This window comes from Oncorhynchus mykiss, chromosome 6 (genome assembly GCF_057628025.1).
Source record: "Oncorhynchus mykiss isolate SJ-2025 chromosome 6, ASM5762802v1, whole genome shotgun sequence".
NCBI lineage: Eukaryota > Metazoa > Chordata > Actinopteri > Salmoniformes > Salmonidae > Oncorhynchus > Oncorhynchus mykiss.
The window spans coordinates 26,966,876-27,105,000 of NC_143027.1; the positions used below are offsets into that span (position 1 = coordinate 26,966,876).

The window sequence follows — 138,125 nt, forward strand, 5'->3', positions numbered from 1 at the left end:
ACATTGACCTGATCCCGTCAGTAGAGGATGCCTGGTTATTCTTTAAAAGTGCCTTCCTCACCATCTTAAATAAGCATGCTCCATTCAAAAAATGTAGAACCAGGAATAGATATAGTCCTTGGTTCACTCCAGACCTGTCTGCCCTTGACCAGCACAAAAACATTCTGTGGCGTTCTGCATTAGCATCGAATAGCCCCTGTGATATGCAACTTTTCAGGGAAGTTAGGAACCAATATACACAGGCAGTTAGGAAAGCTAAGGCTAGCTTTTTCAAACAATACTTTTTTTCCATCCTTTAGAGACACCTCTGATAAGCAAGTGACAGTTTCATACTGTTCAAATTATTCAATATTGAGTTTGGAATTAAATAGATTCCTGCATTCTCAATTAAAATAACAAGAAGACTATGGCTACATAATTCATCATTTGGTTTGTGTAGGAACATAAACAGTTCTAGATTATGCAACATGAGCTGCATTCAATAACATGGAATTACTTTCATATTCAGTTGTTGCCAGATGTCCCACATTAGTTGGCAGTGGTCAATGACAACAATACAATTTTAGCTAGCAATAGCGAAGAAAATGCCTTTTGTAAATGGGAAGTAAAGAGGAATTTACTTGCAGACGTGCTCAAATTTGTTGGTACCCTTACAGCTCATTGAAATAATGCTTCATTCCTCCTGAAAAGTGATTCAATTAAAACCTATTTTATCATGTATACTTGCATGCCTTTGGTATGTCATAGAATGAAGCGAAGAAGCTGTGAAAATAGATGAATTATTGCTTATTCTATAAAGATATTCTGAAATGGCCTGGACACATTTCTTGGTACCCCTTAGAAAATATAATAAATAATTGGACTATAGTGATATTTCAAACTAATTAGTTTCTTTAATTAGTATCACACGTCTCCAATCTTGAAATCAGTCATTTCGCCTATTTAAATGGAGAAAATTAGTCACTGTGCTGTTTGGTATCATTGTGTTCACCACACTGAACATGGACCAGAGAAAGCAAAGGAGGAGATCAGAAAGGAAATAATAGACAAGCAAGGTAAAGGTAAAGGCTACAAGACCATCTCCAAGCAGCTTGATGTTCCTGTGACAACAGTTGCAAATATTATTAAGGTGTTTAAGGTCCATGGAACTGTAGCCAACCTCCCTGGGCGTGTCCGCAAGAGGAAAGTCAACCCCAGATTGAACAGAAGGAGAGTGCGAATGGTAGAAAAAGAAACAAGGATAACTGCAAAAGAGATAAAAGCTGAACTCCAAGGTGAGGGTACGTCAGTTTCTGATCACACCATCAGTTGCTTTTTGAGCGAAAGTGGGCTCCATGGAAGAAGATCCAGGAGGACTCCACTTTTGAAAGAAAAACATAACAAAGCCAGACTGGAATTTGCTAAAATGCATATTGACAAGCCACAATCCTTCTGGGAGAATGTCCTTTGGACAGATTAGTCAAAACTGGAGCTTTTCGGCAAGTCACATCAGCTCTATGTTCACCGACTAAAAAATGAAGGTTTCAAAGAAAAGAACACCATACCTACAGTACAGTGAAACATGGAGTAGGCTTGGTTACGTTTTGGGGCTGCTTTGCTGCGCCTGGCACAGGGTGCCTTTAATATGTGCAGGACATAATGAAATCTCAAGACTATCAAGGCATTCTGGAGTGAAACGTACTGCCCAGCTCTGTCTCAGTCGCAGGTCATGGGTCCTCTAACATGATAATGACCCAAAACACACAGCTAAAAGCACCCAATAATGGATAAGAACAAAACATTATTCTGAAGTGGCCTTCTATGAGTCCTGATATGAATCCGATCTAACGTCTATGGAAAGATCTGAAACTTGCAGTCTGGAGAAGGCACCCATCAAACCTGAGACATCTGGAGCAGTTTGCTCAGGAAGAGTGGGCCAAACTACCTGTTAACAGGTGCAGAAATCGCATTGAGAGCTACAGAAAACCTTTGATTGCAGTGATTGCCTCTAAAGGTTGCGCAACAAAACATTAGGTTACGGGTCCCATCATTTTTGTCCATGCCACTTTCATGTGTTTTATTATTTACAATATTATGTTGTATAAAAAAATCAAAAGCAAAGTCTGATTTCTATTAAATATGGAATAAACAATAGTGGATGCCAATCACTTTTGTCAGTTTCAAGTTATTTCAGAGAAAATTGTACATTCTTCGTATTTTGTGGAGCGGTTCCAACAAATTTGAGCATGTCTGTATTACTGAGCCAGCCATTTTACATGATTGATTTAACCGTCCACTTTTCAATATTCTTCCTCAAATCTGTGACAGGCAGATTCTTAGAAATGTGAACATGAAACAGATGGAGAAAGTCATGCGAAATTGTTTATCAGAAAGTGGCAGTTCCTACTTCCTTCCACTTCTCCTCCAGGCAAGGCATGGGAGACCACACTCTCAATGGATCCTCCCTCTCTGCCAAACTACACTCTTTTTGGCAGATTAAGCATACATTCTTGGATTCTGATGTCCACCATCACAACTCTAATACTGTAGCTGGAGGCAATGTGTGTTTGTGTTGTATTTTTGTACATTTTTATGTGTGTAGAATAGGAATGTGAGATTGATGTTGGCAAATCATTTTAGAGCAGAGCTTTTTGTCCTGTGAACATACTATATACTTTATGTTTATGATAAATAAGTTTAGATTTTTACTACCATGTGGCTCAATGTTGAAATACTGTTCTTACACAAAAATGTTTGGAACATAAAATTTATGATTATTTTGTTTATTGGAAAAATAGATTAGAGCTCCTTCAAAAACATTCTTCAAGCAAGGTCAAGTTGGTTATTGATCATTGCTAGACAGACATTTTCAAGTCTTTCCATAGGTTTTCAAGCCGATTTAAGTCAAAACTGAAACTAGGCCGCTAACGACATATTGGTAAGCAACTCCAGTGTATATTTGTCCTTGTGTTTTAGGTTATCGTCCTGCTGAAAGGTGAATTTGTCTCCGGGTGTCTGTAGGAAAGCAGACTGAACCAGATCTTCCTCTAGAATTTTTCCTGTGCTTAGCTATATTCCATTTATCTTTATCCGGGGGGAAAAACTATTGTGGAATAACAATTATGTTTTTGATCCATCCTCAGTTTTCTACTATCACAGACATTACACTCTGTAACTGTTTTAAAGTCACCATTGGCCTCATGGCAAAATCCCTGAGCAGTTTCCTTCCTCTCCGGCAACTGAGTTGGAAGGACGCCTGTATATTTGTTGTGACTGGGTATATTGATACCCCATCCAAAGTGTAATTAATAACTTCACCATTCTCAAAGGGATATTCAATGCATGCTTTTTTATTTATACACATCTACCTATAGGTGCCCTTCTTTACAAGGCTTTGGAAAACCTCCCTGATCTTAATGGTTGAATCTGTTGGTTTGAAATTCTCTGCTCAACCCGTCATACCCAAGAAGACTCGAGGCTGTAATCTGTCAAGACCCGGTTACGAACTCGGGTCTCCGGTGTGAGAAACAGTGACTTAGCAAACTGAGCCACTAATAGTCGGCAGAACCCAGAAGATGAGGCGACACAGCAGTACTTGAGACAGTGTTTTAATAAAGTAAAAAGGAAAGTTCTTAAGGCAAAAATATAAATCCACAACGTCAAAAAGTAATTCCAAGAGAAAAAGATCATCCTCCAAGTCAAAAGGTAAATCCACAAGGTACAGCAGAAAAAAAGCCTCAAAATATAATCCAAAATAAATAAACGAGAACAAAAACAGAGTACCACGAGATTCCAACTGGCGCAACAAATGTTCACAGCATCGCTGGGGCTGGGTGCTAACATTCAAACACAGAGCAAAGAACTGAGGAAAACTAAGGGTTTAAATATATTCAAGGGAAACGAGGCACAGGTGCAAATAATAACTGGAATCAAGGGAAAACAAAAGGGTCAAAAAGCACAATGGTGGACAAAACCGGAACAATCCTGGCCAAATCCTGACAGTAATCACTGCCAAAGGTGCTTCAACAAAGTACTGAGTCTGAATACTTATGTAAATGTGATATTTAAGTTTTGTTTTTTCCAAGGGACCTTACAGATAATTGTATGTGTGGGGTTTGATGTAGTCAAACCCCACACAGTCATTGCTCAGTTTGGCTGGGCGGCCAGCTCTAGGAAGAGTCTTGGTGGTTCCGAACTTCTTCCATTTAAGAATGATGGAGGCCACTGTGTTCTTGGGGACCTTCAATGCTGCAGACATTTTTTGGTACCCTTGCCCAAATTTGTACCTCGACACAGTCTTGGCTCGGAGCTCTACGGGCAAGTCCTTCGTATTCAGACCCTTTGCTATGAGACTCAAAATTGAGCTCAGGTGCATCCTGTTTCCATTGGTCATCCTTGAGATGTTTCTACAACTTGGAGTACACCTGTGATAAATTCAATTGATTGGACATGGCTTGGTTTTTGCTCTGCCTTTCCAAATCATGTCCAATCAATTGAATGTATCACAGGTGTACTCCAAGTTGTAGAAACATCTCAAGGATGATGTAGGGAAACTGTGTAGATTGATGAGGGAAACAAATTAAGACATTTTAAAATAAGGGTGTAATGTAACAAAATGCGGAAAAAGTCAAGGGATCTGAATACATTCCGAACGTACTCCATGTCCTGTCTTTTTAAGATTTGTGACCTTTACTAATTCCAAATTACCACAATTGTAACAATGTGAAATGAAAACCTGTAGCGGCTCCAGGACCCGAAGTCATTCCACCTGACACACAAAAAAAACACACTCCCTGATACTTCCCATAGGTGAGGCGTTATTCTGTAACGATGTGCGCTGAGAGTCGGGAAGCAAGTTCAGGGAGTGACTAATTTTATGAATAACCTAAACGTAATAAGAAACACGAACAACGCACAGGCTGGAAACAGAAACAATAATGCATGGGGAAGGAATCAAAGGGAGTGACATATATAGGGATGGTAATCAGGGAAGTGATGGTCCAGGTGAGTCTGATGACGCGCAGGTGCGCGTAACGATGGTGACAGGTGTGCGCCATAACGAGCAGCCTGGTGACCTAGAGGCCGGAGAGGGAGCACACATGACAACAATTTTCCAATTACTGTCCTTTGTGACTAAATAAACATTGTTTTCCCTGTCTGTGGAGAATAAGGCTCGGCACACATTTTGGGTTAAGCTCAGAGTAGTTTCCTCTGATTAGATAAAATAACTCAATCAATGCCCATGCAGTCCTTAAAACACAAGGGAAGCAATTTATTGGCACAGATGGCAATAAGTGGCAATACAGTGGCAATAAAAGCATGTGAACCCTTTGGAAATGCCTGGATTTCTGCATAAATTGGTTATCAAATTTGATCTGACCTTCATCTAGGTCACAACAATAGACAAACACAGTCTGCTTAAACTAATAACACAAACAATTATACGTTTTCATGTCTTTTTTGAACACACAAGTGTAAACATTCACAGTGCAGGGTGGAAAATGTATGTGAAGCCTTGGATTTAATAACTGGTTGACCCTCTTTTGGCAGCAATAACCTCAACCAAACATTTTCTGTGGTTGTGGATCAGACCTGCACAAAGGTCAGGAGGAATTTTGGACCATTCCTCTTTACAAAACTGTTTCTGTTCAGCAATATTATTGGGATGTCTGGTATGAACTGCTCTCTTGAGGTCATGCCACAGCATCTCAAATCGGGTTGAGGTCAGGACGCCTTCTGGGCCACTCCAGAAGGCGTATTTTCTTCTGTTGAAGCCATTCTGTTGTTGATTTACATCTGTGTTTTGGATCGTTGTCCTGTTGCATCACCCAACTTCTGTTGAGCTTCAATTGATGGACAGATAGCCTAACATTTTCCTGCAAAATGTCTTGATAAACTTGGTAATTCATTTTTCCGTCGATGATGGCAAGCTGTCCAGGCCCTGAGGCAGCAAAGCAGCCCCAAACCATGATGCTCCCTCCACCATACTTTACAGTTGGGATGAGGTTTTGATGTTGGTGTGCTGGGCATTTTTTTCTCCACACATAGTGTTGTGTGTCCCTTCCAAACAACTCAACTGTAGCTTCATCTGTCCACAGAATATGTTCCCAGTAGCGTTGTGGAACATCCAGGTGCCCTTCTGCAAACTTCAGATGTGCAGCAATGTTTTTTTTGGACAGCAGTGTCGTCTCCGATGTTTGCATGTTCCAGAGATCTCTGTAAGTCTTTAGCTGACACTCTAGGATTCTTCTTAACCTCATTGAGCATTCTGCGCTGTGCTCTTGCAGTCATCTTTGCAGGACGGCAACTCCTGGGGAGAGTAGCAACAGTGCTGAACTTTCTCCATTTATAGACAATTTGTCTTACCGTGGACTGATGAACATCAAGGCTTTTAGAGATACTTTTGTATCTTTATGCAAGTTAACAATTCTTAATATTAGGCCTATTTTGATCTCTTTTGTTTGAGGCATGGTTCACATCAGGCAATGCTTCTTGTGAATAGCAAACTCAAATGTTGTGAGTGTTTTTTATAGGGCAAGGCAGCTCTAACCAACATCTCCAATCTTGTGTCATTGATTGGACTCCAGGTTAGCTGACTCCTGACTCCAATTAGCTTTTGGAGAAGTCATTAGCCTAGGGGTTCACATACTTTTTTCCAACCTACACTGTGAATGTTTAAATAATGTATTCAATATAGACAAGAAAAATACAATAATTTGTGTTATTAGTTTAAGCACACAATGTTTGTCTATTGTTGTGACTTAGATGAAGATCAGATCAAATTTGATGACCAATTTATGCAGAAATCCAGGTAATTCCAAAGGGTTCACATACTTTTTCTTGTCACTGTGTGTATAGTATGTCCACCCCTTATGCAATTGACCTTCTATCCACCCCTTATACAATTTACCGTCTACCTTCTTAGTTCTCCTAGCGTAGCTGACTACATGAGTGTATTTGTTCCCCAGGTACCCTCATGCAATACATGTGTTTTACTGTTCATAAGAAGTCTAAACTCTTTATCCTTCTCCTCTCCCTCTACATACCCTTCCCTCTCTTTTCTCTCCACGCCCCCTCCCCTTCCTCAATCAGATGCATGGGGGAGAGGGAACGATATACTTTAAAGGGAACACCTTAGAATGAGGAAGAGTAAGGAAGAATTGTGATATCAATATAAGGGCTGTGGAAGGGGAATTAATTCTTTAGTGTGAATGGTAAACACAAACAAATACTAGACGCTACTCCTCTTGAACCCTATAAGCTACAGTATCAACACCAAACCAACCTTGAAATGTGCAGATGGACTCTGTCACGCCCTGATCTGTTTCACCTGTCCTTGTGATTGTCTCCACCCCCTCCAGGTGTTGCTTATTTTCCCCAGTGTATTTATCTCTGTGTTTCCTGTCTATCCGTGGCAGTTCGTCCTGTATGTTTCCAAGTCAATCAGCGGTTTTCCCGTTCTCCTGCTTTTTGCATTTATTTCCCTCATCAACTTTAAACATCAACTATCTGAGCAGCTAACCGATCGCTGCAGCTGCACATAGTCCATCTGTAAATAGCCCACCCAATCTACCTACCTCATCCCCATACTGTTTTTATTTTATTTACTTTTCTGCTCTTTTGCACACCAGTATCTTTACTTGCACATCATCATCTGCTCATTTATCACTCCAGTATTAATCTGCTAAATTGTATTCATTCGCTCCTATGGCCTATTTATTGCCTACCTTCTCATGCTTTTTGCACACACTGTATATAGACTTAATTTTTCTACTGTGTCATTGACTTGCTTATTGTGTCATTGGCTTGTTTATTGTTTACTCCATGTGTAACTCTGTGTTGTTGTCTGTGTCACACTGCTTTGCTTTATCTTGGCCAGGTCGCAGTTGTAAATGAGAACTTGTTCTCAACTAGCCTACCTGGTTAAATAAAGGTGAAATAAAATAAAAAATAAAATTCTCCTTGCTCTAGTCCTCCCGGTTTTGAACCTTGCCTGTTTCTGGACTTTGTACCCGCCTGCCTGACCATTCTGCCTGCCTTGACCATGAGCCTGTCTGCCACTCTGTACCTCCTGGACTTTGATCTGGTTTTGACCTTTTTGCCTGTCCACGACCATTCTCTTGCCTACCCATTTGGATTAATAAACACTGTAAGACTCCAACCATCTGCCTCCTGTGTCTGCATTTGGGTCTCACCTTGTGCCTTGATAGACTCAACTTCGATTGCTTGCTTTCAGGTTTCTGATACTATTTATACTTTCAACTATAACCATTTTACATTTGCATAAAAGCTCCATGGACTAGAATAGTACATGTTGATACTATGCTACTATTTACCACAGTCACTACCAATGTCCCTTGTACAGTAATTATACTGTAAATACTACTACAACTGCCGCAGTCACCACTTCTACTACTGTTGCTACTGCAGAGTCCTTTGGCTGTCTCCCATAGGATTACCCTTTTTGGTTCCAGGTAGAAAGAACCCTTTTTGGTTCCAGTTAGAACGCTTTTGGGTTCCATATCCTCTATGGCCCCCAGGGGTACACGCAATGCTGTCGGGGTACGCCAAAACTTTTTTTTTTTTTCTTCACATTTTCAAACAGTCCATTTATATTTTCCAACAGGGCTATACATTTCAGTGGCTTTTTTCCCTCGCCTGAGTAGCCTCATTTCACTGCCAAAAATACAATTAAACCATCTAGTGTTCAGCGAAATAACAACAATGTCAAATACAGGGAGCTACTCTCGCGCGGGAATTCCACTAACGGTCCAAATGTAGCCAAATGTAGCTGCTGCTCATGTTGGTATCTGTATTGATGGCGCAAAAGCCATGACAGGCAGACATACAGTGCCTTGCGAAAGTATTTGGCCCTCTTGAACTTTGCGACCTTTTGCCACATTTCAGGCTTCAAACATAAAGATATAAAACTGTATTTTTTTGTGAAGAATCAACAACAAGTGGGACACAATCACGACATTTATTGGATATTTCAAACTTTTTTAACAAATCAAAAACTGAAAAATTGGGCGTGCAAAATTATTCAGCCCCTTGGAGTGAGGATCTCTGAATGATCCAATGTTGACCTAAATGACTAATGATGATAAATACAATCCACCTGTGTGTAATCAAGTCTCCGTATAAATGCACCTGCACTGTGATAGTCTCAGAGGTCCGTTAAAAGCGCAGAGAGCATCACGAAGAACAAGGAACACACCAGGCAGGTCCGAGATACTGTTGTGAAGAAGTTTAAAGCCGGATTTGGATACAAAAAGATTTCCCAAGCTTTAAACATCCCAAGGAGCACTGTGCAAGATAATATTGAAATGGAAGGAGTATCATACCACTGCAAATCTACCAAGACCTGGCCGTCCCTCTAAACTTTCAGCTCATACAAGGAGAAGACTGATCAGAGATGCAGCCAAGAGGCCCATGATCACTCTGGATGAACTGCAGAGATCTACAGCTGAGGTGGGAGACTCTGTCCATAGGACAACAATCGTATATTGCACAAATCTGGCCTTTATGGAAGAGTGGCAAGAAGAAAGCCATTTCTTAAAGATATCCATAAAAAGTGTCGTTTAAAGTTTGCCACAAGCCACCTGGGAGACACACCAAACATGTGGAAGAAGGTGCTCTGGTCAGATGAAACCAAAATTGAACTTTTTGGCAACAATGCAAAACGTTATGTTTGGCGTAAAAGCAACACAGCTGAACACACCATCCCCACTGTCAAACATGGTGGTGGCAGCATCATGGTTTGGGCCTGCTTTTCTTCAGCAGGGACAGAGAAGATGGTTAAAATTGATGGGAAGATGGATGGAGCCAAATACAGGACCATTCTGGAAGAAGACCTGATGGAGTCTGCAAAAGACCTGAGACTGGGACGGAGATTTGTCTTCCAACAAGACAATGATCCAAAACATAAAGCAAAATCTACAATGGAATGGTTCAAAAATAAACATATCCAGGTGTTAGAATGGCCAGACCTGAATCCAATCGAGAATCTGTGGAAAGAACTGAAAACTGCTGTTCACAAATTCTCTCCATCCAACCTCACTGAGCTCGATCTGTTTTGCAAGGAGGAATGGGAAAAAAAATTCAGTCTCTCGATGTGCAAAACTGATAGAGACATACCCCAAGCGACTTACAGCTGTAATCGCAGCAAAATGTGGTGCTACAAAGTATTAACTTAAGGGGGCTGAATAATTTTCCACGCCCAATTTTTCAGTTTTTGATTTGTTAAAAAAGTTTGAAATATCCAATAAATGTCGTTCCACTTCATGATTGTGTCCCACTTGTTGTTGATTCTTCACAAAAAAATACAGTTTTATATCTTTATGTTTGAAGCCTGAAATGTGGCAAAAGGTCGCAAAGTTCAAGGGGGCCGAATACTTTCGCAAGGCACTGTAGTGGAGTGGTAACGCGCGTGCAAGCAGTTGCTCCCGACGCCACTTGGGTACACTGCAGCATCCACCAAATGGCTCTTGCTGCCAAGGGAATGCCTGACAGCTTGAAAGACATTTTGGACACTACAGTGAAAATGGTTAACTTTGTTAAAACTAGGCCCCTGAACTCTCGTGAATTTTCTGCACTATGCAATGATATGGGTAGTGACCATATAACACTTTTACAACAGCTGTTTATCAAGGGGCAAAGTATTGACAAGTTTTTTTAAATTGAGAGACAAGCTTCAGTTTTCTTAACTGACCATAATTTTCATTTGTCTGACCGCTTGCATGATGATGAGTTTCTCACACGACTGGCCTATCTGGGGGATATTTTTTTCTCACCTAAATTATCTGAATCTAAGATTACAGGGACTCTCCAACTATATTCAATTTGCGGGACAAAATTGAAGCTATGATAAAGAACTTGGAGCTCTTCTCTGTCTGCATTAACAAGAACAACACACAATCTTTCCATCATTGTACGATTGCCCACCCAGCTCACGTCCTGACCAACACTAAAACAAGGAAAACACACACGAACGATGGTCAGAACGTGACAGTACCCCCCCTCCAAGGTGCGGACTCCGGACGCACAACCTAAACCTATAGGGGAGGGTGTGGGTGGGCATCTGTCCGCGGTGGCGGCTCTGGTGCTGGACGTGGACCCCACTCCATAATAGTCTTAGTCCACCTCCTTAGCATCCCTAGATAGGCGACCCTCCTTAATGGCAGCTCGGGACAGAGGGGCAGCTCGAGACAGAGGGACAGCTCGGGACAGGGGTAGCTCGGGACTGAGGGGTAGCTCGGGACTGAGAGGAAGCTCAGCACTGAGAGGAAGCTCAGCACTGAGAGGAAGCCCAGGCAGGTAGTTGGCTCTGGCAGATCCCGGCTGGCTGGCAGTTCTGGCAGATCTGGAAGAGTCTGGTTGACTGGCAGATCTGGAAGAGTCTGGCTGACTGGCAGATCTGGAAGAGTCTGACTGACTGGCAGATCTGGAAGAGTCTGACTGACTGGCAGATCTGGAAGAGTCTGGCTGACTGGCAGATCTGGAAGAGTCTGGCTGACTGGCAGTTCTGGCTGCTCCATGCTGACTGGCAACTCTGGCTGCTCCATGCTGACTGGCTGCTCCATGCTGACTGGCTGCTCCATGCTGACTGGCAGCTCTGGCTGCTCCATGCTGACTGGCTGCTCTGGCTGCTCCATGCCGACTGGCTGCTCCATGCTGACTGGCGTCTCTGGCTGCTCCATGCTGACTGGCGGCTCTGGCTGCTCCATGCTGACTGGCGGCCCTGGCTGCTCCATGCTGACTGGCAACTCTGGCTGCTCCATGCTGACTGGCTGCTCCATGCTGACTGGCTGCTCCATGCTGACTGGCAGCTCTGGCTGCTCCATGCTGACTGGCTGCTCTGGCTGCTCCATGCCGACTGGCTGCTCCATGCTGACTGGCGACTCTGGCTGCTCCATGCTGACTGGCGGCTCTGGCTGCTCCATGCTGACTGGCGGCCCTGGCTGCTCCATGCTGACTGGCGGCCCTGGCTGCTCCATGCTGACTGGCGGCCCTGGCTGCTCCATGCTGACTGGCAGCCCTGGCTGCTCCATGCTGACTGGCGGCTCTGGCTGCTCCATGCAGACTGGCAGCTCTGGCGTCTCCTTGCAGACTGGCAGCTCTGGCGGCTCCTTGCAGACTGGCAGCTTTGGCGGCATCCTGCAGACTGGCAGCTCAATGCAGACTGGCAGCTCCTTGCAGACTGGCAGCTCCATGCAGACTGGCAGCTCCATGCAGACTGGCAGCTCTATGCAGACTGGCAGCTCCTTGCAGACTGGCAGTTCTGAACAGGCGGGAGACTCCGGCAGCGCTGTAGAGGCGGAAGGCTCTGGCAGCGCTAAACAGGCGGGAGACTCCGGCAGCTCTGTAGAGGCGGAAGGCTCTGGCAGCGCTAAACAGGCGGGAGACTCCGGCAGCGCTGGAGAGGAGGAAGGCTCTGACACCGCTAGATAGGCGGGAGACTCCGGCAGCGCTGGAGAGGAGGAAGGCTCTGACAGCGCTGGACAGGCAAGGCGCACTGTAGGCCTGATGCGTGGTGCTGGCACTGGTGGTAATGGGCCGAGAACACGCACAGGAAGCCTGGTGCGGGGAGCTGCTACCGGAGGGCTGGGGTGTGGAGGTGGTACTGGATAGACCGGACCGTGCAGGCGCACTGGAGCTCTTGAGCACCGAGCCTGCCCAACCTTACCTGGTTGAATGCTCTCGGTTGCCCTGCCAGTGTGTCGAGGTGGAATAGCCCGCACTGGGCTATGCTGGCGAACCGGAGACACCGAGCGCAAGGCTGGTGCCATGTAAGCCGGCCCAAGGAGACGCACTGGGGACCAGATGCGTAGAGCCGGCTTCATGGCACTTGGCTCGACGCTCACTCTAGCCCGGCCGATACGCGGAGCTGGAATGTACCGCACCGGGCTATGCACCCGCACTGGAGACACCGTGCGCACCACAGCATAACACGGTCTCTCTAGCCCCCCGGTAAGCACAGGGAGTTTGCACAGGTCTCCTACCTGGCGTAGCCATACTCCCTGTGAGCCCCCCCCCCCCCCAATACATTTTTGGGGCTGACTCTCAGGCTTCCATCCACTTTGCTGTGCTGCCTCCTCATACCAGCGCCTCTCCGCTTTCGCCGCCTCCAGTTCTTCTTTGGGGCAGCGATATTCTCCTGGCTGAGCCCAGGGTCCTCTTCCGTCTAATTCGTCCTCCCATGTCCATTCCTCCTCGCGCTGCTCCTGCTGCCGCTTCTCCTGCCGCACCTTGGGACCGCGACACTCCCCTGGCTTTGCCCAGGGTCCTCTCCCATCGAGGATTTCCTCCCAAGTCCAGAAGTTTTTATCGCGCTGCTCCTGCTGCTGCCCGTTACCACGCCGCTTGGTCCTGTTGTGGTGGGTGATTCTGTAACGGCTTTCTTTGGGTGAAGTAGAGTCGGACCAAAATGCGGAAACAATAAACGTAACGAAAACCGAAACAGCCTAATACTCGTGCACATAAACACAGAATACGGACACTAAGGACAATCACCCACAAACACACAGTGAAACCCAGGCTACCTAAATATGGTTCCCAATCAGAGACAATGACTAACACCTGCCTCTGATTGAGAACCATATCAGGCCAGACATAGAAATAGACAAACAAGACATCCAACATAGAATGCCCACCCAGCTCACGTCCTGACCAACACTAAAACAAGGAAAACACACACGAACGATGGTCAGAACGTGACAAACAAGCGGTTCTGCGAAATTGAATTTAATCAGAAGCCACTGCCAGATTTCTGGTTTGGGCTGCGCTCAGAGTATCCTGCCTTGGCAAATCTCGCTGTTAAGACACCGATGCCCTTTGCAACCACATACCTATGTGAGAGTGGATTCTCGGCCCTCACTAGCATGAACACTAAATACAGGCACAGACTGTGTGTGGAAAATGATTTAAGACTGAGATGCTCTCCAATACAACCCAACAGAGGCGTTGCAGAGTTATGTGCATCCTTTCAAGCACACCCTTCTCATTAAGTTATTCACAATTTTCGATGAACAAATAAGGTTTTATATGTAAGATGGTTAAATGAAGAGCAAAATTATAGATTATTATTATATTATTATTTGTGCCCTGGTCCTATAAGAGCTCTTTGTCACTTCCCATGAGCTGGGTTGTGACAAAAACTCACACTCATTCTTATGTTTAATAAATGTATCGTATAGTGTGTGTGTGGCAGGCTTACAATGATGGCAAAAGACAACATTTGAGAGTGTGCTGACCCTGGTGCTAGAGGGGTACGCAGCTGGAGGTTGAATGTTGTAAGGGGTATGGGACTATAACAAGTTTGGGAATCACTGCTCTATGGGATCGGTGTCCCTAAACCAGGACGGTTGTTGCTAATGTGACTAGAATGACGCTGTCATCAACAGCCACTTTCTGGGACATTGACATGTCTTATATGGGCAGAAAGCTTAAATTATTATTCATCTAGCTGCAGTGTCAAATTTACAGTAGCTATTACAGTGAAAAAATACCATGCTATTGTTTGACGAGAGGGCACAACAACAAAACACTTTTATCACGGCAACTGGTTTGATACATTCACCTCTGAAGGAAAATCATGTACTTACATAAAGTAATCTTGCGTTGATTTGTCATCCCGAGGGTCCCAGAGATAAAATGTAGCATTGTTTTGTTTGATCATATCCATTTTTATATTCAAATGTAGGAACTGGGTTCTACAGTTTGAACCCCTGCTGTCTCTTTTGTTTGAATTATCTTTTACCAGATCTAATATTTTATATTCTCCTACATTCATTTCACATTTCCACAAACTTCAAAGTGTTTCCTTTCAAATGGTATCAACAATATTCATATGTTTGCTTCAGGTCCTGAGCTACAGGCAGTTAGATTTGGGTATGTCATTTTAAGCAGAAATTGAAAAAAATGTTGAGATCCTTTTCACAACCGTAAATACTTCAAGACAAGGCAGAAAGCGCACACATTTTCTTGAGGAAATGTACTTTTCTAGTTTCCCACAACTCCCTGCATTGTGCCACGGAATGTCACCTGAGACACTGGATATAATGACGAGATGTTTATGTCTCTGCCCTGACAGTGTATTTGTTGTCCACATAGTGGAACAGTGGGCTATCAAGCTCTCTTTGGATTGGTGGATACATCTCGTTATTTGAATACTTTTTTGAATATTTTGATATCAAACGCCTGTATTCAGTGAAGTGTGAGATGCTATGCTAGCCTCATGAATATGCATGGTCCGTCTCAAATTTAAACAGGGACAACTGATATATATGATATATATACGTTTTAATGGCTGGGATGTCACGTGCTTCACACTTATATGAGTACATTCGTAACAACCTAGGCATTACGAAACTTCTATTAGATCAAATGAGCTTCACGTCTCAAATAGCAATTCATTTTTATCTTGACTAAATTCGACACTCATTGCCCCCATTGAAAAAAAACTCCTCACTTGCTTAATAATTAATGATCTGCTCAACATGGACAGATTTTGGGCAGAGTAAGCCCTCTTGCTTCGCCTTTTCCTCTCTGATGCCACCCTAAAGCTTATGATCAGTCCTCAAATCAGATCCTGTGACCTTAACCTGCTAAGATGAGCTTAATGAAAAGGCTTGAATAGGCACACTCTGAGACTGAGATACTTTGTGATTGTGAAAGCCAACTGGATATTAGCATGATAAGGACTAGTAATCTTCCATCTTTAGAGACTTATTGTTTCATGCTGTATAATGCAGCATTCCTATCCCTACGGTCTTAGAAGAAAGGGTTCCAAAGGGGTTCTTTGGCTTTTTGGGTTCTCTCTGTGGAAAGGGTATCTACATGGAACCCAAAAGAGTTCTACCTAGAACCAAAAGGGTTCTGCCTAGAACCAAAAAGGGTTATTCAAAGGGGACAGCCAAAGAACCCTTTTAGGTTATAGACAGAATCTTTTTTTCTAATAGTGTATCATACAATTCTGTATAAAGCTGGTCCTGGGTTTAATATGTAATATTATCCCTTGCTGCGGTCTCTGCCTATGAGATAAGGGAACTCTGAGCCTCTACTTGGCCGCTGATAATTGGTTTTATGATGTGGTCACATGGATGTCACACAGTGTGTGGGCACAAAATGAGTCACCATAGCTGGAAAGGAGACAACTGTAATCATAAAAGAGAATTAGCTACACAGAGAGAAGGTTGAGGTGAGAGTGATGATGATAGACAACTGACAAAGACAAAGATGTTGTTTCTGTGCATCATGTCAGGTAAAAGGCTCCCGGGACTAGTTTATAATTATGATAGTCAAGTGGTCTCTTGATAATGTAAATGTGTAATTCAAAGGAAAAAGGAATATATCATTTATTTTTTAAATCATCGCTCTCAGCGGTGCCATTTCATTGAGATGCTTTGAATGATGAATACACAGATATGAGCAAGTATTCCAGACACGTAAGTCATTGAGGCAGTGAGTGACTGCAGCCCCCCTGCCCCCCTTGTCTCAGTGACATCACACCTTAAAAAAACAAATATATGTGCTTAACTGCCTCTGACATTGACACACCATTGACACACCATAACTCACACATGCTATTTTAGTATGGCTGTTGGCAAGTAGCATGCTTCTGCAGCCTCCCTGCCTTCTCCAGTTTGGTCATTTGTTTGCTTTCCCTGTTAGGTTGTTTACTTGTCATTTGGACATCTGTCAAGATGGTTTGTTTGCTAACCTGTGGTGTCATTAGGTGCCCCCCTTGCCAAATGTACTAAGATAGATAGGGTTATCTGAGGTGTGGCTGGTGGACAGATTCACTTTGGCTGCTTTTCATCTGTTAGGCCTGGTAGGACAACTAACAGAGCATATATTCTCAGACAAAATTATACAGTTAGGGTACAGTATTGTTTCCTGGGGTACAAAAATATCAAAATAGACAAAGGTACACATACAAACTCAAATGGTACTGTTTGGAACCTTTTAGGATTTATTTTTTTTACAAAATATTTTGAATATAAAAGGTACAATCATTGTAGGTGTGGCTTAGTGAGGGCTTGGCTTTCAGTTAGTTCATTTAGGCTAACTGTGAGTGGAAGTGTTATACCAGTTGGTTGTCTATGGTTATGTTAATTACAGTTTGTCCACTGTCAGTTCTTTAGTCTTTATAAAGGCTTACATACAAATAAAAATAAAGAGTTAATTAATATTCTAGCAACCTTAACCCAACAGTGAGCAACATTGTCTACAAGTACATATCTCTTGGCGTAATGGTTATGGTGTTGGCTTGACAGTTGCTGGACCTAGCTTCTAGTCCTGGTCAGGGCTACCCCCCAATTTTGCTACATTGGTAAAGAGAAGAGGTACATTTTGAAAGAGAAAGACATAATTATGGAGAGAATGGTGATAAGAAAAACCAGAGAGAGAAAGTCTATGGTAAAGTGTACAATCCCGTCTAAATTTGTGTAATGTTCGATGCATTCATTTTCTTGTTAATCCTTATTAATATACACTGATATGACGGCATTGCCCTTTGAGAGTTTCCAATGGCCAATATCCTGTTCTGAAAGCTTAGTGTGATCAATGGATGCTCTCCCTGTCGATCGATGCTGCATCATTTTATGTTATCCTCTGCCCTGACTAATTAAGTCCATTGGCTTATATCCCCCCTTTCTCTCCCAATTCACCCATCATCAACCAGCATGGTAATCAAACAACCCTGTACACAACATCATCAGAGCCACAAATCACATCAACTCATCTTTAAACAGTGACAACAGCCATAAAGTCAGATTTGTGCATTTTTATGAAACAGCCAAGTGCAATTTGTGAGATTTGTGAGGTTTGGAAAATGTTAACAAAGGCCAGTCTCTGAACGCAATGCAACATTACATCACTAGAAATGGTTCACGCAATAATAATACCAACACAAACTCTTGAACTGGCAAACTCTTGAACTCTCAAACTCTACAAATCTTGAAGGCTTTTCACTGCTCTGTGCAACCTTTTATTACACAGTGACCGTCAATTTTGGACCAAGACAAAAAACTCTATCATCAAACTATCATGCATGTGGAATAATCACGATCATAACACAGTCAACTACAGAAGCTAGGTCAGAGGCCTTATGTGTTAACTTACCAACAGGTAGAGACATTCACTCTACTGAGAGTACATGCACATATTCATGTTGTGGTAGATATCTTATTATTTCAATTTGTATTGGCAGATCACAACTGAAAGGTGTATACACCACCATCTACTGTACTGGAGGCCTGTCAATTTCCCTTATCTAGCCCTTATCTGGAGTGTGAATTCATTACACTTTGTGAAACAAAAAGGGAAGGGGAAAAGGGAAGAAAAATTGCCCTACCAACTATACCTACACCCATTAAAACCTTACCACTATTCCACTACTTGGCCCTATCTTATCCAGTATCGTTCAACACACCTTGTAACTCTTCTGCAATAACATCTCGTACACCCAAGTACTTCTTTGCAGCTGCCACCACAACATCTATTTTCAGTGATTTACATCCTATGCCTGCTATACAGTTGATAATAACCAAGGTTTGAATACTAAGTAACCAACCTTACTGAAGCACATGTTATTCCTATCACTCTCTTTTGGCCTTGGCCTACTCACAGGGAGCCTCTTAGGATTCCTCACCCTTGACCTATCTTCCTCTACTACTCTCTTCACTGCCACAGCATACAACACCTTCTGTACTACTCTGATCCTTGGAACCTCAACCTGCCTTTCTCTCACGAACACTTCTGATCTCCAGCACAATGGGTACCCCTACAGTTAACATACACAACGTTTCCACCAATATTACACATTCCTTTCTCTCATGCCCTCCTGCACACTTCTCACATCTAGGAATCTCTCTCCTACTCACTGCTGCAACATGACCATAAGCTTGGCACCTAAAACACCATAATGGGTTCGGGACCAAAGCTCTCCCGGGATTACTGACACAATTTGACTTTGTCGGGTAAAGACTCTGCATCAATACGTCAAGCTCTATGGCACTCCCATCAGTTTCACGTTCTGACCTACTGAAGTACGGTTTTTCATTTCTGTACTTGACACCCAACATCTTCTCTTTCCCTAGGGTTTTTATTTTCCCCTCCATCTTCCTCTTGTCAGTTTCAGCTTCCGAGATGCTGTAACACAATTTTAAATTATTGTACTCTCGCAACCTCCTATCTTGTCCCATGGTTTTTTCCCTTTGTTTCTTCAACTTTTCTGCTTTCTTCCTCATGTTTTATTCTGTTCCGAGCTACTGAAATACAGTTTTCCATTTTTGTACTTGATGTCTATCAACCTCCCGTCCTTAACCTCCATATTCTAAACCCCCAGGACTCAACTTTTTCTGTCACCCACACACGTCATTGCCAATGCCGAGAGAACTCAAGGTGACATGCTACTATCGCTTTTACAGTGCCTTGCGAAAGTATTCGGCCCCCTTGAACTTTGCGACCTTTTGCCACATTTCAGGCTTCAAACATAACGATATAAAACTGTATTTTTTTGTGAAGAATCAACAACAAGTGGGACACAATCATGAAGTGGAACGACATTTATTGGATATTTCAAACTTTTTTAATAAATCAAAAACTGAAAAATTGGGCGTGCAAAATTATTCAGCCCCCTTAAGTTAATACTTTGTAGCGCCACCTTTTGCTGCGATTACAGCTGTAAGTCACTTGGGGTATGTCTCTATCAGTTTTGCACATCGAGAGACTGACATTTTTCCCATTCCTCCTTGCAAAACAGCTCGAGCTCAGTGAGGTTGGATGGAGAGTATTTGTGAACAGCAGTTTTCAGTCCTTTCCACAGATTCTCGATTGGATTCAGGTCTGGACTTTGACTTGGCCATTCTAACACCTGGATATGTTTATTTTTGAACCATTCCATTGTAGATTTTGCTTTAAGTTTTGGATCATTGTCTTGTTGGAAGACAAATCTCCGTCCCAGTCTCAGGTCTTTTGCAGACTCCATCAGGTTTTCTTCCAGAATGGTCCTGTATTTGGCTCTATCCATCTTCCCATCAATTTTAACCATCTTCCCTGTCCCTGCTGAAGAAAAGCAGGCCCAAACCATGATGCTGCCACCACCATGTTTGACAGTGGGGATGGTGTGTTCAGCTGTGTTGCTTTTACGCCAAACATACGGTTTTGCATTGTTGCCAAAAAGTTCAATTTTGGTTTCATCTGACCAGAGCACCTTCTTCCACATGTTTGGTGTGTCTCCCAGGTGGCTTGTAGCAAACTTTAAACAACACTTTTTATGGATATCTTTAAGAAATGGCTTTCTTCTTGCCACTCTTCCATAAAGGCCAGATTTGTGCAATATACGACTGATTGTTGTCCTATGGACAGAGTCTCCCACCTCAGCTGTAGATCTCTGCAGTTCATCCAGAGTGATCATGGGCCTCTTGGCTGCATCTCTGATCAGTCTTCTCCTTGTATGAGCTGAAAGTTTAGAGGGACGGCCAGGTCTTGGTAGATTTGCAGTGGTCTGATACTCCTTCCATTTCAATATTATCGCTTGCACAGTGCTCCTTGGGATGTTTAAAGCTTGGGAAATCTTTTTTGTATCCAAATCCGGCTTTAAACTTCTTCACAACAGTATCTCGGACCTGCCTGGTGTGTTCCTTGTTCTTCATGATGCTCTCTGCGCTTTTAACGGACCTCTGAGACTATCACAGTGCAGGTGCATTTATACGGAGACTTGATTACACACAGGTGGATTGTATTTATCATCATTAGTCATTTAGGTCAACATTGGATCATTCAGAGATCCTCACTGAACTTCTGGAGAGAGTTTGCTGCACTGAAAGGCGATCAGACAATTTAATGCGCATCCCGCTACCAACTATGCGGGATGTTAACAGGATTCCCCCAAAAAACTGAATTACCAAAAAACTACCAAAAAATACATAAATCAAATAAATCTAAATAACTTTTCTGTTAAAAAACAAAACAGGGGGATCACGTGACCCTTGAACGAGTTGGCCGCATGAACGAAGAGCTCCGCACAAGTAGTTTCCAATTCATAATCTTTCCTCCACTTCAAGTTTAAACTACTTTAGCTTTAGTAAAAAAGTAATGGCGGCTACAAAAGGCGGCTACAAAAGGCGACATTACAGGCGACATTTTTACCCGGACTCGAGCATTAGCGACAGAAAAAGCCTCCAAGAAGCAGCTAGCTTCAGAAAAAGCTAGCGCCATTAGCCAGGAGCAAGAGGACCCGTTCCCTCCCGAGGCCCAACGAATGCCAACCTCGCACTCTGTCGAAGACATCCTTTCTGAGTTGAGATCCCAACGTACAAAACTCAACATTAAATTAGATGTCATTAACTCTCAGCTCAGTGCGATAGGGGGCAAGGTGACAATCCTGGAAAAAGCTTTGCCTGACATCAACAACAAGATAACCATAAACGCGGGGCGCCTGGACGAGGCAGAGGGGCGAATCCTATCCATGGAAAACTTATTGACAGATGCCAAGGAAACAATAGCATATGCTAAAAAGAAAATAGATTATCTGGAAGAGAAAACTGAGGACCTGGAAAACAGGGGGCGAAGGAATAATTGTGTTCTATTAAATCTGGAGGAAAAAGAAGAGGGAAACATGCCACTAATCCGCTACCTGCAAGACAAACTTCCGGAGTGTCTCCACCTGTCCACCGACAGGCCCATAGAGCTCACCGAGCACTGAGGCCCCCCGGCAGCCAGACAACCACCGTGCCCAATCACCATAGGTTTCCTGAGATTCACCGACAAGGAACGAGTCCTGCAAGCGGGGAAAATCAACACCATCACAGTGGGAAACGCCAAACTCACTTTACACCAGGACCTGTCAGCTGGAATACGCCGCAAACACCGAGAGTTTGACGAGGTGCAGAAATACTCCATTGACTGATGCATCTTCAGGGGATTCAAATACCCAAACCAGCTGAGGATTGTTCACCAAGGAGCCCTGAGACACTTCAAAACTCCCGAAGAGGCAAAACATTTTTTGAAAGACAATCCTGGTCAATGAGAAACGGACCAATGACTAAATACAATTAATGCTATTACTAAAGGAGATAAGACAACATATAGCCAATATCCAAAGACCCACCCGCCCGCTAAATGTCATTATAGCCGTCTAATCTATATTTATTTTCCTTTAGCTGAGAGGGATAGGCTCTATAGCCTAACCTAGGCCTACTAACGTTTCAGCCTACTTTTATTTCCCTTTTCTTTTGTTGCTATTATTACTTGTGGTTCCCTATGTCCCTTGGGGGAGGTATATGTAGGCTGGGCTATTGATTTTATTTTCTCCCATTTTAATGTGGTCTGGATGGGGGCTACGTTGTCATTTACTCAATGCGGGGCGGAGAGGATGAGGCATTTGTTCAGAGATTGTTATTTTATGTACACCATTTATTTTCCTTTTATGTGAACGCAGCTGTAACTATTATCCACTTTTATCCAGAAATTACTTGCACTAAAGTTCGATTACTGTTTGATGACGATGACTAGTACCTTAAATCTATTGACATGGAACCGCCATGGTCTAGGTCATGCAATAAAACGATAAAAATATACTATGTGCTCAAAAAAAGGAAAAAGCGGACATCGCGCTATTACAAGAGACACACCTCTGTGATGCCGAACATGCCAAACTCCGCAGAGCTTGGGTGGGAAAGGTGTATTTCTCATCTTTCAAATCAAACAGTAGAGGTACAGCCATACTTATCCATAAGAATGTTCCATTCATAATTGACAAAAACATATCTGATCCGGAGGGGAGATCTATCTTAAACATATACGCCCCTAATACAGATACTCCTGCTTTCATGTGAAAAATGATAACCCTGTTCAATGAGCATTGTGTTTCCTTTGGCGTGGTGGCCGGAGATTTTAACCCAACCCTAGACAAATCATCTCAATTCCCCACCACAAATCCTAGATCTGCAAAGATGTGTAACTCTCTTACTAAAGAGATGGGACTGATAGATATCTGGAGAGAGACTAATAGCTCATCTATGGACTATACATACTACTCTAATGTCCATAACACCTACTCCCGTATAGATTACATTTTTATCCCAAAGAGTTTCATAAATTCAGCCACGTCTACAATCGGACCCATAGCACTTTCAGATCACGCCTTTGGTCCACCTCCGCTTTGACCTGCAAAAACATCCCGAGGTCAAAGAGCTGGAAATTCAACACCTCCATGTTATCAAACGAAGCGTTCCATACATTGGTAACTACATGGATAGACAACTACACACAAGACAACAAAGATTCTCCTGTTTCTCCGGACACAAAGTGGGATGCTGCTAAAGCCACACTAAGAGGTAATCTAATTGCATATGCTTCCTCTAAGAAAAAAGCAATGGAAGCACACAGGCTAGATCTTGAGAGGAAGCTGGAATTCTGTGAAAAAAGTACATAAACAATCCCCAGACAGCACCTCCTGGAGTCAACTTAAAGCAGCCAAAGCCAAACTGAATTTGGACTACACTCGGGAGATAAAAACAAAACGTTTTCTTTACTAAACAGAAACCATGAGTATAGCAATAGGCCGAGTAGATTGCTTGCTTACCAATTTAAAAAAGAGCAGTCAGAGCGTACAATCATAGCTATCTGAACAGCAGAGGACGAGGTCACATATGACCCAAAAAAGATCCATTTAACTTTTCATGATTTTTACTGCAAACTATATACCTCTGAGAGAGAACACACAAAGGCAGAACTCCACTCCTTCCTAGAGGGAATCTTGCTACCTAAACTATCAGAGACCGACCAAGAAGATCTCCACTCCCCCTTCACTCCTGAAGAGATCCTGGAGGAAATTACCTCCATGCCACCTAATAAGTCCCCAGGCCCAGATGGATTCCCCAGAGAGTTCTACAAAGCTTTTTGGCCCCAGCTCAGCCCTATCTTCATGCCAATGCTGGAGGATTTTTGCAAAAACGGAGTTCTCCCAGACTCAATGCACACAGCTCGCATTACAGTGTTGCTCAAAAAAGACAAGGACCCTTTATCCTGCTCTACAAAATAATTACCAAATTGCTCGCCAAAAGACTAAACACTCTTCTTCCCAAAATAATAAAAGCGGAGCAAACTGGATTTATTAGAGACAGATACTCTTCTGATAACATTCGCCGTCTTTTTGATATTATTGATAAAGTAAACGCACAGAAGTCCCCTGTCCTGCTGGCTTCACTGGATGCTGAGAAGGTGTTCCACACCCCTGTCCTGCTGGCTTCACTGGATGCTGAGAAGGTGTTCCACACCCCTGTCCTGCTGGCTTCACTGGATGCTGAGAAGGTGTTCCACACCGCTGTCCTGCTGGCTTCACTGGATGCTGAGAAGGAGTTCCACACCCCTGTCCTGCTGGCTTCACTGGATGCTGAGAAGGTGTTTGACAGGATGGAGTGGAGTTTTCTGTTTTCAGTCTTAGAAAAGTTCAATATGGGCCCAAACTTTATTAAATGGATCAAATCACTATACTCTCATCCAAATGCCATGGTGACTACTAACGGACTGAACTCTGACAGATTCCCTCTTGAACGGGGCACAAGACAAAGGTGCTCGCTGTCCCACCTGCTCTACTCTGGCAGAGTTGATAAGGAGCAATCCAAGTATTATGGGTGTTTCTGCAGGCGGCCTGCAGCACAAGAGTTCGCTTTACGCGGATGATGTATTGCCCTACATATCCAACCCTGAGAAATCCCTCCCATTTTAGACACAATTGCTCAGTATGGCAAGTTTTCAGATTATAAGATCAATTTTAACAAATCCACTGTCTGCCCTCTCAATATTACACTCACCAGCTCTATGAAGACACTATGTCCTTTCCAATGGAAGACACGGGGGTTTCAATACCTTGGGATCTTCATAACACCAGATCTGAATAGCCTTTTCAAGGAAAATTATCTTTCACTCCTGGATCGAATCAAGAACGATCTCCAAACCTGGATCTCCCTGCCAATTAGCTTAGTAGGAAGAATTAACGTCATCCGTATGAACCTCCCTAGACTGAACTATTTATTTCAGATGCTCCCATGCTATCTCTCAGTTTCCTTTTACAAAACAACTAACCAAAGCATCACCAAATTTATATGGGGCAATAAAAAACCTAGGATCAAGTTCTCCACTCTATTGAAACCTGAATCTAAGGGTGGTCTTGCCCTTCCCTCCCTTCAATTGTACTACTGGTCTGCCCAAATCTGCAACATGCTAACATGGATCACAAACAGACAAGAGTCAACGTGGATTCAGATAGAAGCCCAATCCTGTGGTTCATTGCCCCTAAGCTCAATTATATTAATGAATAACTTTAGTGAAGTGGGCAACATAGCCAAAACCTTTGTGATTTACAGCACCCTACTAGCGTGTATGGACTGTAAGAAATACCTGGGCATTTCCTCACAAATATGTTCTCCCTCACCTATAGTAGGCAACCCAGACTTGCCAAAAGCCCTTAGGGGATGCCAACTTTAATCTTTGGCATACTCTAGGAATCAGGACCTTTTCAGATCTATTTCATCAGAAAACCACTACACTGAAATCCTTTCAAGAGCTCTGCAGGGAAATTCAATGTGCCAAGATCCCCATTTTTTAAAAATATCTTCAAATTAGACATGTCATTTCCTCATTTACTTCCAAGAGAAGGTTTAGAACTCAGTTGAATGAAGTTGAAACCCTTCTTGTCACAGCACAATTAAAGGCAAAATATCTTATATCTATAGACTCCTTTCTGAGAAAGGAGGCTCCTTCTTTACTCCTTTGAAAATAATCTGGGAAAAGGACCTACGTCTGACTATCAGTGATGAGTTATGGGCGGAGGTTTGCGACAGGGTATATTGCTCCTCTACTAATGAAAAAATGAAAGAATCTAATTACACATTTTTGTACAAATGTTATTACACTCCTTTGAGGCTCCATAGAATGAAAACAGACATGTCTCCTAACTGTGAAAGATGTACCTCTGAAAGTGGAACCTATATGCATGTATTTTGGAGCTGTAGAGAGATTGTCAGATTCTGGCAATCTATACATACTGCTGCACAGAAAATACTAGATGTACAGTTTGATATGACCCCATGTATCTATCTTCTTAATGCCCAGCAGAACTTTGTTCTTGATCCTGACAGAGAAAATTTGCTTATGACTATTACATACTTTGCTATACCGCTCCTACATTTAAAATGTGGATTGACCAGATTGTTGACTTTCTCCCTCTTGAAAAGCTCACTTATGACCTCCACAAGAGACATCCCAAGTTTGATAGACTCAGGTCTCCACTACTCAACTATATTTCAAATTGGACAGAGTGAATGGTGGTGATTAGGGAAATGAGCAGATACATGTTGTGTAAGGTGCTGTAAAATCTAAAAACGAATTATTTGCTCGTCGTCTCAGCTAAGGCTAGAAATAGCTAATAAGAACCTTGATAGTGCTGCTTATTTTTTAATTGTTCTTTGTGTATGTATGTGTATGTACATGTATGTAGGATATGTGTGTGTGTGTGTGTATACATATGTTATTATTATATATATATATATATATATATATATATATATATATATACACACACACACACACATATATATATATATATATACATAACTATTATTTATTATTATTATTTTTATTAAATGTATTATAATTTTTTTAAGCCTGTCACATCTGTGAATGTGGAATGTGTTTTGTTGGTTAATTGAAAAACAAGAAAACTTAATAAAACTTTAAATTGTCTTTTAATAGCCTCAGCATAGGAGATTCGATTGACCGCTCTAACTTTTGCCACCTCAATCTCCTTCACTCTTATAGGAATTTAGGATCATGATCCCCACCACAATTGCAACACCATCGTCCTTCTACACACCGTTCTTCAGTATTCTTTGTTTGTCTGCACACACATGAAACATGGCCAAATCCTTTACAATTCTTACACTGGAGTGGTTTGGGGATGAAAGCTCATTGTCACATCTGCTCCCACTATGCCCTCTGGTGTCCATCCGGTGTTGTCATAACCTTCAGTTCTCCCCCTGTATAGTCTCTCGCTCTCTCTCTGTGATTGTGTGGTTGGAGACAGGTGTTCTGGAGTCAGAGCAAATCTCTACCAGCTGCATATCATCCCATAATCAAGACCTCTACTTAAACTCATTCCTGCCATCTCCATGCTGCCCGATCGTAATCTCTGATCAGTTAGTAAGGATTCTACCCTTTTGGCTTAGCTATAGATCCTGGTTGCACTACAGTTCTTGTTCCCTGTCTTACCTTATTTTGTCCTCTCCTTGCAGTACTGCTCTGTCTCCCACTCCTGTTCTACATTTCACCACCAACCACCTTGCTCTGGATATTATTCACCACCATCACCTTGGATTCCCCTCAGGACCTGTTTCCCTGTTCCATGCTGCCAACTCCAACCTCACTCCTACACTCCTGGTTATTGACACTCATCTGAGCTGTCCCAGTTCTGCACTCCCCATTGGCTGTGTTCAATAAACATTTTGTACATTCATCCCGGTTTCCTCTGCTGAGTTGACTCTTGGGTTCCCCCCCTTCGCTAATCGTAACACTCATACGCTGTATCTTACATAACCAAGCATCACATGCGTAGGTATTTGCTCTTAATCAAAAAACAACATGACAGACTTTCTTCTTTAACTCCATTCATCCAGGGGGTCAGACGTCGGGAAACAATCACACAAGTAATTTTCTTCAGGTATTCAACCTGAACATCTGTCATCACCCCTGGGTGTTCTACTCCGAAGTTCAAAACACAAAACTTCTGTTGTCCGAATTCTTTAGAGGCCCACTGCAATCTTCCTCTGCTCTATAGAAATACAATGAATCAAAATAAGACCACTCCTGGTCACTCAGACTCCACTTTTCCAAGCACATACTCAACCATTTTTGACACCTCAAACGGGTTTCCCACATATGCATCCTTACTCAACAAACACATCACGAAGAGAAGTGATTCATTATCACTCACACATGTATCCTCCACTCCAATTTAAACAATTTCAGTTTTCGATACTACTGTTGTCCATTCAGAACATTAATCTTCACCGAATTTGTTCGACGCGCTGCTTGATTCGAACTCAGCATCCACTTTCGCCATCTTCCAACCATCCTGTCCTCAGTCGCTCCTGAGTAGATTCAGTTCATGTTGCAGGCATTGCAACACTAACTAGTTGCCTTTGAACGCCGCTCCCTAGTACCTCAACAAGCACTAGTTTCTAGCTCCAACAGTGCAGTTTACCAAACAATACAAAACAATACACACAAATCCCCAAAAAATCTGAACGAGCAATGTCAGAGTCTGGAAAATAAGTATATATACAATATTAATTCATTAAATAACACTTTCTATAGACTTGTATGTCACTATTATTACACTTTATGACTAATGTCCTCTATCTGCAGTCCCCCGCACTGTCATGTTGATCCACACACCATCTGAGTCACATATCCTGTTTGTTGAGTTCAGATGGGCCACCATGACCCTGATTCTAATGCTCAATGAAGACACGAAGGAGTTTCTCATTATGGTATTGGACACAATAATATAATACATTTTTACAAACTCAAATGTGTCAAGTGATGGTGAATTGACACTTTGAATATGAGTTGACTGCAAAGACTACAGAGAATAGCAATACTGTGTACATGACATTATACATTATGCAAAATACACAGGAGGCTGCTGAGGAGATTACAGCTCATAATAATGTCTGGAATGAAGTAAATGGAAGGGTATCAAACACATAGAAACTATGTGTTTGATGAGTTTGATACGATTCCATTCATTCAATTCCAGCCATTACGATGAGCCCGTCCTACTCAAATTAAGGTGCCACCAACCTCCTGTGGAAAATCACATCCTGGGGTTTACACACCAGCCTTCCAGCTCAAACACAGCTGACAAGTAGTTAACAGGCTGCATGTGATTGTGACTTTGGTACTGTTAGCAGTAACAGAAGAAACCCCCACAATCTTCCATTACATACCCAGTAGAAAAATGTAATATAGATCAAGTATGTGGTACATCAATATTTCCACAAATCTTTATCACTCTAAATTGTAATTGTTGTAGATTTGTAATGTTGTATGTTTGAGGCTCAATACAATTTGTAACATTGTGTAACAACGTGGTAATTATTAATCTCATCAATAACACTTGCCACAAACAGCGGTTTTCATACAAAAGCAAAACATACACTGAGTGTACAAACATTAAGGACACCTGCTCTTTACATGACATAAACTGAACAGGTGAATCCAGGTAAAAGCTATGATCCCTTACTGATGTCACTTGTTAAATCCACTTCAATCAGTGTAGATGAAGGGGAGGAGACTGGTTAAAGAAGGATTTTTTAAGCCTTGAGACAATTGTATGCCAATCAGAGGGTGAATGGGAAAGACAAAATATTTAAGTGCCTTTGAAGGGGGTATGGTAGTAATGCCAGGCGCACCGGTTTGTGTCAAGAACTGCAACGCTGCTGGGTTTTTCACGCTCAAGAGTTTCCTGTGTATATCTGGAATGGTCCACCACCCAAAGGATAATCTTAATGTTTTGTACACTCAGTGTATATTTGTATTTTTATGCTCAATTTCCCAGCACAATGCATACAAATATAATAAATATGTTGTTGTTATTGTTGACTATTATAACCTACATTTGCTATAGATAGTACAACGTTAAAATGATCCTAAGCCAATAGGACTGTATGATGTGTCAGTTATCGTGAGAACTTTTGTCCCACAAGAAGACAGAGAGAGAACGCTGCCCCTGAATGAGGCACAGCCGTCTCTGGTCTATTTTACCATTACCTTATGGGATACAATTATTTCCTTATGGAGTTATCAAGAGTTGTAATTCTAATTTGATTTGTTATTCTAATTTGTTTATTTTTTATTTAACAGGCAGCGTTGTTGTTTTATTGGGATGCATTGAATCACAATGTGAGTCATGTGTCCAAAGGGGGAATTGCCAGTCCCCTGGGACACTTTGGTAAATATTGTGGCAGACCAGGGGGTTTGGTCAAGACGTTAACACATATCAGACACGGACAGAGTTGGATTAGCTCGGTATCAAGGGTGTTTATTTAAAGTAAATAACAAACAAAAAGAAAAGGTCTCCTCCAGGAGGCGTTCCTCTGGCATACCGTCTTCTGGGTTCCGGGGTCTTGCTGTATCATGGGGGGAACAAAATTGAGCTCCCTCCGTTATCTCTGGGACTGAGCATGACTACACAGGAGTAACCTCTATTCACCCAGTCCCCTCTCCCATGTGTTGCCCTTCTGGCAGCTTTATGGATCTCGTCCAGCTGGTGAGCAATCAGCCCCTTGATTACTCACCAACCACAATCAGCTCCAAATAGTCTTATGTACACAATGGGGTGCTCCTGGGAAGTGGACTAGGGATGGCCCCTAGTCCCGTATTGCATTCGTCTGTCTGGACCAACAATGGCACGTGGAAATCAGGCGATACGAGAATCGGATGGGAGCACAGCGCTTCCTTCAGGCGCCTGAACACTGCTTCGGTCTCGCCTGTCCATTTCATTGTTTTCGGGAGGCGGGCCCTGGTTAGATCGGTAAGGGGGAGGCTATAGCCGCAAAGTTGGGGATAAAGCGGCTGTAGTATCCTGCCAGTCCCAGGAAGGACTTAATGTGTGTTTTGGTGCGTGGAATGGGCCAGTCACGTACCGTGTGGACCTTCCTCTTCCGGGGGTTGACGTTCTGTCCGATCAAATACCCCAGGTACTCCACCTCCTCAAACACTAGTTTGCATTTCTTGGGGTTCGCTGTCAACCCGGCTTGCCTGAACGTGTCCAGCACTGTCTGGAGGCGCGTCAGGTGCTCTTCCCAACCTTGGCTGTGGATGATGATATCATCCAAATAGGCCGCTGTGTACTGTTGGTGGGGTCGAAGTACTTTGTCCATCAGGCGCTGGAACATGGGTGGGGCTTCGTGGAGACCGAATGGGAGCACCTGGTACTGATATAATCCGTCCGGTGTCGACAATGCCCTCTTCTCCCGGGAGCAGGCTGCCAATGGTACCTGTCAATATCCTTTGGCAAGATCGAGGGTGCTGATGTACCGGGCCTTTCCCAATCGGTCGATGAGCTTGTCCACCCTCGGCATGGGGTAGGCATCGAACACGCTGATGTCGTTCACACCCAGGAAATCATTACAGTAGCGCGGTCTACCATCTGGTTTGGGCACCCAACACGATGGGGCTGCACCATGTGCTGTGGGACTCTTCAAATACCCCCATCCTCAGCATAGCCTCCACTTCCTGCTTCACGGCCTTCCTTCGTGCCTCGGGAATCCGATTTGGCCTCTTTTGTACCGTTTCCCCGGGCTGGGTGTGGATGTGTGACGTGGTGTTCAATGAGGGTCATGCAGCCCGGCTTCTCAGAGAAAACCGCCGTGTTCCGATTGATGAGCTCCTGGAGAGATTGCTTCTGGGCCGGGTCGAGGTCCTCATTGCTTGCGACCACCACTGGTACCTTTGGCGTCCTGGGTCCCAACCATAACACGGCCGAGGCTGTCCTCTCATGCCACTTCTTCAATAGGTTCACATGGTAAATCTGTTGGGGTTTCCGTCTTCCCAGCAGCCGTACGCGGTAATTGACGGGTCCCAGCTTCTCTATCACCTTGTACCTTGTTGCCAGGAACTTACTTTCTGCCTTGGGGATTAAGACCAACACCTTGTCTTGGACTTGGGCGCGTTGGGCCTTCTCCATATGTTCCCTTACCACTGGCTATATGGCTGTCATCCGCTCCCTCATCGTCTCCACGTGTTCTACCACGCTGCATAAGGAGGGTCGGTTGGGCTTCCCACACCTCCTTGGCGAGGTCCAGTAGGCCGTGTGTTCTACTCCGGTAGAGGTGATCAAAAGGGGAAAACCCGGTGGATAACTGGGGCACTTCTCAGACCGAGAACATTAGGTGGGGTAGTAGCTGCTCCCAGTTCTTCACATCCTGCTTGATGACCTTCTGCAGCATTTGTTTAAGTGTTTAATTGAACTGCTCGATGAGCCTATCCGTCTGCGGGAGAAAGACGGAGGTCCAGATCTGCTTGATCTGTAGGAGAGCACACAAATCTTTCATTAGGCGGGACATAAACTCAGTACCTTGGTCTGTCAGGATCTCATTCGGGATGCCCACCCGGCTAAAGAGGTGGAACAGCCCCCAGGCAATTCCCTTGTATACCTCCGCCCACAGGGGAATGGCCTCGGGATACCGGGTGGCATAATCTACTATTATCAGGATGTACTGGTGTCCTCGTGCTGTTTTTACCATGGGGTCCCACGTAGTCCAAGGTGCATTCAAAGGGCACCCGATGATCGGTAGGGGGACCAGCGTGTTTCAGAAGTGTGCTCTTAGGGCAGTGATTTGACACTCCGGGCAGCTGTGACAATAGTTTTCCACGGCCCTCCTCATCCCAGGCCAGTAGAACCGGGCGGCGATCCATTCCTGGGTCTTCTCAATTCCTAGGTGCGCCCCCAACAGGTGGGTGTGGACCAGTTGAAGAACGGTTCCCATGTACCGTCGTGGCAGCAACAGTACCTCTCAAAGTTTCCCCTGTTGGCGCGACACCTGATACAAAAGGTTATTCTTGATTTGGAAATGGGGGTATTGCCAGTCACTCACCCTCAGAAGTAGCTGTCCATCCACCGCTATCACTTGGGCTGTGGCGGCTTTCAAGTTCGTATCGGCCGGCTCATTCCTTTTTCCTCAGCTCGTGCATCCACAGTGTCGTAACCAGTCTTGTCCCACGAGGAGGGGTACTGGCAACTCCGGTACGGCACCCACTATCATCTGGCTTCTCCCTTGTGGCGTTGCGATATTGGCCTGTACGTTTGGATAACGCTTTGTGTCACCGTGGACACAGGAATCTCCCTACCACGTTCGGTCCCTTGGGCCAGCAGGCTCGTGGCTACAAGTGTAACCACACTCCCTGAGTCTAATAGAACTTCCGTGTCGTGTCCGTCGACCTTCACCGGGACCATGGATGCTGTTGGTTCATGGTGCACCCAACAGGTGGTGACATAGTTCACTGCGTGGCTCACCTCGTCTCCAGGCTTGCTGATGGCATCGACTCCTCTCGAGCTGGGAAATCCAGGCAAGGTGCCCTAGGGCGTCACACTCAAACACCTCCTTTGGTCTCCATCTACCTGGGGTCGGTGGCGGCGGGTCGGCACTCCCTCATCTCTCCACGGGTCTGCAGCCCTTTGGCCCTGCCTACTGTCTGTTCAGGGTATACAGCGGAGGGGCTGTCCTTCCGTCCCCCCCCGACAGTCCCCAACTCTGCCCGGCTCCCCCTCAGCAGGGCCTCAGTGTTCTGATATGTCTTCACTGCTCCCAGCTCCTCGCTTGTCATGGGGTAGCGCCCGTAAGAAGTGATCCAGGACCACTTTGTCTAAGATGGAGAGGGTGGATACGTCAGTTAGGAGCCATTCCCTGGTGATGTGTAGTAGGTTGCTCATCTGGGCTCGTGGGGAGGCGTCGGCCACAAACCTCCAGTCGTGGAACAGTATGGCCCAATGGGCCAGGCTGTACACGTAGTGGCTGAGTATCTCCCATTTGAGACCGTCGTAGTTAGCTGACTTTTCATCGTTAAGGTCCCAATAGACCTTTTGGGCATTCCAGGAGAGGAACGGGGCCAGCAGACTTGCCCACTTTGGCCTTGGCCATCCTTTTTGTGGCACTGTCCGTTCAAACGTGCCGAGGTATGTTTCAATGCTGTTGTCTTCCATTAGCTTGATTAAAAACTGGTTTGGATGCGATTCAGTAGCCTTGTAGCTTCCTGATTTCCTCAACGAGGCGGACAGCCGTTGGTCCTCTAGCATTTGTTCCTGAACCGCCTGTTGTGCTTGTTGGGCCCGGACTAACTGAGCTATCAACTCATCCATGCTGATGCTACGTAAACTTCAACCCTGATCTGACCACATTATCAGAATGCCTGCATTTTCCACCACTTACGGCAGACAAGGGGGGTTTGGTCAAGATGTTTAAACCGATCAGACACGGACAGAGTTGGATTAGCTCGGTTTCAAGTGTGTTTATTTAAATAACAAATTAAAATAAAATAATAGGTCTCCTCCAGGAGACCTCCCCCGGGATACCGTCTTCTGGGCTCCGGGGTCTTGCTGTATCCTGGGGGGAACAAAACTGAGCTCCCTCCATTTACTCTGGAACTGAGCACGACTATACGGGAGTAACCTCTCCTTCCCTAATCCCCTCTTCCCCTTTTGGTAGCTTTATGGGACTCATCCAGCTGGTGAGCAATCAGCCCTTTGATTATTCACCAACCACAATCAGCCCCGGGTGGTAGTTAGCCTAGTGTTTAGAGCGTTGGGCCAGTAACCGTAATCCCTGAGCTGACAAGGTAAAAACCTGTCGTTCTGAGCAAGGCTGTTAGCCCATTGCTCCCCGGTCACCGGGGATGTCAATTAAGGCAGCCCCCTGCAGCTCTCTGATTCAGAGCGGTTGGGTTAAATGCAGAAGACGCATTTCAGTTGAATATATTGGACAACTGAATTAGTCCTGGCAGGAGAGCCTGTTGAGACCTGGAATGTCCAGCAGAGGGAGCCATTGCCTCGTGATGTAGACTCCATCTGTCACCAGGCCTTGATGAGTCTCCCCCTGTTGGCTGCCCTGCTCTATGTCACAATATGCAAACTGATTTTCTTCACATGCCTGCCTGTAAAAGGAAAAAAATATGTTGGTAATGGTTGACAGTTACTCCAAATGGGTTGAAGTAAGTCAACTTAAAATCCAAATTTCAATCAGCTTAATATCTACATTTCTATCCATATTTAAATCTAAATAGTACAGTTTTGAGAATGACACAAATATTAATTTTCACAAAGTCTGCTGCCTCAGTTTGTATGATGGCAATTTGCATATACTCCAGAATGTTATGAAGAGTGATCTGATGAATTGCAATTAATTGCAAAGTCCCTCTTTGCCATGCAAATGAACTGAATCCCCAAAAAACATTTCCACTGCATTTCAACCCTGCCACAAAAGGACCAGCTGACATCATGTCAGTGATTCTCTCGTTAACACAGGTGTGAGTGTTGACGAGGACAAGGCTGGAGATCACTCTGTCATGCTGATTGAGTTTGAATAACAGACTGGAAGCTTCAAAAGGAGGGTGGTGCATGGAATCATTGTTCTTCCTCTGTCGGTTACCTGCAAGGAAACACGTGCCGTCATCATTGCTTTGCACAGAAAGGGCTTCACAGGCAAGGATATTGCTGCCAGTAAGATATTGCTCCCAAGAAAGTCCAGCAAGCGCCAGGACCGTCTCCTTAAGTTGATTCAGCTTCGGGATCGGGGCACCACCAGTACAGAGCTTGCTCAGGAATGGCAGCAGGCAGGTGTGAGTACATCTGCACGCACAGTGAGGCAAAGACTTTTGGAGGATGGTCTGGTGTCAAGAAGGGCAGCAAAGAAGCCACTTATCTCCAGGAAAAACATCAGGGACAGACTGATATTCTGCAAAAGGTACAGGGATTGGACTGCTGAGGACTGGGGTAAAGTCATTTTTTCTGATGAATCCCCTTTACGATTGTTTGGGGAATCCGCAAAAAAGCTTGTCCGGAGAAGACAAGGTGAGCGCTACCATCAGTCCTGTGTCATGCCAACAGTAAAGCATCCTGAGCACCCATTCATGTGTGGGGTTGCTTCTCAGCTAAGGGAGTGGGCTCACTCACAATATTGCCTAAAAACACAGCCATGAATAAAGAATGGCACCAACACATCCTCCGAGAGCAACTTCTCCCAACCATCAAGGAACAGTTTGGTGACGAACAATGTCTTTTCCAGCATGATGGAGCACCTTGCCATAAGGCAAAAGTGATAACTAAGTGGCTCGGGGGACAAAACCTCGATATTTTGGGTCCATGGCCAGGAAACTCCCCAGACCTTAATCCCATTGAGAACTTTGAGTCAATCCTCAAGACAAACAAAAACCCACAAATTCTGACAAACTCCAAGACTTGATTATGCAAGAATGGGCTGCCATCAGCCAGGATGTGTCCCAGAAGTTAATTGACAGCATGCCATGGCAGATTGCAGAGGTTTTATGAAGAAGAAGGGTCAACACTGCAAATATTGACTCTTTGCATCAACTTCATGTAATTGTCAATAAAAGCCTTTGACACTTATGAAATGCTTGTAATTATACTTCAGTATTCCATAGTAACATCTGACAAACATATCTAAGGACACTGAGGCAGCAGACTTTGTGAAAATTAATATTTGTGTCATTCTCAAACATTTTGGCCACGACTGTACTAATTTCAATCCATTTATTATCCATATTTCAATCAGCTTAATATGTCATACCTCACAATCACACAAATTTCACATCCACATTCAGTACTATTCCCAAACCCACTCGGTAATCTCTCTTATTATCCATGTGCAGCTTCAAAGAATCTCTTGTCGTTACTTGATATGCACCATATGTATCTCCTGTACATATACTGCTGGGGTGGCAGGTAGCCTAGTGGTTAGAGCGTTGGGCCAGTAACTGAAAGGTTGTTACATCGAATCCCTGAGCTGACAAGGTACAATCTGTTGTTCTGCCCTTGAACATAGCAGCTAACCCACAGTTCCTAGGCTGTCAATTTAAAGAAGAATTTGTTCCTAACTGAATGTATTCAAAAACACCTTCTGTTATTTGTAGTGGTTGCAGACCACGTGGACACTTCTTATAAATGCCTACAGACAGCTGTCAGTGGGGCTTTCCATGGTACCCTCTTCTCATAAAATAAGACTATGGGTACCTTTTTATGCATTACTCGCCTTGATTTAAAAAATATATATATTTTATTTTTATACAGTCATTTAAATTGACTTACTGAAATCAGTTGTGATCCCTCAATTGTTTGCAGATGATGTGTCTTCTCCTGGGCAGCTCACAGTAAGGGTCTGGTCTGGGGGGGTCTCATTGTCCCTCACGCTTCATAAAATGCGCCACCAGTTTTCCTCGCAGACCCCAATTGGAAAGCTCCACAGGCAGAATCAATCATCCAGTTCGTGACACCAAATTGTTGTGGAAATTTTTATACAGGGACACTCGAAGTCAATCTTAAATGAATCACTCTTTATTGTCAGAAAGCTGGAGAGGTCACAGTCAAACATAGATGCATAAAGTACCGGTCTGAAGTGAGCTCTAATGGGGTAGTCACATGAGTTCCCTTATATACTAACAAGTTATATTTGCATGATTTAGCTTATATTTATCATTCATAATTAAGGTTTGCTTCATTCATGTGACAGACCAATACCTCACGAGGCTTCTTTTCTCTAAGCTGAGACCTTGAAACTGAGATATCCTTTCTCTAAACAAGGCTCTGGGCGTACTGCCAAATTTTAGATATTGATAATGAGGATTCGGTCAATCAGTCACTTGCATTAACACAGAATTGGTTCACAGAAAAGCACAAACAGAACGTAGAAACGTGTTATTTGAAAAGCACAAACATAAACATTTCCATCACACCCATTACAGTGTTTTAGGTGTCAAGCTTATGGTCATGTTGCAGAAGTCTGCAGGAGGGAGATTCCTAGATATGAGAAGTGTGCAGGAGGGCATGAGAGAAAGGAATGTGTAATATTGGTGGAAACGTTGTGTATGTTAACTGTAGGGGTACCCATGGTGCTGGAGATCAGAAGTGTTCGTGAGAGAAAGGCAGGTTGAGGTTCCAAGGATCAGAGTAGTACAGAAGGTGTTGTATGCTGAGGCAGTGAAGAGAGTAGTAGAGGAAGATAGGTCAAGGGTGAGGAATCCTAAGAGGCTCCCTGTGAGTAGGCCGAGGCCAAAAGAGAGTGATAGGAATAACATGTGCTTCAGTAAGGTTGGTTACTTAGTGTTCAAACCTTGGTTATTATCAACTGTATAGCAGGCATAGGACATAAATCACTGAAAATATATGTTGTGGTGGCAGCTGCAAAGAAGTACTTGGGTGTACGAGATGTTATTGCAGAAGAGTTACAAGGTGTGTTGAACGATAATGTCCCGTCCTTCCCGGCTGCCAGCCTGGTATAGGATAAAATAGGGCCAAGTAGTAATGAGGTTTTAATGGGTATAGGCTTAGTTGGTAGGGCAATTTCTCATTCACTTTTCCCATCCTTTCTTCCCTCCCCTTTCTGTGTCACAAAATGTTATGAATTCACACTCCCAAAACAGTAGGCTGATACACAGCCCACACAATAGGTGGTGGCATGCACCTCTAACATATGTTTGCGTACCGCCATAATACCGTAGAAGAAGAAGCAGAGGAAGGACTGTATGGAAATAGAGAGGGCGTGACCTGAGGTTACAATTTCAGGTGAGAGCAACTGAAGGGAAGCAAAGGTTTTGTGCTGTTTCAGTCTGTCAGGACTCTTGGAAACAACTTTACCTTTGGAATATTGCTGAACAGAAAGGTAATTTGTATTAATTCATTGTTTGATTGTTGTCTTGAATACTGTCAAAATATTATAAATATGAGCTGATATAATCAAGAGTTACATTTTCAAATTCCTCACTCACTCAGCAACAGCCACTAAGTTGGAGAGGGGGATAATTAAGACTTACGTAAAATACAGTTGGTTATATTGTAGAGTATATGTCCTCTTGTAGTATTCCCCTAGTCTTGGACAGAATGGCCATATGCCATTCTGTCCAGAGTTATCTATCCCCCTCAGAAAGAGCGCCCCTCAGAAAGAGTGAGCATATTTTATCGTTGTAGTTTCAGTAGATGATAAAGACTACATATCTGTTAGCTGAGTAATGTTTCCTCCATAAAACTAGATCAAAATCACAATGAGGAAGTACACATTCAAACAATTCAGTTAATAATTGTAATCATATTTCTCTTGATGTGCCATACAGGTTTACCAATATGGTCACTATGCGAAAGTGCCTTACATGCTCAAGACTACAGTTGGCTGTGATGTTTGTGCTAACAGTTTATCTCAACACAGGTGAGTTGTCAAATAAATCAGGGTTTCCTAACCTAGTCTCCCCATGCTATCCATTATGTTGGGCCCTTCTGGCCCACACTGCACAAGACCACATTTTAGTTTAATTCATATCAAGGTTTTTCTGTCCAATTATCTTTGTCAGGGGATGTAAGATGTGCCTGTGCGACAGGCATTGACTGTACATTCCTACGCAACAGGTTTATTTCGCTCAATGTAAACAACAGTTGGGGTGGAGCCCAGACAGTGTCCCAGGTCATAACAACGTCAGTTTCTGCTGCATTCAATAGCCAGTGTCTGTCCTACATGTTGGATATATCAAATTTATCAGAAATGCATTTACACTTCTGTGAACTGCTAATGCAGTTTTTCCCCATTTAGAAGTTGTCATTTTAGTCTGTCCCTGCCTGAGGGACTCCACATTCTTTGTAAGTGTCAATCCTGAATGTGTGTTTTTCTCTGAACCCTTAGATGTCATAGAGGGTATTCAGATAACATCCACAGGGCCTCAGACCATTCAGAAAGCCCAGGGGGAGACAGTCAAGCTGGGGTGCACCTTCACCCCTGACTCCACTGACATAGGAGAACTGGACATTGAGTGGTTGAACGTCCGTCCAGACATGACCCAGAAAGACCAGCTGGTGAGACTACAGAGCAGGGGACAGAGGGGATCCTTGATATGGATAACTTATTGGAGATGAGGGTTTGGAGATGAAACATGCATTATCAAATTAATATGTTAGTCTTAACATCCACTCATATATTTTAGGTCAGACTAGTCTTGGAGATCTTATCCTCACCGTTTCAGTAAAAAAACGTGTTCTGAATATGTGTTATCAATACTTGTGTTTTTGTAGTTTTTGTCATTGAACTGACTCTATCTCTTAGATCTTATCTTATTCAGGAGGCAAAAAAGTGCATTATGGGGACCCCAGCTTGTCTACCAGGATGGACTTCACAGGATCCCCCGCACTGGGAGACGCATCCGTCTCCATCTCTGCAGTGAAAGCCTCAGACACAGCCACCTACCAGTGCAAAGTCAAGAAAGTGCCGGGTGTCGACATGCGAAAAGTCACTCTGGTAGTGATGGGTGAGGAAGGCTGCCCCTCCCAGACTGGTTTCTGTTTTACCAGTTTCATCATTCCACTGTCCTGTGTGCCGTTTTAAAATTTGCTCTCTCACCGAGATGGAATGTTAACACCCTGTTAACGCCTTGTTATCTCCGATACTTCCATCCAGCAGCCACACCTCTTTCCTTTGTTCCTATCAATATACCAAATTTCCTCTGGTGGAAATACACTTAGAAGAAATCAACAAGTTTACACATTGGCCCATTTTGCATTTGGTTGCAAAAATGCATATGTACAGTACAGGGGCGCAACTTTGGGTTTAGAAGCGGGGGGAACATAATTATATACATTTTTTTGTCTAGTCAGATTATTAACACACCAAACAGCCTACCCGACCACTCGGAGGTGTCCGCATGGTCCTAAAGCCCACCGTTGCTTCTTTTTGTATCACATTCCAATGATAAAACTGAGGGGGGGGGGGGGCAAAAATGCAATGTCCCCAGTGAAAGTTGCGCCCCTGGTACGGTACATCAAAGGAAATCTTTCCAAAGACACTGTTTTACCTCTATTCTCTTGCACCAGTTCCACCATCAATGCCTAAGTGCTGGGTTGAAGGTGGTGAGGAGAAGGGGAGCGATGTCATCCTCCGATGCAAGTCCTCCGTGGGATCCATCCCCATCGACTATGTCTGGACCAGAGAGAGTGGAGGGGCCATCCCACCCACAGCAGCACAAAGTAGGAACCAATAACTAAAGCCTCTAGATAAGACATGGCAACCATAACCATAGATATACTGTACATGTTGATATTCTGCGGTAAGGTGTGGCTTGTAGCTGGCAGTGATTGTCTTTGTGGGGGTTTTTTTTAGACTCTCAGACTGGAGATCTGATGATAAGAAATCACTCAGAGAGCTACATGGGAAACTATCTTTGTGTGGTGTCGAATCCTGTTGGCAAAGTGCAGTGTAAATGCACCCTGCACGCATACAACCGTAAGTTTAAAACCACAAATATCTTTAAGCCTGTTAATTGGGAGAAAGAAAGTGAGAACGGTGCATATGTGTGGACCTATTCCTTGGAACCTGTCTGAATATCTGGACCTTTTTAGCTTCCAACAAGGCAGGGACCATAGTGGGTGCTGTGATTGGTGGCCTGCTACTGTTGCTCCTCCTCCTGCTTCTCATCTGGCTTCTGGTCTGCTGCTGCCACAAGCGTCGCTATGAGAAGGAGGTTGCCCATGAAATCAGGTATGAAATATGACATTCCATACATTCCAAGAATTACAGGCTGCAGCAGACAAACTGGAAAATGAATTTAACTTCTACCTTTCTGTGCTTCTCCTCTGTGGCCTGGCACTACCCCTGCCCACCAGGGAGGATGCCCCAGCCCCAGAGAGTCGCCCCGCCAGCAGGAACTCCAGCTTCCGCTCGGTCGTAGGCTACCGCTCCCACCCAGGGGTGGTCTACAGCTCCGTAAGAAAGGTCCAGCCCAAGAGGACAGAATCAGGCCACAGCAGCATCTACACAGACAGGAGCAAAGGCACGCCCGCCCCCAGCGGGCAGCAGGCCCCTCCTCTGTTGAAATATGACAGCAGTTATGGCTACCCTGTGTAACAATGATTTGGGTTGGGATAAGAAACCTCATCGCATTTTTTAAGTGTCAGTTTAGGACATTTTACCAAACTTCCGTATAAACAGCTATCACATGCAGGCATAGACCGCCACAGTTGAGATGTCATAATACCCATAAAACCTAGCAGTCAAACAGAGAAATGGTTCCGATTGTTTTCCTCCATTTTTCCCATAGGGGGTTTTAGAAACACTTAAAATAAGGTCTGTGTTTTGTGTAGGCTTACCCTGGCATGACGTTTTGATAAGCATTTAAATTTCTCTCGGACAAGGTGACTTTTATCAAAATATTTGGCTCTATTTTCTCTGTTTGAAAATGCTAATTTGCATCAAAGTAGACATCATGCAAGACTACAAATCAGTGCAAGCTCCTGACACCTTTGCTAACAGGTAATGTGTCAATTTTAAAACTTGCACAAGACAGTTCACAGAATTGTCAGTATAAAGGAATTTAGCAATTCTTTTCAATTCTACATTTAGCTAACATGTAGATAGTTAATCGAGAGATTCTTACCTTTGCCTCGATTCGGCAGTTTTGTCCAGATCATCATGGTATTTGTAGTTCTTTATGATAGCCACATACAGGCAAATATATTGATAAAAGTCACCTTGTCCAAGAGATATTTACACGGTTATCAAAATGTCACACCAGGGTAAGCCTACACGAAACACAGCTCTTATTTTATTTTAAGTGTTTCTAAAATCCCCTATGGAAACAATGGAGGAAAAACGATTGGAACCATTTCCCTGTTTGACCGCTAGGTTTTATGGGTATTGAGATTCATACTGTGGTACTCTATTAAAGGATATGTTTTATGTATAATCTCGTTCCCAGCCAGAGCATGTGAGGGAGTTGAGCGGTTGGAAATCCAGACAGGGAGCCTAAGAAGGAACGAAAATGAATTATTTAGGCTACATAATTTAAATTATTTCAAGGCTATAGTCTACAAAAAATACATAGTGAAGCATTTGCGAGTGTGACACATTCAAAGAGCCACCTTTTGTTGTATTAAATCATTCTAGTTTATTAATTGCATATATAGGCTGTGACTTACTTAGAATTAAATACAAAATACACCAAAAAATGACCTATTAGTGCCTTTGAATTTGTTTAAATACAAGTTTGGCCAGTCTGTGGCTTCAGGCTCATGCATGGTGGGTGCCTGGAGAGACGGCCAGCAGCGGAGAATACCCTCCCCACACGTGCAGAGCTCCAGGGGATGCTAAACACCCCTTTGGCCACTCTTGCTGGGTAATAGGTAGGCCTGAATGTTTTTAGGCAAAATAACCCAATCAAAAAAGAAAGCTGCTTGAATGTGTGAATATGCCAGGCCTATTGGGCCAAAATCAATTATGGCCTGTTGTATAGATAATAGAACAAAAATACACTTAAGGTTTAAGAGATCAGATTTTTTGTTTAGAAATACTTTGCTACAATGACACAGTTATCTACCCACCTCGTACCTTTCTTTTAGCATGTGCATGCAGTAAGTACACGATCATACTTTCAGAATACGTGTCTTTTCAGATTCCACAAAGATTATTTAGTTGTGTACACTATATCACCGCACTCCCTCTCTTGCTCTTGGTCATCGTCTTGGTAAGTCACCTTCATTAAGCACCTGTGTGTTTCATCAGTTTCTTTTTGAAAATATTTAGCGAACTCCATGATAGTAGCTATAGTTAGCAGCACACAAGTAGACTGCAAATGCATGCTGGGCCGGGCATGCCCTGAGCTTGTGAAGTGAGTGGTACTGGCCTGAGCTCGTGAAGTGAGAGCGAAATTGGAGCCTGAGCAAAGCCCTACGCTCCAGCCTTCGGGAATCACGCCCCAGTCGAATTGGGAACGCTCTGCTCACATACTCTGTTCCCAGCCACTTCCACCCGAAGCTTAGCCTGGGGATTATTGGTGCAATAGTGCAATGGATAATATTTTAGTCACGTGTAGCTAAATTCAGGATTTTGATAATGAGAAAAAAAGGTTATATTTAAAGTGTATGTATGCAGTGAGTGTCAGATGTATGTGAGTGTCAGATGTATTTAAAAAAAATCTATGTATGTTTTAATTTGCCCAGGAGACAAGTAACTAAAATGTTTGTCATCCTTTCCATAATTTCCCAATAAAGCACTTTTTTTTACTAACTTGTTTATCAAATGTGATTAGTCTGTGTCACCACCTGAAAAAAGCAAATGACCCCACCCTCAACACGCCAAGCCAAATTCACGAGGGAACTCATTTTGACTAGTGATGCTGCAGATTTGATTGACAGACTTTCGTTGGAAATCTTTTTTTATGATGAGATGGAATAACATCGTGTGCCAGTCAGATATGTGAATATGATATTGATTTTGGTAGAAAACAAGAGTATGAAGCAGACTGGCTTCAGAAGTAGACAGCTCAGGGGAGAAAATCTGGCAGAAAGTCTATGATCAAAGAATTTTTTCTATCTATGTAGAAGTAGTGTGGAATGTCTACAATGATTGATTTGGCTGCAAGGATCTCTGGGTTTTTGCTTTCTCTTTTTGGTTTGTGCATTATCATACTATAGACCGGGTGTCAAACTCATTCCACGGAGGGCCGCATGTCTGTGGATTTTCACTCCTTCCTTGTATTTGATTGATTAATTAAGTTGACAAATTAGTAAGGAACTCCAATCACCTGATTGTCTAGGTCTTAATTGAAAGGAAACCCCATAAACCAGCAGACACTAGGCCCACCATGGAAGGAGTTTGACATCCCTGCCATAGAGCATAATACTGGATCTACTGTCGGGTTCAAAACAACTGGAAACTCTGAAAAATATGAGGTCAAATCATGACGTCAGTGATCTTCAGGTCAGAAAATCGGAGCTCTTGAAAGAGGCACCGAGTTGGATTGACCTTTGAAATCGATTTTTCTCAAGTTGGTTTGAATGCACTGAAGTCGGATGTCGAAGATTTCCAAGTTCTGAGCTCCCAGTAGTTTTGAACGCAGCATTAGTATAGCAGGGGTGTCAAACTCATTCCGTGGAAGGCCTAGTGTCTGCAGGTTTTTGTTTTTTCCTTTCAATTACGCCGGAGACAACCAATTGTGACCTTAATTAGTGACCTTAATTAGTGACCTTAATTCATCAATCAAGGAAAAAGCGAAAACCCGCAGACATTTGGCACTGTGGAATGAGTTTGACACCTGTAACTTAGACTCCTCTTTCTATACTGAACAAAAATATCAACACAACATGTACAGTGTTTCATTAGCTGAAATAAAAAAAACTCAGAAGCACAAAAAGCTTATTTCTCTCAAATTTTGTGCACACATTTGTTAACATCCCTGTTGGTGGGCATTTCTTCTTTGCCAAGATAATCCATCCACCTGACAAGTATGGCATATCAAGAAGCTGATTAAACAGCATGATCATTACACGGGTGCACATTGAGCTGGGGACAATAAAAAAACTCCTGATTTGCTGGGCCTGGCTCCCCAGTGGGTGGGCCCGTGCCCACCCATGCCCACCCATGGCTGCGCCCCTGCCCAGTCATGTGAAATCCATAGATTAGGGCCTAATTAATTTATTTCAATTGACGGATTTCCTTATATAAACAGTAACCCAGTAAAATCGTTGAAATTGTTGCATGTTGCGTTTATATTTTTATTCAGTATAGATTCAAGCCTGCCACAAATAAATAAGCAGTTTTCATTGTGCTCTTTTAAGGATTAAGGATTTATTCCTTTACAAGGTTGACCCTGTAAAGCAGAGCTGTTCAATGTCGATCCTGGAGGGCCAAAACACTTCTGGTTTTCATCCTCTCCTTCTAATCAGGGACTGATTCAAACAAGAGACACCAGGTGAGTGGAATTAACTACCAGGTACTGAAGCATTTCGGCTCTCCAGGACCAGAATTGAACAGCCCTGCTATAAAGTGATGAATTAACACAGAATTTTGAAGGTGAGCCAAAGGCAGGTTGCACCCTTTATGATACGTAAATTGACCTTGTGGGACGATGTGTAAATCTGTGGCCATAGCTCTAGGAAGTACATTTGCATGGACATTGGACCTCCTGCCTGAGAGGTTTTGTTCAGTATCTGTGGTTTGGCAAACCTGTCATGCTGCAGTACTTCTCGTACAGTAATTCCACCGGATATACACACATCTTCACCCCAGGCCCATGGAAATACCCTGCCACCACTGCCTTTTGCCATCCCCACCATGCAAATACTGTTGTGAATAGAGTTTGATGCTTCTCTATAAATTCCAATCAGGCTACTCTGAAATCAAAGGGTCTGTGCCTCAACTTGCGATGCCGTTCTCAGTCAACATCTTCAGGCAACTTCTAAAAGCCATCCTTTGACCTTTTTTCAAAAATATATTTTCATCTTCAACGCCAAGATTTTGAATCAGACAACCTATTTCAAGTTGTACTAAAATATCCAAGAAAAAACATCAGACGCAAAGGGATCTTTTTCTGAGGTAAAGCTGCATCCAAAATAGCCACACTCAACATGGTGTAATTGCTTACCTTACCCTTGTGGACTTTAAAATGTTTTCCAATGAATTTTCTATTTGTACATTTCTTCTACAGGGAACAGAAACCTTGGTCTGATTCAAATGAAGAAAACCCTTGACTGTCTGTGTTAAGTGAAGAATTTGAAAGTAAATGTCATATTAAAAAAGCTTGCAAAATATGGTATTGAAACATTCGAGCACTACCTCCCCCTCAACCTCGAACACACCTTAAAACACTTCAAATTATCTGGTGGACGTTGTTTAAAGAACCAACAGCACCATGCAAGGAGATAATAAGGTGACTATCTGGGTCATAACTGGCCTGATGGCCGTCCTCACCATGTTCTTCAACCTGTTCATCTTCCTGATGAGCCTGAAGAGCTATAAGCAGAACAAACACTGGACCCCCTGTGAGACCATCATCACAGCCCTGTCCTTGGCCAATGGAGCTCACCAGCTGCTCTGCTATCTCTGGATGACCATGACCGAAATAGACAAAGACTGTCGACTGGAAGAGCTGTTCTACTCCTTAATGATATTGACAGTGTTCAGCCTCAAGTTCACTATCATGTGGACCACCTCCTTCCTGACCTTCTACTACAGCACCAAGCTAGTGATCGAGCCCATCCACTGCTACACCAAGATCCAGGAGGCCATCCTGAAGCACGTCACCACTGTGGTCCTGGTCATCCCTATGTGTGGTCTCAGCACGTGTCTGCCCATGCTGACTGTCCTCGTCCCTGAGAACAATACATCGGAAAACAAGAACTGCGGTTCCATCATGCCTAATGACACCCCTGGCATGATCTATAACACTGTTTATCTAGTCCTCTCTAATATCCTACCGGGAGTTCTGATGGTAAAGTGTTGCATATCCATCTCTGTTCACCTGGGCATCCATCTCCAGCACATGAAGGCCAGTACCAATGGTTCCCACGCACCCAAGCTGGGCTCTGAGATGCGGGTGATACGCATGACCCTCGCCCTGGTGGTTGTTTTCCTCTGTTTCATGGTGGTTGATCTATATGCGTACTATCAGGTGACGGTGAATAAAGAGAATGCTATTCTGCTCTCTTTTCTCTTCACCTCCATCTATACCACTTTCAGTGCCTTGGTTCTTATCTACGGTAAGAAGACATTCTGGAAGGTTCTCCTCCACTCTTACAATGTCGGCCTGGATGAGTTTCCCTGTCTGTCCTGCCTAAAGGTGCCAGAGACCAAATGCAAACCCAGCTCTGCTCACACAGTCAAACACTGAGTCAGACCAGGGTAGCCACAATGGCCTTGGGTACATTAATTTAACATGTTGCGGTGAGCATTCTGGCACAAAAATGGTCACCGTGCATCACCCAGGTGGGTGACCCACATTGGTGGTGATGAGGTGAGTTTCCCCCTGCTATGTAAAGCATTTTGAGTATCTCTGTTAGAGAAAAGCACTATATAAATCAAATTAATTATTTGCATGAATATGTTTGGATAGTATGGATTTAGAGTCATCTTATTGTCTGACCACTTAACTTCATAATTAGGTTCAATGTGTGGCTTGTTTTTCCAGGCATAAACCTATATTAGATATATAAAAGAACATGTGAATAAATATTATAGTATTTTAGCTAACAGCCCTGTCTGTCTCTGTTGTTTAATGTTCTTCTCAGTATAATTAAGAATATTTTTCAATGTGGTGTAGTTATTAATTCATGAATAACCTATGTCTTTTGCCATTACAGATATTGATTAAAGATTTACAGTCCATATTAATATCATGGCTACTCATTATAGGGCTTTGCCATAGCCTACAATAAATGCCTCTATTTCGCCTTTGTTTCTCTCATCTCAACAGCTAATATCCAGTGTCAGTTTCTATCTTTTTCAGTTGAGAGCATAGCGAATGGGATTCTTATGGTTCTGTATATTCCTTTGACATCTATACCAAGGTCATTACTAGATAACCAATCAAGACACTTTACCAATCAAACTGCATTTGGAAAGGGTGGTTAATATTTGCTGAAAATCTGTACGATGTGATGTATAGTGGTTGCATACACATTCTGTATAACCTCTGCTCACAAACCATCTAGAATATTAAGGGAAATATGCAGGGGTGGAAAGCATACTGAAATATCCTACTCCAGTAGAAGTACTGTTACTTTAAATACATTTTACTCAAGTAGATTTAAAATTACTGGTGTAAAAAAAAAAAATACTAAAGTAAAGGTAAAAAAGTAGCCCATTTAAAAAGTACTCAGAGTGAAAGTAATTGAGTTACTATTTTATATAAAAACCTTAATAATTAGCTACCTTTGCTAAGGTTACTTGAAAGTTGTTACACATGATCTTTGCCATGCATTAAATTGAAAAGGAAGAGAGGAAATTAATGTACAGAAGGAATTTATGAGTTGCTACAAGGTAAAAAATTAAGGATTTTTAATATAATATACTATTAACATTTGAAAATAGATGAAACATTCTAAGCAATTAAAATGTATTGGTAAATACAAAATCAATACAAAATAAAGTACATAAACAATGAAGTTGCCAGACTTCAATATACTCCATAAATAAACATGTCTAATCCTTCACCTATTCAATCCCTCATTCACCCCTCTGATACTTGTTACTTGTCCAGAGGACCGGCCGACATTCACTGACTCACCCACACACTCTTTCCCTCACTCACTCACTCACTCATCAGGGGTGGAACTGAAATATCCTATTCAAGTAGAAGTACTGTTACTTTAATGACATTTTACTCAAGTAGAAGTAAAATTACGTACTTTGAAAACAAGAGTAGTTATAATTAGTTACTTTACACCTCTTAAAATATGTGAAAACCATCTGTCCTATTTCGGCAACACTGACAATAAATACCCCACCGCTACATTCCCTCTAGCACCATCTAGTGAAGTCTAATACGGAGATACACAGGGGCATTTATTATCAGACAGCTGCACTCAAGTCTACTTATGTCTGTCAATGGCATGTGGTCAGGAATGTTGTTTATGTCCAAGAAGATATGGGTAAATGGTGACGGTAAAAACCAAGCCCAGCTAAACTCGTCCATGGATGAGCACACATCACAGGGCAGCCTGGAAGCATCCCTACAGTAGTCTGTGGCCATGTGACAAAGGGACTGCAGGGAGAGTGATATCCTGTCCCCCAGTATCTGACAGGAAGGAACAGGCCATTAGCAAACTAGATTAACATGACCAGTAGCTAAATATCACACAGGCCCTACTGCAATAAACTACACTAAACTGCGCAATAAAACTCTCTCCCCAGCCCAGCCCACACTACTGTACAGAAACAAACTGCTTTCACGTATGGGGAACATTATTGTGTTTTACTTAAGTCCACTTCAACATATACGCTAATGCTACGTAAAAAAATAAATGTTCTTCTCAATATAGAACATACAAATAAAGCATGAATATAACTGAAACAGAATCATATGTATAACATGCATAACCGATGGTATCACAATGAAATTACTGACAGACATAAATTATCTCACTATTTACTGGAAAGAAAATGAGGCTTTGTGTGACAGAATGAAAACTATCTCACTGTCAAACAATCTCAGCAGACGCTGAGGCCCTACATTATCATCGCAATTATCACAATTATTGATCAAAGAAGCTATAATGATGTCCCGTCTAGTGCCTATTATGTCCTTGATAAGAGATATAAGGGATGATAAAGGCAATAGATGAGTAAAGGATAATGATTCTAAGAACTTCTGCTGACAGGTTAGAGGCTGAGAGTTTAGCCTTCTGTAACAATACTTCATTTCAACGGAACATTTTACCTCATCAGCATACATATTATAACAAACAAAAGTCACCAAACAAATAACATTTATTAAATTAGTTATTTCTGTTATGGTCGGCTTTACAAGTTTTATTGGTCAAAAATGTATATTACATCTCTTCATGCTAGTACATAGCTATAAATCTCTTTACAAATATCTGTTCTGATCATTGTTAGAAAAACTCATACAAAAAGGTTAGTTCCCTTCGAAAATAATTATCTTCATTCTTGCACTATATAAATCAAACCTGTAATTTCTGAAATACACCACATGCATGGATGAGCAATTCAGCAGACAAAGGGAGCACTGCATACAAAAATAAGACTGAATTTAAAAAAAGTATAGAATGTATATATTTGGACCTGGTAATGGTTTTCACCACCTACATCCGACTAGCGGTGGAATATGCTGCTCCAGTGTGGCATACGGGGCTAACCAAGGGACACCATTGAGAGGGACCAGAGAAGAGCAGTACAGATCATCATGGGCAGACTACACCTCCTACTCCGATACATGCACCAATCTGGACCTACCATCACTCTACACACGCAAGGAGTCTCAAGATCCTTCGCAATCCACCATATGCTCTAAACGATCATCTGTTAGTGTACACCTGACCCACTCCACAACTTAACTGATCCACTGCAGGACTGAGTGTTTCCGTTGCAGCGCCATCCCAGCCATTGTTCGCCTGCTTAACAGTTGATGGTGAACATTATTTGTACATTTTTCATTGGCTACATCTGTTTTTTATTGGGTTTTAGTTAGTATTGACAATTCTTATTTTCAAATGTAAGTTGTACTCACAATTCAGCATGTTGCTGCCATTTGTACAATGTTCTGTTGAAAAAACTGTACAAAAAAACATTCTCTCTCTACCATAAATGAGAACTTTCTTCAACGAAATAGATTAAGATGATTTGTATAGAAAGCAAGAGGTCAAGATATAAAGTAGTTTGTTCTTAAAAATAAAAATATACAATAAAATCAAATTTACATGAATTCAATCCAGTGCATGTCTCTAAAAAATGTGAAATCATTGAGGTACTTGCATATCTTAGTGTGCTTACATCACAGAATTATGTAAGATTCCTACCTATATGTACATACTGTATCTACCTCAAATACCTCATACCCCTGGTACCCTGTGTATATAGTCAAATTATCGTTATTCATTGTGTATTTATTCCTTGTGCTATTTTTCTATTATTTCTCTTTTTTTCTCTCTGTATTGTTGGGAAGTAAGCATTTCCCTGTTGTTTACAAAGCATGTGACAAATTACATTTGATTTGATTTAATGCATAGCTACACAGTATTATGAGTCAGTCAAGGTTATTCAATTTGACTTTATCTTAGACAAATACTACTGATTCAATGATTTGGGGAAAATGCCATTTTGATTACAATCTCAGTTCCTTCAAAAAGGACTACTATGCATGTACTATGTGCTATGACCATGACGGGGCAAAGAGAACCAAAACGTCAAGGGTTGGCATTTACTGTCATTTTAGGTCAGTGCTGATGCAACCATAGATGTAAACTATATAATCAACAACAACAGAATCCGAGCCTGTGCGTGCTGAAACCAGTTGTGAATCACATACCACACATTCCCTGCCTTTGATCAGTAATTGTGATTCTAATTAAAAGGTTTTCACCTAGCTATATCACATAATAAAACATTAAAATGCAGTCATTGCCTGTGCTTTTTTGTGAAGAATGCACCGGAATTTATTAACAGTTCAGTGTGATACTAACACATAATGACAAAAGATAAAATTGAAGCTTTGGTCATTCCCTTACCTAGCAGTGATATAAAATATATACAACAACATTTCAAAGTCCCTTGGGAAATGTGTTACGGTCACTGTTATTACTACTTTTTCAGAAATACAGTTGAAGTCAGAAGTTTACATACACCTTGGCCAAATACATTTAAACTCAGTTTTTCACAATTCCTGACATTTAATCCTAGTAAAAATTCCCTGTTTTAGGTCAGTTAGGATCACCACTTTGTTATAAGAATGTGAAATGAATTATTTATTTCAGCTTTTATTTCTTTCATCACATTCCCAGTGGGTCAGAAGTTCACATATACTCAATTAGTATTTGGTAGCATTTCCTTTAAATTGTTTAACATGGGTCAAACGTTTCGGGTAGCCTTCCACAAGCTTCCCACAATACGTTGGGTGAATTTTGTCCCATTCCTCCTGACAGAGCTGGTAACTGAGTCAGGTTTGTAAGGCCTCCTTGCTCGCACCTGCTTTTTCAGTTCTGCCCACAAATGTTATTGGGATTGAGGTCAGGGCTTTGTGATGCCCACTCCAATACCTTGACTTTGTTGTCCTTAAGCTATTTTGCCACAACTTTGGAAGTATGCTTGGGGTCATTGTCCATTTGGAAGATCCATTTGCGACCTATCTTTAACTTCCTGACTTAAGATGTCTTGAGATGTTGCTTCAATATAGCCACATCATTTTCCTACCACATGATGCCGTCTATTTTGTGAAGTGTACCAGTCTCTCCTGCAGCAAAGCACCCCCACAACATGATGCTGCCACCCCCGTGCTTCACGGTTGGGATGGTGTTCTTTGGCTTGCAAGCCTCCCCCTTTTCCCTCCAAACATAACGATGGTCATTATGGCCAAACAGTTCTACTTTTGTTTCATCAGACCAGAGGACATTTCTCCAAAAAGTACGATCTTTGTCCCCATGTGCAGTTGCAAACCGTAGTCTGGCTTTTTTATGGCGGTTTTGGAGCAGTGGCTTCTTCCTTGCTGAGCGGCATTTCAGGTTATGTCGATATAGGACTTGTTTTACTGTGGATATAGATACTTTTGTACCTGTTTTCTCCAGCATCTTTACAAGGTCCTTTGCTGTTGTTCTGGGATTGATTTGCACTTTTCGCACCAAAGTACGTTCATCTCTAGGAGACAGAACGCGTCTCCTTCCTGAGCGATATGACGGCTGCGTGGTCCCATGGTGTTTATACTTGCGTACCATTGTTTGTACAGATGAACGTGGTACCTTCAGGTGTTTAGAAATTGTTCCCATGGATGAACCAGACTTGTGGAGGTTTATAATTCTTTTCTGAGGTCTTGGCTGATTTCTTTTGATTTTTCCATGATGTCAAGCAAAGAGGCACAGTTTGAAGGTAGGCCTTGAAATACATTCACAGGTAGACCTCCAATTGATTCAAATGATGTCAATTAGCCTATCATAATAGATGCCAATTAGCCATGGCATAATTTTCTGGAATTTTCCAAGCTGTTTAAAGGCACAGTCAACGTAGTGCATAATCTTCTGACCCACTGGAATTGTGATACAGTGAATTATAAGTGAAATAATCTGTCTGTAAACAATTTTTGGAAAAATGACTTGTGTCGTGCACAAAGTAGATGTCCTAACCAACTTGCCAAAACTATAGTTTATTAACAAGAAATTTGGGGAGTGGTTGAAAAACGAGTTTTAATGACTTCAACTGTATGCTTGTTTCTTAGATATTCACAGGGCACATACACCACAAGAACCAGTTGGTTGGTTCTTACTTGTCGTATGTATCAGCAATAGAAATTGTTGACATGTAATTCTGAAGTACATAACAGGTACTGGTCCTGTAATAGTTATGTAACAATAAAGTGCTACAGTACCACAAAAAAAAACAAGCCATCCCAGGCAGCAGGTGGAGGATCCTCACTGAGGACTTTGCTCGTAGGAGCCGGGGAACATAGACTTCCTGGTCTTAGGAGGAGGTGGAGGGGGCTTGCTTTCAATTTTCTGAGGCAGAGGAGGAAGGAACTATGGAGAGACCAGGGTAAAAAATAAACTTTTAAAATAATCTGTTTCACAACGCGCATTTTACAAAAAAGATAGATGTTTTCAGTTTCGCGGTACCTCAGAGGAGTTTTGGGGGAGGTCAAACATCTCGTGGGGATGTTTCTTTGGTGGCATGGGTGGGGGTGTCCCAGGAGTGTCAGTGATGGCATCATTATCTTCAAGGAGAGATGAATAACCTGCATAGAGAGACAGTGACAAAACACACATATTTTAGGCTGCATGAGCAGTTTACTTTTTCTGTGTTTAGGGTGAACCGGTATGTATCTCTAAAAGGTTGTTTGGGATAGGCTGCTTTGAAGGTATCCTTTGTGCGTAGTTAAGCTACGTACTAGAGCTGCGAGGAGTGTGAGGAGAGGCTGGCAGGGGGCTGAGAGGGTTGCCAAGGCTGAGCTGAGAAGAGGCTCCCTGGAACAGAGACAGGGTCAGGCGACGGTCCCCAAACTGTAGACTTTTGGGTCTCTGCTGCTTCTCTGGAAGGGTCTGCTAAGGAATAGAGTACAAAGATACAGCCCTCCTTGAAATGGGTAATTACTTACATTCTCAAATTACACCTTTGTTGCCTTTTTTTATGAGCCCAAACCCGTTTAAGTTACCTCATCTATGTCTGGCTGTCTCTCCACCAAAACCTGTGACTTGCTCACACTCCATTCTTTTCTGTTCTTTCGGCCAATCCGGTTGTCATTTTCCGAGCGGGACAACATCGAGGCCCGGCGATCATTGGCAGTGGCACGGGACAACAGTGAACTGATGATGGATATCAGGACAGATAGAGAAAGAGAGAGTGAGAGAAATGGGGGGGTTGGGGGTGTACAGTTAGAGGGATTCATTGGCATGTGCAAGACATCAGACAATGTCACACTGTGAGATGTGGAAAAGCACAGACAAATACTCCTTACAAACATAGCAACACAAATTGACCACCAGAGCAGCACAAAGAGAGAAACACAGCTAGGGAGAAGGGAGGAGGAGGGAGGGAGGAGGGGGACTGTCTCCTGGGAGGAGGAGGGAGAAGGAAGGAGGAAAGAGGAGGAGGTGAAGGACTGACTCCTGGGAGGAGGAGCGCCGTGAGGGTCCATCAGAGGAAGCGGAGCCGCTGGAGAGGCCTGAGGAGGTGGTGGAGATGATGGAGACGGTGGACATGCGGCGCAGGGTGGAGGACAGGATGTAGGGAATCACTACTGAGCCCACGCGACTCATCTTCCTATCAGTCAGCGAGCAGGGCTGGGTCACACAAATGGGATTAAACATCATCAGGAAACTTGGCAGGGGATGAGTGGATTGACAGGCAAAACACTAGCAGCAATGGAGTGCCTAAAGAAAGATTTATATAATGTACACTCTGCTTTGAATGAGGGGAGTTTAATAGGGAGGCAGTCAGAGGAGCCTATAGCTAAAGTTGCCACCCTCTAACATTAAATTGAGTTTGCTGCTGGCAACAGACCAGGGTTATGACGCCGTAATGCTTCTCCACTCTCTCCCGCAGGTCAGAGAAACAGGTGAGCAGGCGATTGTGTAAGGGCTTCAGCTGCTCCGTGGATTTCTCCCCGTGGATCCGGATCCCATCAGCCAGGAGAGGGATCTGAGGGGAGAGGAGGAGGGAGGAGCCTCTGTTCTTACGGCATGTACTGCATGTCTAAGGTCAGGTTCAATAACAAGGGGAGAATGAGGATATACTGTACCTGGAGGGCAATAAGATGTTTGAGGACCTCAATGCTCTCAAGGTCCTCTGGGTGTTCATGTATGTAGGTGTCAGTGAAGAACGCCTTCAGAGAAAGAAAGGGGGTGGAATAAACATTTTTATTACTGGGACATATAGTCATATGGTCACAATAAATAGTAGCTAACATAACAGAGCTGCCGCTTTCAAGGAAGCTTTTAAGAAATCCCGCTATGCCCTCCGACGAACCATCAAACAGGCAAAGCGTCAATACAGGACTAAGAACGAATCATACTACACCGGCTCTGACGCTCGTCTGAGGTGGCAGGGCTTGGAAACTATTACAGACTACAAAGGGAAGCTCAGTCGAGAGCTGCCCAGTGACACGAGACGACCAGACGAGCTAAACTACTTATATGTTCGCTTCGAGGCAAATAACACTGAAACATGCATGAGAGCACCAGCTGTTCCCGGAAGGTCTGTGTGATCACGCTCTCCGCAGCCGATGTAAGACCTTTAAACAGGTCAACATTCACAAGGACGCAGGGCCAGATGGATTAGCAGGACGTGTACTGCGAGCACGCGCTGACCAACTGGCATGTGTCTTCACTGACATTTTCAACCTGTCACTGACCGAGTCTGTAATACCAACATGTTTTAAGCAGCCCACCATAGTCCCTGTGCCTAAGAACACTAAGGTAAACTGCCTAAATGACTACCGACCCGTAGCACTCACGTCTGTAGCCATGAAATGCTTTGAAAGACTTGTCATGGCTCACATCAACACCATTATCCCAGAAACCGTAGACCCACTCCAATTTGCGTACCACACTAACAGATCCACAGATGATGCAATCTCTATTGTACTCCACACTGCCCTTTCCCACCTGGACAAAAGGAACACCTATGTGAGAATGCTATTCATTGACTACAGCTCAGCATTCAACACCATAGTGCCCTCAAAGCTCATCAATAAGCTAAGGACCCTGGGACTAAACACCTCCCTTTGCAACTGGATCCTGGACTTCCTAACCCTGGGCCACCCCCAGGTGGTGAAGGTAGGGAACAACACATCCGCCACACTGATCCTCAACACAGGGGCTCTTCAGGGGTGCGTGCTCAGTCCACTCCTGTACTCCCTGTTCACTCATGACTGCACGGCCAGGCATGACTCCAACACCATCATTAAGTTTGCCGATGACATAACAGTGGTAGGCCTTATCACTGACAACGAGACAGCCTAGAGTCAGGGGGTCAGAGAGCAGGCCATGTGGTGCCAGGACAACAACCTCTCCCTCAACGTGATCAAGACAAATGAGATGATTGTGGACTACAGGAAAAAGAGGACCGAGCATGCCCCCATTCTCATTGACGGGGCTGTAGTGGAGCAGGTTGAGAGCTTCAAGTTCCTTGGTGTCCACATCACCAACAAACTAACATGGTCCAAGCACACGTGAAGAGGGCATGACAAAACCTATTCCCCCTCAGGAGACTGAAAGGTGCGTACGGCCCAGTACATCACTGGGGCCAAGCTTCCTGCCAACCAGGACCTCTATACCAGGTGGTGTCAGAGGAAGGCCCTAAAAATTGTTGAAGAAACCAGCCACCCTAGTCAAAGACTGTTCTCTCTGGTACCGCATGGGCCACCCTAGTCATAGACTGTTCTCTCTGCTACCGCACGGCAAGCGGTACCAGAGCGCTAAGTCTAGGTCCAAGAGGCTTCTAAACAGTTTCTACCCCCAAGCAATAAGACTCCTGAACATCTAATCAAATGGCTACCCAGACTATTTGCATAGCCCCCCCCCTTTTACACTGCTGCTACTCTCTGTGGTTATCATCTATGCATAGTCACTGTAAGAATTCTACCTACATGTACATATTACCTCAATTACCTTCACTAACCGGTGTCCCCGCACATTGACTCTGTACTGGTACCCCCCTGTATATACTCTTGGTATTGTTATTTTACTGCTGCTCTTTAATTACTTGTTACTTTTATTTCTTATTCTTATTTTTTTTTTTATATGCTTTGTTGGTTAGGGGCTCGTAAGTTAGCATTTCACTCTAAGGACCACACCTGCTGTATTCAGCGCATGTGACTAAAACACTTTGATTTGATTTGAAAATAAGAACCAGGTGACAACTCTTCACTTAAATGTGAGATAAAATTGGAAAGGATTTAACCTCCTACAAAATAATAGTGGAAGTCAAACCTTCTCATAGTTGGTGTAGCCACCCATGACGGCAGGGTCAACAATGCCATTGAGCATCATGGAGAGTGGGTGGACTGACGTGGAGCTGTCACAGGCCTGCTGCTGCACCAGGTTACTGAGCTTCTCATTGGCCATCTCCATGGTTTCCACAGCATTCTGCAGGGGGCTGATCTCCTCCTGACCAATAGAAAAGCAAGGAGAGGTGAGGAGACATTGAAGTGGAGAAGACCAAATTGGTTGAGTAGGAACTATTTGCTGTGGGTGGTAGCAGAGTACTCAACTGTGTTTAGATTAAACATGGAGCACATGAACACCAGTAAGTTTGTCTTACTGTGCTTGTCATCATCATTACTGAGAGAACTTACAACAGAGATGGACTTCACTTCAAACCATTTGAGAATCCCTGGGAAGTAATAGGACGTGATGTAAGTTGTCCTCTCGATCCACATGGTCTGTAACATGAGGCAGAAAATATGCAGGAATGGTTAACACAGATATTTTGAGCAACAACCTCGTGCTAAACTGCTAAGTAAAAGGGCTAAATTCCTGAGTTCCTTAGCGATTTTCAAAGACAAGAGTGTTAGTATAAATGGAGGGATCTGGCTTTGTTGGGACTTTGCAGCATGGTGTGTCTGTCAGAGCTGTGTGAAAGGTACTCACTGCAAATTCATTGTCTGGGTTCTTTGCACCTTTCCTGAAGGGTCTGGAATACTGGAACTGGTCCACTTCATTGGTTCTGTAGTAGCTAGGAGAGGAAGAGGGACCAACAATGTAATGCATATGTAAGACAAATTAATCATACCACAAACTGTTGTGTCCTTACTTTAGAATCTGCTCAGGGACCCCCTTGTCTTTGAACTGGGTGGGCACAGTAAGGACTGGCTTGACTGTAAAACACTGGATGTCTGTGAAGAGCAGCTAAGGATAGGACTGTATATTATTCAAAAACTAAAACTAATCCCTAGTGCTATAGGTAAACAGAGACTGGGGCACCAGTGGTTCAAAACAGTGTCCTTGAGAAAGGTAAAAATTAACAATGTCCTGATTAGAAGCATTAACACCTATTAACATTTAAATAGCATTAAATAGCTGGGAGAACGAGGGCATGCTGCAAGAGGGCTAAAGGATACGCTGTCCTTGGGAGTTACAGATGTTGTCCCCAGGGGGCGCTGTGCTGGTCATCCTGGCGGCGTTTGGGAACTGAGACAGCAGCTTCAGACTGAAGTCCTCCAGCCACTCGTACTCCTTACCACGGTAGATGAACACTTTGTTCTGTATGAGCAAATCCATTCAAAGATGAGTATTTATTACCCCTTGACTTAATCCACATTTTGTTGTGTTACAGACTGAACTCAAAATGGGTTACATTTATTTTTACACACAATAATGACGGAGTGAAAACATGTTTTAGACATTTTTGCCAATTTATTGAAAATGTAATACAGAAAATACAAACTGACATAAGTATTCACAACCCTGAGTCAATACTTTGTAGAAGCACCTTTGGCGGCAGATACAGCTGTGAGTCTTTTTGGGTAAGTCTCTAAGTGCTTTGATTGTTGATCATTGCTAGACAACCATTTTCAAGTCTTGCCATAGATTTTCAATCCACAACTGTAACTAGGCCACTCAGGAACATTTAATGCAATCTTGGTAAGCAACTCCAGTGTTTTAGGTTATTGTCCTGCTGAAATGTGAATTAATCTCCCAGTGTCTGTTGGAAAGCACACTGAACCAGATTTCCCTCTAGGATTTTGCCTGTGCTTAGCTCTATTCCATTAACTTTTATCTTAAAAAACTCCCTAGTCCTTGCCAATGACAAGCATCCCCATAACATGATGCAGCCACACCATGCTTGACAATATGAACAGTGTTACTCAGTGATGTGCTGTGGATTTGCCCCAAACATAACACTTTGTATTCAGGACATAAAGTTAATTTCATTGCCCAATGTTTTGCAGTTTTAATTTGGTGCCTTTTTGAAAACAGGATGCCTGTTTTGGAATATTTGTATTCTGTACAGGATTCCTTCTTTCACTCTGTCATTTAAGTTAGTATTGTAGAGTAACTACAATGTTGTCGATCCATCCTCAGTTCTCATATCACCACCATTAAACTCTGTAACTGTTTCAACGGTGAAATCCCTGAGCAGTTTCATTCCTCTTAGTTAGGAAGAACTACTGTATCTTTGTAGTGACTGTGTGTATTGAAGCACCATCCAAAGCCGAATTATTAACTTAATTATGCTCAAAGGGATATTTTTTTTAAATACACCTACAATCAGTGCCCTTCTTTGTGAGGCATCTGAAAATCTCCCTGGTTTTTGTGCTTGAATCTGTGCTTGAAATTCACTATTCGATTGATGGACCTTATATATAATTGTATGTGTGGGGTACAGTGAGTCATAAAAAATAAATATTAACCACTATTATTGAGTCCATGATTTCTTAAGCACAGTTTTACCCCTGAACTTATTTTGGCCTGTCATAACAAAGGGGTTGAATACTTATTGACTCAAGACATTTCAGCATTACATTTTTTTATAATTTCAAAAAATGTCTACAAACAAAATTGCACTTTGACATGATGGGGTATTATTGTGTGGAGATCAGTGACACAAATATTCGGGCTGTAACCAAATGTGGAAAAAGTATAAGGGTGTGAATACTTTCTGAAGGCAGTGTATATAGTAGCCAATCAAGTATGAATTATATGATTTATATGATTTAATGTGGCACAATCATTTCACTACACTCGCATTAACATCTGTTAACCATGTGTATGTGACCAATAAAATTGTATTTTATTTTATTAATTATGATGTTGTTATTGAACTATATGCTACAGAAGATGTCCAATCTTAAATTAAAGATGAACTGTGGTATACAGGAATGTGCCACTGCAGTGTAGAAATATTGATGTTATGCCAAATCAAAGCAGTTCTGTCCTTGATTTTTTATTGAACCCTTATTTAACTAGGCACGTCAGTTAAGAACACATTCTGACAAGAACCTGACAAGATTATGGAAGGTATTCAATCCATAGAATCACCTACTGCTTTATGGAACTGCTAACTAGTATAGCCTGCATTATACATCGTGACATTTTTTTTTAAACAATTGACTATCTGTAACGACTCTCGTGGGTTGAAGAAGGAGACCAAGGTACAGCTTGGTAGGCGTTCATGATTTTTAATAAACTAAACACCGCAACAAAATAAAAAGAAGTAGAAAAAAACTAAAGTGCACAGTTCTGTCATGCAACAAAACAGCTAAACAGAAAATAACTCAATCAGAAACAACGATAGACAGCTGCCTCTGATTGGGAACCACACATGGCAAAAACAATAAAGAAATAGAAAACATAGAATGCCCACCCCAATCACACCCTGACCTAACCAAAAACAGAGAAATAAAAGGCTCTCTAAGGTCAGGGTGTGACACTATCATTTAATTTGATAGAGCGTGCCATAAGTAAAATTAATAAAAGGCACATGAACACATAATCTCTGGTGAATAAGACAGACCTGGAAATGTGCTATGTAGGCTGAATTTAGGAAAATAGTTAATAATCTCACTCTGAGGAAAGTGGGGAATCCAAGGCCATAGTATCCCACAGCAAAGTATTCTGGCTGAGGCCGCATGGCATGCATTATATTCTCATAGAACTGGGCTTGCTGTTTCTGTGGACGACAGCAGAGAGAGTAACAAAGCCACAATCAGGAACACAGACAACATACTGTAGTATCTCATTACAACTATAGAAAAAACAAATACAAACATGGTTCAGTGTGAAATTTAAGGATCCATAATGAACATAGATTGTCTGGCACAGTCTGACAGAACACAGTTTTTGTACCACTCCACTGCAGCGAAGAACGGTTGAATACCACAATGACACAGTATTTACAAAAACATGACATAAAATAGAGTATCACTTCATAATTCATTCACTATTACTTCCTAACGGCAGATGCCAGTATGTCAACTGGCAGTGCATGGGTGAGACTGTTGGCAGTAACTCTTATCTCTTCCCCATTTCCTCAACTTCTGTTTTCTGATGTAATGAATTGTTTTTTTCTTCAACTATTACTGTTATTTGGATTGGGCTAGCTGAAATGACCTTCTGTCTTAGACAAGACATGGTTATCCTAGCCTTTGACAATGTATCTTGAACAATTCATTCACATTGTATAGTGCCTTCAGAAAGTATTCATACCCATTTGATTTATTTCACATTTTGCTGTGTTACAGCTGTATACATCATGATGATGATACATCATCCAAAGTGTAATTAAAAACTTCAACATGCTCAAAGGTATTTTCAATGTCTGCTTTTGAAATGTTTTACTCAACTAATTTTTACCCAAAGACCTCCCTGGTCTTTGTGGATGAATCTGTGCTGGAAATTACAGATAATTGTATGGATGGGGGTAATCATTCAAAAATCATGTTAAATACTATTATTGCACATAGTGAGTCCATGACATGTATTATGTGACTTGTTAAGCACATTTTTACTCCTGAACGTATTTAGGCGTGCCATAACAATGGGGTTGAATACTTATTGACTAAAGACATTTCCACTTTTCATTTTTAATTAATACAAATAATAATCTAAAACATAACTCCACTTTGACATTATGGGGTATTGTGTGTAGGCCAATGACACAACATTTCAATTGAATCCATTTTAAATTCAGACTGTAACGCAACACATTTGGGAAAAATTCACGGGGTGTGAATACTTTCTGAAGGCACTTTATGTAATTAACTCCTAGCCTTTGAGAACACTGAAAAGCATGCCAGTACAGCATTAGACCTGGTCCTATTGAAAAGGCCTCACACTAAATTGGCAGTGGGCTATTGACAATCCCTCTCTTGCGATGTTGGTGAAGCCATGAAGAAACTAAGAGGATAATAGTTTTTAGTTTTACTTTGCATGTTTTTAAAGAAACATCTATAATCAGTAGTGACAATATTTTGAATAAATCTCAGACTACAGCACAATAGCAGAAGATAAATCGTCTTACCAGCAGTTGGCTAATCTCCATGAAGTCAAACATCTGGTTCTCGTGCATCTTTGCCAGCTGTTTACCCATCTCAATGGCTTTCTCCCACATCTGAACAGACACATGCAGCAGTTGGTAAAAAAAATGAATTAAATATGAACATGAGATGTGAACATGGTCGAGACATCACCATCTGTCCCTCACTAACACCTCTATTCAATCAAACCCAGACAGCAGGTTTCAGGGGTGATGTACTGTGCAGAGCACATGCCCCTTGGCCATTCCAGTGTCCAAGGGCCCTTTTCGGTGGAGGTATAATTTCCTCACCATTTTGTCGTTGTTGTTCTGAACCCACTGCCCGCAAATAGTCGTTAAATAACATTTTATTTGTCACATGTGCCGAATACAACAGGCCCTTTCCCAACAATGCCGAGTTAAAAAGTAAGAAAAATGTGCAAATAAGAAAATCAGGAAATAGTAACACAATAAAATAGCAACAACGAGGCTATATACAAGGAGTACCGGTACCGACACAATGTGCAGGGGTACAAGGTAGTTGAGATAATTGAGGTAATATGTACATATACACTAACGTTTAAAAGCTTGGGGTCACTTAGAAATGTCCTTGTTTTTTCAAGAAAAGCACATTTTTTGTCCATTAAAATAACATCAAATTGATCAGAAATACAGTGTAGGCATTGTTAATGTTGTAAATGACTCTTGTTGCTGGAAACGGCTGATTTTTTAAATGGAATATCTACATAGGCGTACAGAGGCCCATGATCAGCAAATCAAATCCACATGGTTAGCAGATGTTAATGCGAGTGTAGCGAAATGCTTGTGCTTCTTGTTCTGACCATGCGGTAATATCTAACAAGTAATCTAACCTATCAATTTCACAACAACTACCTTATACACACAAGTGTAAAGGAATTAATAAAAGTTGTAAAAGTTTGTGAGTGTTTTTGGTGACAAGCCAAATGTCTTCAGCCTCCTGAGGTTGAAGGGGCGCTGTTGCGCCTTCTTCACCATGCAGTCTGTGTGGGTGGAACATTTCAGTTTGTCCGTGATGTGTACGCCGAGGAACTTAAAACTTTCCACCTTCTCCACTACTGTCCTGTCAATGTGGATAGGGGGCTGCTCCCTCTGCTGTTTCCTGAAGTTCACGATCCTCTCATTTGTTTTGTTGACATTGAGTGTAAGGTTATTTTCCTGACACCACACTCCGAGGGCCCTCACCTCCTTCCTGTAGGCCGTCTCGTCGTTGTTGGTAATCAAGCCTACCACTGTAGTGTCGTCTGCAAACTTGATGATTGAGTTGGAGGCGTGCATGGCCACGCAGTCATGGGTGAACAGGGAGCACAGGAGAGGGCTGAGAACTCACCCTTGTTGGGCCCCAGTGTTGAGGATCAGCGGGGTGGAGATATTGTTACCTACCCTCACCACCTGGGGGCGGCCCATCAGGAAGTCCAGGACCCAGTTGCACAGGGTGGGGTCGAGGCCCAGGGTCTCGAGCTTAATGACGAGTTTGGAGGGCACTATGGTGTTACGTGCTGGGCTGTAGTCGATAAACAGCATTCTTACAAAGGTATTCCTCTGGTCCAGATGGGTTAGGGCAGTGTGCAGTGTGATTGCATCATCTGTGGACCTATTGGGGCGGTAAGGAAATTGGAGTGGGTCTAGGGTGTCAGGTAGGGTGGAGGTGATATGGTCCTTGACTAGTCTCTCAAAGCACTTCATGATGACGGAAGTGAGTGCTACAGGGCGATAGTCATTTAGCTCAGTTACCTTCGCTTTCTTGGGAACAGGAACAATGGTGGCCCTCTTAAAGCATGTGGGAACAGCAGACTGGGATAGGGATTGATTTAATATGTCCGTAAACACACCAGCCAGCTGGTCTGCGCAAGCTCTGAGGACGTGGCTGGGGATGCCGTCTGGGCAGGCAGTCTTGCGAGGGTTAACACATTTAAATGTTTTACTCACGTTGGCTGCAGTGAAGGAGAGCCCGCAGGTTTTGGTCGTAGGCCGTGTCAGTGGCACTGTGTTGTCCTCAAAGTGAGCAAAGCAGTTGTTTAGTTTATCTGGGAGCAAGACATCGTGGTCCGCGACGGGGCTGGTTTTCCTTTTGTAGTCCGTGATTGACTGTAGACCCTGCCACATACGTGTCTGAGCCGTTGAATTGCGACTCTACTTTGTCTCTATACTGACACTTAGCTTGTTTGATTGCCTTACTGAGGGAATAGCTACACTGTTTGTATTCAGTCATGTTTCCGGTCACCTTGCCGTGATTAAAAGCAGGGGTTCACGCTTTCAGTTTTCGCGCGAATGCTGCCATCAATCCACGGTTTCTGGTTGGGGAATGTTTTAATAGACGCTGTGGGTACAACATCACCGATGCACTTGCTAATAAACTTGCTCACTGAATCAGCGTATTCATCAATGTTATTGTCCGACGCTATGCGGAACATATCCCAGTCCACGTGATCGAAGCAATCTTGAAGCGTGGAATCCGATTGGTCGGACCAGCGTTGAACAGACCTGAGCACGGGCGCTTCCTGTTTTAGTTTCTGTCTATAGGCTGGGAGCAACAAAATGGAGTCGTGGTCAGATTCTCCGAAAGGAGGGCGGGGGAGGGCTTTATATGCTTCGAGGAAGTTAGAATAACAATGATCCAGGGTATTGCCAGCCCGGGTTGCGCATTCGATATGCTGATCAAATTTAGGGAGCTTTGTTTTCAGATTAGCCTTGTTAAAATCACAAGCTACAATAAATGAAGCCTAAGGATATGTGGTTTCCAGGCTACATAGAGTCAAAATAAGTTCTTTCAGGGCCGTCGATGTGTCTGATTGGGGCGGGATATACACAACTGTGATTATGATCGAAGAGAATTCTCTTAGATAATGCGGTCGGGATTTGGTTGTAAGGAATTCTAGATCAGGTGAACAAAAGGACTTGAGTTCCTGTATGTTGTTATGATCACACCATGTCACCATGATGACGTATCCCGAGTGAGCCATGTTTCCGTGAAACAAAGAACGTTGCAATTTGTGATGTCTCTCTGGAAGGCAACCCTTGCTCGGATTTCGTCGACCTTGTTGTCAAGAGACTGGACATTGGCGAGTAGTATGCTCGGGAGCGGTGCCCGATGTGCCCGTCTACGGAGCCTGACCAGAAGACAGCTCCTTCTGCGTCGCCGTTGTTTTGGGTCGCTGGCTGGGATCCGATCCATTGTCCTGGGTGGTGGACCAAACAGAGGATCCACTTCGGGAAAGTCGTATTCCTGGTCGTTATGTTGGTGAGCTGACGTTGCTCTTATATCCAATAGTTCCTCCCGACTGTATGTAATAAAACCTCATATTTCCTGGGGTAACAATGCAAGAAATAACAATAAAATTTTAAAATTTTTAAAATACTGCATAGTTTCCTAGGAACGCGAAGCGAGGCGGCCATCTCTGTTGGTGCAAGGAGGTTCCTCAGCAACCATCACTCCTATGTTCCAATGGCACGTTGTGATAGCTAATCCAAGTTTATAATTTTAGAAGGCTAATCGATCTTTAGAAAACCCTTCAGCACAGCTGAAAACTGGCCTTCTTTAGACTTGTGGAGTATCTGGATCATCAGCATTTGTGGGTTTGATTACAGGCTCAAAATGGCCAGAAACAAATAACTTTCTTCTGAAACTTCAGTCTATTCTTGTTCTGAGAAATGAAGGCTATTTCATGCGAGAAATTGCTAAGAAACTGAAGATCTCTACAATGCTGTGTACTACTCCCTTCACAGGACAGCGCAAACTGTCTCTAACCAGAATAAAAAGAGGAGTGGGAGGCCCCGGTGCACAACTGCGCAAGAGGACAAGTGCATTAGAGTGTCTTATTTGAGAAACAGACGCCTCACAAGTCCTCAACTGGCAGCTTCATTAAATAGTACCCGCAAAACACCAGTCTCAACATCAACAGTGAGGAGGCGACTCCGGGATGTTGGCCTTCTAGGCAGAGTTGCAAAGAAAAAGCCATATCTCAGACTGGCCAATAAAAAGAAAAGATTAAGATGGGATAAAGAACACCGACACTGGACAGAGGAACTCTGCCTCTAGAAGGCCAGCATTCCGGAGTCGCCTCTTCACTGTTGACGTTGAGACTGGTGTTTTGGTATTAATGATGCTGCCAGCCATTTGCACTATTTAATGAAGCTGTAGCTATTTGATTAGCTGTTCAGCTGTCTTATGGCTTGGGGGTAAATGCTGTTCAGGAGCCCTTTGGTCGCAGACTTGGCGCTCCGGTACTGATTTCAGTGCGGTAGCAGAGAGAACATTCTATAACTTGGGAAGCTGGAGTCTTTGACCATTTTTAGGACCATCCTCTGACACCGCCTGGTATAGAGTTCCAGGATGGCAGGGAGCTCGGCCCCAGTGACGTACTAGGGCGTACGCACTACCTTCTGTAACGCCTTGCAGTCGGAAGCTAAGCAGTTGTCACACCAAGCGGGAATGCAGTCAGTCAAGATACTCTCAATGGTGCAGCTGTATAACCTTTTGAGATCTGAGGGCCCATGCCAAATATTTTCAGCCTCCTAAAGGGCCAGGTCTCTGAACTCCTCCCTGTAGGCTGTCTCATCGTCATCGGTGATCATGCTTACCACCGTTATGTCGTCTGCAAACTTAATGATGGTGTTGGAATCGTGGGTGAACAGGAAGGGAATAAGCACGCATCCCTGAGGGGCCCCCGTGGCAGATGTGTTGTTGCCTACCCTCATCACCTGGGGGCGGCCCATCAGGAAGTCCAGGATTCAGATGCACAGGGAGGTGTTTAATCCCAGGGTCCTTAGCTTAGTGATGATCTTGGAGGGCACAACGGTTGAACGCTGAGCTGTACTCAATGAACAGCATCCAGATGTTGATGTGAGTTATGACCAGCCTTTGAAAGCATTTCATGGCTACAGATGTGAGTGCTATGGGGTGATAGGCATTTAGACAGGTTACCTTGGCGTTCTTGGGCACACGGACTATGGTGGTCTGCTTGAAACCTGTAGGTATTTACAGACTGGGTCAGAGAGAGGTTGAAAACGTCAGTGAAGACACTTGCCAGCTGGACAGCGCATGCTCTGAGTATGCGTCCTGGTACTCCGACTAGCCCTGCGGCCTTGTCAATGTTAACCTGTTTAAAGGTCTTAATCACATTAGCTACGGAGAGGATGATCACGCAGTCATCCGGAACAGCTGGTGCTCTCATGCATGTTCAATGTTCTTTCCTTGAAGCGAGTATAGAAGGTATTTAGCTTGTCTGGTAGGCTCGCGTCATTGGACAGTTTGCGGCTGTCCTTCCCTTTGTAATCCGTGATAGTTTGCAAGCCGTGCCGTTTATGCTTCAAAACCAAAAAGTTGGTGTCTTGATTGCTGACCAATGACCAATCATTAGCATTGGCGCGCAAAGGCGGGTGCGCATATCCAGATTAGTGACCAGAAAGAACTTGTTTAATTTCCTCCAGTTTTGCATGGCAAAAACAGAGTAGGCCTACATTCATCATCTATATAAAATGCAGTTTATCAATCTAATACTGACTCATCTCTGCCAGTACAATAGGGTATCTGGTGATTTTGATGAATCATTTTCATATTTCAGATAGGTCTAGTTTGGGTGGATACTGGCTGTCTAAAGATAAGCAGCTATAACATTGCACTGTCTTCAAAATTGTGGGTTGAAGATGTAACATATTCTGCCCAAAGTATAATGATATGTTTAAGGAAGAGCCGGCCTACTATTGGCAACGCGCACTCTGCAGGCAGGCTGCCCTGGAAAATGTTGGCATGGTACAGACAGCTTTTCCATCCGATCCTGCAACCTCCACTGCAAGTAGACTGTATGATTTTGCTTGCTCTGGACTCCAGAGAAGTGACATGATATATACCTACTTGATATTGGCTGCTAACATGAATGATTTTCAGCTCCAAATGCAGGTGAAAAATTTGAGTTATTTCTGTAGGCTATCCTTCGTTTGGAAAAAATGCATCACCGTTTATGGATGCAATGGCAGGCCATTTTTGCGCATTGATTGTGTGTGCATGTTTGCGTGTGCGCACATGCATGTGTGTATGCGGGGGGTTGCAAGTTCTGTACAACTCCTTTTTGGGGGTAACTGGGATACATGATAGTGGCAACAAATGGAGTTGGGTTGATTTACAGTACCAGTCAAAGGTTTGGACACACCTACTCAATTCAAGGGTTTAATTTATTTTTTACTATTTTCTACATTGTAGAATAATAGTGAAGACATCAAAACTATGAAATAACACATATGGAATCATGTAGTAACCAAAATAGTGTTAAACAAATCAAAATATATCTTATACTTGAGATTTTAGCCACCCTTTGCCTTGATGCACACTCTTGGTATTCTCTTAACCAGTTTCATGAGGTAGTCACCTGGAACGCATTTCAGTTAACAGCTGTGTCTATCAAAAGTTTGTTTGTGTAATGTCTTTCCTTCTTAATGTGTTTGAGCCAATCAGTTGTGTTGTGACATGGTGGGGTGGTATACAGAAGATAAAAGATCAAGTTCATATTATGGCAAGAACAGCTCAAGTAAGCAAAGAGAAATGACAGTCCATCATTACTTTAAGACATGAAGGTCAGTCAATCTGGAAAATTTCAAAAACATTGAAAGTTTCTTGAAGTACAGTCTCAAAAACCATCAAGCACTATGATGAAACTGGCTCTCATGAGGACTGCTACAGGAAAGGAAGACCCAGAGTTACCTCTGCTGCAGAGGATACGTTCATTAGTTACCAGCCTCAGAAATTGCAGGCCAAAAAAACGAGTTCAAGTAACAGAGACATCTCAACATCAACTGTTCAGACGAGACTGCGTGAATCAGGCCTTCATGGTCAAATTGCTGCAAAGAAACCACCACTAAAGGACACCAATAATAAGGAGAGACATGCTTGGGCCAAGAAACACGATCAATGGACATTAGACTGGTGGAATCCAAATGTCCAAATGTGAGATTTGTGGTTCCAACTGCTGTGTTTTTGTGAAACGCAGAGTAGGTGAACGGATTATCTCTGCATGTGTGGTTCCCACAGTGAAGCATGGAGGAGGTGTGATGGTGTGGGTGTGCTTTGCTGGTGACACTGTCTGTGATTTATTTAGAATTCAAGGCACACTTAACAAGCATGGCTACCACAGCATTCTGCAGCGATACGCCATCCCATCTGGTTTGCGCTTAGTGGGACTATCATTTGTTTTTCAACAGGAAAATGACCCAAAACACACCTCCAGGCTGTGTAAGGGCTATTTGACCAAGAAGGAGAGTGATGGAGTGCTGCATCAGATGACCTGGCCTTTACAATTATCTTCTCAACCCAATTGCGATGGTTTGGGATGAGTTAGACCGCAGAGTGAAGGAATAGCCGCCAACAAGTGCTTGGCATATGTGGGAACTCCTTCAAGACTGAATATATTGTGATTTGTTTAAAAAATAATTGGTGACTACAAGATTCCATATGTGTTATTTCATAGTTTTATTCTACAATGTAGAAAATTTAAAAAAATAAAGAAAAACCCTTGAATGAGTAGGTGTGTCCAAACCTTTTTACTGGTACTGTGCACTGAATAAAAATATAAACCCAACATGCAACAATTTCAAAGATTTTACTGAGTTACAGTTCATATGAGGAAATCAGTAAATTGAAATAAATGCATTAGGCCCTAATCTATGGATTTTACATGACTGGGAAAACAGATATGCATCTGTGGGTCACCGGGCTCCCGAGTGGCGCAGCGGTTTAAGGCACTGCATCTCAGTGCTAGAGGCGTCACTACAGACCCGATTCCAGGCTGTATCACAACCGGCCGTGATTGGGAGTCCCATAGGGAGGCGCACAATTGGCCCAGTGTCGTCCGGGTTAGGGATTGGCCAGGGTAGGCCGTCATTGTAAATAAGAATTTGTTCTTAACCCACTTCCCTAGTTAAATAAAGGTTAAATAAAAATATCTTCTTCTATTTTGACTGGATTTGTGTTGTTCATTGTTAATAAGTGCAGCATTTATTCCACTTACAAAATAGTTTTGCACTGCTTACACAGTGGTTGAATGTGTGAGCAGTGCCAGAGGACAAAAATCAGTTAACCACCTAACTGAGGAACTCAATTTAACCTTGCGCAATACCCTAGATTCAGTTGCACCCCTAAAAACTAAAAACATTTCTCATAAGAAACTAGCTCCCTGGTATACAGAAAATACCTGAGCTCTGAAGCAAGCTTCCAGAAAATTGGAACGGAATTGGCGCCACACCAAACTGGAAGTCTTCCGACTAGCTTGGAAAGACCTTACTGCTGCTCGATCATCCTATTTTTCCAACTTAATTGAGGAAAATAAGAACAATCCGAAATTCCTTTTTGATACTGTCGCAAAGCTAACTAAAAAGCAGCATTCCCCAAGAGAGGATGGCTTTCACTTCAGCAGTAATAAATTCATGAACTTCTTTGAGGAAAAGATCATGATTATCAGAAAGCAAATTACGGACTCCTCTTTAAATCTGCGTATTCCTTCAAAGCTCAGTTGTCCTGTGTCTGCACAACTCTGCCAGGACCTAGTTTCAAGAGAGACACTCAAGTGTTTTAGTACTATATCTCTTGACACAATGATGAAAATAATCATGGCCTCTAAACCTTCAAGCTGCATACTGGACCCTATTCCAACTAAACTACTGAAAGAGCTGCTTCCTGTGCTTGGCCCTCCTATGTTGAACATAATAAACGGCTCTCTATCCACCGGATGTGTACCAAACTCACTAAAAGTGGCAGTAATAAAGCCTCTCTTGAAAATGCCAAACCTTGACCCAGAAAATATAAAAAACTATCGGCCTATATCGAATCTTCCATTCCTCTCAATTTTTTTTGAAAAGGCTCACTGCCTTCCTGAAGACAAACAATGTATACGAAATGCTTCAGTCTGGTTTTAGACCCCATCATAGCACTGAGACTGCACTTGTGAAGGTGGTAAATGACCTTTTAATGGCATCAGACCGAGGCTCTGCATCTGTCCTCGTGCTCCTAGACCTTAGTGCTGCTTTTGATACCATCGATCACCACATTCTTTTGGAGAGATTGGAAACCCAAATTGGTCTACACGGACAAGTTCTGGCCTGGTTTAGATCTTATCTGTCAGAAAGATATCAGTTTGTCTCTGTGAATGGTTTGTCCTCTGACAAATCAACTGTACATTTCGGTGTTCCTCAAGGTTCTGTTTTAGGACCACTATTGTTTTCACTATGTATTTTACCTCTTGGGGATGTCATTCGAAAACATAATGTTAACTTTCACTGCCATGCGGATGACACACAGCTGTACATTTCAATGAAACATGGTGAAGCCCCAAAATTGCCCTCGCTAGAAGCATGTGTTTCAGACATAAGGAAGTGGATGGCTGCAAACTTTCTACTTTTAAACTCGGACAAAACAGAGATGCTTGTTCTAGGTCCCAAGAAACAAAGAGATCTTCTGTTGAATCTGACAATTAATCTTAATGGTTGTACAGTCGTCTCAAATAAAACTGTGAAGGACCTTGGCGTTACTCTGGACCCTGATCTCTCTTTTGAAGAACCAATCAAGACTGTTTCAAGGACAGCTTTTTTCCATCTAAGTAACATTGCAAAAATCAGAAACTTTCTGTGCAAAAATGATGCAGAAAAATTAATCCATGCTTTTGTCACTTCTAGATTAGACTACTGCAATGCTCTACTTTCCGGCTACCCGGATAAAGCACTAAATAAACTTCAGTTAGTGCGAAATACGGCTGCTAGAATCCTGACTAGAACCAAAAAAAATTATCAAATTACTCCAGTTCTAGCCTCCCTACACTGGATTCCTGTCAAGGCAAGGACTGATTTCAAGGTTTTACTGCTAACCTACAAAGCATTACATGGGCTTGCTCCTACCTATCTCTCTGATATGGTCCTGCCGTACATACCTACACATACACTACGGTCACAAGACGCAGGCCTCCTAATTGTCCCTAGAATTTCTAAGCAAACAGCTGGAGGCAGGGCTTTCTCCTATAGAGCTACATTTTTATGGAATGGTCTGCCTACCCATGTGAGAGACGCAAACTCTGTCTCAACTTTTAAGTCTTTACTGAAGACTCATCTCTTCAGTGGGTTATATGATTGAGTGTAGTCTGGCCCAGGAGTGTGAAGGTGAACGGAAAGGCTCTGGAGCAACAAACCGCCCTTGCTGTCTCTGCCTGGCCCCTCTTTCAATTGGGATTCTCTGCCTCTAACCCTATTACAGGGGCTGAGTCACTGGCTTACTAGGGCTCTTTCATACCGTCCCTAGGGCGGGTGCGTCACTTGAGTGGGTTGAGTCACTGATGTGATCTTCCTGTCTGGGTTGGCGCCCCCCCTTGGGTTGTGCCGTGGCGGAGATCTTTGTGGGCTATACTCGGCCTTGTCTCAGGATGGTAGGTTGGTGGTTGAGGATATCCCTCTAGTGGTGTGGGGGCTGTGCTTTGGCAAAGTGGGTGGGGTTATATCCTTCCTGTTTGGCCCTGCCAAACAAAGGGTGTCATCGGATGGGGCCACAGTGTCTCCTGACCCCTCCTGTCTCAGCCTCCAGTTTTTATGCTGCAGTAGTTTATGTGTCGGGGGGCTAGGGTCAGTTTGTTATATCTGGAGTACTTCTCCTGTCCTATCCGGTGTCCTGTGTGAATTTTAAGTATGCTCTCTCTAATTTTCTCTTTCTCTCTTTCTTTCTCTCTCTCGGAGGACTTGAGCCCTCGGACCATGCCTCAGGACTAACTGACACGATGACTCCTTGCTGTCCCCAGTCCACCTGGCCGTGCTGCTGCTCCAGTTTCAACTGTTCTGTCTGTGATTATTATTATTTGACCATGCTGGTCATTTATGAACATTTGAACATCTTGGCCATGTTCTGTTATAATCTCCACCCGGCACAGCCAGAAGAGGACTGGCCACCCCACATAGCCTGGTTCCTCTCAAGGTTTCTTCCTAGGTTTTGGCCTTTCTAGGGAGTTTTTCCTAGCCACCGTGCTTCTACACCTGCATTGCTTGCTGTTTGGGGTTTTAGCCTGGGTTTCTGTACAGCACTTTGAGATATCAGCTGATGTACGAAGGGCTATATAAATAAATTTGATTTGATTTGAATCAATGTTGTTTCCATGTAATTTCAATGAAATTACATTGAACCAACATGGAATAGACATTGAATTAATGTCTGTGCCCAGTGGGCAGATTGTGCTGCTTTCCCCTCTTCTGTAATAACTGCTCAACGGGTTTGTGACCACGGTTGCTGGAATTATTTGAGCACATGCCCCCCAAAAGGTATGTGCATGGCCCTGTACTGTGGTGAACAGTAGTAATCTGTAAATCTGGTAACCATGTTTAATTGAATATGGCCATCAGATTATTTTGTTGCAAATTCAACTGACACAAATATCTCTGGCAGTAGCTCTTGTGGTATGTTCAGGGGAAGTAGCATAGGAGCTCTAACCCTACAGATGCGGTCAAATATATTGGCACTCTTGCACAATTCACTATTTCTTCTCAAATAAGTTGAAATTGAAAAAATTGATGGGGTCCACACGTGTATTTGTTTGATTTACAACTGCACCCCCAAAAGAAATCTAAACTGAAAATGAGATTTTTCAGTTCAAAGTGAAAAAATGGCCTTGATGATTCTCAGCAGTGATCCTACTTGTGGTAAATTGCAGGTGACTACAGGGTAAAAATAGCCATTCAACCAGTTTTGAAAAGAGAAAACAGAACATTCTGCTCCATTGCAAAGTGCAAGGGAGCCAATATATTGAACTTCATCTGAAGATCAGGGTTCCTAATAGGGTAACTGTAGTGAGGATGAGGGTGGGAACTCACTTTGCCCTTGTCCAGGTAACAGATTATCTCCTGGAAGAGCCTCTCTTTGAGCTCCTGCTGGGTCCAGACATGTTGGCCGTCACCGGGGATCAGATGAGGTGCACAGGGCTTGTCAGACCACTGAGGTGGACACAATACACAAATTGCATTTAGTTTTCTAGTAATGTATGTTATAGTATGTTAACTGTAACTTTAGGGAAATATTCAAAAGACTGATGTTTTTATTGAAAGTCGAATTGAATGTTGAGTGAGACCTCAAGGAGTTCGGCATGAAGTAACAGGGTATAGGCTGCCTCTGTGTAGTTCTCACAGACAAGGTGTAAATCCCTCAGCTTGTACAGATACCTGAGGACGAATTCAGTATTTTAGAGTGATATCTAACAAAATGAGATGCAAAGAAGACTATTCATTTATCCAACTGTCTCACCGTATGTAAATGTCTTCCCGTTTCTTCTCTTTATAGAAATTCTGTCACAACCAAAATAAAAACAGTGGAAAAACTCAGGTTTGGTTCAAATGTTTGATGATAACATTTAGTAAAAAATGAATTTGTTCAATGTAGAAACATAACATCTTCATATACTACTCCTCTGAGTTGGTGAATGTGGCTCAATCGTTCAGACTATATTGTGAGTTCCACATAAACCAGTCCAATGGATTAGATAGTGCCTGGTGAGCTCCCCGCTGCATCTTAGTTGGGTACTGTAAGGGCGTACCAGGACGTTGACGGTGCAGCTCATGCGGAGCTCAGGGCTCTCGTCATGTGTGATGGTGCGGTATGCCAGTAGCTTCTCCAGCAGACTGCTGAGCAGCAGAGCCAGCTCCTCCCCTGACTGAGACAGGTATCTGTGCCTCCGGCAGTGCTCCAGTAGCCTACACAATACCAACAATGCAATATAGATAAATAGCCCTTATTTAGGTCTTGAATATGAAACCATGAGGTAATAAGAATAAGAAAAAGGCATCAGCCTCTGATTGCAGGGTGCTTACGTTTTCTCCAGCAGGATTTTGTACTGTTCATCCCCACTGCCTCCCTCTACTTCCTGATCCAACTTGGTGATCAGTTCATTCTCAAACTGCATTTACAGGCATACATATTAAAAACACATCACACATGCCAATGCAAGGATCAGTTCAGCCAAATAAAGCTGGGAAACTCTATTTGTACAGTTATACTGTAAAGCCAGACAGGCAACACTACTGTGGGCAGCTATCTCACCATGTCAAAGGTACGGCTGGGAGTGAAGTTGTGCTCACACTGCATCATGTCAAAGAAGATGGGGATGGTGGCTTTCCTAAGCTCTGGCTCAGGCACCAGGGTAGCCTCCAGGATGGGCCCCACCATGGCAGGGATGAATTTCATCTTGTGGGGGCCTGAGAGATACACACAGGATGCAGTTAGAAACAAATGTTACACATGGTTCATTTGAAAGGGCAATAAGCCACACTCCTTTTTCATGCAAACAAAAAGACAGTAAACTCATAAAGCTGTAAACAAAAAGCGGCCACCGTGAAACCTGGCAATAAAACAACAATGTCTAGCTTCTCTCCTATCAGAGCATGTTTCCACTGAACAGGCCATTCTCTAGACACTTCTATTTGAGGAGTTCCTGTCTCACAGAGATAACAACTACCGGACGGTACTTACCAAGATTATACCACATGTCTCTGATCTTAAAGCCAATGCTCTTCCTCATGTCTCCATACCTGTAACCACATCATAGAATGACACTACATGCAGTAGAGCATGAATACATATTTACTAACAGGAGCATTTACAGTGTATTCAGAAAGTATTCATACCCCTTTACTTTTCCCCAAAGGTTTTGTGTTGCACCCTGATCTACACATAATACCCCATAATGTCAAAGTATCATTTTGTTTTTAGAGATTTTTTACAAATTAATTAAAAATGAAAAGCTGAAAATGTCTTCAGTCAAAAGTATTCAACCCCTTTGTTATGGCAAGCACAAATAAGTTCATGAGAAAAATGTGCTTAACAAATCCCATAATAAGTTGCATGGACTCATTCTGTGTTCAATAATAGCGTTTAACATGATTTGTCTATGACTACCCCATCTCTGTACCCCACACATACAATTATCTGTAAGGTCCCTCAATCGAGTAGTGAATTTCAAGCACAGATTCAACCATAAAGACCAGGGAAGTTTTTCAATGCCTCGTAAAGGGCACTGATTTCTAGATGTGTAAAAAAATAAAATAATAATAAGCAGACATTGAATATCCCTTTGAGCATGGTGAAGTTATTAATTAGGCTTTGGATGGTGTATAAATACACCCAGTCGCTACAAAGATACCGGCGTCCTTCCTAACTCAGTTGCCGTAGAGGAAGGAAACTGCTCAAGGATTTCACCATGAGGCCGATGGTGACAGAGCTCGCTGATTCTTTAAAAGAATATTGGGCAAATATTGTACAATTCAGGTGTGCAAAGCTCTAGAGACTTAGACAAAAAATACTCACAGCTTTAATCGCTGCCAAAGGTGTTTCTAACATCTATTGACTCAGGGGGGTGCATACTGATTTATTTGTATTAATTTATAACAAATATGGAATTTTTCGACCACTTTGACATAACAGAGTATTTTGTGTAGATCGTTGAACAATTTAAAAATTAAATCCATTTTAATCCCACTTTCTAACACAACAAAGGGTGGAAAAGGTAAAGGGGTGTGAATACTGTATCAATTAAAATACACTGTACAATTTGGATTTTTCTTGTGTAATTATTTATTTGGGGGAATTTAAATATTGCACTCATACACAAAATAAAGAAGAAAAGGACATACTTGTTAAGTATTTTGTTCCGTTTCTCTTGAGAGAAGGATTCCAGCTGCAATGACTTGTGGGTAAGGAATGCCACAGTCAGATGGAAGTAGTTGTTCCATAGCTGAAGAGAGGAGAATATGATAAACATTTTGACATGGACATTGAGACAATTATTGAATTAAGATTACATTAGGAGAGAGACACAGATGTCTTTTGTCCACCCCATTAAGAGGTGGAGACTTGAGACCCACCTGCAGCTCAAAGTGGGTCTGGTCTAGGAAGTACATGTTGAGGACCTCAGAGTACTGGTTGATGGCCCGCAGAAACACCCCAATCTGCAGAAGGTTCATGGTCATCCAGTCAGAGGGAAAAACGTTCCCCATCAGGTCCTTAAACATGATGAATGTCTCCATCAGGAAGTCCTGTAGTGGGCCAGGGAGAACAGTTACCTTACCTGTACTGCAAGTACCTGGATTTATGCATCTTCATGTCTGCACAAACATGGGATTGTGTTTCTAACCAAGTCCATTGATTAGTAACAAGTTAACCTTTTTGGGATAGGGCGTTTGACTTGTTTCTACGACCTGTAACGGAACCTTTCAAGTTTTATTCTGGACGAAGTGCTCACGCCTCATGAAGATGGATTACTGGGCTGAACACGCTAACAACAAGTAGCTATTTGGACATAAATTATGGACTTTATGGAACAAATCAGTAATTTATTGTCGAACTGGGATTTCTGGGAGTGCCTTCTGATGAAGATCATCAAAGGTACGTGAATATTTATAGTGTTATTTCTAACTTCTGTTGACTCCAAAATGGCAGATATTTATCTGGCTGGATTGGGCTCTGAGCGCCGTTCTCAGATTATGCTTTTTCCATAAAGTTTTTTGAAATCTGACACAGCGGTTGCATTAAGGAGAAGTTTATCTTTAATTCTGTGAATAACACTTGTATCTTTTATCAATGTTTATTATGAGTATTTCTGCATTTCTGTTTTGGAATCAAAACATTACTGCACGTAACGCGCCAATGTACACTGAGATTTTTGGATATAAATATGCACATTATCGAACAAAACATACATGTATTGTGTAACATGATGTCCTATGAGTGTCATCTGATGAAGATCATCAAAGGTTAGTGATTCATTTTATCTATATTTCTGCTTTTTGTGACTCCTATCTTTGGCTGGAAAAATTGCTCTTTTTTTTTTTACTTGGCTATGACCTAACATAATCACATGTTGTGCTTTCGCTGTAAAGCATTTTTGAAATCGGACAGGATGGCAGAATTTAGCAGAATGCCTGCACTAGAAAGGTTAAACTATGCACAGCAGGTACCTAAGCTTTCCTCATATTAGACCCACACACCTCAGTAAAGAAGCAAGGACAGGGAGATCCTCACATTGTTCCAAGTCAGTCCTCATGAAATGTCTATAATCAATAACCACTTCAGGTGCAGTTACAAGCACCAGTGGTTGAATGCCAGCTATCGACTGGATGACTCAGGAAGAGCGATGCCCAGGGCAGGAGGAGCGGACCACTTACAATAATGTCCTGTCTGGTCTTGAAAGTACTTATGTAGTGGGCGTAGTGCATGTCATCCATCTGCTTCAAGATGGCAGTCATGCAGGCTAGGTAATGACCCTGGTATGGAGAAGACAGAGCATCAGACACCTTAGCTGAAAAACTAGTTTAGGATCCCACATACAGTACCAGTCAAAAGTTTAGACACACCTACTCATTCAATGGATTTTTCTTTATTTTTACTATTTTCTACATTGTGGAATAATAGTGAAGACATCAAAACTATGAAATAACACATCATGTAGTAACAAAAAACGTGTATTTTAGATTTTAGATTCTTGAAAGTAGCCACCCTTTGCCTTGATGACTTTTGGAAAATGTATTTCCTTCTTTAATGCGTTTGAGCCAATCAGTTGTGTTGTGACAAGGTAGGGGTGGTATACATAAGATAGCCCTATTTGGTAAAAGACCAAGTCCATATTATTGCAAGAACAGCTCAAATAAGAAAATAAAATGACAGCCATCATTACTTTAAGACAAGAAGGTCAGTCAATGTGGAAAATGTTGAGAACTTTCTTCACGTGCGTCGCAAAAACCATCAAGTGCTCTGACGAAACTGGCTCTCGTGAGACCCAAAGTTACCTCTGCTGCAGAGGATAAGTTCATTAGAGTTACCAGCCTCAGAAATTGCAGCCCAAATAAATGCTTCACAGAGTTCAAGTAACAGACACATCTCAACATCAACTGTTCAGAAGAGACTGTGTGAATCAGGCATTCATGGTCAAATTGCTGCAAAGAAACCACTACTAAAGGACACCAATAATAATAAGAGACTTGCTTGGGCAAAGAAACACGAGCAATGGACATTAGACCAGTGGAAATCTGTCCCTTGGTCTGATGAGTCCAAATGTGAGATTTTTGCTTCCAACTGCCGTGTCTTTGTGAGACGGAGAGTAGGTGAACGGATGATCTCTGCATGTGTGGTTCCCACCTTGAAGCATTGAGTAGGTGTGATGATGTTGGGGTGATTTGCTAGTTACACTGTCAGTGATTTATTTAGAATTCAAGGTACACTTAACCAGCATGGCTACAACATCATTCTGCAGCGATACGCCATCCCATCTGGTTTGTGCTTAGTGGGACTATCATTTGTTTTACAACAGGACAATGACCCCACACACATCCAGGCTGTGTAAGGGCTATTTGAAAAAGAAAGAGAGTGATGGAGTGCTGTATCAGATGACCTTGCCTCCACAATTACCCGACCTCAACCCAATTGAGATCGTTTGGGATGAGTTGGACATTCAACAAGTGCTCAGAATATGTGGGAACTCCTTCAAGACAGTTGGAAAAGCATTCCTCATGAGGCTGGTTGAGAGAATGTCAAGAGTGTGCAAAGCTGTCATCAAGGCAAAGGGTGGCTACTTTGAAGAATCTCAAATATAAAATATATTTAGATTTGTTTAACAATTTTTGGGTTACTACATGATTCCATATGTGTTATTTCATAGTTTTGATGTATTCACTATTATTCTACAATGTAGAACAATTGTAAAAATAAAGAAACCCCTTGAATGAGTAGGTGTGTCCAAACTTTTGACTGGTACTGTATAACATGTTATATGCTTATAACCTGCTTATATTGTTGAATGCTTATAAGTGCTAACCAAGTTATATACTGTAAAGGATGCATAGAAGCAGATTTTCAGCACTGTGCCGTATACATGGAAACTTAAAATAAAGTATTAGGCTACCAACTGAACAAATTAAAATAACTTTAGAGTTAGATGAAGAAGAAGGGTCTTACAATGAGAGGGGAGGTTCTGCTCATGCTGATGACAGTGCGATTGACCCTGCGAAGCAGTCGCTCCATAATCAGCTGGACATGACCTCGGGTTGGACCCTGAGGACACAGACAAGCAGCTCAGATAAATAATATATGTTTCAAAACCCATCCAGTTAGAGTCAGGGATGTGACTGATTTCAGTGTTTCCAGCAGCAGAGCTAGAGATGTGCTGTAGCAATTAGCCACTCACCACATCCTTGCGGTCCAGGTTGTCAAGCACAGTGCTGAGCAGCTGAACACAGGCCTCGTGGTCAGGCTTATTGGAGTGGTCATCCAGCTGCCCACTCAGCTGGTCAGTCAACAGTGGCAAGAGGACATCTCGACACTCTGTAGGGTCAAAGACAAATAGAGACCATTCAAATGTGTCATCATGTGGTTCTGTTTTTAAATAGAGATGATTATAAAGTTGTGTTTTAACCAGAGAGGCGCCACAGTACCTGGCTTTTTGAAAAGGTCACTCTCCACCATCTTACACATGCAACCAAGCTTCTGGCGCACCAGCTGAGAGTCAGGGATGCTCTCGATGAACTTGGTCAGAAGAACACTAGTGAGGGAGAGACAGGAAACATACAGAAAAAGGCAAGGACATGTGACAATGTCACTATCTTTTCTATACAGGAAACAGTATCATTTCTGCAGAGATTTTACTGTTAAAATGTCATTACAAGGAGTTACCTGAGCTCCACAGGGTCAAAGACATTTTTTATGTCATTAATGATGGTGGGGAGGTATTTCAGTATCGCCCCCTGAAAAAGACAAGGTCTCAAAAGTATTTTTAAAAGAACATGAAGGAAATATCAGTGGATAATGCTTTACAGAGCGAGTCAACTATAAAGTTTTTATCAAGTAAAACTTGAACTATCTTTCATGAAGCCAGCATAAAAGTCAATAACTATAGGACCAAGGACGATAACTATAACAAAAACGATAAAAACTATACAAATAAATATAATCGTTCTAATTCAAGTGAACAGGAACGTCAGACTACAACGATAACAACAAAAATAGTGGAGAACGACAACGAGAGCGATCCCTTCCAGAGAGACTTTTTTCCCTGTCCCTGTCCCTCCAACGATTAAACATTGACAACCAATCAAAAACGCGTTCCATTGAAGCGTTGTTGGCTCTAGGTGCGCGAGGCTGCTCAGAGAGGAGAGAAGGCAGAGCGCAAGAGAAACATGCCTGAATAAATGGCCATGTGTGAGCATATTGGTGTCCACGTTACTTATAAGACGACTTGGGAGAATGATGATCCACGACAAACAGCGCATGAGAAGGCCATATTTTCGATGGTAGGCCTATCTGTTAACGCCAATACATCCTGGCAAAATACACACTATGACTTGCCTACTATTGTGCCTTTCTGGACCGTGCCAACTGTCAAGACAATACCCATTACTGATCAATATGGTTGCCTAATCAGGCCTAGGCTAGATTATTATTATTTCGGAATGAATCATGCATTCAAAACGCTTTTTTTTTTTGCGGTTATTGAAATGACATATCCACTGCAGTCTACAGCCGATTTACTAGCTAGAAAAATACATTCAAAAAGCATTATTGCATTTTGCTGTTATAGCCTAGGTATGATTGTTTTTCTTGTCCCCAAAAAGCTTAATCAATTAGGGAGAATGTCGAGCTGGAGCGCAGACTGGGGCGCACACTATCCTAGGCTACCTGCCATTTTATTATCAGATGAAACAATATATTTCAACTGTGTAAATTCATTGCATATAAGCTATTCACGACAGTATTTGTTGTTGAATGACTACATTTGAATATGAGTTCCTATATGTACATTTAAGTATTATTTGCAGTTGTCACAATAACAGTGAACACACCCTGAAGCACTGAATGTTCTGTGTTACCACCTTATTAACAGGCCTACAGTATGCATTGATAAGTTGATTGACAGGTGTACTGCAGAACGCTGGTTATAGTTTTGTATAATGTATCTTTATGGCTATCATCCTTGGTGTGGATGGCCCTTATGGCTTCAATTAACATAGAAAGGGTAAGCTAGTTTGTAAAGCTGACAATTTCATTAGAATAATTCAGTGAGTGCTGCCCTACCAGGCTATTCAATGTTAACTGAGAGTGCATTAAAGAAGATGAAGTACCATGCAAGTGTCCATACCAGTGTCTCTCCCCTACACCAACTCACCTTTATCTTCACTCCCTCGTCTAGCGGTCTGTCCATGAGTGTGTTGAAGGAGAGGAAGAGTGTCCGGATGGAGTTAAAGAAAGCATCCCCATCCTCACTGGTCCCATAGAATCTGAATAAACAGAAAGAAGGACATTGCTCATTTCAAAACAAACTAATATTGTTTACCAAATGTATGAGTATGTATGAGGAAGGAAGGCCACAGCTATGATACCTGAGGTAGAGGACCCGGGACTGCACAATGAACCTGAACAGGTACTTGAGGGCTTTGAGGGCTGAGTACAGCCCCTCTGTTAGGACAGGCTTATCTGCATGGCCCACATAGTAATTCAGAACCTTGGTCAGCTTCCTGAAAAAGTAATGGAATGGGGCACTCAGGCATACCAGTAACTGCATATAGATGACTGCATTCTGAATTGGTGGAAAGGTGTCAAAACAGGAGGAAGGAAAAATGAACTGAGTAGAGAGGGAAATGTGAAAAAGGAGAGGGCTATACTTACATATAAGCCAAAGTGGCACTGAAGTGTTTGTTGATGTATGTCTCCAGTACTGGGTTAAAGTGCTGGAACTTGATGTCTCCAATCAGTGTGATTATGAACACCTAGAAGAAAAGCAAAGCACAGTCAGGAACCAGTGTAATATAGAAACCTGCTGGAAAATGTTGTTGCATGAATAGTTTCTGATATACAACTGTCTTTTGGTATATTAAAGACAAATGCCATTAACCCTGATCGCTTAACACAGGTAATTCACCCACCACTCCAGAACTCACCAGAGCATTAAAGACCAGATTGTCATAGGTGTCCTTCTCTGAAGTCTCCATCATGATGTTGAACAGGGCATCAAGTGTGTCCTGTAGAAACTAAGACCACAAAAGACAAATGCATTAGTATAGGGTGTCCTTGTATGTTAAACTAGTTAAGAACACTGGAGGAGTCAGACTCACTTTGACAATCTCTCCTCCCTCTACCTCCATCAGGCGCTGCAGGTTCTGGTCCAGCTGTTCAGGGTTGGACCTCCAGTTCAATAGGCCCAGGAGATCCACTGGAAGAGGAACAGGAGAATATTACTTTTATGTCAACATCATTCTACTCTGTATTATGAGCCGAAGTGCGGAAAGAGTTGGATTTGATTTGATTACATTTGTTAAGGTCTGTTTGATTCTAAATACATTGATTCCCAGATAATCATGTCCTACTACAGTACCATTCTGGGTGAGTTTAGTGGAGCAGGTGAGAGTGCCAATCTGGAAGCTGTCCTTTGTGACTGGGATGACTCCTGAATGCTGAAAGGTTTTCCCTGTCTGCCTCTCCTTCTCCTCCACCTCAGCCCAGGAGCCTGGCAGAGTCAGGTATGTCTTTGCATCCTCAGTCTTCTTTACATCAACCTTAGCCAAATGAACAAAAGGAATTAAATACTAAAACATATTCATCTGTATGCCATTTGCTATTCATTGACCAGGGAGGGGCCATGAATGATCTACTTACTTTCAGCTTTTTATTTTATATGAAATATCTAAATAATTACTACTTCACTACTTAACAGATAATGAAATAGAATCCCTATGGGGAGAGAATTATTTCAAATGAATCAAATGTATCCGAACCCTCTGGTTCCACCAAGCTGTGGGCATCATATAGGGTCTGTGTCAGTAGCATAGTGCTGTGTTGGTCCCACCTTGTAGACAATGAGGTCATGTCTGCCGTCTCTCAGTGTGGTTCCGTCTCCTTTCATCAGGCGGACGAACGCCATGCCAAATGGCTTTTCTGATTTGTCTCTAGCTAAAGGAAACACAGCAGTGTCAGTGAGAACCCAATCAACCAACTCTGAAGGACACATTCATATTCATTCTGACCAGATCCCAGAGGGTTAGGGCAGGCTGCCCGGGTGTCGAGTGTTTTAAAAACGTGAGGCACTCACAGTCCTGAGATGATCTGTGTCGAAACATCACTCTGAGATGACAGCGGCCCACATCTTCAATCGGAATAGTCACCTTGCAAGGGGAGAAGAAAGGAATGAGGAGAGGAGTGAGGAGAGTATCATAACAAGAGACAGAGAAAGTAATGTCTAGTATCTGTCTAGCATTTTGTACGAGTGCCAATATCTCCTCTAAAGGATTATTTAATTGTATAGAGCCAAATCTTTTTGGGAAATGAATTGCTGAACTTGAGCCACCATGGGGAGAGTACAGAGCTCTCTTGTCCTGACAGAAACACCTGGGATGCAGGTAAGTGAGCTGTACCTTGACTGTTTCATTCCAGCTCGGCTGCTTGACCTGGTAGTAAATTACAGACTTGTACTCTGTGATCCCATCATATCCAGCTCCAGGAAATATTGCTTTCTATTCAAGGAGAAGGAATGAGCTTCAGTCAAACATATTTTTTTGCAGACAAGAAACCCCATGTATATGTATAAACATGAATTGGGGTCATTTTGTAATAACTTAAGTTTTTGTACAATAAACCAACAAACATGAGTTGACCACCATGTAATACTTGAGGTAAAAATGGTTAAAGAAAGAAATGTGGAGGCACACATAATGTTAAGACAGCACCCTTACCTCCATGAGATTGCCATCGTCATCTAGTACACTCAACATCACCTCAACATTTTTGGGTGACGTTTTTTTACCGCGGTCAAACTCCCCCTGCAGCAAGGTCACATATATATCGTTCCTCACATATCCTAGAGGAGGAGAATTAGTTGGTTAATATTGAAAAGCAATCTATTAACTGTCACTGCTGTAAAGGCAGCTACAAAGTATGCAACCCCTTGTTTCAGATGCTATTCAGCTACAAAGTATGCAACCCCTTGTTTCAGATGCAATTCAGCTACAAAGTATGCAACCCCTTGTTTCAGATGCTATTCAGCTACAAAGTATGCCACCCCTTGTTTCAGATGCAATTCAGCTACAAAGTATGCAACCCCTTGTTTCAGATGCAATTCAGCTACAAAGTATGCAACCCCTTGTTTCAGATGCAATTCAGCTACAAAGAAGAACATATAAACGTATGGCACCTGGGAGGATGATCTCAGGGAAGCCCATCTTTCTAACAATGGCGGTGGTGCGATCCACAAAGTGGGAGTAGTCCTTCCTGACCTGGGACAGGTCACCAGGAAGTAGCTTTAAGGTCACAAACAGTCCTGAGAACCCAGCAGGGCCAATCAATGAAGAGATAGTTAACAAGACAGAGAAACTAACAGAATGTGCAGAATGGATACACACAACCTGTTACGTTTCTATTTTGAACCCAGACCCACATTTTAAAAGCCACTTCCGAGTAACATTCCTTTGTATTTTATATTCTGTTCTACTCTGCTATATTCTAGGCAAACTGGTGAGTTGTTGCCACAGAGTGTCAGTGAGTGTGTCTCTTTACCCTGGCCCTTGTGGTTAACCTCCCGGGTGTTAATGACTTTGTTGAAGACGGCGGTGAGAGGCTCATTCTCTCCAATGACCCGGGATGGGAGGAGAGGTGACATGATGAGTTGCCTCTGACGGATATAGGTCTCCATAGCTATCCTGGGAGAGAGAAGAAGGGAGAGAGGGGGATAAATATTTTTTTTAAGTGGGACTGACAAGTGGATGGAACCATTGATCACAAAACATAGAGCTATGAAAGACATATTGAGATATTGGAAAAGGAAATCCACAAAATATAACAGTGCATGTGACCAAGCAAGAATAAGAACAGTCTCCAGTTGCATTTTTTGTTACACTGCACTACAAACCTAGACTTGTCCTCGATCTACAGTATTGTATAGCAATAGAGGAAGCAGTTGCATAATGCATTCCTTTAAGTGCTCTATCCTAAAACAGTTCAAGCCATTTGTCATTTCTGACTCTATGATGGTGTAAGAGAAGGTTGAGTTAAAATGGACTGGGGAGTGAGGACTATTATCACTGTGAAAATGAACAGAGCCCGTGAGAGATTTTAAAACACTCACTGCTGAAAGGGGATGAAATGCTGCTTCTCCTCATCATCTGCTTTCCCATGGGCGATATCTGTGATGTCCATCACTGTGAACAGAGGCAACTGTGAATGTGGTGGTGATATGTGGCAAAGGCTAAGCTAATAAGCTGCTTTCAATTAAATGATCCTGTTATTGCCACTGCTGCTGCTAGCATGACATAACTTTAATATCTTTGGTATTTGATTTCTCAGCTTGAGCCATTTCACAGCAGTCTTCATTCTGATTAAATAAACTGCAGAGCAGAACGACAATGTAATTTGTGTTTAAAAAACGAGTTATTGGGCCCTCAGACACCTGTTCCAATGCACCAGAGACAATGATAAAAAGATACATCCACAACAGGAGCATAGGTAGGATTCCAGCCTGTCTGTGTGATCTTGAGCTTTGCGTTGCAATAGATGATGGTTCAGTAGGCATTCCTCTTTCTCTCTCAATTTGTAATTTCTTAGGAAATAGCTGACAGAAAAAATAGCTATTTATTGCTTCCAATGATTCTGGGTTCAGTTCATTTGCTGTGACACCAGAGGAGACAATTTCTCATCCAACCCAGAAATGTAATCATCCACTCAAAAAAAAGAGGGATATTTAAATCCTTTCCCCTGACTCCTTTGGCAAGGCAGACAACGTAGAGGTAGTTTATGGGTCAGGAGGGTAAGCAGGTTCAGGTGGGCTCAGGGTGTGTCTGGCTTTTATCCAGGACAGGGATCCTACTGTAAAGGTTTGTTTAGGCCCTCAATTACCCATTCACTCAAACTCTGAGTAAATGGGGTAGTGTTCTGATTTCAGATTTAATAGAATGTGTAAATTTGCGCAAACAAATATAGGGAAGACATCTCAATTAAAAGACATCTCACCAGCTACACCAAACGGTCTCCTTAACCCTCCTGTGTGTTTCTTGCCCTCCTTGAGTTCCATGCTGCCCACCCTGATAATCTGACAGACGAGGAAGAGACGTGGCCTAATCAGGTCACTGCTGCTGAGATCCTGGCCAGAGAGGGCAGAGTGGAGAAGACCATTTCAATGCAAAGATAAGGACGACATAATGCAAGTAAAGTAAAAGTTGCAAGGCAGAACATATTCAATATCTTATGCAATGTTGCTTATATGAATTTTAATATGAGCAGTTCAGATGAAGAGCCTGTCTGAGGATATAAATGGCATGGCATGGCATTGCATAGCATGCCTCAACCAAGGACTGTCACTGCCCGCTTCCGGTCCATCTATTAGGCCCCATGGCTAGACTATTACATTTACAACAACAGGGAATAAGAAAGTGGAAGGGAGGCTTTCATCTCTGTTACCGTGAAGAGGGCAGGCAGATTGTTGAGTTTCTCAATCTCTTTGGGCATGCCCATGCTGTCCCAGCGCACCAGGAAGTTCTCACTGCAAACATACATGGCATTCACAATCAAGAATCACACCTCCCATACCTCACTGTAACAAACCTCTGTGTGTTTTTGACAAGATAATACAAAAACACAAATCTATCAAAATGCCTACATACAGTCACGTTATTAAATATATATGCAATGTGGAACACATGAGTACTGGACGAAATGTTCTGTCAAGTGTCAGAATGGTAATGGTGGTTTAGTATAATGCAATGAATTTAAATTAGTTGGTATCTGACCTAATGAACTCTGACTGGTCAGGGTCATAGAGCGACATAAGCAGCTCTGCATCCTCCCCGATGTTACAAACAAAGTTCTTGAGGTTCATGAGGAGACTGTATGTGTGCACTGTGCTAAACAGGGACTGGCGCCGCATCTCCAGATTCTGCTTCCGGGTCTACAGAGGGGCGCAGAGACACTGTATGAGCAAACACGATGCACTGGCAGGGCTAACTCTGCAGCATATACATGTAGTATTTTATCTATCAGAGAGGCGCAAACAACAGCTGGTCCATGCCTTCTCCTCTTGTATTCTGTCATCTATACTGCGGGATGCAGTCTCAAAGGCTCGGAATAGATTGACTGTGCTTGTGCAGTCCGGGTCCAGAGTGTTCCCTGCATCATCTCGCACCACCAGGTCCAACCCTAGAATCCTGTACAACAGAAAGCATCAAATATAGCTTAGGACAGATTTACAAGGGCATATTCTTAGCACCATGACTCAGTCACATAAAACGTTACAAGCATGTTTATGTCACAATGCAATTCAAGTAGAGTGCAATTTATACCGGTTTCCATAATCAATCTTAGCTGTGACTTTCTTCCTGAGCTCCACAAGGTCATCCTTGGGCAATGTTCCAGACACTATCTGAGATCGATACTCGATGAGGCTGTAGGCCATCTGTTGTACGCCCCTGAACAGAGTGGTCTTGTTGTTCTGTCAAACAAACAGTCATATTCATCATCACAGTCACCCAGGCTAACATAATTACCCTTTTCCAAACAGACTAAGTGTCAGAGTTGAATAACAGCATAAGGGTAAAGTGAATTCTTTAATGTAAAGATTATGTAAGTAGGGTGATGGATAAGAAACTAGATTTCTCAACGTACCACATATAGCTTGTGCCATATTTGTGCCCATTCCCTCAGAGTGGCGCCTAACTCCAGTACCAGTGGTAGGTCTCCTGGGATAACTATTTCCTGCTGGCTGTAAGATGGGTGGAAGGAAGGAACGTACCAGATATTGGGTCCCATAGGTGCATCACATGCATCAAATCGTGCAAATAGGTCAAGTCACACATCCCATCAAATACAATCAATTTCTACTGACATAACAAGTGAGTGACACCTTACCCTGTCCCTTCAACTTTAGCCTCCTTTAAATGGATATACGAGGCTGGGAAAATGCCCTATGAGATTAAACAGAAACGTAAACCTCTTCCTCAAATTATTTTCTAATTTTAAGGAAAAACCATGAATGGATATACGGTTGTTGCCATACCTTCTGTGCTTTGTTCCGTATTGTGTACCCTCTATACCAGTCTGGGGAGATTAAAGATTGATATAGAGATATGACAGAGATATAGGGATAAATATAATAGAGATAAGACCGATGAGAAGATGACAAACTAGACACAGATGGTGATATTGACTGTTATATCTTTCAAAGGAATTTCATTAAACATTGCTGATTATTTTCAATTCATGTCTGGTATTCATAACAGCTTTAGTTCAATGTTTTACAAAGTTTCAGTGTTGAAAACTGTTACTTAGCGCGTGACAGCTTGTTGTAGGTAAGAACGTGAAGCTAGAGTGATATGTTAGGGCATGTTGGCTGTTCATGCTCACCTTCAAATGTCTCAAGTATGTGTACAGTGTCTCCCACCTGGAGACACAGCTCCTGCTCTCTTCTGGAGTCATAATTATAGATTGCTGAGAGAGAATTGATAGGAGGGGGAGAGAAAATAGAGTCTTATTATGGCAGTTTTACTATGTGAAACAACATACAAACACAAAACAAGCTCAACATACAGAAAGTGAAAACAGAAAAAAGATAAGAAAAGCCCAGCAGATCCTATAGACTTTGGCCTTTTCCCAGGTCATATCTGATAAAGGTACAGTATATTGTAGTCAGGTATTTCTTGCGCTGTGAAAAAGCATGTTTGAGCTCGAGTAAGAGTAAACATTGTTTTATGAAATTACAGGTACATTCTCGTGTGGTGCAAGTGGAATTCAAGGTCTGGCCTTATACTGGAAACCCAGTTTTAATTGAAAATGTCCCTCAATCTCTTGGATTTTCACTTCACTCTTAATTATAGCCTGTATTCATGATTATTATTTTAGGACAGCCTGACCTCACATTTTAAATAAAGAGATGACTGACATTATCCTGTTATTTTTCATTCCCTGAGCCTATGTGTTGGATGGAGTAAATGGAAAATGTTTTTCCAAGTGTATTACAACATCCACACAGAGGAAAGCAGAGTGATGAGGGGATTGACATCATGTATCATTTATTCCTAAATCACCAAGCCATGGAGCCTATCGGGTCACATTGTAAAGCGTATATGGCAGCCAACTGGGTCAGCAGAGTGCTCAGCCCTCCTCTGCTCTTCAGCTGCAACCCTGTGCTCCTCAGTTTGTTAACTTAATTTCCTTCCTAGAGGCGTTTGCTGCATCACCCTCCCTCCTTTTTTCACTGAAGGACACAAGTGAGAGACAGATCACACAGCACAGCATGCTCTCTCTCTCTCTCACACACACACACACACACACACACACACACACACACACACACACACACACACACACACACACACACACACACACACATACACACACACACACAACACACACACAGACACACACACACACACACACACACTTGTCATGACTTGAGTGAGCTGCAGTGCACATAGACTTTCATAGCCTAGTACTCAGCATCCACCCTCTATCACAGAAACAAGGCAAGGAGCTCTGTCCTGACTTGCACAGTGATAATCCTTGTTGCCGGAGGCTAGGTCTCACTGCACGCTTCAACTGGCTAAGCTCATCACATCTCTGAATACCTCAAAACTAAACATGAATATTATTTGAGTAAGTATCCTTCCCATTTAATTGTATGCAGTTCCCCTCAAATGCAAATTAGTATGCGATTGTTCAACACTTCTTCTGTGAGAACAAATAGTACTAATTTAATATGTAGACCTGTGGGGAAAAGGTATATACAGTGCCTTCAGAAAGTATTCATACCCCTAGAATAATTATACATTTTGTAGTGTTACAGCCAAAATTCAAAATAGATTTTTCTCACCCATCAACACACAATGTCCCATTTTGACAAAGTGAAAACATGTTTTCAGAAATGTTTACAAATCTATTGAAAATGAAATACAGAAATGACTCCACCAGAGAGTGGTGGTCATTTCCATGTTAAAGTACAGTTTTTCACAATTCCTGACATTTAATCCTAGTAAAAATTCCATGTCTTAGGTCAGTTAGGATCACCACTTTATTTTAAGAATGTGAAATGCCAGAAAAATATTAGAGAGAATGATTTATTTCAGCTTTTATTTATTTCATCACATTCCCAGTGGGTCAGAAGTTTACATATACTCAATTAGTATTTGGTAGCATTGCCTTTAAATTGTTGAACTTGGGTCAAATATTTCGGGTAGCCTTCCACAAGCTTCCCACAATAAGTTAGGTGAATTTTGGCCCATTCCTCCTGACAGAGCTGGTGTAACTGAGTAAGGTTTGTAGGGCTCCTTGCTCGCACACGCTTTTTCAGTTCTGCCCACAAATGTTCTATAGGATTGAGGTCATGGCTTTGTGATGGCCACTCCAATACCTTGATTTTGTTGTCCTTAAGCCATTTTACCACAACTTTGGAAGTATGCTTGGTGCCATTGTCCATTTGGAAGAACAATTTGCTACCAAGCTTTAACTTCCTGACTGATGTCTTGAGATGTTGCTTCAATATATCCACATATTTTCCCTTCCTCATGATGCCATCTATTTTGTGAAGTGCACCAGACCCTCCGGTAGCAGAGCACCCCAAAACATGATGCTGCCACATGATGCTGCTTCACGGTTGGGATGGTGTTCTTCGGCTTGCAAGCGTCCCCCTTTTTCCTCCAAACATAACAATGGTCATTATGGCTAAACAGTTCTATTTTTGTTTCATCAGACCAGAGGACATTTCTCCAAAAAATAAGATATTTGTCCCCATGTGCAGTTGCAAACAGTAGTCTGGCTTTTTTATGGTGGAGCAGTGGCTTCTTCCTTGATGTGCGGCCTTTCAGGTTATGTCGATATAGGACTCGTTTGACCTCTGTCATTGCCAACAAAGGGTATATAACAAAGTATTGAGATAAACTTTTGTTATTGACCAAATACTTATTTTCCACCATAATTGGCAAATAAATTCATTAAAAATCCTACAATGTGATTTTCTTGATTTTTTTTCTCATTTTGTCTGTCATAGTTGAAGTGTACCTATGATGAAAATTACAGGCTCTCTCATCTTTTCAAGTGGGAGAACTTGCACAATTGGTGGCTGACTAAATACTTTCCTTCACTCTGCGGTCCAACTCTTCCCAAACCATCTAATTTGGGTTGAGGTCGGGTGATTGTGGAGGCAAGGTCAGCACTCCATCACTCTCTTTCTTAGTCAAATAGCCCTTACACAGCCTGGAGGTGTGTGGGGTCATTGTCCTGTTGAAAAACAAATTATAGTCCCACTAAGCGCAAACCAGATGGGATGGCGTATCGCTGCAGAAAGATGTTGTAGCCATGCTGGTTAAGTGTGCCTTGAATTCTAAATAAATCACTGACAGTGTCACTAGCAAATCACCCCAACACCATCACACCTACTCAATGCTTCACGGTGGGAACCACACATGTGGAGATCATCCATTCACCTATTCTGCACCTCACAAAGACACAGCGGTTGGACTCATCAGACCAAAGGACAGATTTCCACCGGTCTAATGTCCATTGCTCGTGTTTCTTGGTTCAAGCAAATATATTCTTATTATTGGTGTCCTCTGAACAGTTGATGTTGAGATGTGTCTGTTTCTTGAACTCTGTGAAGCATTTATTTGGGCTGCAATTTCTGAGGCTGGAAACTCTAATGAACTTATCCTCTGCAGCAGAGGTAACTCTGGGTCTTCCTTTCCTGTGGCGGTCCTCATGAAAGCCAGTTTCATCATAGCGCTTGATGGTTTTTGAGACTGCACTTCAAGAAAAGTTCAAATTTCTTGACATTTTCCGGATTGACTGAACTTCATGTCTTAAAGGCATACCTGTTCATTGAAATGCATTCCAGGTGACTACCTCATGAAGCTGGTTTAGAGAATGCCAAGAATGTACAAAGCTGTCATCAAGGCAAAGGGTGGATAATTTTAATAATCTCAAATATAAAATATATTTTGATTTGTTTAACATTGATTTGTTTAGAGTATGAAATAGCACATATGGAATCATGTAGTAACCAAAAAAGTGTTAAATAAATTGGGGTATGTACGTACAGTCACTGTGGGAACGACGTCCTTGATGCTCTTATTGATAAAGCCAGTGACTGATGTGGTGTACTCCTCAATGCCATTGGAAGAATCCCAGATCATATTCCAGTCTGTGCTAGCAAAACAGTCCTGTAGTTTAGCATCTGCTTTATCTGGCCACTTTTTCATAGACCAAGTCACTGGTGCTTCCTACTTTCATTTTTGCTTGTAAGCAGGAATCAGGGAAATAGAATTATGGTCAGATTTGCCAAATCGAGGGCGAGTGGGAGCATTGTACCCGTCTCTTTTGTGTGGAGTAAAGGTGATCAAGTATTTTTCCCCTCTGGTTGCACATTTAAGATGCTCATAGAAATGAGGTAAAAGCTATTTAAGTTTCCCTGCATTAAAGTCACATGCCCGCCCTGTGTCCTCTATACCTGCATCCCTTTCTCTTGCCAATGACGGGGATTTTGGCCTTGTTGGGTGTCTGACGTACATCCTGGGCGTCCTGCTTGTTGAAGAAAAAATCTTAGTCTAATCCGAGGTGAGTGATCGCTGTCCTGATATCCAGAAGCTCTTTTTTGCCGTAAGATTCGGTGGCAGAAACATTATATACAAAATAAGTAAAAAAAAAAACAACAAAAAAACACATAATAGCACAATTGGTTAGGCACCCGTGGTTCGGCAGGTAGCCTAGTGGTTAGAGTGTTTTTTTTAAACGGCTGCCATTTCTTCCGCCACCATTTTCAGGTCTCTCCAGAGATGTTCGATCGATTTCAAGTCCAGACTCTGGCTGGGCCACTCAAGGACATTCAGAGACTTGTCCCAAAGCCACTCTTGCATTGTCTTGTCTGTTTTCTTACGGTCGTTGTCCTGTTGGAAGGTGAAACTTCGCCCCAGTCTGAGGTCCTGAGCGCACTGGGGCAGGTTTTCATCAAGGATCTCTCTGTACTTTGCTCCGTTCATCTTTCCCTCGATCCTGAAAAGTCTCCCAGTCCCTGCCGCTGAAAAATATCCCCACAGCAAGATGCTGCCACCACCATGCTTCACAGTAGAGATGATGACAGCTTTCCTCTAGACGTGATGCTTGGCATTCAGGCCAATGACTTCAATTTTGGTTTCATCAGACCAGAGAATCTTGTTACTCATGGTCTGAGAGTCTTTAGGTGCCTTTTGGCAAACTCCAAGTGGGCTGTCATGTGCCTTTTACTGAGGAATGGCTTCTGTCTGGCCACTTCACCATAAAGGCCTGATTGGTGTAGTGCTGCAAAAATGATCTCCACAGAGCAACTCTGGAGCTCTCTCAGAGTGAACATCGGGTTCTTGGTCACCTCCTTGACCAAGGCCCTTCTCCCCCGATTGCTCAATTTGACTGGGCGGCCAGCTCTAGGAAGAGTCTTGGTGGTTCCAAACTTCTTTTATTTAAGAATGATGGAGACCACTGTGTTCTTGGGGACCATCAAAGCTGCAGAAATATTTTGGTACCCTTCCCCAGATCTGTGCCTCAATATAAACCTGTCTCGGAGCTCTACAGATAATTCCTTCGACATCATGGCTTGGTTTTTGCTCGAACATGCACTGTCAACTGTGGGACCTTATATAGACAGGTGTATGACTTTCCAAATCATGTCCAATCAATTGAATTTACCACAGGTGGACTCCAATCAAGTTGTAGAAACTTTTCAAGTATGATCAATGGAAACAGGATGCACCTGAGCTCAATTTTGAGTCTCATAGCAAAGGGTCTGAATACTTATGTAAATAAGGTATTTCTGTTTTTTATACATTTGTGATAATTTCTACAAACCTGTTTTAATTTTGCCATTGCGAGGTATTGTGTGTAGATTGATGAGGAAAATGTTTAATTTAATCAAATGTGAAACAAGGCTGTAACATAACAAAATGTGGAAAAAGTCAAGGGGTCTGAATACTGAACACTGAATGCATTTTTCAACCATTTCCCATCCTAAAAATTAGGAATAAACAAAAGTTTTGATTTCTTGTCAAACAGATGGAAAAGGGTATTAGAAATACATGAAAACACAATAATGTTGAAGTAAAGATCCCTTCCAACTAATATCAACACTGATATTTAGTTTGCAATAATATGTTTATGAAACATTGCCCTGTGCCTTAAAATTATGTTACCAGGGCCTCCCGGGTGGCACAGTGGCGCACTTCATCGCAGCGGCGCACTGCATCACAGCGCTAGCTGTGCCACCAGCGACTCTGGGTTCGTGCCCAGGGTCTGTCGCAGCCGGCCGCGACCGGGAGTTCCGTGGGGCGACGCACAATTGGCCTAGCATCGTCCGGGTTAGGGAGAGTTTGGCCGGTAGGGATATACTTGTCTCATCGCGCACCAGCGACTGGCCACTGTGGCGGGCTGGGCGCTGTGCGCGCTAACCAAGGTAGCCAGGTGCACGGTGTTTCCTCCGACACATTGGTGCGGCTGGCTTCCGGGTTGGATGCGCGCTGTGTTAAGAAGCAGTGCGGCTTGGTTGGGTTGTGTTTCGGAGGACGCATGGCTTTCGACCTTCGTCTCTCCCGAGCCCGTACGGGAGTTGTAGTGATGAGACAAGATAGTAATTACTAACAATTGGATACCACAAAATTGGGGAGAAAAGGGGGTAAAATTTAAATAAAAAATGTATTTTAAAAATGTGTTACTAAAAACTCACATATTTGTTTTCTATTTTCTATTTTATCTCCCGCGTGAGGAGGGAGGACAATGGAAGTTCAAAGAAGTAACAAGTAAAGGTAGACCTATCAATTAGTTTTAGGGTTTTTACTGATATCAATTTTGTTTATGAATTATGAAGTGATTAAAACTAAAAAGTCTCTTTCCAAACCGGTAACAGAATTTCATAACAATCGTTAACGGAATTTCTGCAATTGAATTGGCTACAATGTGAACTCATAGTAGTCACAAAACACAGTTGGGTCACCTGCTACTGTCCTCCCTTCCACTAGCATACTGTTATGTTCAGCTGATAACTGTTATCTTTCTCTTTCTGTGTCTGGTGGTCAAAGCATTAGTGTGAAAAGTCTGGACAACCCTTCGCTCTCTCTCTCCCCCTCTTTTCTCTCTTTTTCCAATTAATGTCACTTCTCCCGGCTCTTACTGACGCCTACTCATGAGCCCCCTCTCTTTACATTTACTGTAACCAGTACAGTACAGTACAATAAAGACAAGTAGAGTATAGTTCAGTACAGTACAGTAAAGAGAAGTAGATTATAGTTCAGTACAGTACAGTAAAGCGAAGTAGATTATAGTTCAGTACAGTACAGTAAAGACAAGTAGAGTATAGTTCAGTACAGTACAGTAAAGAGAAGTAGAGTATAGTTCAGTACAGTACAGTAAAGATAAGTAGAGTATAGTTCAGTACAGTACAGTACAGTAAAGACAAGTAGAGTATAGTTCAGTACAGTACAGTAAAGAGAAGTAGATTATAGTTCAGTACAGTACAGTAAAGAGAAGTAGATTATAGTTCAGTACAGTACAGTAAAGACAAGTAGAGTATAGTTCAGTACAGTACAGTAAAGACAAGTAGAGTATAGTTCAGTACAGTACAGTAAAGAGAAGTAGATTATAGTTCAGTACAGTACAGTAAAGAGAAGTAGAGTATAGTTCAGTACAGTACAGTAAAGATAAGTAGAGTATAGTTCAGTACAGTACAGTACAGTAAAGACAAGTAGAGTATAGTTCAGTACAGTACAGTAAAGACAAGTAGAGTATAGTTCAGTACAGTACAGTAAAGACAAGTAGAGTATAGTTCAGTACAGTACAGTAAAGATAAGTAGAGTATAGTTCAGTACAGTACAGTACAGTAAAGACAAGTAGAGTATAGTTCAGTACAGTACAGTAAAGATAAGTAGAGTATAGTTCAGTACAGTACAGTACAGTAAAGACAAGTAGAGTATAGTTCAGTACAGTACAGTAAAGACAAGTAGAGTATAGTTCAGTACAGTACAGTAAAGACAAGTAGAGTATAGTTCAGTACAGTACAGTAAAGAGAAGTAGAGTATAGTTCAGTACAGTACAGTAAAGACAAGTAGAGTATAGTTCAGTACAGTACAGTAAAGACAGGTAGAGTATAGTTCAGTACAGTACAGTAAAGACAAGTAGAGTATAGTTCAGTAAAGTACAGTAAAGACAAGTAGAGTATAGTTCAGTACAGTACAGTAAAGACAAGTAGAGTATAGTTCAGTACAGTACAGTAAAGAGAAGTAGATTATAGTTCAGTACAGTACAGTAAAGACAAGTAGAGTATAGTTCAGTACAGTACAGTACAGTAAAGACAAGTAGAGTATAGTTCAGTACAGTACAGTAAAGACAAGTAGAGTATAGTTCAGTACAGTGCAGCACAGTCCTGTAATTTAGAGTAGAGTAGAGTTAAGTACTGTAGACAGTAGATCACACTAGAATTGAGTACACTATAATGTACTCTACTCTACTATACTTAACTATACTCTACTTTACTGTACTCTACTGAGCTGTACTGTGCTGTTCTTTCAAGTCCAAACTTGTGAAACATCGATGTCTATGATTGGTTAAGATTTGGTCAGGACCAACCAAATTTGGTCTTGTTTGGTGGCAGAGCTCATTAGAAAAATAGCCAGTGGGTAGAATAATACCCACATTGGCAAATTAGGATATTGCATTTTTCCACCTTTGTGTACCTATTTAGGATATATCACTATGAAGAGAATGACATTCATATCCATAATTATGCATTTCTGTGTAGTACAGATCAGGGACCCATGATGAAAATCAGTTACCACAATTCTGTTACCGGATGTAAACCCACTTCACTTACTGTAGTTCAGAAACCAAAATAAAAAAATGTCAAACTCATGGTGTCATGTCATAGCTGACACCCTGTTCTTTCTGCAGGCACCTTTGAATCTTAAAGGAAAACTACACCCCAAAACTATTTTTGGTATTTGTTTCATTAGTCCATTGTTGATATAGTCCCAAAATGTTTTGCATGTCAGCGATCAAGTATATATCTTGAAAACGTGATTGCTGACAAGCAAAATATTTTGGGACTATATCAACAATGGACTAACAAAAGTGTTGTTTTGGGGTGGAGTTTCCATTTAATAGGACCAGAAAACATGGTCACATAAAACAACTGAGGGAGATTTTACTGAGATTATGTTAGCAAATTTAGCATCTGCACAGTTCTTCTAGTAAATGTGTTTTTGTAACAATGTCAGTGTAAATTGTTAAAAATAGTCCTTGTGCATAGAGTTGTATGGTTTGTTAAACTTTGAAATCAATGTTTTTTGTTTGGCATACATTTAAAGTGTCTGCGCACAGTAACAGTGGAATTGCCCAGGTGCCATTCAGTCCTATAGAGGATGCAAATAATAGAATTCATCATGGCATCAAACCTCATCAAAACATTTCCTTATTCATAGTTAAAACTCCCTCTGCCAACTCAGAAACAATAGCCTTTATATAAAAAAAAAACAAAGAAATGACATCTCCCTCTTGTCACGCAGATAGTGACAATGGCCCGTTTCACCAACTTGACACAGTTTTGACTGTGTCCAGGGCCAGGCTGGCAAAAGCGGAGCTGTGCCAGTGAAAATAATCAAACCAAGCATGTTGTGATGCAGCAATACTGTCACTGTTCAAGTGCTACTGTCTGTGCCTTAGTATGGTTCACTAGTGCAGCTCCTTCACAATGTTGTGCACTTCAACCTGTGACATCTCTGGCTGGCAGGTTATAGATCAGGGATGGCCCTCTGATATATATATATTTTTTTTTTACTCAGTCAGGGTCTCAACTTACTGGTGTGAGTTAGAATAGTAGAATACACAAGGCTCAATTTCGAAATTTGGTAGTGCATCAGCAGTGTTTCTCTTGTTATATCAGTCACTGATAGTTGGTCAATTAGCCCATGTCAGCTAAATATTTTTAGATCGGTAACTTAGTTTAGTGGCCAGCTATCTAAAATTGTTTTCATGGTTGAATTACTGGCTGGGGGGGTGGATGTGAGTACACAGACCCGCGAGCAACTGCGACCCTTATGATGAGTTAAAAAAAAATTGTGGCCCCCACCCCTATCAAACTTGCCCATCCCTGTATTAGATGAACAACACAAAAACTCTCTCTGACCTAGTCAAAGATTGAAATACATGTGTGCGCTGATGAGTGATGATGAAATGTATATATGCATTTATATTAATAAAGTGTCCATTTTGTACTTCTATTTTTGCAATAACACCCTCTACACTATCACAGACATTAGTTCATGAGTGAGTGGTTTGACTTCTTTCTTTTTTTTACTAGGGCTTAGCAGCAATGGACACATAACAAGCTTCAAGGATATTCTGATTCGATCAGCATTTCACAAACATAACTAAAGGTAGTGTCTGTTTCAAACTGTATCTACCCAAATAAGAATAAACCAATCAGCAGTTACATGGAGTCATCTGTCATTTTCAAAATTGAGAAGATAGAAACAAAAATATAATATAACAACAAGAAAAACTATGACTTCAGTAACCCTGAGAAAATGACACCACTGTCTGTGGTTTTTAGAAAACAACAAAAGATGAACAGGAACTTCCACAGAGGTATGTTACCTTTGGTGCTAGCAAGCCGAGTAAAGGGCATTCCTTACTAGAATATTGTTATTTTTAGAATTATACCAATACAAACAAAGTTAAAAACCCAAATAATTGTCAGAAAAAAATGAACATACATAATGAGATCTAAATCATTCTACGAGATTATGGTTATTTTCTGTCCTGCTGAATACAGATATCTGTATGCCTATTATATTTACACATCTTAATGTTTTGTAAACAATGGAGGAAAAGCAACCAGGTGATAACTTTTGATACATTTTCACTTAACTATGTTTTGATAAGAATCTATGAAAGGCGTTACTGCTTGATACAGTGACAACATCAACCAAAGAACCTTGCAGGTACCAATAAACTGCTTTATTACAGTGTACTGACGTCAACATACTCGCTGAAACGGTTCCCCATTCGCTTTGCTTTACCTTGAGGGCGTGTATCCACACACACACATCATCCCCTAACTGAAGTGACTCATGTAGTAGGCTATGTGACTTGGTATTTTCATGATATCTGAAATGTCTAGTAATAGATTAATTACACAATTTCTACAGTATATGGGCCGCAAGAACGTTTCACCTGGTTATCACACAAACGTTTACACACAACGTGTAGCATGGCTCTAAATCACTTTAGAGTCGAACCTCTTGATTTACGGATTGCTACTGTATGGACATAAGGCGCACACGCTGACGAAACTTATTAATATCTATCCAACATTCACTTTCTTTCAGTGATCCCTATACAGCCAACATGTGTGACATATTCCAGGTAGTTTAACTTCGACCTTTCCTAAAGCTTCCTACATAACTTCAAAGTTTAATAGGCTTGGCCAACTAGCTAAATAATTAAAACTGCTGTGTGAAAACAGCCCTATTGTAAATAAGACGATATAATTGTCTAACTTACCAACGCCATATTTCTCTTTTTTTGTTGGAATCCAGCGGGTCATTGTGGGGAAATGATAGATAAATAAATAAATAAATAAGTGAACTGCTGGGCGGATAATACTTTTCTAGTCCTAAACACTACAGTTCCGCCATCATGACTTCAAAAGGGGGGAGGGGCGAAATCTAGGACGCTATGCAATTGAATCCAGCAGCGGAGCGTTGCGGTATAGGGATGCGTAATTTGCGTAAAACGGTCATTCAATTACCAAATTGTGCCAATATGCCAACAATGTCAATAAGAACAATGTAACACAACCATACTTCAAATAAGTGATAAGAGTAACCTACACTACACTGTCTAGTAGGCTAGTGTACAGTGGGCTACCTTTCACCATGAGTACATGGTGCAAAAGCAAACTGTATGGGCACATGACAGAATATGTAATTGCCACAACTAGAAGTATAAAAACGTTTTGATTTGACGTGATTCAACCATTAACAGTTTTATGTTCCTCAGGGTCGGGAATGTGAAGAATCCACTCGTTGTCATACTGCACAGTCTTTAGTGGACACTGACAGAGGGTGTGGTATGTGTGTTTGTAACAGTAGCCTGCTCTATCATCATCAGGTTCACACTGTTTATATTTTAGAGGATGAGTCTGTGTGAGGTTACCATTCATGCATTATGTAAGTTTGCATCAATGCATGCATTGATTATAATATTTTATTTATGACAATGGGCAGAGATGCCACACCCTTCCCCTCTCCACCCAATGAAGCCATCTGCAGCTGCTTAGTGGATCAGGCCTGTTATTCTACTTAGCCATTTGTCTTCACATCATGTGTTGCTAATAGCACTTAACAGAACAACCAAACGTTGCTGTCAATAACCATTAGCCATCCATTTACTTTGCTGTTCCCCTTGACAGCTTGATTTAGCTCTCACTATTTGGATTGTGATTTCTCTGTGTATTCTGTGCAATTGCTATTAGGTTTTAAGCATTAAACATTATTTGGGTTTTGCCAACCATCACAGATTATATCTTGATTTGATTCTGCAAAATGTCATATTCCCATGGAAACAGCAGGGTAACTGCAGATGGCATGAGTAGTCAGCCCATGGAATTATTGCAACAGTTTCTGGTACATATTTACATAGCACTTACAACTGCTATGCATGTTTGTGGCATGCACAATACAAAGGATTTGCAATTAAAATCACAATAGAGAAAAACTGAGTAGAACTAATCTTAAACAATTATTCGGTGTCGAGAGGAGGTTTAGCTACAATTAATGTTGTTTTTTTTGCTTGGGAAATGAGTATGGACATTTTTTGCAGAATATACTGTTGTGCTGGATGATTTATGTGGCTGAATACAATTAAAAGAGAGAGAGTGCTTTAGACTTGCATGGATTAAAATAATACATCTAAATCTACAGAAATGTTCAGCTCTCTCACAAGCCCCATGTAAGAGGTTCTAGATGAGAGAGGTGAGGGAGCCATGGTGCTGTATCCCCTGTCAATGCCAGACAACTCAACTGGGGACAGAGTGACTGGACTAAGGGAGGGGAAGAGAAGTTTGTTGTTACAAATCTATTGCATGTAAAAATGTCAACATGCAGTTACACAAATCAGCAACGTACCTACACTGTAATTACACTGTACACCTTCCCTTATTGTAAAGTGCAACCAATAGTTCTCTTTGTTTGACTTGTTCATTGTCTGTTTTGCTTTACTAAGCTGCCTCATCTAAGCGATTAAAATACTGGACCACTGATGGTTTATGTACTTAAGTTCTATTGAATAATTTGACACAGTTTTGTTGGATCTGAGCATTTTTGGTTAAGTGATTTGTGTATTCTTAAAAATGCACAGGAACATCCTAATGTGCATCACAAATACAGTGAGCCAGTAGAAGGTCATGTTGGATTCAGGCAGATGTATTGGACTAGCAATGAATCAAAGCCCATTTCTAAATTCAGAGTAGGCCTTACTTTGCATAGTGTAAACAACTAGGCTAGGTCTGCAGATCTTTAGTAATATTCAGGTGTACACTTTTTGCCACGTAAAAAACTTCTACAAATATAATCACAAACAGAAGTGGAATCCTTTCATTTATTTATATAAAAAAGATCCTTTGACATTGTCACGCCCTGACCTTAGAGAGCCTTTTTATTTCTCTATTTGGTTAGGTCGGTGTGTGATTTTGGTGGGCATTCTAGTTTTTCTATTTCTTTGTTGGCCCGGTGTGGTTCCCAATCAGACGTCATGGTCGGTTTTGTATTTTGTTGGAATTCAGTATTAGAAATCATGAACACTTTCCACGCTGCGCTTTGGTCTCATTCATCTAAAGACGGAAGTAACAGACATACCAGAGACCATTCAAATGAAAAGGAATTCCACAAGCTGTGAATAAGGAAGACAATATTGCCATCATGTGACAGCAAGTGGATTTACAACTATTATGAAACGGATACCTCTTATTCTGATTTTATGATTGTGCTTGAGTCATGGTATTATGAGGTCATATTCATAATTACAATAAGCTTATGAGAGACAGATTCAGGCTCAATAGGGCATTGTGTATAATTGTTTACGGAACATTCTACCAACTCAGGGCTTCTCACCCAGTGCTCTAGTTTAGATTGGATTGCATCACACGCCAGGCCTACTTTTATTAAAAACTCCTTGAGAGAAAGCATGACTGTGAAAGGACTCTTTTTCTGTCATCCCGAACAACAAGACACCCTTTATGGTTATCAGGTAACCATAACGGTAAACAGATTGAACGGTGAGTACTGTACCCTATCTATGGTGCTTTGGGGGTACAATGTTAACAGAAACAGGTGTACAAGTATAGTTACTGCCAGGATTGTAGGGCTTAAAGAACAATCACTTTCATTGTCTTGTGGTCTCAAGTGAAAGACAGAGCTGGAAGAGAGTAAACAGCCTTATAGGAGCCCAGAGAGATGGGGTTGGGAGGATTGTCTCTACTGGCTAGTCTATCATTCCTCTCTTCATTTCCATCTGGTGGGGTCTTCGCTGCTCTGCCTCAGACTGGCTTACATGTGGTAAACCAACATTCATATTTTACTTATTGAATTTTACATGTTTATTTTGACATATGGGTCAAATAGAGATAAATAGTACTTATGGTGTTTTCATATTTAGTCTACCAAATGGATTTAGGTCATGGGCCTACAGTATATACTGAGCATTCCAAACATTAGGAACACGGGAAACTGTTGAGCGTGAAAAACACACCAGCATTGCAGTTCTTGACACAAATCGGTGTGCTTGGGACCTACCAGCTTTTTTTATACCTTTATTTAACCAGGCAAGTCAGTTAAGAACAAATTCTTATTTTCAATGACGGCCTGGGAACAGTGGGTTAACTGCCTGTTCAGGGGCAGAACGACAGATTTGTACCTTGTCAGCTCGGGGGTTTGAACTCGCAACTTTCCGGTTACTAGTCCAACGCTCTAACCACTAGGCTACCCTGCCACCTCTTAAATCTTTTCTCTTGCCCATTCACCATCCGAATGGCACATATACACAATCCATGTTTCAATTATCGCAAGGTTTAAAAATCATCCTTTAATTTGTCTCATCCCTTTCATCTACACTAATTGAAGTGGATTTAACAAGTGACATCAATAATGGATCATAGCTTTCACCTGGATTCAACTGGTCAGCCTATGTCATGGAAAGAGCAGGAGTTCTTAATGTTTTGTACACTAATTGTATATTAAGAATTCTATTTTCCCTTCTCTTTTCTTATCACAGGCCTAATCGCAAGATATTGCTGCTGGGATGTAAAGTCTGCCTGAGCTATAAACACTGTCTGTTCCTTACTCGTCAACAAGGTAGCGGACTACAGCATCTGCATCAGAAGACGATCATAATCAACTCTTGTCCTCCAACCATCTGTTCCAAGATAAGACCATGAGTTCACCAGTGATCCCTTATATGATCCCTTCTCCCAAGGATGTTTCAGCACCTGTGGACCAAGGAGGCTAAAATACATATGAGTAGTGAGGATCCAGCTGTGGGTTCAAGCCCATATCATGTTTTCAGGTCCCAATGACAGAAGTGCACTCAGGGTTCAGGTGGATCCCTGGGCCCCATGCCCAGACTGGGCTATGCCAAACACAGGCATCACCTGCTATCAGAGGCTTTCACCTGCCTGTCCAACAGGGGAAAGTGATTGCTTTGGCCCTCCAGCGATGGGCTGAAGTAGCTCCACTCTCCTTTTTATTTAACCTTTATTTAACTAGGAAAGCCATTGAAGAACAAATTCTTATTTACAATGACGGCCTACCCCAGCCAAACCCAGACAATGCTGGGCCAATTGTACGCCACCATATGGGACTCCCAATCACAGCCAGATGTGATACAGCCTGGATTCAAACCAGGCTGTAGTGACGCCTCTTGCACTGAGATGCAGTGCCTTAGAGCTCAGCGCCACTCGGGAGCCTCTTTTCAGGAGGATCCTACTTCTCCTGGGGCAGAGATGTATTTCCTCCTGGGCTTTGGCACAGGTTTTACAGACACGCTCTGAATTTTACTGTATGATGCATAGCCGTTGGTGTTCCCCAAGTTTATTATATTCTATAGTGCTTACATATTGAATCTACTTTTTTCTATTTTCTTCCTTCCTGTGAGAGATGTACTCAGAACATAGCGATAGACAGATTACTCATCTTTGTATCTGTGCCATTATAGCGTCTGTGACACATGGGCAGCGCCATTGCGTCTATCTCTAGTTTAAAGTAGTCCATTTTTCTTCATTGGCTGATTGCTCCCAACTCATAGGAATCCCCACCCAGTCGACTACTTCAAAATGGTGGAAGCACGCAATGTCCATGTTAAAACGTTATATCCATGAGTCTTCTATCTATCTCTATGGCTCAGACCAGCCTCCCTTTGGTCTGTGTGTTTTTGTGTTTCTGACCCTCTGTCTTCAGGACTTCACCTAGGCTGTCCTTTGTTGTTCGATGGAACAGGAGGAGAAGTTGCACATACAGCCCAGCCAGGACAGATCCACCTGGATGATGATGAAGTCTACAGTGTTTTTCCATCCAACCATGGGGTCAATCAGCTGTTGGTACAGTAGGCTACACACATTCAACGTGGCACACATTTGTTTCTCAGTGTGATGTGAAATTCAGAATGTTTAGCTTTTTGTTTTAAATGCAGGTTTTGCTGCATGAGACAGGACATGTACTGAGACTGCCCCACTTCTCTTCCCCTGTCTCTGTGATGCACTCTCTGTACCCCAATAACAGCCTTATGGAGATGGGTTGGGAGGACCGAAAGGCCATACAAGGTCATAGGTAATGTATACTGGGAGAATACAAAACACACTATGTAACACCCATTTGTCTCTTCTTTCAGGCCAGTGTGAGGGTTCCTTTGACACTGTCTTTGATTGGGTGAGGAGGGTGCCCAGTGACAACTGCAGAGGAAGACCTCGCTGAGACAACCCCAGGAGTAGTGCAGCAGGGTTGGAAGGGGCTTCCTCAGGATGGAGTAGATGCCCACCTCATGACCATGACAGGGTCTACTTCTTTAAAGTGGCAATCAGCAATTGAAACGATAACAAAGCGCCCTCCCCACCTTTTTGGTAAAAAGCTGAGGGATAGGGCTGGAGAAATTTCTCAAGGGCATTTAGTTCTGTTGCTCCAGTGATTTGCAGGAATCTGATGGGCAGCTGATCACTCAGGGTTTCCCTGGCATCACAGAAACCCTGGGCACAGCAACATTTCACCAGCACTATCGACTAGTCCATTTCCTGGGGGGGGGGCAAGGGTGGACAACCCCCTCCTATTACTTTGTTGCTCCGCAAGAGGGCAGCAGATCAGTTGCGAGGACTTGCACAGTCCTCTCAAGCCCATTTTGTGAATGACAATGAATGTCCATAAGATCCCAGCAACATACATTTCACTTGTGTCTTTTGTGCAATATGACCTACAGACCTTTTGTATGACATACAGTAGAATGGGCTTTGGTTTCCTTTAAAAAAATGTTTTACTGTATAGACACAATACAACACTTGACATTAACATTGTTTTCCCAAGAGAGAATCAGGTGGTGTTTTGACTTATGTTTGCTGAGGTACATTTCCCTCATGGCTACCCTGGTTGCTTTAAAATGAGTTTCAAAAACAAGTTGAGCCCAACTTCTTAACTTCCTTTTTTGTTGTCTTTTTTATACAGAGAATCTGTGCTGGTATCAGTTTGATACACATGCAGTCTCCTCATTTTCTCATTGCAACGCCCTCTCTTTTGTTGGAGGAAAAAAGGGAGGGGTGGAGGGAGGAGCTGCAGAGTATGGGGTGAGCTGAGGACAGGGAAAATAGAGAAGGGGGGAAAAGAGGGAGGTGGCAGCTGCAGAGTTTGGGGTGTTGGCTTTCTAATAAGGTGAAATATGACTGTAATATAGTGTTTTGTTGAAGGTGTTTTTCCTTAATTCTACTGCCAAGTTATATTTTCAGAGCCCTGCTGCATCTGTAGTCCAATTGTTAGCCTACATTGATGTGCTGTATATAGTGTGAGTTATGCCATGTATGGGAAACTTCAGCCACTGCAGTAATTAAGCCATTCTCTCTGCATCCCTGTCAAGTAAAACGTATATCCTTGGAAGAACAAGTGTTCTCCTTGTTGGGGATATACATCCACAAAATTCAAATTGATATGAATAGCAACAAGTCTCACACAGCCCACAGTATGTATGCAATTTTCCTGCATGTGTATGAACGGCTGTGCATTTCTGCCACCAGTGTGGTGCAAAAAGAGTATATTGAATAAAACAGACCATCCCCTGTCCAGGTTTAATGTGAAACTTTCCTCATGTATTTCTCTAATGGAATTGCTTTCTGCTGGCATCCTCCATCGGTAGACATTTGGCCAGATCCTTTGGTGCAGCAGCAAGCTAACTGAATCGTAAAGGTTCTAATTTATGGCCAGTGATGTGAAGGAGAGTGAGCCAGCCCAAAAAACACTAATGTCAGCTCACTGATCACACAAAGGGGATAATGGGACAGAAAGGACCTTCTGACTTATGAGACACACACACACAGGGTTCCTGTTCTCTACTGAAGATGGTTCAATGTATTTAGAAAAACAGAAGAACACCCAGAGGAATATTAATAACATCTTAAATGTGAGTTGATGTATGTGAAAGTTCTCTCAATCACTGATTTCTGGTCGATTTGAAAAAATTAATGAAAAAATGTGTTTGCTTCTGAGCTGTTCTTTATCATTTTAAAATCTACCAAGGTGGGGAAACTATCAGCAATTTCCAAAGTTTGTTCAGTGTTTGTCAAAGGGCCACCAAAGAGGGTGTTTCTCATGAGACATACAGGTAGTACGTATATTATTGAGGAATTACATAATCTATCAACCAACCTAAAAAGGAAACAGTTTTTCTAATACTCTCCTTGTACTCTAAAAGAACATCCTGAATCACCAATGCTATTATCTATACACTCCGGCAGGTAGCGTAGTGGTTAGTGTTGGGCCACTAACTGAAAGGTTGCTGGATTGTAAATCACCGAGCTGACAAGGTAAAAATCTGTTGTTCTGCCCCTGAGCAAGGCAGTTAACCCACTATTCCCTGGGTGCCAAAGGCATAGACGATTAAGGCAGCCCCCTGCACCTCTCTGATTCAGAGAGAGAAATGCAGAATACACATTTCAGTTGAAGGCATTCATTGTTCAACTAACTAGGCATATCCATTTCCAAACTCTTATTGCTGACTCATCCTGATAGTCAGGAAAACGAGTAGCAACTTCATGAGTGAATTCAATAGTGCAATAATACCAGAAATGGATGTATTCAGATGGACATGTTTTAAGTCTTTATTTGTGTTCAGTACAGTACATAATTGATCCCACTAAGAATATGTCTAAGGCATTGAAAATCAAGTATATTGAACACAGTGGTGTTCTTATCTGCATATTGTGGTGACAGAAATGCACATAGGTTTTTCAAACAAATATTTCTTAGGCTAATACAATACAGTATTTGCTCACAAAACTCCACACATTCTTTCTCATTTCTCTCACCCATAGAGCACTCATATTGCATTTATTTTAATGTATTTCATATACAGGTATTTGCTTTTTATTATTTATCGCCTTGCTGGCACACACATGCATACACTGTCATGTTTTGCTTCACTCAGTGTACAGCCATACTACCTCTTTGCACACAAACATAAAGGCCTCTGCTGTATGCAATGGTTTCCTGATTGATTGTACTGAACTAATGGATTTTTTTGTAGAGCACCTCAATATGGGACAATCAATGTGTCATTCATAAGAATCTTGATTTAAATATTTTTGTCCTTTGGCTTCTCTTTTTCCTCTGCCACTTCTACTTCATTTTTGCTTTCATCCTCTTCTCCCTTATCATGCCCTTCTTCTGTTTCATTGGCTCCATCCTCCTCTCTATCTCTACCTTCTTGGTTTTCATCTCCTCCATCGTCTCCATTTTCTTTAGCCTCCTCTTCTGCCTCTTCCTTCATATCTCCATTGTCATCTGTAGGTAGAGACAGTGTGATTAGTTGCTATCCGCTGCAGATACGGAACATGACATCTCAAAACCTCCATTCATTTTTTTTGAAAGCACATTAATTTAAACTCTGGACAATACTGACCTTCTGCTTTTTTCTCTTCTTCAACATCCTCTTCCTTTGCTTCCTCGTCTCCCTTCTCTCCTTCCTCCTCCTCTTCCTCCTGAGGACTTGACTCAGCAGGCTGTGCTTGACTAGCAGCTATAATCTCATCTGCAGAGGAGAATGATGAGCTGTACATGCGTAGGTAGGGGGCACCAGAGGTCAGGCTGGACTGCATGGAAAACATGGGGCGGTTGCGGGATGGGGCAACACACAGGCTTTGGGAATAGACACTGGACATTGTCCCTGGTCCTACTGCACTGAAGCGATTCTCCTCCCCTTCAAGCAGCTTCCTGGAAAGATAATAGATACATAGGGTAGATATGTAGATAACATGTAGATAACGAGATACGGCACAAAACATGCTGATCTAATTTTATAAGCCACAGACCTGTAAGCTGCGATCTCGATGTCCAGAGCCATCTTAACATTCAAGAGGTCTTGATAATCCTTCAGGTACTGAGCCATTTCATTCTTGGTTGTCCTCAACTCATCCTCCAGCTGGCCAATTGATTCCTGTTTTTGGAGAGATGCTTTATTATGTTAACAGTGTAACATGATTAATAAAGTGTTTATTGTGGAATAACTATGAAATAAAAACATTTTAAGTAATAGGGAGGCACTCTAAAACAATACTATACAAACTTAGCACTATTTTCTAGTGTAGACATATTTTCAATACACATTATTATCAAATTATTTGTACATGTAATCTACAGTCCAAAACTTACCTTGTTGACTTAACGGATGCATTACACCGCATTTCTGTAGAATATTGTGTACATTTGTCTGAAGGATTAGGCTCAGCAGGGTCTAATGCAGATATTCAGACGTGACATTTTTTTATGAGAAATTGTATGATTTTCATTCATGCTGCTCTGGCACTGACCTGTAGGGCTGCGATCTCAGCACTCTGTTCCTCCTCTACCTCCTGTAACTGATTCTCCAGGGACTGGTTCCTATCACGGCAGGCTTCAATCTCCTGGTTCCGTGTTTGAATCAGGCGGCGGTACTCCCCGGCATCTTCTTTGGCATTGCGAATGTTGTCTGTGTTGCGGGCGGTGCCTTCTGTCATCACACTCACCTTGCTGCGGAACCATTCCTCGGCTGACTGGAGGTTGCGATGTGCCAGTTTCTCATACTGGACACGGATGTCTCGGAGGGCTGAAGACAGGTCTGGCTTGGCCACCTCCATCTCCACGGACACCTGGGCATTGTACTGCACCTGTGCCTGCAGCTCAGCTATCTCCCCCTCATGGAGACGTTTCAGGAAGGCCAGCTCATCCAGCAGCGTCTCCGTCCTCTTCTCCAGCTCAGCACGGCCCAAAGCAGCCTCATCCGCCCCTTTCCTGGCATCCATCAGTTGCCCCTCCACCTCTTCCCTGCTCACTACCTCCTCTTCATAACGTCCTTGCAGACTCTGCAGCACCTCCTCCATCTGGTCCCTGTGGTTCTGGGCAGCCTGTTTCTCATCGCGGGCCTCCTCCACAGCAGCACGGAGCTGGCGGATCTCGTGCTCATACAGGGACCTGAGGTGGGAGGGCTCGCCATGCCTCTGCCTGAGGATCAGCAGTTCAGCATCCAGCACCTTGTTCTGCTGCTCCAGCTCGTGGACGCGCTCAATGAAACTGGCAAAGCGGTCATTCAGCTCCTGTAGCTGGGCTTTCTCCTGCGTCCGCACGGCCTTGAACTCAGTGCTCACCTGCACCGCCTGGCTGATGTCGAGTTCAGCAGCGGCAGCAGATCTGGGGGTAGACAGCAGCATGGAGGAGCTACGGCTGTATGTTGGGTAATGCAGTCGGGATGACCCATGGTATGAGAGGGGGGCAGAGTGGCTGGAATACACAGACCTGGATGCCATCCCTCCCGCACTGTCTCCATACCCTCCACTGCGCAGCATCACCCTCCTCTTGTGGGAAGAGGAGGGAAAGTAAGGGTCGTAAGCAATGGAACTCATGACTTGCGAAACAGGCAGCTCTAACTGTAATAGAGTTGCTGGGTCGACACAGTGGAATCTGCATCACTGTATCTTTTATAGAGCTGGTAATGACTGTGACGCAAACATTTTTTTAGAGCACTGACAGCAGGGATCAATGATAGCGTCAGCCAGCCAAGTCTGAGCTGTTAAGGAAGGGAATGAGAGAGATGTAAGGGGCGGGGATAAGCAGTGATAAGGGGCGGGGATAAGCAGTGGAGAGACGGAGGGCAATGAGGACAGTCTGAGAAAACAAAATATACATTTAGCTGAGAAGCATGTCTATCTCTCTGAAACACGATGAATAGCAAATATTACCATTAGCCCCTAAAAACAAACAAAATCTCAGCAGCGCATCAGGTGACTGCAGAGGCTTTAAACTACAGCGCTGGCAATTGAGGGAGCAAGACTTTTGCCAACAATGACACAGCACTGCACCATTTTGCCACTACCCTACAACTGTGTGAGTCCAGATCACTGCAGTGACTCATTTTGAACCTAATTTTTGTATGTTTAGCTTTTGCTCCACATTTGTATCAGTATTAAAAACCTTTGCCATTTTTATGTAGCCCTTAGTTCAGGCTTTATGGTGACAGTACTACTGGACTGACAGTTTCTGGGTTTGAAACCCATTTGGGCTATCCCCTGAATTTTCAATGACATTTTTCCTTTATCTGGCTATTCAGACAAGGCTCTAGTCTATATATGCAACCTCGCACAGACTCCAAAACAATTTATACACAATGGTCACAGCTTCGGGAAGCCTTTTGAAGACAATTTAAAATTGTGAATGTAATTATATTTTGTGAAAATCAATTAATCATCTAAAGATGTTTCCCTCTATCTAGCTACTCAGACTCTAAATATGCCATACCAGCTCTCAAACCTCTAACTCATGTCTATTTAAAGTTCATGTCTTGAGAAAGCTTTATGAAGACCATTAAAAGTTGTGAATGTAATGATATTTTCATGAAAATTCTGATTAGGCACCAGGTACTCCATACAAGTGCTCACAGATCTAACTGATGTATATTTAAAGTTCCACTAAGAGGAAGCCTTATCAATAAAATGAAGTGTTGTGAATGATATTTTTGTAAAAACGTCTAAATTCTCTAAAAACATGTACTCATATTATTCTGTAGATATACCATGCCATTTCTCACATCAGATTCACAGGTAATCAAGCATGGAGGGTTTTTACAGCTAATACAAATCACTACTGTGAATCATCATTTCAAGCATCCTTGTAGTCCCAACCCCATAGTCCCAAAACAGGTTACTGCTGCATAAATCAGTTTGCCTTGGTTACAGAGACCACCACACCCCACCAAAGATGATTTACTCTGGTTTGAGATAAATGTTCTGGGTAAACCATGGACAAAGATGCCCATTGCCCACAACCTAACCTGACTCCTATGTATCTTTGCCATTGGGTAAACCAGAAGAAGAGGCAAAGCGAGAGGGTTTACTCTGCCCCAAATCTTTCCACGAAAATAAGACCACGAAGTGGTCAATGAAAGTGTCGATTTTGGTCAACAAAAAATGTAATTGCTAATTTGTTACCAGGCTTATTTGATCGAACAGAAGTTTCGTAATGTTCGGATTGTTATGAATGCACTGATATAAGTGGACGCACGTGGCATTCCGGCAACTTTGGTCACACACGTATCTGCCCTCTCATTGGCTAGAACGGTCCCATCTGATCTCGCCTCCTCCCGCCTGGTTTCCATTTTTGTTATTTGCATTGTTAGAGCGGTCACTCGACTATTTTGTCAATAGAAAATATTATATTTGGGTAAACTGGTTTTGCACGGCATCGTATTTTTTATTATTATTTTTGTTGCAAAATATAAAAGACAGACATTATGGAGTTTAATAATTGAAAATAACATAAAAGCATACGCGAAGTGACGATGACACTTATTTTAGAAAATAATTTACAATATTCTAATATTGGGTTGTAGACAAGCTTTTCTTATTATTTAGTCATTTCAGAGATTCAATTATAGACATAAAGTCTATCAAGAATACTTAAAAGGGTTGCCGGGGGGTCTGAATAAAAGCTTGAAATGAAGTGAACAGAGCCGTGCACCAATTGCGGACAATCAACTGAATATCAGATCTTATGATTGGCGCTTCGAACCCACCCGGTATTAAGCTGTCCAATAACCCACGATTTTACTAGTCATCGGATCATTCCCCTCATGCAGAGTGAACGAGCTCTAGTGCATTTACAACAACAAAGGAGTGTCAAAGTTTTCAAGACCCTCACAGCTAGCTGTTGTTACGGCTTTATAATATTGTATCATATTGATGCAGACTCCCAATATATGTTCGATTGTCAAAGTACCGAACAAGTCTGGTCAATGCAGGGAATGATGAGATTGGGAAGGATTGGTAAGTGGCTAGTAACAAAAATGTGCAAGTGATGCACACCGAGACTATTAGCTAGCTAGCTAGTTGTACCGCGCTAGCTAGCTACTGAGACTGATTCGGGTCAGGATGGAATAAGGATAGCAAGCAAGCTAACTATATATTTTTTGGAATCAAATCAAAAACCTCACCTCGGTTAGTTTTCTATCGGTAGATTGTGATGTCAAGTCTTTTTTAAAATTTTTTTTACAAGGGTATCACTAACGTTAGCTAGCTAGCTATGATTCGACAGGTTATCGTCTGTGTTTTGCAGCTTGCCTCCTATCTTTGCCCTAGACGATCGATAGCTAGCTAACGTTACATAGCATAATTTCTGACACTGACATTCACTTGCTAGCTAGCTAGCTAGCTATCTATCTATACACTTCATGTTATTAACTTCTATTTTCAACATTGATATTTAGCTTAGCATTGCTGCAGTTGTTTTGAAAAACTATTTAAACTAAAGAGTAACGTTACAATACATACAGATAGCTAACTTCCTGCAGCAATGTTTATCCAATATCATTTGTGTTTGTAATCTTGTCTATAGGTCTGGACAGTTGGAATTGATGACCATTGTAAGCGCATGACTCAAAGATGGTTTGTTTCTTTATTTTACATCCTAACAATCCTATACAAATAGCCAAAACTTCCAAAGTAGTAGCGATGAAGTAGTTGCCCAATGCATTCTCCTGAACAGGTAGTCAAATCGCTAGTAATACTGTACCAGTACCACATGCTCAGTTTTTCACAGGACCATCAATTCTCACATTTGTATTGCACATTGATGTCTTTGGCCAATAATGTAATATTTTCTTCAGATCCGGATTGCAGCACTAAATGCAGCCTCAGCCGCAGCGGATGAGTCTGAAGACCCTCTGAAAACTAAAAAGAGTCGAACTAAGGAGGCACAGGTGTGGTAATCTTGCTGAGCCGCATTACACCAACGACATTTGGTTAAACTTTGCTTTCAAAGTAGATATTTGCTTGTTCTGAATTATTTCCCTATTTTTCCTCTACAGGAAGCAGAGGCATTTGCTTTGTATCATAAAGCATTAGATCTTCAAAAGCATGACAAGTTTGAGGAGTCTGCAAAGGCTTATCATGAACTCCTCAAAACCCCATTGCTCAAAGAGGTATCATTCCCTTCGGAGACTTGATGTGTTTCACTGCATGTCTTATTGAAATGATCCTGCACAATAACCCTTTATATGATTTAACATGTTGTCATGCCTCTCACAGGCAATGCCCTCGGACGACCAAAAGGTGGGTCTTAAGCATCCAGGGCTGATGCTGAAATACTCTACCTTCAAAAACCTGGCTAGTTTGGCTGCGCTGCGGGATGATTTGGAGACAGCCATGGAATTTTACTTGGAGGTAAACTCATCCAAAGAGAGCATAAGTTATGTAACCTATCAGTAAACCATATAACTAATAAGGGGTAAGGAACATCTTAGCGGGAGACTAAATGTTGTTTAGTGTACACAATACATTTGTTCAAGTCCATGTGACCTGAAGATACAGTATATGTTTTCTCGCAGGCTGTGATGCTGGATTCCACAGATGTGAACATGTGGTACAAGATTGGTCAGGTGGCGGTGCGACTGTTGCGCATTCCTTTGGCACGGCATGCCTTTGAGGAGGGTCTGCAATGTAACCCAGACCATTGGCCCTGTCTGGATAACCTCATAACTGTTCTTTACACACTCAGTGACTACAGCTGTGAGTCATTCCTCTGTATGTCTGTCCTCTGTCACTGTGCAAAGGACTAACTAATCAGTATTGTTTTTATCATATTTCTTACTGTTTAGAACTGTTGATTTGAAAACAATGTTTAAGGGTGGTCCAGGTGTGCAAAAATGATGAAGGGGATAATTATCTATCATACTGTTTTCTAGGCTGTTTGTATTTCATCTGCAAAGCCCTGGAAAAGGATCATTGTTACACCAAAGGGCTGGTGTTGAAGGAGAAGATCTTTGAAGAACAGCCTTGTCTGAAGAGGGACTCCATGCAAATGTTCTTGAAGTGGTACAGCCCTTCTACCTACCTGTTTACTTATCCTAAATGTGTGCTGTCATACAGCAGTCCATGTGGTCATGATCTTGTCCTCATGCTCCATATGCAGTGACATGTCCATTCACTATGTGGAGGTGGATGAGGAGGAGACCCAGGCCATTGTGGAGGAGGCGATGGATCTGCGACGGCGCAGGCAGGCTCTCTCTGCCCGGGAACCCAAACCAGACCTGGTCCTAGTCCAACCCATCCGCTGTTTCTCGTGAGTCTTCACACTTAATCTTATCTGTTGACAGGTGGATGCACCTCCCCTTCTCCTCGTTTAGTTTCACAGGATACAGAGTTGCTGTGAATACTTAAACATGTATTTATTTTTTGCAGTTTACTCCCTTGCTTTTCACTTTGATTAATGATAGGATTGTTTTAATTGACAAAGCATTTAGCATTGTTATGATTCTCAGGTGGAAGAATGTTGGAGAGAGCCTCCTTGCCATGTACAGACATCAGACAACCTGCGAGCCGCCACGCCCAAGCCTGGGCCGCAGAATTGACCTGTCCCAGTACCGCGACCCCAACTGCCTCCAGGCCTTGCCTCCTGAGCCCTGCCCTCCTGTCAGTGATATTCAGACCATCCCCAGCAGCAGCCCCAGCTCCTCCCTGCCTCCACTTCCTGTCCCTGAGCCATCAGCACTGTCCCAGCCCAGCCCTCTGGTTCAGATCACACAGAGCCAGACAGTAGAGGTCATTACAACTACAGCCCCCTCTGTTGGTCAGTTGTTTCTTTTCATCTAATTTAGCATGTCAATTCCATTGATTTGCAAGCATTTAGACAACAAAACAAATTGTGTCAGAATGGCTTATTGTATGCTCTGATAATTAATGTATTGTTTAAATGTAAATTTGTGCCTTCACAGCTATGGACACATCCTTCACTGTGAAGGAGAAAGAGAAGAAGGCCCCTAAGAGGAGACGCACAATGGAGGACAGCGGAGACACTGCCAAGCGCCGCTCAGCTCGGGTCAGAAACACCAAGTGCAAGAAGGAGGAGAAGATCGACTTCCAGGAGCTGCTTTTCAAATACCTACCATCCAGGTATTGTCATGAACCCCAAGGGAACAATAACAACGCAATGCAAATATATTGTTTTGGATGGTGATGAGGCTCTCCTGTACCACTCAGACTAAAGAAGTTTGACCTTGAGGATGATGACGAGAGCCTGAGTAACCTGGAAGCTCAGTGTGAAGTTAAGCAGGACTCCCAGCTGCTCCATGGCAACAGCGGCATGCTTTTAGACTCTATTGAATACATGGAATCCGGTACATGTCTTATACAATCCTCTACATGACTCAAATGCAGTAATGTCAAACATCTTATAGGATTTACATGACATTGTCTTTCTTCATCCCCAGAACAAGAGGATGTCCACAACTTCCTGCTCAATAATATGAGCAATGGTGGGATATTAGAGTTGATGATGTGCTATCTGAAAGCGGTGGGTCAGAAGTTCATGGAGGAGTGGCCTCGGGGGCTGACTGCAGTGGTGCTGGAGGTGTATCACAGCTGGAGGAAGCACAGTAGCGGCCTGCCCAACCCTCTGCTCCGCGACTGCAGTAATCAACACATACGGGTATGGGACAGCCCAGGGATCTATTGTGACTCTCTCCTGATTTGTTACTTCATCAACAGTGTTTTAAATTGAAGTACCAATGTTTTGTCATCCCACCTATTGCACCTGTCAATCTGTCTGTAAATGAGTTGTAATTGGTGTTTCATGTGCAGGAAATGTTTCTGATGAGCCTATCATGTATGGAGCTTCAGTTGGAGCAATGGTCTCACAGCAAAGGCAAAAATGGTATGTGTCAAACAGATCACTTTACTTTGGTATTCCTTTATGAAGTAACCATATTGGTTGGCTTCTTTTTGAATAACCGTACTGGTATGTTCCTTACCTTTTCTTTTTGTAAAGGGTCACCTAGAAAGTGCAGTGGGGGCCAGAGCAGTGTTGTGTGTGAAGCAGAGTTCCCAGGGCAGCACTTTGAAGGGGACCTGTTACAGCTGGCCTTGGGATCATCACAGGGGTACTTGTTTGAGGACAATTGGGTGGCCGTGGTGGTACGTGTTTACTGGCTCAAGGCACGCTTCTTGGCCCTGCAGGTAAACTTAACATTCATCCTGTAACCTCATTTACCCATGTTTTCTTTTGCATATTTACCTTAGCGCTTACATATATAATATATATATATATATATATATAAAAAAATAAAAAAAAATGTGCATCATACGGAGTTGACCCCTCCCAATAAATCTCACATATTGATTTTTCTTAGTCATTGAATTGAATCTGATCAAAATTTTCTGTTGATGTGATTCATAACATAAGTCTTGTTTTGTGTGCTTGTCTTCTCACAGGGAGACATGGACCAGGCCCTGGAGAGCTATGATGTGTGTACAGACATGCTGCAGAGTCACGCACGGACCACAGAGGAGGACAAGTACACCATCTACCTGCCCAACCTGCGTGTGGATGCAGCCATCTCAGTGGAGGAGGTCAGTGACCAGTAAAACTAGCACACAAATACCCTATTTGAATAACATGCACTTGGCCCTCACATGTGATCTGTTATTTTGTCCAACCATCTCGTTAGAGCATGTAGGTCCCCTGTGACTTTGAGTTGTCTGGTTCATCAGAAAGAGTTTCTTTCTCCAAACGTCATTGACAGATTGATAAGAAGCTGAAGTCTCTGGAGCGTTGTCAGTCCCTGGAGGAGATCCAGCGTCTGTTTGAATCTGGGGACTATGAGTCTGTGGTGCGACTGCTGCAGCCCACCCTCAGCTATGGCTCTGGGCGGGTCAAGCCTCTGGAGTTTGTCAGCTCTGTTCCTGAGAGGCCTGCCCAGCTGCTTCTGCTGCAGGTTAGCTTCTGGATTCATACAGCAATAGTTGTACTGTGTTCTGTGTCTTTTATATGAGTCTCCTTTTTTAAGAAGCCTTTCTCTGTTTGGCATGGCACTACTTGTCAGTGTGCTACCGATATAGAAAAGGACAAGCAGTGTTATTGCTTATCACATCAGTACATTCTATGAGCATGATGACATGTACAATAGACAGCCATTGAGCCATTTTTAGATGGATTACATTTTATCTCTTTTCTCGGCATATCTGTACTCCAGAACTCCCTGTTGAAGCAGAAGGACTATCGTCAGTGTCTGGAGTGCACCGAGGTGGCCCTAAACGAAGCCCTGCAGCAGCTCAACGCTGTCCCAGCCAGCTCTCACTCGGCCAAAGAGGAATGGGTCTCCACCATCACAACGCTGCTGGGAGGCATCGAGGTCTGCTTCACAGAGGACCTTCAACTCCTGAGCAACGTCAACCGCTACACCAGCATGGCCCGGCTGGCCAACAACCTCATCCAGGTCAGACACACACCGGGGAAACACTGACTCTAATGTATCTGGTAGACACAGAGTGTGTTTGGAAACAGAAAATCATATTCAAATTTGTTGTGTGTCTTGTCTCCAGCTGATTGACTGCATCATGGTGATTCCAGATGATCCCAAGGAGCCTAATTTCTCCTCGGTCCTGCCCTGGATTCTCCTGTACCACATCATCAAGCACGAGGAGGCTGCTTTCAACTGCCTGCTTCGCCAGCACATATCAGTAGGGGACGATGAAGGTATTTGGTGGTGGACTACATCATGTTCATAACTGCGAAGATGTCCTGTTTAAATCCATGTTGGAAGCCCTAAAATGACTTGTTCCCTGTGACCCTCTTCAGAAGACTCTAACACCCCCATGCTGCCCTCCTCCTTGATGCTGCTCAACACGGCCCACGAGTATCTGGGCCGCCGCTCCTGGTGCTGCAAGTCAGACGGCGCTCTGCTCAAGTTCTATGTGAGTTGGTCAGCAGGGCTGCGATTGTGTGGACATCCTCTGTCAGCTCAGTTAATTCCCTCTGTTTTGTTTACCTATGGAATGGCTTTAATTAGTTTTTAATTGCTTTCAAAGTATTTTTCATAGTTTAATCAGGATAGAACGTTACTAGTGTTGTCTTCATGTTCAGGTTTGTGTTCTGGAGAAAGAGCTGGCTGCCTCTAAAGCGGAGGCCACCCATCCCTACAAAGAGGAGTTGGAGATGGCCTTGGAGCAGTGCTTCTACTGCCTGTACGCCTACCCCAGCAAGAAGAGCAAGGCCCGCTATCTAGAGGAGCACTCTGCTCAACAGGTCAAACACCCAGCCCTCTTACAGGGATACTGTGAGATCTGGCATTCAAGCCCTTGTTTTACTTGCGCTGCAAACAGGGACATAAAAATGGTGTCCACGAGTCCATCTGACTCTGGGTTAGTAGAGCCAGAATGCCAGAATCCAACAGTATCCCTTTCATGTCGTATTACTGACTGTCCTTTACCTTTCAATGCCATTCACATTTCTGTCAGGGTTTGTCCTATTGTTTTGAGAGAGGATAAGCTAATGGGAGTCATGTTAAATCATGTGAGATCATGTAATATGTTCAACTAGCTACTTAGGTGGCTGTCAATCTGTCATGAGGTTGTTTACACACTGTTACTGGCTTGTAGTGTAACTGATATGCAGTAATTGCATGATGAATAGACTGCTCCTAAGAGACCAGGTTAATTAGTTCATGAATGCAATCCCCGACTAATTAACTACTGGTTGGTCATCTGAGCCATAAGACCCAAGGACTCTACTAGAATGGGTCAAGACATGAGTAGGCAATTTGTGGACTTTCAGGGAATTTTTATGAGATTGATTATCTGGCTGCATCTGATTAAGATTGTACCAGCCAGTGCTGTTAGTCCCTTCTCATGCTAGAGGGAATCACCAAGGTTTCAGTTAGAAGCTGTTTTTCTATCTCAAGGCCATCAGACTGTTAAACAGCCATCACTAACATTGAGTGGCTGCTGCCAACATACTGACTCATCTCTAGCCACTTTAATAATTAAAAATGGAATGTAATAAATATATCACTAGCCACTTCAAACAATGCCACTTTATATAATGTTTACATACCCTACATTACTCATCTCGTATGTATATACTGTACTCTATATCATCTACTGCATCTTCCCTATGCCGTTCGGCCATCGCTCATCCATATATTTTTATGTACATATTCTTATTCATTCCTTTACACTTGTGTGTGTGTATAAGGTAGTTGTTGTGACATTGTTAGATTACTTGTTAGATATTACTTCATGGTCGGAACTAGAAGCACAAGCTTTTCGCTACCCTCGCATTAACATCTGCTAACCATGTGTATGGTGCCTGTAATCAAACCCACAAATGCTGATGCTCCAGATACTCAACTAGTCTAAAGAAGGCCAGTTTTATTGTTTCTTTAATCAGAACAACAGTTTTCAGCTGTGCTAACGTAATTGCAAAAGGGGTTTCTAATGATCAATTAGCCTTTTAAAATAGTGTATGTATGTGTTAAAATAATATAATAATTATATAGATTTTTTTTAACAGTACAATACAATATTTTTTCTTATCAAAACTAAATGTGCCTTTCTTTGGCGTGCAGGTGGAACTCCTGTGGAGCAATGCCCTCTTCATGTTCCAGTACTTCAAGCCCAAGACTCTGCCTGAGTTTGACAGCTACAAGACGAGCACGGTGTCTGCTGACCTGGCCAACCTGCTGAAGAGGATCTCTGGCATTGTGCCCCGAAGTGACACTCCCATCCTCACCATGGATGAGGTGTCAGCCTACATCGAGGGCACGGCTGGGAAGGTCAGTACAGGGCATTTATGAGTCACAAATGCTAATTGACTGTACATCGCCTCAACCTGGCTTTACATGTTGCCATGGAGAGTGCTTTAGGCCTATAAAGCACGTCATGACCATTCATTATAGGTCATGACACTGTACAAGTCATATTATACATTCAAATATGTCTGGTTTACAAATGGAATACTTAATATGTATACGATTCTAGTTGAATCTCTAAGACTGATGTCAGACCTGACCTTATCAGCATAGTAGATCATGAGGAGATCATCCAGTGGTTCTTCCCACCTAGGAGCCAGTACCTTGCCTTCCTGAGGGGGGCGCTCCAGCACCCCCTGTGGTCAATGAGATCTTCTACCTCCTGGCTGACTACCACTTCAAGAACAAGGAGCAGTCCAAGGCCATCAAGTTCTATATGCATGACATCTGTGTTTGTCCAAACAGGTCAGTTCTGTTCGCTGCTATAGTTCTGTTGTTTTAGTATAAACATTTTTAGCAACTCAACATGAATATATGTTTTTGTTTACCTTCAAGGTGATTTCTAAATGGTGTGATGTTGATGATTTTCCCTTGGCATGATTAATTCTATGGTTGTAGGTTTGACTCCTGGGCTGGCATGGCACTGGCGAGGGCCAGCCGCATCCAGGACAAGCTCAACTCCAACGAGCTGAAGAGCGATGGCCCCATTTGGAAGCACTCCCTGGCTGTGCTCAACTGCTTTAAGCGGGCCCTGGAGATCAACAGCTCCAACCTGGCTCTGTGGATTGAGTACGGCACCATGTCCTATGCCCTGCACTCCTTCGCCTCGCGTCAAGTCAAACAGTGGAGGAGCGAGCTGCCCCCCGAGGTCGTCAAACAGGTGCAGTGGACCGACCAGTGTATAGAATACTCATAGGCACTGTATTCTGTTGTACTTCTCTAAACTAAATGATGTCACACCCTGTCAGTTCCGGTCATCATGTGTCTGAATTAATTGTTTAGTCAATTGATCTGTCGAGGGGAGGTAAATCACTGACAGTATTGGATTTAATGTGTGTTTTTCAGATGGAGGAGAGGAGAGATACAATGCTGGAGACGTCGTCCCAGTGTTTCCAAGGGGCGTCTCGGTGTGAGGGGGATAGTGATGAGGAAGAGTGGCTCATCCATTACATGCTGGGGAAGATAGCGGAGAAACGAAAGCAGCCACCCCGGGAATACGTCCAGCTCTACAAACAGGTGCACAGCAGTGGACACTATCTGTGGACTCAAGTGATTCATAGGTCTGCCTTGCAGACTAGATTTGTACAGACTGGAGGAGTCTGAGGGCTCAAAGGAGTAGATATGTCCATGGAGGCCAGTATGGTGGAAGGGGAGTGATGGGGAAACTGGGAAGTCAGAGGTCAGATGATGCAGCTCTGTCTGTATGTCTTTCCCTGTTACCTCCACTGCTTCTTCACCTCTCCAGACCCAGTCCTTCAATTGTTTAGCTCCATTCTATAACTTCGACTCACTGTGTATCTCTGTTTTGTTTTTCTCTTCTTCCAGTTCGTCTTTTGTAGTGTGTTTTGCTGCTCTGTTATAACAAGTCTAACACGATGTCATCAATTTATTAAGCAATATGGGTGAAAGGCTGATATCTGACCATGGCAAGTTATTGACTATGGTAACCAGTGTTTCATTGTGTGTAACACCCATCAGATGAGATTGAGCAGTGTGTCTCTCCTCTCTTTTTCTTCCCACGCAGGCAGCACATTATCTGCATGAGGAGGCTGCCAGATACCCTCGGAAAATACACTACCACAATCCCCCTGACTTGGCTATGGAGGCCCTGGAGGTACACATGCTTCAGACCAGAGGGTTTCTAGCTCCAGTCCCCACTGAGCCATAACATACAGTTGTGCTTTTGCACATGAAGCAACCACTTAAAAAAAAGACCGTTTGTTGATGTATTCATCTACAACAGTGGTATTCAAAGTCGGGGTCGCGGGAGAACTGCAGCGGTGTCGCCCCCAAAAATACAATTCAGAGTATTGTATGGGACAATATACAAACATTTTTGAGAAATAATAATTAGATAGGTTTTTTTTGTTGAGTTTCTTTTCATTTTTATACGAGATGAACTTGTAATGAATTGAATGTTATTTGTTGACATATAAAAATCGAAAGTTGGCTATTTATAAGGTTCTGTCATTAGATTTGGGGTCGGGTGGGGTCATGACATTTTTTTTGGGGGGGGAGGTGTCCCCAGAAATTCTGGTGAAAAAAATGGGGTAACTCCTGAAAAAGTTAGAATAACACTGATCTAGAAGGAATTACATGCAAGTGTCCTTTTTGTGTAGTAATAGATATGTAGAGAGAGTATACCTCATCTTAATAAATCCCTTTGACTATCTGGCATCTCTCTCCCCCAGCTGTACTTTCGTCTGAGTGCCACCATCCTAAAGCTGCTGGAGGCTGAGGAACCGGACCTGGAGCACGAGATCTTCTTCAACATCCTGGCTGAGGCAGCCACCGGACCCTTCGCCAGGGGGGAAGAGAAGAGCATGCCCAGGTCCCACGAAAAGTGAGGGGCCTCAACCTTAGCCTGGGATCTATGCTGTTTGTTATGAAACTCGCTCTGTGACTTGCCTACAAATCAAAAGAAAAACATGAAATTCCCCCACTCTGGTCCAACCTTTTGTTTTGTCCCCCTCTCTCTCACCTCAGGGAGAAGCCCCTCTTCATGATGGACGAGGACTCCCACTGCTCTGTGTCGTCTGTGTGCGCTGCGGCGGATGTTCTTGGGGCCTCCCTCCCCTCCAACGCTGCAGGTCTGACATCCCCACCTTACACGGCCACTCCGGTCGACCACGATTACGTCAAACGTAAAACCCTCAGGAGGCAGCAGCAGACGTGGCAGCAGCAGCATGAGGAGGAGCAGCAGGCTGATGGTACAGTCCCAGTCCTAGACGCTGCCTCTGGGCCTCTGGGCCCTTCCTTCACTGGGCTGGGTGAGGAATCTCACTGGGCTGGGGAGTAGTGGTGGTTAGAAGGTTCATCACTATGATGATAATGGCTTTGGTTCCAGTAAGGACCCCATATGCACTGGGTGATTGGGATATCATGGTAAAATGGGCAATATGGCATCTCAGGATATGTGGATATTGTTTTACTGCACTATAAAATCAACAGCATTTAGTTTAGGCAAACAGGTGTGAAGGTTGAGTTTGGCAGACAGCGTCCAGGCCTGTTTGTGTGTGTGTTGAAATATATATAGTCAATATTTAGATTTTTGTGGTTGTCACCCTCCCCCACCCCTTCTTTCCCATTTCCCTTGCTTCTCCTTTTGATGACATCACCAGTTTATAGTGCAACTTCAGGAGACCTTGTGTCCCTGCATAGATCATTTTCTCATCGCCTCTTATGAAGACATTTTGAGAATGGATCCTGTTTTGATTTTATAATATGCTCTTTTGATTTCATCAGGTGTTTCTGATGACTGTTCTTACTATTCAAATAATTATAGCAGGGCAATTATTTATGAAAATAATGCAAGAGGCTTGCTGACTATCACATTAGACTTGGTTGCCAATATGTTCCCTGTAAGCTGTGGTGTCTTTATAGGGGGTAATGGCCAGTAAAGTAGAGGTCTGTCCTGGACACAGCAGGCTTTTAGTGTGTTGTTAACTCTAGACCCGCTGTGACAATCCCAGAGCCACAGACAGCCAGGTTTCCATTGAGAGGTTTTACCTGATCCCAGTGAACAGTTGCTGAATTGCTTGAGGTACCTCACAGTACTCTTTAGTGGCATTTCACTGCATGTTCACTTGAAACAACTGAGCTAAATTGAAGATTGTCACCCACTGATTGGACACTTCTAGACACAAAAGCTTGTCTTTAAACAAATATGTGTCAAGGGAAGTTTGGTAGCTGTACTGAGACTGGGATCTGAGAACAAAACTATGGTTCAGAATTGTGCCCGTTACTGTGAGCGCAGTTCGATTAATAAACCAAAGTCTAGTGCTTGTTTTGCAGTGCCGTATGAGTATTACTGATGGCTGGTTTACTAGTAGCAGCAGGCCTGTTAGTAGAGGGAGGGAAAGGGGAGAAGGGGCTGAATTTAGAGTACACACTCTTTTTAAAGAGTGTGGGGAATCAGTCACCTTTGTAAAGAGTAATTTCAATGATTCTACTTTACTAGACCTACACTGTCCACATACAGACAATATTGTCATACAATATAACAGCATGGTTAGAGATCCTTCAGTACAAGGGAGGTAGCTTTTCAAAATTAATTACAAACAAGATATCAGTTAATGCACTGATGCAACTTTGCTTTACATTTTAGCACTTAGCATTGCATGACAACAGTAGTGTGATGGGAGACAAAAGCAGTTTACTCTGAACTCCCAATTGCCGGTGAGATGATTGCGTGCTTCAACAAAGTGTGGATAAAAAAAAATGCACCAAATCTCAGTGGACTAAAACTATGTTTATATTTATGGACCATTTTTAAGAGCATATTTTACAGAGGGGACGCAATCGTGAAAATATCACGTACAAAGAAGTGTGCGTGTGTCTGTTTGTACTTAGTGGGAAGTTAGGATGAGATATTTGCATAATATGTTCCTGACAAAAGTTGAAAGGCTTTTCACTTATAGAAACACAGAGCTATATACAATAATGTACAATTTGCTTCTGTTTCCCATAATTTAAATGATATTCACTGCAGCATTGTTTACTATGTTTGTTACATTGTTGCAAAGACGTCAAGGGGTAAAAACAAATATTTGCCTTGAGTGAAAAGATACAGTATCATTGAATGAATGCTGTTGTAAATATTGAACAAAAATATAAACCCAACATGCAACAATTTCAAAGATTTTAAAGAGTTACAGTTCATAAAAGGAAATCAGTCAATTGAAATACATTCATTAGGCCCTAATCTATGGATTTCACATGACTGGGAATACAGATGACTTTTTTATTTTTAAAGGTAGGCGCATGGATCAGAAAACCAGTCAGTGTCTGGTGTGACCACCGTTTTGCCTCATGCAGCGTGACACGTCTCCTTCCCATAGTTGATCAGGCCGTTGATTGTGGCCTGTGGAATGTTGTCCCACTCCTCTTCAATGGATGTGCGAAGTTTATGGTTATTGGTAGGAACTGGAACACGCTGTTGTACACATTGATCCAGAGTTTTCCATAACATGCTCAGTGGGTGACATGTCTGGTGAGTATGCAGGCCATGGATGGAGAACTGGGACAGTTTCAGCTTCCAGGAATTGTGTACAGATCCTTGCGACATGGGGCCTTGCAGTATCATGCATGATGTTATGGCGGCGGATGAATGGCACAACATTGGGCCTCAGGATCTCTTCACGGTATCTCTGTGCAGTCAAATTGCCATAGATTAAATGTTAATGTGTTAGTTGTCTGTAGCTTATGCCCGCCCATACTGTAACCCCACTGCCACCATGGGGCACTGTTCACAACTTTGACATAAGCAAACCGCTCTCCCACACGACGCCATCGGTACAGTTGAAATCGGGATTAATCCGTGAAGAGCACACTTCTCCAACATGCCAGTGGCCATCGAAAGTTCCTGGTCTGGCGTGGTTACAAGTGGTCTGCGGTTATGAGGCTGGTTAGACATGTTATCAAAAGCAACGTTGGAGGTGCCTTATGGTAGAGAAATTAACATTTAATTATCTGGAAACAGCTCTGGAGGACGTTCCTCTAGTCAGCATGCCAATTGCACGTTCCCTCAACTTGAGACATCTGTGGCATTGTGTTGTTACAAAACTGCACATTTTAGAGTGGTCTTTTATTGTCCCCAGCACAAGGTGCACCTGTGTAATGATCATGCTGTTTAATCAGCTTCTTGATATGCCACTTCTGTTAGTTGGATGGATTCTCTTGGCAAAGGAGAAATGCTCACAAACAGGGATGTAAACACAATTGGTCAGAAATAAGCTTTTTGTGCTTTTGCAAAACGTCTGGGATCTTTTTATTTCAACTCATAAAACATGGGAACAACACTTTACATGTTGCGTTTTATATTTTTGTTCAGTATAAATTGACCATTCATTACAAACAGCCTTGCAAAATATCTTGGCAGTATATACTGTAAAAACAGCTTTTGGTATTTTGTTTCCCCCCTATGCCCTGTTTAGCTTGAATGTCTGACTACTGCAGCCATATTGCCCATGTTGCCAGTTTTTCTGTCACCTTTTCCAGATTCCTTCCTACCTACCTACCCACCTGCCTGCTACCTCTCTGCCTGCTTGCTTCTGCCACCTGCTTTGTCATGTATATGCATGTGGATACCAAGGGATGTGTGCTGCCACTGGACAAATTCAGTCCTCTCACAAACAATCCATTAAATGGTTCATGGGCTACTATGGGTTACTATTTGGCTTGGGTTTGGTGTTGCTTACGTTTGCAACAGAGATCTTAACCTATTTGATTGTATTTAAAAGTTATACAATGATTACTATGCTTTCCATTGCAATTGTGTTCAATTGATATTTACAGTTTAGTCATCCAGAGTGACATACAGTTAGTGCATTCATCTTAAGATGGCTAGGTGGGACAACCACGTCATACATAATAAGTACTATTTTTCCTCAAAGTAGCTATCAGCAAAGTCAGCGCTAGTATGATGATATAATGCCAAATCAGTCCGACTGTGGTTGGACCCTCATTGGTACACATCTTCTGAGATGGATGGTAGAAATGGACCACCGTGTGCAGGCAGGTTTGCCAGTGGATGCCGAGCCTTTCCTGCTTGATGCCTGTCTGAAGCGCATCATGGTAACCGCAATATGTAAGCAATTGTGGGGAGTAGAGGCGGTGCTGTTCTCAATTGAAGCATATGATGTTTCTTTTCCTCAATCACACATGTACTGTATGTAATATGATGTCTAATTGTCAAATCAGGAATGAAGCAAATTTTTTTATTTAAGCATATCCCAATATCTTCAACAGCCACCCCAGAACTTGACCATGATTACTGCCTGCCCAGGTCTCCAATGTGGCTGGCATCCCTGAATGGTACTGCACTTAAGACCCTCTTATATCCAGGACATTACAGAGTATCATGCACAATTTTAGGGACACAATTGCTCAGTGTAAAAGTGTCCCTAAATGAGTTCCACAAACTTCGTCACTACTCCACACTTTTTATTTTTATGGGGCAGTCCTTGCAACACCTATATCAGCTAAATTTGTACATTTAGCTAATTACAGGGAATCTTTAACAAGTCCCCTGAGTTCCTTTCACAGAACTTTGTTGCCCTGCTAATTTGGTTATTATCTGCAGAGGATTTCAGCTTCTTGCTGAGGTTGCACAATGTGCTTATTAAGAAGAATGCTGGCATCTAGTTTTTAGGTGGCTTGAGTGCTGTGTAAAAGCAGAGGCCTCCCTCGAAGCATGACTAAGGTCTGGAGATTTTTGTGTATGTACGATTACTGTAATGGCTGTCTGGCAGATGAACCTGATGATGTTTGCATAAATATACATACTTTGCTACACACACACCCCTTTTCATTCTTGGATACAAGTACCTATTTTATTCCTGAATGAAAACCTTAACTGCTTTGTGATTGATCCCTTGATAAGGAGTAGGTGGGTGTCCGTGGCCCATCCATGGGTATGGCTGGTCCATGCGTGTGACTGGCACCCATGCCAGACCTGTGTTTGTGTTTGACCCCTGGCAGAGCGCAGTCAGGACAGTGTGGTGGTGATGCTGTCTGACTCTAACTCCACCCAGGATGCCTTCACAGACCCCGCCAGCTCCCAGGACAGTAGCCATGTTAAGCTACAGTCTCAGTCTGGGAAGGGCAGTACGTCTTCCTCTGAGAACACCACCCCCATCAAGGAGGGCCAGCCTACAGTTGAAGACACAGGTGGGTGTTGTTCCTTTTATCCTGAAATGCAGTTAAGGAAATTAGTTCTACCCGAACACCAGCTTTAGTATTTGCTAAATGGGGTTTTTCTTTTGTGATATTGTAAGCCAATGACTTGTGTTTTAGAGGGGACAGGACATATTGAGAATGGATCATGTTAATATTTCGCTCCTCTTCAAACCCTGAATTCCTCAAGGCTCACATGGGGGAAGAAGCAACGAGGGTGGGACTGTAATCTTGCTGGAGGACAAAGAACAAGTCCAAGAAGTAGAAGACACCATGTCAGTGACAGTACCTGAGGCTGATGCCCAAAAGCCGACCATAGATCCCTGCCCTCATGCACTGCCTGTTCCATCCACCCCACCAAAGGCCTCGTCCACTCCCCAGGTCACCCCCCAAACCCCCACTCCTCAGGCCACCCCCCAGACTCCCGCCAGCGATGGGAAGAGCCGTCACCAGAGATGGCCCGAGCCCCCTCCAGAGGTTGTGGAGGTGCCCAAGGCCCTCCCTGCTGAGCGGACAGAGCAGCGCCACATGCTGGTGGAGATGTGTGTCCGTGCTCTCTTCCTCTGCCTGAGCCGCTTCCCTCAGCACTACAAGAGCCTCTATCGCCTGGCATTCTTCTACACCAACAGCAAGACCCAACAGGTTAGTTAGCCCATCCTCCCCCATAGCATGCATGGTCACTAACATTCATTCACAGAATGTTTAAACAGGAAAATTAAACAATTTATATACCAGACCGTAAACCTATCATCAGTGGCATTAAATCTGACATTTTAATTCCCTCTGACACCATGAGTCTAGTTCCTCTTTTCAATTGTGCTAGTTTGCCTGCAGTTTATGTGACTACAGAAGGTGCTGAAAGAGGAGAGTGTGCTTTGTACACAAGGCTCTGTGGGTAGAGGTGTGCGTGGGTGGCAACAGCACAGTGCTCTCTCAGCCAGGTTTGGCACAGCGAGGCTGCGTAGTGTCGTGACGTCCTACAGTAAGCATTTTGCCAGTCAGACCATCCTATGGGGACTGCTGGTCCCAATTCAATGAAGTTGGATTAGCCAATAGCCAGGGCAGAGTTCTGGCCATTGATAACAGCTTAGTGAACTGTTACTGTTACTCTCCTCAGAGTGTGCTGTTCATCTTGTTGTTAGAGGATTCATTCAGGCAGGTAGACGGACCTGGGCCCGTGACTTGCTTTATTTTACTGCCCCAGTGTTTTAGACTCAACAAAATCACAAAGCCTACACCTTTAAGAAGTGAATAGGTCCTGAAAGTAAGTCCATAATTGTTTATTTAATTCCCTGTGGAGTTCTGGTAAAATGTCAAGTGACTACCTACTGCTCAGTGTTAGCGACCAGTGGTAGCATTGTGGGTGTTCAGGTCTGTAGACCTCTTGGTTAATAAGCGATGAACCCATTTGTTTTTCCAGTACAAATCCTACTTCCTCTGTGTTTTAAATTACAGGCTAAGGTTATTATACATTTGTTAGAGAATACTAGATTTATGGGTTAGTATTGTAACAGGAATGTGTGGTGGATAGATGAGAATTTGAATAGCTCTGTCTCTATGCAGAAAATTCTGATAGCTTTTATGAATTTGTATTAAATATGATAATACATAGTGCCTATTCAGACCCCTTTACTTTTTCAGCATTATGTTACGTTACAGCCTTATTCTACAATGGATTAAATAAAAACAATTCCTCAGCAATCTCCACACAATAACCCAAAATGACAAAACTGAAATACCTAATTTACATAAGTATTCAGACCTTTTGCTATAAGACTCGAAATTGAGCCCAGGTGCATCCTGTTTCCATTGAGCATCCTTGAGATGTTTCTACAACTTGGAGTCAACTTGTGGTAAATTCAATTGATTGGACATGATTTGGAAAGGCACACACCATTCTATATAGGTTCCACAGTTGACAGTGCATGTCAGAGCAAAGATCAAATCAAATTTATTTATATAGCCCTTCGTACATCATCTGATATCTCAAAGTGCTGTACAGAAACCCAGCCTAAAACCCCAAACAGCAAGCAATGCAGGTGTAGAAGCACGGTGGCTAGGAAAAGTTCCCTAGAAAGGCCAAAACCTAGGAAGAAACCTAGAGAGGAACCAGGCTATGTGGGGTGGACAGTCCTCTTCTGCCTGTGCCGGGTGGAGATTATAACAGAACATGGCCAAGATGTTCAAATGTTCATAAATGACCAGCATGGTCGAATAATAATAAGGCAGAACAGTTGAAACTGGAGCAGCAGCACGGCCAGGTGGACTGGGGACAGCAAGGAGTCATCATGTCAGGTAGTCCTGAGGCATGGTCCTAGGGCTCAGGTCCTCCGAGTGAGAGAAAGAGAGAATTAGAGAGAGCACACTTAAATTCACACAGGACACCGAATAGGACAGGAGAAGCACTCCAGATATAACAAACTGACCCTAGCCCCCCGACACATAAACTACTGCAGCATAAATACTGGAGGCTGAGACAGGAGGGGTCAGGAGACACTGTGGCCCCATCCGAAAAACCAAGCCAGGATGTCGAAGGAATTGCCTGTAGAGCTCCGAGACAGGATTGTGTCTAGGCACAGATCTGGGGAAGGGTACCAAAAAAATGTCTGCAGCATTGAAGGTCCCCAAGAAGAACACATTGCCCTCCATCATTCTTAAATGGAAGAAGTTTGGAACCACCAAGACTCTTCCTAGAGCTGTCCGCCGGTCCAAACTGAGCAATCGGGGGAGAAGGGCCTTGGTCAGTGAGGTGACCAAGAACCCGATCGTCACTCTGACAGAGCTCCTCTGTGGAGATGGGATGACTTTCCAGAAGGACAACCATCTCTGCAGCATCTCACCAATCACGTATTTTCGGTATAGTGGCCAGAAGGAAGCAACTCTTCAGTAAAAGGCACATGAAAGCCTGCTTGTAGTTTGCCAAAAGGCACCTAAATGACTCTCAGACCATGAGAAACAAGATTCTCTGGTCTGATGAAACCAAGATTGAACTCTAGCCTGAATGCCAAGCCTCACGTTTGGAGGAAACCTGGCACCATCCCTACGGTGAAGCATATTGGTGGCAGCATCATGCTGTGGGGATGTTTTTTAGCGGCAGGGACTGGGAGACTAGTCAGGATCGAGGCAAAGATGAATGGAGCAAAGTACAGAGAGAACCTGCTCCAGAGCGGGGGTGAAGGTTCCCCTTCCAACAGGGCAACGACCCTAAGCACACAGTGAAGACAACATCGGGACAAGTCTCAATGTCCTTGAGTGGTTCAGACAGAGCTCGGACTTGAACCCGATCTAACATTTCTGGAGAGACCTGAAAATAGCTGTGCAGCAACGCTCCCTGACAGAGCTTGAGCGGATCTGCAGAGAAGATTGGGAGAAACTCCCCAAATACAGGTGTGCCAAGCTTGTAGCATCATACCCAAGAAGACTCGAGGCTGTAATCGCTGCAATAGGTGCTTCAACAAAGTACTGAGTAAAGGGTCAAAATACTTACGGAAATGTGATATTTCAATTATTATTATTTTTTTAATAAATTAGGAAAATATTTCCAAACTTGTTTTTGCTTTGTCATTATGGGGTGGTGTGTGTAGATTGTTGAGAAAAAAATGCTATTTTTTAAAATCTATTTTAGAATAAGGCTGTAATCTAACAATGTGGAGAAAGTCAAGGGGTCTGAATACTTTCCGCTGGCAATGTACTGTTCCTAATGAATAGAACACAGCTTTGGTGACACCCTTGTCTCAAAAACAAATGGTTTTGACTGCTTGGAACTTGAAGTGAAGCTTCTCCTCCCGATCATGCCATTCTGCTTGTAAAACGATTATCAACTTTACACACCTTATGTAAAAATGAAAAGTTACTATTGGATGAACTATATCTACTTGAATATAAAGTTGAATCCCTCCTCTCTAGCTGGGGGTGAACTGCCCCCCTCTAGTAAAGCCTCTAGTTCTCCCAGAAACAGTTAGGGTAAACATGAATTGGCTGGGACAGACAGTTTGAGGCTAATCAGGAAGTCAGAGATTGACAGGAGGACCTGTAATCGCAGGTCATTTGGCCCTGGGTTTTTACAGAACATCACAGTGATGTTTTAAAAAGGGAGAACGGTGACGTTTTAAAAAGGGAGAACCACTTTCATGTCAATAACTTGACTTCAGCTACAGTCACTTTGTACTGTTAAACTGCAGTTAGTTGTGTCCATCAGAGCTGCTATGACAGGGAACAAGGTAGCAAAACAGTGAGGTTAGGTAGTGGATGATGCAGATGAAAAAGAGCGATTCAAAGAAACTTGTGGTATGATGTAGCTAACGGTTTCACCTTTTTTAGTCTTGTTTGTGGTCTGCCTCTTGAGGGACCGTTTTCATATCCCCAGTCTTCTGATTATGTTTTATGTTTTCCTAGAATCTGCGGTGGGCACGAGATGTGTTGCTAGGAAGCAGTGTCCCATGGCAACAGCTGAAGCACATGCCAGCACAAGGACTTTTCTGCGAGAGGAACAAGACAAACCTGTTCAATGTAAGTTCACCAAGCCAGCTCTGCTATCAAGGTCCTGTTACTCACCTGGCTAACATTACTATGCACCAGTCCTGGTTCTCAGTTTGTTTTACAGTTTGGAAAGTGAAGTTATTTTTTGGAATATTGCAAACTCAATAGTAAGTTACAGAATTTACACCCAATTTGACTCAATCTAATCAGAAGTCAGTGACTGGAAGGAAATGCTGAGAGTTAATTTGGCGTGTCTTCCAATCGACTTCCTCCTCGACTTGTAGCAATAACATTCTGCACCAGGAGAGACCCTTAATAGCTAAAACAATAGAGGGAGGACTTAGAGATTCCAACATTGCATCAGTTGTTTAAACTTAAATGAAAAGGGTACTTCTGGGAATTACATACTTAGTGTGTCAACCTTCTCATTACATCCTGTTGTAAGTCCTCCAAGAGATATTTCTCCTTGCTGCAACTCTTCTTAGTCCCAGTTATCCATGCAATACGTTCTTTGCATGTTATTGTATGGTTGCTTTAAGCCTAATTATGGAATCCCAGGTAGCACTGTCATGAATTGAAGCATGTGTGGCGGTCTGTGGAGGGTCTGGAGACGAGTACAATGAACAGTAATGTCACTGCTGGTGTTGAGCCAGGAAGTAGGCCTACTCGGAGCAGGTTTCCCAGGTCTCATCAAAAGTCAAAGATGAAAATCAGCAGTGGTGTGACTCAACAGCTGTTGTCTTGTCTGCCATGGCCTTCAGTATCACTGATCCCTGAGTCTGACAGACAGACAGACAGACCAGTCATTGTCAGTGGTGATATGTGTTGTGCCTTCTGTGTGACAGAGGGGACAATGATTGTGCTGGTTTTCCTCAGTGACAGAATGACCAAATGGCTGGATGGGAGATGATATTAGACATGAGATGGTAGGCTACCTGATGGGACTTGGTCTTCAGTGGAGTGTTCTTCAATGGGGAGGCCAGGCCACACCACCTGAATAAGGTTTCTCTAGATCATTGGTTCACTACTGGTTTTGCCACGGGACCAGATTGTCTCAGTCACGACCCAATACTTGCATTGCAAAATTGGCAAAATGCCATCTGAAAAGCTATTTTTAATGCTATATTGATAGTCAATGTAGCAATTTACACTGAGTGTACAAAACAGTAAGAATACCTTCCTAATATTGAGTTGCACCCCCTTTTGCCCTCCTAGCAGCCTCAATTCGTGAGGGCATGAACTCTACACACTGTCAAGCTTTCCACAGGGATGCTGGCCAATGTTGACTCATGCTCCTCCCCTTCATCTACACTGATTGAAGTGAATTTAACAGTGGTCATAGCATTCACCTGGTCATGGAAAGAGCAGGTGGGTTTTGTACACTCAGTGTATATGACAAGGGAACTACATCCCCTCCTTTTCCATTGTTAGTAATAAATGCTGCCCATATTCTTGATAAGGAATGTTAGTAAGTTCACTGGTTTGAAAAACAAAATCAACCAACTGTGCTAAATAGTGATGTTATTAGCTCTATTGACAGTACTAATTGAAGAAAGTTTTTGGATTTTAAATTATTCAAAAATGCAGGCTCATTACACCCTTCTACCTGGTTTTAGTAGTTTAAGTTCAGACTGGAGTATTTTCCATTTCAATTTTAAAAATAAAATTCTCAGACACTCTCGACCCATTCGAAACCTCCCGTGACCCAAATTTCGCCAAGACCCCCCCCCAGTTGAGAATCACTGCACTCAGTCCTATATTGCAGCCTAATGTAGGTCACACTGGCCTAGTTTTCATCTGGGTTTGGCTGGTGTTACATCAACTGGGCCACCATCAAGAGTAGCCTAACCTATATTCTGCTGTTTTGACATGTTCCAGACTGTGGCATGCAGCACCCTCTGTTTGACTGGTAGTAAGCCTTCTTATAACTGTTCTCGTAGTCTCAATCATCTTGTTTTTCACCAATCGTAAATGTTGTGCATCGAAGAATATGTATAATGTAGTAACTAAACAGGTTTATTAGAAAACACAGCTGATTAAACAAATTGCATTCTTAACTGAAGATCATGATTAGATGATTATTGGAGTCAGGTGTGTTAGATGGGGCTGGGGCAAAAGTGTGACACCAGTCAGGCCCCTGAGGACTGGAGTTGCCCAGGCCTGAAATAAATCAACCATGACAGGGAATCCCCAATGGAAACACAGCTGTAGATGGACAATAATATTATGGATTTGATATGGATAAAACCTATATATTTAGTTTACAGTTGCTGTAATGCTCTTCATAACATAATGTTGATGATTGCAGTAAATAAAGGCCTAAGTCCTCTGGCCTGCTCCCTCAGGCAGGGCTGTGCAGGGCTAACTGCTCTGCAGGCTGGGCTCCAGGATGACAGTCCTGAGGGGGGCATTTTAAATCCATGGGGGGGGGCAAAACTAGTATTTCTTTAGAGCCCTATCTTATAGGCTTCATAGCTTAAAACTCAATCATTACAACTATAGGCTACATTTCGGTTGAATTTGTGACACTACGCAATGACCGGAACCCAGCTGCCACTTCTCCAGGTGCGCAATATTTTCTGTGTGGGAGAGTTTAAGAAATATAAACTAAATCAAACTAATTGCATATTTTATAGTCAGAATTTTCTTACGTGGCAGTAGCTAATTTGAATCTGCCACGAATAGAGTAAATGCCCATTCCGAGAGCAACACACGCTATAGGAAGAGAGCAACACACGCTATAGGAAGAGAGCAACACACGCGCGCTATAGGAAGAGAGCAACACACGCGCGCTATAGGAAGAGAGCAACACACGCGCGCTATAGGAAGAGAGCAACACACGCGCGCTATAGGAAGAGAGCAACACACGCGCGCTATAGGAAGAGAGCAACACGCGCGCTATAGGAAGAGAGCAACACACGCGCGCTATAGGAAGAGAGCAACACACGCGCGCTATAGGAAGAGAGCAACACACGCGCGCTATAGGAAGAGAGCAACACACGCGCGCTATAGGAAGAGAGCAACACACGCGCGCTATAGGAAGAGAGCAACACACGCGCGCTATAGGAAGAGAGCAACACACGCGCGCTATAGGAAGAGAGCAACACACGCGCGCTATAGGAAGAGAGCAACACACGCGCGCTATAGGAAGAGAGCAACACACGCGCGCTATAGGAAGAGAGCAACACACGCGCGCTATAGGAAGAGAGCAACACACGCGCGCTATAGGAAGAGAGCAACACGCGCGCGCTATAGGAAGAGAGCAACACGCGCGCGCTATAGGAAGAGAGCAACACGCGCGCGCTATAGGAAGAGAGCAACACGCGCGCGCTATAGGAAGAGAGCAACACGCGCGCGCTATAGGAAGAGAGCAACACGCGCGCGCTATAGGAAGAGAGCAACACAAGCGCGCGCTATAGGAAGAGAGCAACACGCGCGCGCTATAGGAAGAGAGCAACACGCGCGCGCTATAGGAAGAGAGCAACACGCGCGCGCTATAGGAAGAGAGCAACACGCGCGCGCTATAGGAAGAGAGCAACACGCGCGCGCTATAGGAAGAGAGCAACACGCGCGCGCTATAGGAAGAGAGCAACACGCGCGCGCTATAGGAAGAGAGCAACACGCGCGCGCTATAGGAAGAGAGCAACACGCGCGCGCTATAGGAAGAGAGCAACACGCGCGCGCTATAG

The 138,125-nt window shown here is 42.7% G+C and overlaps 5 protein-coding genes and 1 non-coding gene across 12 annotated transcripts in view; 3 read left to right on the forward strand and 3 right to left on the reverse strand.

The window, feature by feature from the left end:
- Positions 1–38,197: 38,197 nt before the first annotated feature.
- LOC110525626 (coxsackievirus and adenovirus receptor homolog) lies at positions 38,198–43,814 on the forward strand. The gene is made up of 8 exons (XM_021605909.3): positions 38,198–38,438; positions 38,887–38,978; positions 39,447–39,616; positions 39,864–40,065; positions 40,628–40,780; positions 40,914–41,036; positions 41,153–41,291; positions 41,417–43,814. Exons 2-8 carry the CDS (start codon positions 38,897–38,899, stop codon positions 41,655–41,657), a joined length of 1,110 nt encoding a protein of 369 aa, XP_021461584.2. The 5' UTR covers positions 38,198–38,438; positions 38,887–38,896; the 3' UTR covers positions 41,658–43,814.
- A 2,423-nt stretch (positions 43,815–46,237) lies between these two features.
- On the forward strand, positions 46,238–47,912 carry tas2r202 (taste receptor, type 2, member 202). The gene has a single exon (XM_021604981.3). The coding sequence runs from the start codon at positions 46,438–46,440 to the stop codon at positions 47,413–47,415; it is 978 nt and encodes a 325-aa protein (XP_021460656.2). The 5' UTR covers positions 46,238–46,437; the 3' UTR covers positions 47,416–47,912.
- A 2,082-nt stretch (positions 47,913–49,994) lies between these two features.
- Positions 49,995–101,635, reverse strand: LOC110525627 (dedicator of cytokinesis protein 5). Of its 2 annotated transcripts, none has more exons than XM_021605911.3 (51): positions 101,272–101,635; positions 90,109–90,192; positions 89,762–89,802; positions 89,614–89,669; positions 89,371–89,467; positions 89,049–89,197; positions 88,778–88,913; positions 88,500–88,657; positions 88,171–88,252; positions 87,724–87,853; positions 86,843–86,915; positions 86,275–86,417; positions 85,913–86,038; positions 85,455–85,579; positions 85,137–85,235; positions 84,815–84,887; positions 84,572–84,675; positions 84,101–84,281; positions 83,841–83,938; positions 83,667–83,756; positions 83,395–83,495; positions 83,109–83,243; positions 82,895–83,006; positions 81,406–81,476; positions 81,168–81,274; positions 80,921–81,057; positions 80,692–80,787; positions 78,906–79,004; positions 77,607–77,777; positions 77,376–77,476; positions 76,216–76,274; positions 75,787–75,941; positions 75,558–75,643; positions 75,284–75,440; positions 74,995–75,035; positions 74,822–74,912; positions 74,568–74,687; positions 62,706–62,795; positions 61,251–61,355; positions 58,804–58,945; positions 58,497–58,578; positions 58,334–58,418; positions 58,039–58,125; positions 57,674–57,850; positions 55,483–55,566; positions 55,245–55,382; positions 54,849–55,024; positions 54,397–54,547; positions 54,133–54,283; positions 53,861–53,979; positions 49,995–53,764 (listed from the first exon to the last, which is right to left on the reverse strand). In XM_021605911.3, exons 1-51 carry the CDS (start codon positions 101,312–101,314, stop codon positions 53,660–53,662), a joined length of 5,619 nt encoding a protein of 1,872 aa, XP_021461586.3. In that variant the 5' UTR covers positions 101,315–101,635; the 3' UTR covers positions 49,995–53,659. The 2 variants fall into 2 exon arrangements, with proteins under 2 accessions (XP_021461586.3, XP_021461585.3); XM_021605910.3 differs by having other exon boundaries at positions 54,133–54,286.
- Positions 101,636–102,693: 1,058 nt separating this feature from the next.
- LOC118965120 (small nucleolar RNA SNORA49) lies at positions 102,694–102,826 on the reverse strand. Its single transcript, XR_005052451.2, has one exon. It is a non-coding gene; the product is annotated as a small nucleolar RNA SNORA49 (small nucleolar RNA).
- A 6,264-nt stretch (positions 102,827–109,090) lies between these two features.
- On the reverse strand, positions 109,091–112,138 carry LOC110525629 (neurofilament light polypeptide). Its single transcript, XM_021605918.3, has 4 exons — positions 110,822–112,138; positions 110,324–110,448; positions 109,915–110,225; positions 109,091–109,796 (listed from the first exon to the last, which is right to left on the reverse strand). Exons 1-4 carry the CDS (start codon positions 111,887–111,889, stop codon positions 109,588–109,590), a joined length of 1,713 nt encoding a protein of 570 aa, XP_021461593.3. The 5' UTR covers positions 111,890–112,138; the 3' UTR covers positions 109,091–109,587.
- The window catches only part of LOC110525628 (calcineurin-binding protein cabin-1), a 67,554-nt gene continuing 41,527 nt past the window's right edge, over positions 112,099–138,125 (forward strand). The window contains exons 1-31 of one of the 6 annotated variants that reach the window (XM_090237421.1): positions 112,099–112,370; positions 114,873–114,922; positions 115,144–115,236; positions 115,345–115,458; positions 115,565–115,699; positions 115,864–116,044; positions 116,221–116,350; positions 116,448–116,597; positions 116,797–117,104; positions 117,250–117,427; positions 117,515–117,651; positions 117,745–117,962; positions 118,115–118,187; positions 118,302–118,489; positions 118,745–118,882; positions 119,056–119,247; positions 119,506–119,748; positions 119,855–120,008; positions 120,111–120,226; positions 120,396–120,557; positions 121,879–122,085; positions 122,375–122,526; positions 122,680–122,941; positions 123,127–123,297; positions 123,806–123,895; positions 124,473–124,624; positions 124,768–124,991; positions 129,031–129,096; positions 129,763–129,951; positions 130,148–130,599; positions 134,353–134,466. In XM_090237421.1, coding sequence (XP_090093547.1) covers positions 114,920–114,922; positions 115,144–115,236; positions 115,345–115,458; positions 115,565–115,699; positions 115,864–116,044; positions 116,221–116,350; positions 116,448–116,597; positions 116,797–117,104; positions 117,250–117,427; positions 117,515–117,651; positions 117,745–117,962; positions 118,115–118,187; positions 118,302–118,489; positions 118,745–118,882; positions 119,056–119,247; positions 119,506–119,748; positions 119,855–120,008; positions 120,111–120,226; positions 120,396–120,557; positions 121,879–122,085; positions 122,375–122,526; positions 122,680–122,941; positions 123,127–123,297; positions 123,806–123,895; positions 124,473–124,624; positions 124,768–124,991; positions 129,031–129,096; positions 129,763–129,951; positions 130,148–130,599; positions 134,353–134,466 — 4,992 coding nt within the window. In that variant the 5' untranslated portion in view covers positions 112,099–112,370; positions 114,873–114,919. Of the gene's footprint in view, positions 112,371–113,636; positions 114,305–114,872; positions 114,923–115,143; positions 115,237–115,344; positions 115,459–115,564; positions 115,700–115,863; positions 116,045–116,220; positions 116,351–116,447; positions 116,598–116,796; positions 117,105–117,249; positions 117,428–117,514; positions 117,652–117,744; positions 117,963–118,114; positions 118,188–118,301; positions 118,490–118,744; positions 118,883–119,055; positions 119,248–119,505; positions 119,749–119,854; positions 120,009–120,110; positions 120,227–120,395; positions 120,558–121,878; positions 122,086–122,374; positions 122,527–122,679; positions 122,942–123,126; positions 123,298–123,805; positions 123,896–124,472; positions 124,625–124,767; positions 125,052–129,030; positions 129,097–129,762; positions 129,952–130,147; positions 130,600–134,352; positions 134,467–138,125 lie in introns of those variants that run through there. The other 5 variants (XM_021605912.3, XM_021605916.3, XM_021605913.3 and 2 more) reach the window with 5 other exon arrangements.

Bases quoted from the DNA above. Each gene is read 5' to 3' on its own strand.
- LOC110525626 (XM_021605909.3), top strand. From the start codon at position 38,897: ATGGTCACTATGCGAAAGTGCCTTACATGCTCAAGACTACAGTTGGCT. The intron at 39,617-39,863 runs GTGAGACTACAG...TCTATCTCTTAG, and splicing joins TGACCCAGAAAGACCAGCTG to ATCTTATCTTATTCAGGAGG. The intron at 40,781-40,913 runs GTAGGAACCAAT...GGTTTTTTTTAG, and splicing joins CCCACCCACAGCAGCACAAA to ACTCTCAGACTGGAGATCTG.
- tas2r202 (XM_021604981.3), top strand. From the start codon at position 46,438: ATGCAAGGAGATAATAAGGTGACTATCTGGGTCATAACTGGCCTGATG.
- LOC110525627 (XM_021605910.3), bottom strand. From the start codon at position 101,314: ATGACCCGCTGGATTCCAACAAAAAAAGAGAAATATGGCGTTG. The intron at 75,942-76,215 runs GTAAGTACCGTC...TGTATCTCTCAG, and splicing joins AGACATGTGGTATAATCTTG to GCCCCCACAAGATGAAATTC. The intron at 55,025-55,244 runs GTCTGTTGCCAG...TGTGTGACCCAG, and splicing joins ATTACGGCGTCATAACCCTG to CCCTGCTCGCTGACTGATAG.
- LOC110525629 (XM_021605918.3), bottom strand. From the start codon at position 111,889: ATGAGTTCCATTGCTTACGACCCTTACTTTCCCTCCTCTTCCCACAAG. The intron at 110,449-110,821 runs GTCAGTGCCAGA...CTCCAAAAACAG, and splicing joins CTGAGATCGCAGCCCTACAG to GAATCAATTGGCCAGCTGGA. The intron at 110,226-110,323 runs GTCTGTGGCTTA...TTATCTTTCCAG, and splicing joins ATCGAGATCGCAGCTTACAG to GAAGCTGCTTGAAGGGGAGG.